This window comes from Eleutherodactylus coqui, chromosome 8 (assembly GCF_035609145.1).
Source record: "Eleutherodactylus coqui strain aEleCoq1 chromosome 8, aEleCoq1.hap1, whole genome shotgun sequence".
Taxonomy (NCBI): Eukaryota; Metazoa; Chordata; class Amphibia; order Anura; family Eleutherodactylidae; genus Eleutherodactylus; species Eleutherodactylus coqui.
Genome location: NC_089844.1, coordinates 115,415,023 through 115,559,201, shown reverse-complemented (window position 1 = coordinate 115,559,201; position 144,179 = coordinate 115,415,023). Strand labels below are relative to the sequence as shown.

At 42.7% G+C, this 144,179-nt stretch overlaps 2 protein-coding genes across 2 annotated transcripts; both read right to left on the bottom strand.

Moving 5' to 3' along the window:
• Window positions 1–22,067: 22,067 nt before the first annotated feature.
• LOC136577913 (uromodulin-like) lies at window positions 22,068–43,449 on the bottom strand. The gene is made up of 15 exons (XM_066577828.1): window positions 43,299–43,449; window positions 42,207–42,445; window positions 40,486–40,608; window positions 39,049–39,226; window positions 38,726–38,863; window positions 38,625–38,639; window positions 35,706–36,491; window positions 32,979–33,083; window positions 31,069–31,271; window positions 28,898–29,049; window positions 26,930–27,175; window positions 23,930–24,092; window positions 23,309–23,390; window positions 22,179–22,205; window positions 22,068–22,075 (listed from the first exon to the last, which is right to left on the bottom strand). The coding sequence occupies exons 1-15, from the start codon at window positions 43,411–43,413 to the stop codon at window positions 22,068–22,070; spliced, it is 2,580 nt and encodes an 859-aa protein (XP_066433925.1). The 5' UTR covers window positions 43,414–43,449.
• A 31,592-nt stretch (window positions 43,450–75,041) lies between these two features.
• On the bottom strand, window positions 75,042–143,453 carry TMC5 (transmembrane channel like 5). Its single transcript, XM_066576252.1, has 22 exons — window positions 143,254–143,453; window positions 119,230–119,365; window positions 116,267–116,436; window positions 114,885–114,977; window positions 113,241–113,357; window positions 107,971–108,073; window positions 105,808–105,895; window positions 104,984–105,232; window positions 103,607–103,758; window positions 96,457–96,601; window positions 94,970–95,134; window positions 90,574–90,731; window positions 88,806–88,884; window positions 87,655–87,752; window positions 87,477–87,572; window positions 85,623–85,698; window positions 83,678–83,811; window positions 81,790–81,963; window positions 79,829–79,907; window positions 77,837–77,935; window positions 76,831–76,873; window positions 75,042–75,775 (listed from the first exon to the last, which is right to left on the bottom strand). The coding sequence occupies exons 2-22, from the start codon at window positions 119,295–119,297 to the stop codon at window positions 75,348–75,350; spliced, it is 2,814 nt and encodes a 937-aa protein (XP_066432349.1). The 5' UTR covers window positions 119,298–119,365; window positions 143,254–143,453; the 3' UTR covers window positions 75,042–75,347.
• Window positions 143,454–144,179: the final 726 nt, after the last annotated feature.

The following is a 144,179-nucleotide window of genomic DNA, read 5'->3' as shown; positions in this document are numbered from 1 at the left end:
TGAAAAAAATCTTAAAAATATAAAATACATAAATAAAAATAGCCCTTATGTCACGGAAAAGAAAAATTTAGCAAAAATAATTTTGGTAGCTGAAGAAAAAAAATAGGGCAGTAAAACCACCACATGGGTAAAATCCCCAAAAAGTGTCTTTAAGACCAAAACACTCCGGTCCTTAAGGGGTAAATAATTTCTTCCTGGTGTGGGCTGATCAGGAGGAGATGTTATGATTGGCTGGTGTCCGATCTTGTGGGCGTGGTGGCTGGCTTTTAAGATAGGCATGATTTGCCGATACTTGTGCCATTTTTATCCAGTGGTGTGTGGGAGTCTGCTACATGTCATCCAGAGCGCCTCTCAAGGCATTTTCATTATAATTCCCTAATGAACCCATGAAATTAGGACAGGGGAAACTTGTCCAAATTTCTTGGACCACATTGTAGGAACGCTGGTATCGTGTCCACACATTTTAGGCTGACATTAAGGTATGTGTAAGGGACAGTTTTCAGGACTGCAGGGACGCTCTTTTCAGGGCAACCACCCTGGTGTGAGGGGCATCCTAGGGGCATACCATAGGGTTAAGAAATTTTTGCTACCATGTTCATATGTCCCTCTGTGAACTCATCTGAACATAAAAGTGGTCAAGTGCCTTCACTAATATCGACCTGACTTGGGTGGCCCATAAGTACCATATAGTGAGGCCCATTTGTTCCTTAAGGGTTCAATCGAACAGGCGTCAAAATCGCATAAATGAATAATTTTCCCCGAGTCTCATTAGCATTAAAATCGCTCATTCACACAATCTGGAGCAGAGTGTTGCCGAAAAAATGTGTGGCTGAGAGAGAGAGATTTTTATTTCCTCTGGCCAGCACAAAACCTTCACTACACTACATACAGTACATACATAACTGGGATGTTTAGTTTAACACTGCTAATCTTCCTCCACCCTCCCATTCCTATTGTTTAGCTGTTTAAACTAAGCAATCTGAATGTTTAGCTAATCTCCCTCCCCCATCTCTTGTTATCCTGCTCCAATAGGAGTCTATGGAAACTCCTTCACATCACACACCAAAGATACATCAGGTCCTTTTTTTTTACGCAGCATAGAATTTCAGTTGCTAAATTTTAGTCGCGCATGTCCTATCTTTTTAGGTGCAATTTATTACCGTGGTTAAAATTCCTTAAATTTGTCTAAGGGCTTCTTCACACAGGTGAGAAAATTTGCACGATTTTCTCATGATGCGAGAGTGAAAACGCATAATTATGTCACCAATGATTTTTAATGGCTTCATTCTCATTTGCGAGGTTTTCCCTCCAGAGATGCTGCGTGAAAAAAGCATGTCCTTTCTTTTTGCAATAGTGCCCATTGTTTTCAATAGGGCAGGAGGCAGCCCCATTTGAAATCCCTTCAGACACGTAGGGAAATTCCATGTGAAAATGCCTAGCATCCAGGGGTTATCAGGGAATTCACGGCCCGATGATATCCTCACCAGTGTAAGGGCGCCCACCCACTGGCGATTTTTTTTCCCTGCGAAATTCGCAGCATTTTTTTCTCTGCAGGGGTCTATGGGACTTGTAATGTTAAAATCGCGATCGCGCAAAATCGCGATTTCGCGGTAAATTGCGATTTTGCGCGATCGCGATTTTAACATTACAAGTCCCATAGACCCCTGCAGAGAAAAAAATGCTGCGAATTTCGCAGGGAAAAAAATCGCCAGTGGGTGGGCGCCCTAAAGCAGCCCTGAATGTTTCCATAGGAAACCAAGGGCTCTAATAGTCACATGTTTTAGCACATGTAAGTTACCTGCACAAATTCCCTTGTGTGAATGAGCCCTAAAATTGTATCTATGAACATTCTTCCATGTGAAGATTTGGGACTTGTTACAAAAGTTTTGGGAAGTAACTAGGGATGAGCGAGCGTACTCGGAAAAGCACTACTCGCTCGAGTAATTTGCTTTATCCGAGTATCGCTGTGCTCGGGTCTGAAGATTCGGGTGCCGGCACGGAGCGGGGAGCTGCAGGGGAGAGCGGGGAGGAACGGAGGTAAGATCTTTCTCTCCCTCTCTCCCGCCCGCTCTCCCCTACTCCCCGCTGCGACTCACCTGTCAGCCGCAGCGGCACCCGAATCTTCAGGGACGAGCAGGGAGATACTCGGATAAAGCAAATTATTCGAGCGAGTAGTGCTTTTCCGAGTACGCTCGCTCATCTCTAGAAGTAACCTATCTGGTCCAATCATCGATTTGTTGATTTAATCATTTATATTACCATTTTGAGTCAGAGATTTTGTATCAATAAAAGTATTTCAAAAGGAGAATTTGTTCATTTGATTGAATTTCGTTTACGCACCGCCCAACTACAAAAGACTCAAAGTAACCTATTCTCCAAAGTAAAACCATCAAATGTAGAGATGAGCGAGCGTACTCGGAAAAGCACTACTCGCTCGAGTAATTTGCTTTATCCGAGTATCGCTGTGCTCGGGTCTGAAGATTCGGGTGCCGCTGCGGCTGACAGGTGAGTCGCAGCGGGGAGCAGGGGAGAGCGGGCGGGAGAGAGGGAGAGAAAGATCTTACCTCCGTTCCTTTCCGCTCTCCCCTGCAGCTCCCCGCTTCGTGCCGGCACCCGAATCTTCAGACCCGAGCACAGCGATACTCGGATAAAGCAAATTACTCGAGCGAGTAGTGCTTTTCCGAGTACGCTCGCTCATCTCTAATCAAATGTAATCCTTCCATCCATTTGATCTGTATTTGTTAGAATTTTGCTTTGTGTGATCCAATTTAGATCATTTTGTATATTCTACATGGTGCATACAAGATAAACATCTTTGTATGGGCATTATTATCTATCACTTTCATAAATAAAACAGAAAATAAAGAACAGTGTTTGGTGTTTATATGTTTCAATGCCACTGCAGATAAAGCTCTATTTGACAGGCAATAGTCAACTCAATGTGTGTCAAGTGCCACTCATGACAAGGAGATGCCGGAACTCATCTATGTAGCTGCAAGTACAAAAGCAGAAAAAAATCCATCAGCGCCACCTACTGCCTGGTAAGGAGAAAACACAAAAAGCTTGAGTAGGAAAAAAAAGTTTCTTAAAAAGTTTATGATGGTCGCCTCTGGAGGAGGCTATAGAAAGGCAACGATTGTGAGATAGTGATACCGGGGATTGCTAATAAAAATACCTATTATAGTAAATATTGTTATTACTGCATAAGGAAAGGATGGATGTCCAACTGAATAGGGCAGATCAGGCACTGTTTTATAGTGAAAATTCTGCCACCAAGAATATGGTATGATAATAGGCTTGCAGTAAAAATCAGGAAATAACATATCATGCTGCTACATGTAAAAAATAGCTGAGAGAAACAGCCCAAAGTTTTCTTTCCCTCCTGCATTGTTGCTATAAGTCATTCAATATTATGAGGCTAAGGGCTTATTCATACAAGCGTATATCGGCTGCTGTTTTCACTGCTGGCAGATATATGCTACGATCTGATGCCAATGCACCAAATCACATAGGCGTATTACCGCGGCGTAAAAGTCCTGGAACTATCTTACTGGCCGGACTACGGCTGCCACCATAGATTCCTATGAGAGCCAATGACAGCTGCAGGAGAAGGAAGGTGAGAGGGAGTTTAGCAGCATGACTTCTAAACTCCCTCCTCATTCTCTTCTCCTCTCCGCCCCTTGCCGCAGTTTGCAACAGAAGGGGGTGGGTTGGCGGCACAGCCAGCTAAGCACCACCCACTCCCATTGCAAACAGTAGCAAGGGGCAGAGAGCACACTAGCTCCCGTCCTATCCTGCCTCCTCCCCTTGCAGAGAGCCGGCAAGGGGGATGGAAGGGGGAGACAGCTTAGCATATATGCCAAGCCCGTATATCGGCTGGCGGTGAAAATGCTGGTCGTGGGAATAAGCCATAAAGCCTGTGCCACATGAATGTATGCATATTTGCATGCGCATTTGTGCTGTGTTTTTGTTGACTGGGCGTTGCATATTTGCACGCAACTCCGTTATTTACTTTTTGCGCGCTAGTCATGCACATTTGTGCCTGCAAAAAACACACAAAAATGCTCTCAGCCATTGAAATGGCCAATTAGTGTAATGGGTTCCATATGTTCTCTTTCCCTGCAAAAATGTGCAGGAAAATAGAGCAATGCGGCTTATTTTTTTTGCGTTACAGAATTGTGCACACAAAATATGTGCATGTGAATGTGTGTACTTCATACTGCGTGTGCAAAGTTTTCGTGCACGAATATGCCCGTGTGACACAGGACTAAGGTTACATTTGGAAAGGTGAGTGCAATATTGGTCAGAGAAACTCAGACCGATTTCACAATTGCAAACCCGCAATTTTTATGGAAGTGCGATGTATTTTGCTAGAAAATCGCAATTGCTTTACTATAATTTTGTTGCATGTGAAAATCACCCATTTTCTCTCACATTGCTTCTCACGTTAGAAATAATGAATTCTTTTTCTGTGCATCTTGCAACGCACAGAAATCTATTGGAAAATCGCTCATGTAGTTGCACCGTAAGGGGTCGGTCACATGGAAGTAAAATCCTGCGCTGCTAGCAACGCACAGAGCACGCCTCCAATAGTAACCAATAGGTTCCTACAGAAGCGTTCACATGGAGGTTGTTAGGTGCGCAAAACTCTGCGCTCCTAACAAAAGATAGGACATGCAAGTGCAAACTTGCATGTCGTCTCCAAGGTGCAGGAAAGATAGGACATTGTCCTATCTTTGCTGTGCAATTTTTATAGGCTCATATGGAGCCTGGGAAGTTCGCAGCCCGCACCACGAAGCCCGTTCATGTGATCCTCACAGCGCTGTTCATAGAATGGTAGAGTAGAAATAGAATCACAGAATGGCTCACAGCCTGTTAGCACAGTGAGCATGTCAATTCTTGATGTCGTTTTTTCACATAGAAACTGTGTTGGTTTCCACATGTGGTTTTGCCCCATTGAATGCATGAAAAACTGTGGCAGATTTACAAGGCTTAGGGTTAGATTTCTGCTGTGGACTATGTGGCAGACCCACATTGGAAAAGTCCTACATCGATAAAACTCTGTGTTAGCATGCCCTTAAGATTAATGGTTGAACACTGTAGTTTCCATGGGATTGGTCACCCATCTAATGCGATCCAACTCTACAGGAGAGAAAAGAGTCAGACAGTCTGGATGTCAACCTGCTAGATCCTTTTGTTCTCACTGGAGAAAACCTGCTGTGTCACACTTCTCCCTACAAAGAATATATACTTGCTCGGAAGGTGGGGTGAGAGGATTAACTGTCAGCCAAACAAAGTTCAGCAGACAGCTTAAATTTATGGCCAGTTTAGGGGCTGCTGCACGCAGCAGCATTGCGTTGTACAGATGTAGCAACATTTTAACACTTAACTCAGTAAATACACTGTAAACTTTACATTGACACAACAAAAGACATAGAAAAAATCAAGTTAAAGTTTGACAAAACTGTGTATTTTGCTACATTTGTGCATATCTATAATATAGTGTCCACAGCTTATTATGGGCCTATACTGCGCCACTACGTGCCTTTTATTTTATATGGAGACACATAGATGTTTTTAAGGATTAGTCCACAAGAGAAAAATGGTTGCATGTGACAATGAATGTCACGCTATGGAAATACCATGTTCTTCTCTAGACACAATGGTCTCAATGTCAAGAGAACAGACTCTCTAAACAATTCAATGACTACTTTATCGAAAAGTACCAGTCAGGGAATAAATACAAAACTATTTCACATTTGGAATATAGTTGCGTCAATCATTAAAAAAAGTTACATGCCATACCGAAAAACTAAGCAAGTGCGCAAAAAGCATACTAGAGAGGGAAACCACCAGGAGACCTACAGCATTAAAGAGGTGTAAGCTTCCATGGCTGTAATAGGAGAGACTGGGCTTATTTGCTAATATTTTAGACAGTCCTAAAATGCACCACATTTATCATAGAGGCTCTGCTGAATTATAAATCTATTGAATTTTAAGACTGTCTGGTCTAAGTTTAGTTGGCTTAATTTATGCCAAGAATTGTGCCAAAATGTTGGTGCTATTTGCAGCAATTTGGCACAATTTAGGCCACGTCCCTTTTTTGATGTCAGAAAAACTGTCCAAAAGTGTCTAAAAATGCATAATAAATGTAGAGCAAACATGTAAAGCAGTTTTGGCATAATTTGTGCCAGAAACCTGTTGTATATTGAATGGTAACTAAGCCCCACTATGTCTATGACAAAGCAATACCAGTATGGTTCATCTTTCACAACTCTCCCACTTCATGGGACAGTTTGTCAATATTTATATAAGAAACTCAAATTGAAAATGTTTTTGATATTAACTACTGTAAACTAGGCTATCATCATCAAGCCTTAGGAAAATTTTTCTATACAAGGCCCTGGAAGGCTTGCAAAGGTAGAATGTAAAATAAGTGTTGCAAAATCGAAAACTTGTAATAAAACCTGCGGCAGTCTGCAAGAGAACTGAAACTTGGTAGTCTTATTCAGCTACAACTATGGTAATGACACAACAAACATAAAAACATGGCCATGCAGTATTTAAAGGGCTTGCCCCACAACAGAAGGTTATCCATTATTCACAGGATAGGGATAACCGTCTGATCGGTGGGGGGGTCTGATCGTTGGGACAACTACCGATCTCAAGAATGCAACTCTGGTGCATTCCAAAGTATGGGCAGTGAAGGACATGCACGTGCACCTCTGCTCCATTCACTTCAATGGGATTGTTGGAGCCAAGTGCTTGAACTTGTCCCAGTCTTCAGATAACCTAAATATAAAACCGCTGACAGTGCTCATTTGGGCCAGGGAAGAGGGGATTATAGATATCTTTGTCCTGGATTTTAGAAACAGAAGTCTTAATCCCCTTATCATTGCAGCAACAAGTACTCTAGAAGCAGGTTTTCTCACTGAATTGATCTCCTCTCTGCCCATTGAGCTGCTCTCCTAGTTGGATGGCCAGCGCTCCATAGAGCACTTCAGTGAGAAGGCCTGCCTCCAGAGCACTTGCAGGATTAAAACTTCATTGTTTTAGGGCAGCTGATCTAAAATCCTGGACAAAAGTCAGAATAGTCCCTTCTCCGATGGCCCAAACTAGTGGTGTCAGCAGTGTTGGCAATCCAAAACTGCTAACAAACTCCCTTTAAAAAAGATCAAACTTAATGTCCTAGTGCGTCCAAGTCAGAGACCAAACCTTAGTCCAACTGAACATTTGTGGTTGGACTACAGAATGGATGCTCACTCCTTGTTCTCATGCAACTTGACATGAGCCTAACTTTTGGAAACAATAATGGCCAAGTGTTTTTTTATTCCTACTGGAGCTTCCCTTTACTTTTCTTTTGCACATAATGATGGTGTATAGATATAACCCGGAGCCTTATTTTGCTGTTAGCCAAGCACATTTTTTTGGAGTAAACGTAATGGCCTACTTTGTGCAAAGCAGTTAGGCTGCTACTATATTTAGCTGTGTTCATTTTAATCCATCATCACAATAACACTATTTGTGTATCATGAAAAATGACGCTCAGCAGGAACAAGCAGAATAATGGTAAACACATCCTTTTGAGAGTAATAAAGCACCAAACCTCGTGTTCGATCACAACATGACATGCGGTTATTTTTAAGCTTCTATTTTTATACACATGACCTTGTTCATTGTAATTGAAATATGCCTTGGTGGCAAACCATCAGTCAATAACATTGAAAGAACTCACCGCTAATGTAAGATGGAAAACAGAGTCTGCTAAAAGAAGTCCATGCTGAGATCTATTCAAAAACATGAAAAGGATTGTACGGTTACCAGACAGCATTGTCCCTCCAGCACCAACTGCGCTAAAGTAGCAAAAAGAAAAGTACTTTCCCCTCCTCTGCCGCTGCGAACCAGCGCTGTAGTCCCAGCATGGTTCCGGTGCATGCTTTTGATGATGATGTCACTTGACTGTTGCAGCCATAGTATATCTATATATATAAAAGCAAAGCCCTCACTCAATGACTCAGTCACTCGCCACTAATTCTCTAACTTCCGGATGTAGTACAAATTTAAAATTTGGAAAGACCATTCTTTGGGTTCTAAATAGGAAAAGTAAAGGGGTCACAGCTTGATTATTCAATTCGAAGCATGAAAAACTGGGAAAAACAGTGATACATGGGATAGTTCTTTTTTCAGAAACCATAAATTCATTGTCCAACCTCAATAATTTGTGATCAAAATGCGAATCTTGGAAATTCAGTATGTAAATAGGGAAAGTAAAGGGGTCGCAACTTGATTATCTACCTCACCTCTATGTGCATATACTGAGGAGTATCTACCTCACCTCTCAATGTGTCAGGGGTCAAACCCACAACCTCTTGTGTTCCAGTCGGCCGCCCTCTCTGCTAGGATATTCAGGACTTGGACAGTTCCCTTGCTGAAACCTAGCCTTGTTCAGTATTTCTCTGTTAGGCCTCATTCAGACGAGCGTGTTTTTTTGCGTAACTATGTGTATGGATTCGCCCCAGAGATGAATGGAAGACAGCTTTTAGAACAAGATATGGACACTTCAAATCTCTAGTGATGCCATTCGATCTCTGCAATGCTCCCGCTACCTTCCAGCACTTCATCAATGATGTATTTCGAGACCTGTTGGACCAAGTTGTAGTGGCATATCTTGACAACATCCTCATTTTCTCTGATAATTTGAAGGAACATCGCAAGCACATTCGATTGGTCTTGGAACGACTCCAAAAGAATAACCTCTACATCAAGTTAGAGAAATGTGAGTTCAAAAAGACCCAAGTACAATTTCTGGGATACATTATCTCTCCAGGCGGCTTAAGTATGGATAACAGCAAGATTAAAGCTGTCCAGGATTGCCCTATTCCAAAAAATTTGAAGAAAGTACAGCCTGATTGGTTTTGCGAATTTCTACCAAATATTTATCAAGGACTTTTTAAAAGTCATCTCTTCCATCACCTCCCTCACAAAGAAAGCGTACATGTGTTCCTGGTCCCCAGAGGCACAAACCACTTTTGAGAAACTAAAGACTCTATTTACTTCAGCACCAATACTGATCCACCCAAACCCAGAGTTGCCTTTTGTCATGGATGTGGACACCTCCAACTCCGCGGTGGGAGCCTTTCTGTCACAATGACTGGGAGATAAGATGCAACTATACCCTTGCACATTTCTATTCTACACTTTATCACCCACAGAGAAAACCTACGATGTTGGGAACAAGGAGCTTGTGGCCATCAAAGTGGCTTTGATCGAGTGGAGACACCTCTTGGAAGGAGCCCATCATCCAGTGACAGTTCTTATTGACCATAAAAATTTAGAGTTCCTCTGAACTGCCAGGAGGTTATCTGTGAGACAAGCATGATGGACCTTGTTCTTCTTCAGGGTTAATTTCATTGTGTCCTACTGCCACATTACCCTAAATGGCAAGGCAGATGCATTGTCCAGGATATGTGCAGAGTCTGAAGATTGGGATAATACAGGTGACACAATTCTTCCCCCCCAAAAGTTTTTGGGCATCTTACACACTGAAGACCTTCTAACAAAGCTTAAGGGAGGACACAAAAAGGACCCATTCTTAAGTCATCCTTCTAAGGATGTGAAGCTTTCCTTTATAGAATGGCTTTGGAGGTGCTAACACCAACTGTATGTTCTTGAGGCTGGTAGACTCGAAGTCATTAAATCAGTCCACGATTCCAAACTGGCCAGTCACATAGAGATCACAAAGACTTTGGAATTTCTACTTCATTCCTTTTGGTGGCCTGACTGTAGGAGGGATGTGAAGAAGTATGTAATCTTTTGCGAGATATGTGCTCGGAACAAGACATCATGAGCTCGCCTTCTGGGGTTGCTACAGACCCTTCCTGTCCCATCCAGACCCTGGGGATCTATATCCATGGATTCTGCAGTGGATCTGCCCCCTTTGAAATGGATCACTACTGTCCTTGTGGTCGTGGATCGACTTACGAAGATGGCCTCAATTCATCCCCATAGAGAAGATTTCCACCACTGAGCACACTGCGGAGTTGATGATCCAGGAAATTTTCTGATTACACGGAATTCTGGATGATGTTGTCTCTGACAGAGGGGTCCAGTTCACCTTTAAAGTTCTGGAGACATTTGTGCACGGCTCTGGGTATTACCGTAAATCTCTCCTCAGCCTTTCATCCGCAGTCTAACGGCTAGATGAAAAGAACAAATCAGACTCTGGAGCAATATCTCTGCTGCTTTATCTCCCATCTACAGGATGAATGGATGGATTATTTGTCAACAGCATAGTTCACCTACAACAATGCTCCACACAGTTTAACCGCCCAGAGCCCATTCTATTTCAAGTACGGTACACATCCTGTCCTTATTCCAGGACTTCCTATCAAAACTCTGGTCCTAACGGTTAACCATAGACTGACGGTGTTAGAAGAAATGCAGAAGCAACTAAAAGAAACCTTACAGGAAGTCCAGAATACCTATAAGAAGGCGTCCGCCAGGCAGCTCCTACCTTCCAGGTTGGAGAAAACATGTGGTTAGCCTCCCATAACCTGAAGGTGCATGTACCCTCTCCCAAGCTTATGCAAAGATTCTTGGGACCTTTCCCAATTGCAGCAAGGGTCAGCCAGGTGGCATTTCGACTGAAGCTCGCAGGCAGCCTGAGGATTCACCCTGTCTTTCACGTTTCTCTACTAAAGCCATTTCATGAGAATACTTTTGTGGGAAGACATCAACCGCCTCCTCCTCCAGTAAAAGTTAAGGGCTAGGACGAGTTCGTAATAGAGAAGATTCTTGACTCCAGACTTCAGAGAGGTAAGTACCTTGTGAAGTGGCAAGGGTATGGTCCGAAAGCGAACTCCTGGGAGCCAGAGAAAAATGTGCATGCGCTGAGGGTCACAAAGGAGTTTCACAGGAGAAACCGGCACCTGGGATGTCCATAAACAATCCTCAAAGAGGGGGGGGGGCTACTGTCAGGGATTGAACCCACAACCTCTTGTGTTTCAGTCAGCAGCCCTCTCCGCTAGGCTATTCAGGACTTGGACAGTTCCCTTGCTGAAACCTAGCTTTGTTCTGTATTTCTCAGTTATGTAGTTCCTGCCTCCTGGTCCTGACCCCCGTCCCTGTTCCTCATTGCACTTCCTATATAAGCCTAGCCCTTCCACTCATTCAGTGTGTGATTATTGTGTTCCACCACCTTGATCAAGCTCTTCTTACTCTGTCTTCTCTAGTCTTCTGACTACTCTCCAGTGACCAGCTCGGCTACTACACCTGTGGCTCCAATCCAGCATTGGTAAGATGTGACACTGTGTTTGTACTGAAGAGAACCTACCTCACCTCTATGTGTATACACTGAGGATAATCTACCTCACCTCTAAGTGTATATACTGAGGAGAATCTACCTCACCTCTATGTGTATATACTGAGGAGAATTTACCTCACCTCTGTGTATTTACCGAGGATCATCTACCTCACCTCTATGCATATAAACTGAGGAGAATCTACCTCACCTCTATATGTATATACTGAGGAGAATCTACCTCACCTCTATGTGTATATACTGAGGAGAATCTACCTCACCTCTATGTGTATACAGTGAGGAGAATCTACCTCACCTCTATGTGTATACAGTGAGGAGAATCTACCTCACCTCTATGTGTATATACTGAGGAGAATCTACCTCACCTCTATGTGTATATACTGAAGAGAATATACCTTACCTCTCAGTGTATATACTAAGGAGAATCCAGCTCATGTCTCTGTGTATATACTGAGGAGAATCTACCTCACCTCTGCGTGTAGGAGTTAGGAGACGGCAAGAAGCAGGCAAATATGTCCATGCCAGCAAATAGATTGTTTTTTTGTGATCGAAATGCCAGTTCACACATTAGCGTATTACACCCTTCCTGTGGAATAGAATGGCAAGTAAATGCCTAATTAGAGCAGGCTGTCTTCTTTTCCTTGCGTTGTACAGAGGGTAACCCCCTCCCCCTCCCCTTTTTTGAGCTACTGTAGAAGTCTATGACAACTTTCTGCATAACATGGACAAAGATAGAGCAGGTCCCATCTTTTTGCGGACGAAGATTTTGCACCAAAAAAAATATGTTTGTCTGAACTAATCTATTGAAATGTAAGGCATTACTTTGTCGCATTTTACGGGCGAGATTTTCACGCTCGGAAATGCCTTTGAAAATACATTTTTCTGAATCCGCCGTCATGTGTATACTAGCTGAAATACACGGCTTTACCTTTTGTTCATACTGAAAATCTTATGAAGTCGTGGTTCTTCGGAGGAACCAAAGAATAAAATGTCCACCATGGGGAACACAAAGAACCATGCAAAATGCCATAAAGCCTAGGTAAATTATTTGTATTCTGAGGAGAATCTACCTCAGCTCTACGTGTATATACTGAGGAGAATCTACCTCAGCTCTACGTGTATATACTGAGGAGAATCTAATGCTCTTCTATGTGTATATACTAAGGAGAATCTAACTGACCTCTATGTGTATATACTGAGGAGAATCTACCTCACCTCTATGTGTATATACTGAGGAGAATATAACTGACATCTGTGTGTATATACTGAGGAGAATATAATTGATCGTTGTGTGTATATACTGAGAACAATCTAACTGACCTCAATGTGCATATACTAAAAGGCTGTAAAGTACATAAGGAAACTACCATGGACTGCAGGGATAGAGCATGCCTTTAAGGCTAAGAAAGAGCTACAACCTCCAGTCTGGGGTTAAATTTGAATAAAAGGGGTGTTACCTTTAAAGGTAAAAAGTGAGGAGAGTGGGAGTGGTGGCACATTCTGCAGAGGGACATCGGTACATGCAATCTGAAGAGAATCTCCTCTATGTGTATGCATATTTTATTCCTCTGTTTCTCTGAAGTAACCACGACTCCATAAAAGTTTCCGTGCGAACAACAGGTAAACATCTGAACCAAATTAACTTGAGCGAAGCCGGGTATATCAGCTAGAATATATATATATAAAGAAAGGGAAGGTTGTTTTTGTGCACTGGCCAGTTCAGGATAAACGTGAAATCACACTTTTTTTTAAGTTTTTTTTTTTTTTTTTTTGTAGAGCAACCTGAATACCGGTATTCTTGAAATTATTTACACTTCTGCATTCCTAACTAAATCTTGTATATTTCTGGTAAATCTATTAGCTCTATCGTATCCTGAAGCTGCAACACCATTTCCTGACTACTGAAATCCTTGTTTATCTCACTTAAACATTTCAACTTTTTAGCTATATAGAAATGTTCTGCCCTAACATAATTAAAACTTACCTTATTTAAAAAAAATTGCCAAAACATTTCATTATAGTGTGAACTTCCAGGAGCGCTCAATATTCCCTAACTTTCAGAATACCAGTTAGATGTTTATATGAAGGCTCACCGGCCACCAAGAACTCTCATCCCATAAAATAACACTTCATATTTGTATTAGAAAAGCAGAGCTCAGATCTCTATAAGGATATTTTAAGAAATTAATTAGCGCACTGTTTTGTACCTAAAATAACAAGGATGTTAAAAGTAATACAAGGTAATCAATAAGCAGCGGTAGTGAAGGAGTACATGACTGCAAGGTCAAACTATACACAGAGTTTGTGGTCTGTAACCATGGAGAAGCAACTACATCAACCTACTCCACTTTTGTCCGCATGGAACAGGCAGCACGATAAATGTATCAACACTATTTACAGATTTCTTTCATTTTCTATTTTAGATACACATAGATACATGTTTACAAAGCTGCTTAAAGCCTTTAAATCCAACATTTATTATGACACTCAAACAAATCAGCCAAACTTCAAACTAAATTGAACTTCAGGACGCATTTGTACTACTATAGTGCCATCTACTGGAAGCAATCTAAAAAGGAAAGTCTTGCCATTTAAAATGCAACACTACAAAATGAGCGTTAAGAGTGAAGCATTGCAAAAACATTATCTTCTCTATTTACTGTATTCTTCAAAATACGCGCCCCACCACTCTATTAATTTAAATTGGGACTCCGAGAAACAGCTCCATTCATATTGGGGAACCTCAGGACCCCATTTTTGGGATTGGTCGGGCTCCCAGTAGTTGGCTCCCCATCGACCAACTATCCTGTAGACTAGGGGACTAGGTACTATTTACCATACATCAAATGGCATTAGTAGCACCATTAGCAGGTCAGAAGTATGACAACAGAACTGGAACAGGATTCTTTTAGGAAGTGGAACAGGAGAGAGAAACAAAAGTTGTTATTCTCCCATGCAATGCTGTGATTCTGTGGCATGTGAGACAGCAAGACCATTGTGGCATGATTGGCCTGAGTGGCTTTTGCTCAGCTGTGTTTCTACAACCTGGAAAGGAATGGTTCCTGAAAGTGTTAATCCCACCTTTGCAAGAAAATGAATGACCAGTCATACATCTGGGTGATATAAAGGGTTTTTTTAGAATTATCAGTTGGGGACCTGTCCTTCAGATAGGCCATCAGTGTGTGAGTAATGAGTTTTTGACCTCCATCATTGAGCAAAAAGTCCTAGAAAGCCTTTCTAAAAGAGCTATCCAGGGCTTTTATTCAGATCATCAATCTTTAGGATAGGCAATCAATATCAGATCATGGAGGAGTCCGACTCCTAGCTCCAATGCTGATCAGCTGTTTGAAAGGCCTGTGGCCTCTTCATTGTACATCAGCTACAGCGCCAGACATTCTGTAGTGGCTGTACTTGGTATAGCAGCTCACTTCCATTCACTTGAATGGGACTAAGCAGCAGAAAGGTCATGTGACCAATGAACATTACATCACAGAATAGGGAAGAGACCTGAGTGCTACTGCCGCTCCAAACAGCTGATCAGCAGGGGGCACTAGGAGTCAGAACCCACCAATTCGATCTTGATGAGGATAGGATAAGGATTGGTTAGGATAGAGATAGGATAAGGTATTGGTGACCAGATAAACCCTTTACGGCTCTTTTTATTAAAGCAGTAAAATTATTTTCAGTAAGCATTCTTGAAAAGGCATAGGCAGAGCTGCAAGAACTGTATTGTATGAAGTCAAGATAGACCAGTTTCATATAACCTACAGTTTTATTTTAGATAATGTAAATAGGACCAATATAAAATGGTTGCAAATTGGCATATACCCTCTAGGCTGAATGTCCACTAGCAGGCAGCAGAATTCCTGCTTGCCTGCGGACATGGGGAGAAAATGAGGTTTTCTTACCTCCCTGGCTCCCGTGCGGATCTCCTCTTCGCCGGCCAGATCGTCCAGCACAGTGGATGCATCCGGACGTGCCGGACGCTCGCGCAGTCCTTTTTTTTTTTTTTACTGTCCTGCTCCCCCGTGGATCCGTGGCACAGCGAAATGACAATTGTGGCTGTGCCACGGATATAATGGTTTCTATTGAAGCCGTCCTGTGGAATCCGTGGCCAAAATGGAGCATGTTGCGATTTTCTCCTGCAGTGATGCATCCCTATGGGCCGCTCTGATTTGAGAATCTCCCGCACAGGTGATCTGCAACTCAGAACCGCTAGTGGACATTTGGCCTAAATGTAATCTATTTCATAGTGTGATTGTGATTATTATACTACAGTATATCCATACAATGGCAGAAAGGAAACAATTGAAACACATACAGCTCAGCTCACCAGCTCAGGCTCCACCTGTCCTCCATGCAAGGAAACATTCAAAGCCAATAGGAGAATAGAATCCAAATGAAAAGACTAGTTTTAGAACCAGACATGATTGGATAGGAAATAGACTTCCTTATTTAGATAAGACAGAACATCTAAGCATAAAAGAGCAAAATCTGCTCGGTTTATGTGTATCGCTGTAAGCTTTGGTCACAGCCAGCAGATTACACCTCTTTTAGAAGACCTCACAAGTCAGTTGCTTGTGTCAAAGCTCACATAAAAAACATACATAAGCTAAAACAATGATATATTTAATATTTCATGATCAATATTGATAAATGAGGTCCTTATGTTAATTCTAACCATTTGGTGGGCGCTTTGCATACTTTAAAGGCCGTTTAGCACTGCAAGATAAATTGCAACGAGCATGCGACCAGCGGTGAAGTAGTGATCATATATCATTCGCTTGGCATGCGTTTATACTGAACAGTAGCTGGGTAGTTCCGATCATTCATTCGAACATAATCGCGCCACCAGTCTGCTTTCTATTCAACAAATTGTTACGCCTGTTTACACAAAAGGATTTGCAGCTGACAAGCAATTTTCAGATCTGCATGACAGAACCAATCAGCAACAAGACAATGATTTATCGCTAACGGATTGGTTGCTGCATGCGTTTACACCTAACAATAATCAGGCAAACCACTCAATTTAATGAATATTTGCATGATGATCACTCCGTGTAAAGGGGCCTTAAGGGGAACCTGTCATGTTTGATTGAACCCTATAAACTATGTTATTGTTACGATCGTGTGGGCAAACTAAGCATGGAGCCCACACGATCGTGACCAAAGCAGACTGGGTATGCACACGGGTTTCATGCAAACTGACCCTGTTCTACACGGGAGGATGGCAAGGTCCTACCTAAGCGGGAACATTGCCCCAATAAGGGCAGACCAGCGGTCTTCTGATCTAGGCCCTAGCTGATCCTAGGAGCCACGTACCAGAACAGGATGCATTCACATGCCACATGACAGGGACTGAACCATAGGACACACAGAGCCAGAATACACAGCATACAGCAGACAAAATAAAACCACTAGTAACAGATAGGAAGCTGAATATAAATACCAGGTATTAGTTGACATTTTGATCAAAACGTGAAAGCTAGCAGGCCACTTCACGGCTCCTGGTTATACTGCTAGTCCCTACACTAACCAGGAGTCCAGCAGCACCGGACAGAGTTTACACAGAACACTGCAGCAGGACAGGACACAGATAGCAGGTCACACAGCAAGCCAACATAAAACTGACAGAATATAAATGAACAAACGGACATGAACCAGTAAGACACAGATCACACAGCAAACTTCAACAAACAAGGATTCATGACTTCTCACGCTGAACACCAGACAGAGACTGACCAGGAGCTGGGTTTATATGTGAGCACAGACCCAGGAGATTGGCTAGCAGGAAGAACCAAACCCAGCCAGATCAATCACTAACCCTGAGAGTGCTGTGCTGCTGGAAGCACAGTAGTACAACATGTTTCAGCAGAACACTTAACAGTTATGGGGCTTAAGGGTGAGGGAATGTGGAGTTGTGTCTCATACTCACTGAGTCCTCCATTACAATGTTGTATCCCTGTAAAGTTGGTATACGCACACAGCATATAAAACATATACAGATATGGTATATCAAGGAAGCTTTGATGTATTTGTATGCGTGACAAAGACTTTCTGTTCAAAACGTTCCTTGGAGGAATAAAGACTTTCAAATTTTGCGCCTTGAATTCTGTCACGTCTTCCTTCTATGATTCTAGATTGGATCCATGGATGCAGGTTCCAGGTGACTACTCATTTGTTGCTTCACTATTAACCCCTTAAGGACATGGCCTACTTTGACGTTGAGGACGCAATGACTTTTGGGGGATTTTCATCTGCACTTTTCAAAGCCATAACATTTCTATTTTTCCATCGACATGGCTGTATGAGGGCTTGTTTTTTGCTTGGTGAACTGCAGATTTTATTGGTACCCTTTTAGGGTACATAGACTACATTGTAACTTTTTTATTATAGTACGGAGAGAAAAAATCAATTCTGCCATTTTCCCCTCAATTTCCTCCTCTAGATAATTCATAAAAATGTAGAATAACACTGGCCCAGGACAGAGCCTCGTGGTACCCCACTAGAGACATTCTTCCAACTGGATTTTTAGCCATTTATGACCAGTCTTTGAGTAGACCACTCAGTCAGTTGTGAATCCACCTAACAGTTGCCTTGTTGATCCATTTTTTAAATCATTTTTCCAATAATGATGGTATGAGGAACTTTGTCAAATGCTTTGCTGATGTCAATATATACTATATCTACCGCATTTCCATGATCATCCCAGTCACTGATTCTGTCATAGAAGGAAATTAGATTAGTCTGTTTCACATTCTTTTAACTACAGCTCTGTGTTGCGAAAAATGTGTGCTGCCTCTCTCCTTTCTTACTATTTACAGCAATTTCCAACAAAAGTAAAAAAATGGGAACAAGATTTAGATCATATTAGTAAAGATAAATGGGACGCAGTGTTGCGTTTGAGTCCACTGATATCTGAAAGTCAACAAGTTTTACATTGTATTTAATTCATGGGTATTAGAGTAAACTCAGACTGCCCGAAATGTTACATGGATGATGTAGATTTAATACATGCGATACAGAATTGCGTAAAATTGTGTGAATTTTGGAATGGGGTACTAGAGATAATTAACAATATGTATCTTGTCGATATTGACCTTAATCCCTAAACTTGTACACTGGGTATTGTTGATGGGCATTCATTTTTTTGGAACTCAGATAACATTGTATCGAGCGCGGAAGATGGTTACTGCCCATTGGATGCAGCTGCTGCACCGACAGTAGGAAAATTTGTTGCAAAGATACGAGAGGTTATGGCCGGCTGTCCACGGGCGATGCGGTATCCTGCGGCGAAGCTCCGCCGCGGGAGCTGCTGCCCGGGAGCTGGAGCCGCCACTAAATCTCCGCCGGTCGGCCCTATCTAATAGATAGGCTGACCATGGAGAATCGGGGGAATTCTCAGCATGCTGCAAATTGCCCGTCGCGAGTGGAGAATCGCAATGATTCTCCGCTCGTGGACAGGTGCCGGCGCTTTCCATAGCAATGCTATAGCTAGCGTCAGCCGGCGTGATTTGCCGTGGACAGGAGGCCTATATCTTTGGAAAGGAAAATATATAAAAAAGAGCCTGTATGACTAAGTTTGAGGCAATTTGGGGAAGATGGTCTGATATGGATAGTTCATATTGAGTGCTCATTGTATTGAGGAAAGTTGATGGGATTCGGAGAGGGTGAGGGAGTTGTTTTTTTTTTCCTTTTTGTATTGTCTAAAAACTTTTTTTTGGGGGGGGGGGGATAGGGGAGATTATGATTTGCTTAAATATAGTTATAATTAATTGCTTTGTTTGTTATGTTCTATGTATATTATACTTATGCATGCATTAATGTGCATATATTATGGGGTAATTGTATTAAAAATGAAAATTATCTGATTTTAAAAAAACTAGTGAATCAAGTCATCATTGTACAATGCATTGGACTATAGTTTACTAAATCCACCTTTTTCTGTCAAGTTCCTAATAATTACATTTAGTTTAGGTTTGGTGATGACCAATATAGTCTTCTTTAGACTACTGACAAAAGTTGGCAATCCTATATACCATTTTCCAACCTGCCTGGGTATACCGTGATACCGGGGAGAATATATCCACGTGTGGTCTGGGCACATGGAAAATAAACATCATAATCATAATACATTCAGGATGGGCTCATACATATTTTTCATTACATGTTTGAGCAGCATGTGTGATTTTTTTTTTCCATTTGGCAAGAGGGAATTAAGCCACTGTCAGAGCCTTCTGTCCTTAGTTTATCTGCGGCTGGAAAAAAGGATTGGCATGCTGAGATCCAACGTTACCAACTTTACTCTTTTTTTTCTGTCCTCAGGTCAGGATGTGGCAGATGTGTTCTTCATCCCCGCGGGGGGGGGGGGGGGGGGGGGGGGACAGCAGTGGCAGAAAGGTAAGTTTATTTATTCTTTCCACTAAAATTAATGTTTTTCAGGGCAGGGCTTATATGTAAATCCCTTCCCTTAACAATTCAGGGGTGCTGGCAGACCATTGTTTTCAATGGAGCATGGGTCACCTTGAAAAATGCTCAAGTCTCCCATTGACTTCAATGGGATTTGTTACTTGAAACAAGCTCTCGAGCATTACAAAAAGTTTGGCTCGAGTTACGAGCACCCGAACATTTTGGTGCTCGCTCATCTGTAATGATTACCTGTTTACTGTGAATGGAGGCAGGTGGTCAAAGCAATCTGTGCCGGCTCTGCCTACATTCCATGAGCGATGAAAGCACAGGAAAAATTATTGTTGGGGTGACTGTCAGTTGTTCCATGTAAAAAGACCCTTAAGCCCCATTTACACATACAGATGATCGCTCAAAATTTGTCAGAAACTGACAGTTTTGAGCGATCACTTTGCATTAGCTACTAATGGGCTAATCAGCCTTTTGTAGCTAACTAGCTTCATTTGCATGTATTTAGAGAACAGCAGGTGGTCTGTTCTCTAAATACATCGCTATTGTTCTCCAGCTAAAAGAATGTTAGACAGCAGCTAAAAGAATGTTATCAGCGTTGCCTGCGGAGAACTCAGCATGCGGTCCATCTTATCAGGGACCATGGATTTTAAGCTGAGCTGAACTCAGCGATGGACGAAAAGTGAATTGTAAGTGCACGATGGGCTTTTGAGCAATAATCGTTGTGTGTTAAAGGGCCTTAAGTTAAGAGTGTGGTCTAAAAAATTAAGAGAAGAGATCATTGTCTTGCACAAATAAGGAAAGGGATACAAAAATATAGTAAAGGCACTGAATGTTCCTAGAGGTACAGAAGGAAGCATAGTTTGCAAGTTCACAGTTAAAGAAAGCTATCACTGGCTACCACCAGATTGCTGAGGAGGCTGGTGGTCAAAAAACCTTAAGTATCTACAAAAGACCTGCTGCAAGATTTGGTGGCAGTGGATACTGAGGTTTCTGTTTGCACAGTTAAGCGAGTACTAAATACTGAAGATCTTCATGCCCAAGCTCTAAGATGTACTCTTCTATTGACCCAAAAACTAAGAAAAGTCACCTCCAATATGCTTAAAACCATATAAATAAGCCACAGAAATGTTAAGATTCTGTTCTGCAGAGCGATGAAACAATACTGGAACTTTTGGGGCCCATGGATCAGTGGTATGTGTGCAGGAGGAAGAATGAAGCATACAATAAAAAGGACACCCTGCCTACAGTAAAACACAGTAGTGGGTCGGTGATGCTCTGTCTCCTCTAACACTGGAAACCTGCAACGTATGGAGGGCAACATCAAGTAACAGGAAATCCTCGGAGAAAATCCCATGCCTTCTGTGAGGAAGCTGAAACTAGGCCATCACTGGACTGTCCAAACAGGACAGTGATCCAAAGCACACTTCAAAGTCCACCAAAGCTTCTTTTCAGAAGTAGTAATGAAACATTTTGGCGTCATCATCACATTTGTCTGACTTGAACCCCATAGAAAATATTTGGTGGGATGTGAAGTAGGCGGTTGCAGCACATGAACTCAAGAATCTTAGTGAACTGGAGGCCATTGCCCATGAGGAATGGGCTACAATTCTTCAGAAACGCTCTCAGAAGCTGGTGTCTGGCGGTGTATCATGCTTAAGCAGGTCATAACAGTGAACGATATTCTACTAAGGGCTCATCTTCATTTTTATACTGCGTTTTATGCATGTGTTGCACGGCCACGTGTTACAAGGTGAATGGAGTCAATGAAAGTCAATGGACTTTCATGGATCCCTACGCATGTGCGTGTAGACACTATGTGTTAATATGCACAAGAAGTAGATCGCAGCAGGCTCTACTTCTCTGTACTACGCAGAGTGTGCCCTATACATTGGTATAGGCAGTGTATGCAATGCTGTCCATACGCAATACCTTGAAATTCTTTTTAAAAGTCACATAGCGCATATCTGCATGCGTGTGATACGCAAGCATGCACTGTATACTCGCAGGCATACGCTGGCTAACAGGTGAAATGCTTTACCAATACGGCCATAGACATGAGGTCTTTATATGAAGGTGTTTATTTAATTTAATGAAACAGATAGGACAATCCACGAGTCTTTATTCCCGAACATTTCCACTGATGGACACATTGTCATTGTTATTAGCGGTCAATACATGCAATCTAAATGATACTGATCTCTGTACTGATCAGCATGTACCAAACAGCTAGAGTCTAACGAAGGACCAGATGGATAATCCAGAGGACAACGAGTAGTGTCAGAAGAGACCATGAAGTATGTCTTCCTGAAAAAGACAAGATAAAGGCCCATTAGTACACTGCAGTCAAAGGACACGGAAAACACCAGTCAACTATTTACATGGTGCTGGATATGGAGCATAGAGCATAATAATTAGTACAAAACACAAGCTATAAACTTACTGAGAGCAAGAGACGCCTGGTAAAAATCTGTAAGAGAAAAACACATAAGTAGTTATATAAACATTATAAGAATGGAATATCCTTGTATATATAGGGCTGATATCACTACCTTTAGGGTCAGTTTACATCTGTGTTCAGTGATGATCTGTGTTCAGCAACTTCCGCTCCAACCCCTGTGTATTTCGGTGCCAACAATGGGCGCCTGATCAGCTGATTAGCTGGTGTCTTGATTGCTGGAGCCCAGCCAATTAACTATTGATGACCTATCTTGAGGATAGGTCATCAATAGTATCTCTGGCTGGAAAACCCCTTTAATTATGGGGACAGAAAAGTGGCCTTTTTAAGAATGGGGCAGAAGACGCAGCATTATTACTGATAGGGACAGAAAAGGGGGCTTGGAGAACATTTAAAACAGCATTTACTACTAATTACTATCTAGGCCACTATGAATTGTGTAGTGGTGTGGAAAACGTAGGGAGAGTGATAGAAAAGCAAGGAGCCAAAGATTTCTGTGTGTCAAATTCTGCAGAGACAAGTTGTGACCGGGAAGAGTCATTGTGATGGTCTGGGCTTGGATAGAGAAGAAAAGGGAAGGAGAACAGCAGCAATCAGAGATGATACTACCTGTGATCACTGGAGGTAACTGCACTGTAATCAATGCCACTATGTAGAGCTGGTAATTGACTATAAGTCAGAGATATACTATTACTATGAAGGGGGTCACTATTGAGCACTATTACTGTGAGGGTATATAAAGCTTAGTGTAAAAGGAGCATGGCCTACAATTTGCTAAGCGTGACACAAGGTTTCTACTTTCTCAGTAGTTATCATGGGGGGGACCCATCACAGCTGACTGCTCCATACTGTGGGTAGCCTTAATCTGGCCCTAGCAGGGAGGTTTGGACACACAAGCAGTTTGTCCCATCAATACATTCAAGCAGAGATCATCCATATCTATGTAACGACAGTGACCAGAGAGACAACACTTATTGAAGATGGATTTTAAGGGAAAAAGGACTATAATCTTTGTCTGTCTTTTCCTCTGTTCTCCTCCTACGCCCACAAAGGTCCTTACTCCCAAACCCGTACTCCTCTGTCTCCCTAGTCCAGTTTGATTAGTATGATGTTACCACTGCAAATGATGGGCCCGAACTCCAGAACAAAAACTTTGTCGTCTTGTACAGCTCTTCGAAATTGCGGCCCAGAACAGGACTGGAAAGGAAGTTGGAAATGCAATGCATTATAATAATCCAGATTTAAAGTGTTCACATGATTTTCAGAAACATAAAGACACAATAACAAGTTTGTCTCACCATGAAAACTATTTTTCTATTTTTTTTCTATTTAAGCTGGCCTGGCAAGCAGCTATAGTCCCCAATGAAGGAGCAGTTGGTCATATAAGCTATGTGCAGTGGATGGTGCATGGAAACTATAGTATTATATGCTGGCCATTCAGGCAAATTAGCATCAATGTAATGAATGGACATGCCTGGTCTGCCAGAGAAAGAGTGCTGTTTGCAGTGCTCTCAGCATTGGCTCTCTGTGATGCCCAAATTATGATGTCTTGATGCCACTGGCACCGAGAAAGCTTGCCCTGACTCCTGGCTGACAAAAAAAGGTTCCATCATCTTTAGCCTTTAGGTCCATATAATGTATGTTTTTGTTTCACAAGATCACCATTTATAGTACTATCTTTCATAGCATATGATGCAGTAAAATATAATTTACTCACTCCTATAGATCAGACTCACCGGTTTGCATGTTTGTCTCTTGGAGTCACAGAGGTTGATCTCACAATGTAGGTACACGAGGTTATGCTCTCCAACAAATCTGAACATCTGCAGAGAAAAACGTCCTCGTCTGGAAACTCCGTTTTCCAACACTTTGATGCTCGCATCTTCTTTATTAGAGCATCTATTGAAAGAAATGGAACATTCGAAGAGGTATTTATATCAGGTTTTCTCTTATGACTACATGTCGTTTATTGGTTAGGCCCACGGTTGTCTATATGAGCTGTATATACGTATGGAAGCACTCAGAGGCACAACTTGTAAGTTACTAATGTACATCCTTGCTCCCTGTGGCCTTAAAGGTCCAGTGGGGGGTCCTATTCATTGATTGGCAGCTGTTTCTCTAAGAAGTCATACAAGAAAGGCTGTCAATCACTGAGTAGGACTGCCCCCTTGACACCAAAGGTCAGAAGCTAAGAAGGAGCAAGGATATAAATCAATGGGATAGAAGTTATGCTGAATCTTTTCCTTCAAAACGGCACAGTTTATCATTCTGCTCAGATGCTCCTATAATATCATGCTGGCAAATCATTGGGACAATTTCCCTTTAAGTAAATACGATTGTGTTGTATTTCCCTACACAACAGAAGACATAAGCAGAGCATGCATGGTAACATTTTGCAGACCCTTCAATCTAATAATCATGGGGTCCCAGCAGTTGCATCTCCACAAATCAGTAAGTGATGGCATATCATGCCAATATGCTTCCACGTCTTCTGGTGGACATACCCTTTAATGAAGATCATGTTACTATAAGGGCTCTTTCACACGGCTGTCGTTTTCACGCAGAATAGCTGTGTTAAAAAATTGTGTCTATTAGAACCAATGGTTTCTTATAGAAATGTTTAGATGAAGAAATTTTAGAGGCGCAGAAAACTCGCACTTTAAAAAGTTAGTCCATGCGTGACTGCAATGTCCGCATCTAAGGTCCGTGCTGCGTGAAAAGATAGGACCTGACCTACCTTTGGTGCGTGATGTGCAGGGGTCTCCATAGACTCCTATGGCAGCACGAGTTTAGCTGGGTCCAACACTCGGAAAAGAAGATTACATTGTAAGAGCTGGCACAATTTAAAATGTGCTTCCGCACAGCAAGTTTTAAATGTCCTGCTGTAAGCAGCCGGGAATTCCTCCAGCCCCACTGCTGGGCAATTCCCCAAACGCAGGAGACTCCCTCCACCTCTCTCCCCAGCATTGGGTTCCCCAAGGAATTTCCCCATAGCGGGGAGAGAGAGCGGGGTGGGGTTAGAGGGCTTCCCTAGAGAGCATGGGGAGAGAGGAGGGATAGAGGGATCCACCTTCTAGCCCCGCCCCTCTAGACTCGCCTCCTCTATTTTTGCTATGGGGACATGCCTTGGGGATCCCCTGTAGCCCCACCCTCACTCTTTCCCTGCTATTGGGAAATCCCGAAGCCCTGTGGGGCTTCATCTCTCTCTCCTCCTGGAGCAGCTGTGCTTTTTTAAAGCAATACGCTGCTCCAGTGAATGCAAGATTTTCATTTACATGAAGCACAGGTCTTCTGGCTTGAAGAATTGCCCATTCAAGCGATTTTTAGTGCAGTTCAGCCACATTTTTTTTTGCGCGCCTATACGCCTATACTGTGCCTATAGTATTTAGACACTAACTTTTCACACAACTCGTGCTCATTTACAGCGTTAGTGTGTATCATCAGTCTTGTAATGTAATTGCGTTAAAGGTGTTTTGCTTTACCACTAAAAATCAAGCTTGAAGTGTCTGCCACTATGGGGTTTCCCTTCCAGCACCTTTGCAATTTATTGCCTGTTAGGTATTTGGCTTCTCTAGTAACAGGAACATGGGGACACTGCTAGTTACTACATGCAACAGAGGGGCGGTCATTCAGATGCTGCCTTGCAGCTCACTGCATCAGGGCTATGCAAGACAGCATGAGAAGTGTTGGAGACTAAGTCTCGGCTGGTACATTAGTGGCAGAATGGCTGCTTAGCACAATCTCTCCACATGTACGGTAAGTAGATTGTAAACAGCTGGAAAGCAGAAAAATAGGAATATCGACATGGAAAACTGAATTGATAGAGCTCATACTGGGTGCAAACAGCAGCAAAGCAGCATCCAATGAAGCCCAGGGCTGCTTTTGAACATTTTTTGAAAACTCAGTGTGGCAACGCGGTACGCAAAATGGCCTGCAGGGGGCTGTAAACAGTCCTTCTGTGTGCTGGAAGGTGTGCTAATCAGCAGGGACTGCTGTGCAGGTATGTCTGAAGGAGCTAAAATCTCCAGACACAGCTGAAAAGCTGGAGTAGAGCTACAGCGGAAAGCCAGAGTAGCGCTGTAGCTGAAAGTCAGAGCTTGGAGACAGCACGTTGACCATGATGGACTTCTGCAGTTTGCTGACCATAGTAGTACGGGTTAAGCATTTGTTATGTTGATTGCACAAAGTGTATGTGCTGCCAGTGGCTATTGTTTTCCACCAGGTTTTCTGTTATCTCCAAATATTCAAGAAAATACAATTATTCAGACTTTTACATAGACTAAGTGAGTCGCTGTGTCGTCGCCGACCACAACCCGCCACGTAGACATTGTTACATCAGGTACACATTAAGCAAAAATATGTCATGCCTAGAGATGAGCGAGCATACTCGCTAAGGCAAACTACTCGAGCGAATAGTGCCTTATTCGAGTACCTGCCCGCTCGTCTCTAAAGATTCGGGTGCCGTCGGGGGGCGGGGAGAGCGGGGAGGAATGGAGGGGAGATCTCACTCCCGCAACTCACCGCTCACCCACGCCGGCAGGTACGAGCTGGCAGGTACTCGCATAAGGCACTACTCGCTCAAGTAGTTTGCCTTAGTGAGTATGCTCGCTCATCTATAGTCATGCCCTTTACTGACAAGCAAACTCCCAGGTAAGACTGCAGGCTGCCCATTTGTCAAGTAGTTTACTGTCTGGGATTACTTGGCTTATTTTGGCAATAATCTATTCATTCCTTACCTCTGCTTGATGATATGAAGTTTTCTAATATTATCTTTATCTTTTCCCGGTGTAGCAAAACAATTCTTCATCACGGTGACATAATGAGATGAATTTAGGCCCTCTACAAGGACTTCCACATACAGAATTGAAGCTGTTGACAGCACCACCTCCTTGCCTTCATAAGTGGACTGATAGCTTTGGTCCTTATACACTGCCATGTGTGCTTTGAACTCTCCTGCACCCTCAATGTGGAAGAACAAGGAGCTGTAACGATATAATATGCAATAACTAAAAATGTATCTGCTTGTTATAGCTGAGGATCTGGTAACATGGAACAGAAGAATTGGAAGCAGTAAATTAAACATGTCATATAAATAGAATGAATGCTTTAGTTTCAGTCTGAAATATAAGAGGAAATATGCGCACTTTTCGTTACGTCATATAATAAATAATTAATGTATAGTTTATTGATGCACAAAAGCTAAATGCAGTTTGATATTCCGTCCCCCAATATTCTTTATCTTCCATGTTTACATTGTTCTGCTTTCAATGGAGTGGATAATCAGGGTATTGCACTTTCATGAATTGCAATACCCTGCTGTCCAAATGTTCAGGCACATGGATGAGCTAGAAGAAAAAACAGCCCATCCCCGCAGGATTGAATCAGTATTCATGTGAATATAGAGGTATATGGAAGAAAAACACTCACTCCAGCAGCGACCTAACTAGTCACAGGAAAATCAGGACTTCCAGCACTCTCATAGATTAAGCCCAGCTTTTATTGCATCTTCCAATAGGCAACTCATTGGGAAGCAAAGGATAAAACAGGAGTGCTTACATGTTTCAAGCCATATAATTCTGGCCTTTAGGGCTTAAAAAGATGGGTGTGATTTTGTCCAGTTATGCAGCTGTTTGAATCATTGCCACATAACGGGAGAAAATGAACTATTGATTTCAATGGTTTCATTTCCACTATCGGGATTATAGGGTGGTAATACTACACCCCCCAAAAAAGAGATAGGACTTGCCCTATCTTTCTCGCATTTAGTGAGGTGTAATATACTCCCCTCACTACATACAAATCACATGCACGCTCGGTGGTCACAGGAGAGAGCCATTAGTCAAATCAGCATTCATCTGACAGCTATCTATCAAGTATGGGTAACTTAAGTCAGGAGGGGTATCATCTCTCCTTAGGGAGAGCACCAAGAAGGTGAGTGAGGAGACTTCTAAGGCTATTCATGTTCCTGTGGGGAAATATATGCAAATAAGGAAGATGGAACAATACCTCTGCAGTGCCACCTATTGGATGGCAGCATTCCTTCAAATCAATGTTTGACCCTTTATATAGGTCTGTAGAGCAATGATTGGGAATTGAACAAACATTGCACCTGTGTGACCATTACATGAGCAGGACAGATTCATCCCTTGAAAGTAAATGACTAATTTTCTCATTAAATGACAGCAGGAAGAGATCTTGAAAACAATCATGAATTAATACACAAAGTAAATTGCAAAATTGCAGAACTTTTCATTATACTGTAAAATGAAAAAGCTTTATTTGCTAAAAACTGAATATAATACTCATTTAATTACATTACTATTGTAACCAAAGTCCTCCCAAAGTATTATCAGCCAGTGGCATTTTGCATTGTTGCAGTACATGTAAAGACGCATCAGCTGCTAAAGTGGCAACTGAAGAACTGTAAAGAGGCTGTCCAGGATTAGAAGAGAGGATCGGTTGGTTTCTACAGAAAGAGCAAGACTTTTGTCCCTGGGTCGTGGCTGGCATTGCAACTCACCCCCATTCACATGAACGGATCTGAGCTGCAGTACCAGACATGGCCCATAGACAAGGGTAGTGCCTTTCCTAGAGAAAAAGCACATCCTTTTTTTCTAATTATGAACGAAGCCATTTGATTTATTGGATTATCTTTCATCAAACCTCAAAGCTGGTACGTTACCCTTGTTTATCTGGTACGTTACCTTAGGACTGGCTTCACAGATGTCTTAATAGTAATGTCCAGTGGATATGAACAAGAGAAATTTAGCTGAAGATCGGAATTCCGTATAATTATATTACTTGGCTTCAGCTTCAAATACATTGTATTCCAGTAGATCGCATGTGTCCCGTTGTTCTGTAGGATATAAGCTTTTTATCAGTGTTTTAGCACATCTTCCTATCAGGAAACCATCTAATTAAAGTACATGGGAAACTCAAAACAAGAATATTAGTAGAATCCAGAAAAATTACACAATGTTTCAGTTTTAGGTATTTTTAAGAGATGAAGTGGTAGAAAGGTATAGCAGTAAGCATAACAAGAGAGGGTAGATTCATTGGATCTCGTGTATCTGGACATTCCAAAGCGCTTGATACTGTGCCGCATAAAAGGTTGGTATATAAAATGAGAATGCTTGGACTGGGTGAGAATGTGTGTAAGTGGGTGAGTGACTGGCTCAGTGATAGGAAGCAGAGAGTGGTTATAAATGGTACATACTATAATTGGGTCACTGTTACTAGTAGGGTACCACAGGGGGCAGTATCGGGCCCTATTCTTATTAATGACCTGCGCAGTAAAATATCAATATTTGCAGATGATACAAAACTATGTAAAGTAATTAACACAAGAGAGGACAATATACGGTTACAAATGGATCTGGATAAGTTGTGGGCATGGGTAGAAAAGTGGCAAATGAGGTTTAAATATAAAGTTATGCACATGAGAAGGGAAATACATGTCACCTCTACACACTAAATGGGAAATACTGACATGGACTTTGGTTAACTGTAAACTTATTGGTCAGACCACACATGGAATATTGCGTACAGTTGTAGGCACAGTACTCAAAAAGGATATATCAGAGCTTGAGCGGGTACAAAGGTGGGCGACTAAAGTAATAAATGGAAAGGGCAGACTACAATGCCCAGAGAGGTTATCAAAATTAGGGTTATTTAGTGGGCTGAGGGGCAACCTAATAACTGTGTATAAATATATCAGTGGGCAATACAGAGATCTCCCATTTATACTGTGACTGTAACAAGAGGGCATCCTCTTCGTCTAGAGGAAAGAAGGTTTCTACACAACATAGAAGGGGGTTCTTTACTGTAAGAGTAATGAGGCTATGGAACTCTCTTCCTGAGGACGGGGTGAAGGTTGATTTGACAACAGAGTTCAAGAGGGGCCTTGACATTTTTCTTGAGCACTATAATATTACGTTATAATCGTTGATTACTTCAGAGAGGTTGTTGATCCGGGGATTATTCCGATTTCCAGATTGGAGTCAGGAAGTATTTTTTTTCCCTTAAATGAGGACAATTGTCTTTTACCTCATTGTGGGGGGTAATAGACTGAACTAGATGAACATGGCCTAACAAAAAATGTTACTAAGTTGTAGACAGTTACTACCTGCTATTGCTGATGCAAACCTGCTGGTTCTCAGAGTAGGGGGCCCAGAGTGAATACACTGGGGAAATGTATCATCAGGTGAACTTTTAGGCCACTTTTTTTTCCTTTCTGCAGTTTAAAATGCAACAACGTATCAAATGTTGTATGATTTTGATACATTTCTTGCATCGTTAAATCTGTCTTCAGATATGGAGTCACTTTCTATACCATTCAGCTACTGGAGATTGCGACAAACTCTTAAATTTATCTAAAAAGTCTCACTCCACTGAAGTTCAACCCCATTTCTAGACACTTTTGAAAATTTTCAAGTGAGGCCAAATCAATGGTATAGTAAAAGAGGCACAACTTATTCTGGTGTAACACCCTAAATAAATGTGCCCCTATGTATTGGGGTAAGAAATAACTTGACCATCCAAACGTGAAATACTAACATAAATTCTGTTGATGTATGGCAATATGAAAATGTCTACATTTAATATTACATACCCTCTAATTGGCAGGCAGCGTTCACCTGACTTTGGCTGTCAACAGAGACCGGGTGAACCACAGGGCTGCACTGCTGGATCGCCAGGGCTGAGGAGGGTAAGTACCAATTTGTTTTATTGTTTTAAGTGCTTTGGCTCTAAATTTAAATAGTGAATTTCTAAGGAGACAACCCCTTTAATTTGTCTTCATACCTCGTACCAGGCATGTATACAGCAGAATATGTTCCCCACAAATAGACTATTAAAAAGATGAACCCATACTTACATATAGGCGAGCGCTACACTTTTGATCTTGAAGAGGAGAAACAATGGAAATCATGCTAGTGTTATTTCGGTTTTTGATTCCTGTGCAGTGATCATCTGAGAAGTCAATGTTCTTGGCATTTAAATTTTTCAGCTGACATCTTCTAAATGACATCTCCATGTTGTGTGTGTTACATTGTAGTCTAAATTCCAAGTCTTTTAAATCTAGGAAGATGTGACAAGTCATACATTTTACCAAGAGAAGATCTTTTATTACAAACTGGGGTTTAAGTATGGGTGAAAGAAGAAAAGGCGATGACTTAGTTGGTCGCAGATCTAGGTACTGAGCCCAAAAAGCTTGCATATATCACTTTTCTTGTTAGCCAATAAAGGTATCTATAATACTGTTGTCTTTGTATACAAGAGTATTGAACACCATGTTGATATTTATGGCTTACATGGTGCCACACTATTTTTGCTGTACGGTCGCAGAGTAACATAGTCACAAATTTTCATCATATCAGTGGGTGACATTGGTTGACACTCAGGAGCTTTGGAGCTGGACAGCTACTTGGGATTCAGGATAAGGCCAACTCTTTTTGACCATTTAAAGTTGGCCATAAACTGGTAAATTGAACCCACAGATTTGGGTGGCACCAGCTACCAATCAAATGTTTATGGAGTCCTCTTAGTGACACTGACTAATTGCAGATGAAAAGAAGGAAAGCAAAGTTCATGGCTGTTGGATTTCATCTTGCCTGATGCTCTGGGAGATAATTGTGTGATTTCCCTACACCCACAACACCCCATTGAAATAAACATGCACAGTCCACCGAACCAAGTATGCATGTCTATAGGGGAGTTGAGAGAGACATCTAGATCCAATTTTCTTGAACTCTCTTGTCCTTCTTTTCATCTATTGTAGAGATGAGCGAGCACCCAAATGCTCGGGTCCGTGTTATTCGAGTCAAGCTTTTTGTAAAATTCAAGAGCTCTACTCGAGTAACGAACCCCATTGGCTACAATGGGAGACTCGAGCATTTTTGTATGTGGGATGCCGGGTCCCGAGCTCTCTCCCAATCTCTCTCTCCCGATCTCTCTCTCTCTCTCCCGATCTCTCTCTCTCTCTCCCGATCTCTCTCTCGCTCTCCTGATCTCTCTCTCTCCTGATCTCTCCCTCCCCCCTCTCCCTCCTTCTCTCTCTCTCTCTCTCTCTCTCTCTCCCGATCTCTCTCTCTCCCTCCCCCTCTCCCTTTCCCTCTCCCTCCCTCTCTCTCTCTCGAACACGGAGTGATTCTCGTTAGAGTAACGAGCACCATCAAGTACGCTAATACTCGAACGAGCATCAAGCTCGACAGAGTACGTTCGCTCAACTAATCTCTCGCAATTAGTCAATGTCATCAAGTGGGTTCCATAAACATTAGATGAGAAATTGGTGCCACTGAAATCTGTGGGTTCACCTTGCCTTGACCTAATATATATGGCCACTTTAACAGCTATCGACACAGTTCATGATCATTGCTTAATTGGGTTTGTATGTTTCAGCTATTCAGTTAAGGAAGTGGCTCATTTATAGGTCATTATGAGAGCCAAAATGATCTCGTCTTCTACCAATGGCTAAAAGTGTGTCTTTTGGAACACTTGATCCTAGTTGGCATGTAACGTAATACAAAAGCTTGACAGCATGTCTTGTAAATATTTAGCAACCCTATGGCTCTGTTTCATGATCACCTCCCATGCAAATAATTAAAGATTTATCACTTAAATATACAAAGTCTAGATTTAAGAGGATGTCCAAGTCCAAATAAAGCCTAACCCCTGCATTATAAAAGGTATGCTTAGAGTCAGTGAATGGAAGCACTGCTTATTCACAGCCTGAAAATCCTTCCTGATCTAGTCCTGACGGCACATGAGCATCCATATTTTACTTACGTTGAACATCACGCCCATCTTTGCAGTAACAATCTTCAACTTCATTCATTTTTTTGCACTCCTCATCCTCTGCACAGGAGCAGCTGTTATTTCCAGTGGTTGGATCTAATGTCAATGAATATGAGATAGAGAAAGTCTTAAAGACTGAAATATGTACTAGGAAACCACGTATATACGCGCGTAAAAATGTTTGTACTGTGTTCGTCAAAAAAAAATTGCACCTACAAAAGATAGAACATATGGGTGGCAATGGACATGGTCACGCGTTTTTTTTCATGCGCGTATATACGCGCGTAAAAACGCCCGTGTGACTGAGCCCTTAGGCCTCATGTCCACGGGGAAAATCAGGCCCGCCGCGAATTCTTCATGGAGAATCCGTAGCGGGTCCCTCCTGCCCCGCATACATGAGGCCAAAAAATAAGAATAAACTCACCTCTCCAGACGCTGCGGTTCTTCCTTCCTTCCCGGCCGGATCTTCTTTCTTCGGCCCGGTGGATGTGCTCGGAACGCCGGCAGCGTGCTGCGCGCATGCGCCGGGCAAATCTGCTGGGCCAAAGAAAGAAGATCCGGCCGGGAAGGAAGGGAGACCTGCAGCGTCCAGGACAGGTGAGTTTTAATTATGGTACGGGTGTTTAATTATGGAAGCCGTCCGCGGATCCGGACGGCTTCCATAGGCTTCAATAGAAGCCTGCGGGAGCCGTCCCCGCGGGAGACCCGCACTAAAATGGAGCATGTCCAGATTTTTTCCCGCACGCGGATCCACACCTGAAGGGAAAAATGACATCCGCAGGTATTTAACTACCTGCGGGTGTTCAATGCATCCCTATGGGGCGCGGATCGGCATGCGGGAAAAACGCTGTGGATTTTAACCCCGTGGACATGAGGCCTTATAGAATTGATTATGACCTTGGAAGAATGTGTGTTACTTTGAAATAAGGCTACATGCAGAGAGCAGAGCTGTGGGCACTAATCCTATAAAGCAGCACAAAAGGGGCTTATTTACTGATAGTTAGTACAAACCTAGATTAGACAGGCTTAAAATGTGCCATATTTATCACAGTGGCTTTGCTTAATGATAAATCTGTTAAAACTTAAGACTGCCCAGTTGATTTAGTTTGCACCAAAATTGCGTCACTTTTTTGGCACAATTTGCAGAAATTTGGCGCAACTTAAACCACATCCCTTTCTTGGACAAGTCGGGAAAGCTTTCCAAAAATGTCTAAAATGATAAATCTGGCGCAAAGCCTGCACAACAGTTTTCTGGTTCAGTTTGTGCCAGAAAACTGTCATATTTTGAATAGTAAATCTACCCCAAAGTCTCCGTAGCTCCACAGCACAGTGTCAAAGGTACTTTATGTGCCTCCAAATGTCACCATATAACTAAAATGGAATTCCAGAAAAGATGAGATCGCCTAGAAGTCAGCCAGCGCCCCTCACATTACGGGGTGCAGCAGGAGAGGCTCACCAGCCAATAAGCAGATAACAGAAAGTAGCAAAAGGATATCCAGTTTTCAAGGGAATCCCACGGACTGAACCCATAGGAACAACCTGAGTCTTGAGCATTTAAACCTTCACTGCTCTGGACCATCAAAGAAATTTCCAGCTTTGACTGCTTTAGACCACCAGGGACTTTACCATTAACCCCTTAACTATTTAAAATGCTATTATTTAGACATTGAGTCTCAGTTTCATTTGGGCATTGATTGGCAGTATTACATGAGATATATGTAGAAGCCTTATGGACAGTACTTGGAGTTATTATTTAGGCATTGGATGGTGGTATTGGAAGCGCTTTGTGGGCTTTGTATGAAGATATTAATAATGGGCATTGTCTAGTCATATATATGTTTTTATCTATCCAAAAAATTAAAGGGGTTGCCCCACTTAAAAAATATTATCACAATGTAGCTTTTGGAGTACTCCAACCATTTTCGTAATGTACCCTTCTGCATGATTTTGCTTCCTGATGTAGATCTGACACTCAGTCATGTGATGCCACACCATGCTATTTTCCAAAGGTTCCATCAACATTGCATACATGCATCTAGTAGTACCACCAATGACATAGCGTTCATTGCCTTGCTGGATATATATAAGCAAGGGGATCATCATCAGCCACGAACATGGGCGGTTCAGAATGACATCCGTGCATGGACTGTATATAACAACACTCGCGCATGCGCTCCACTGATGCTGGATTGGGAGCTGCACATGTATCATTCTCCCAAGTCTGCGCAAGTGCGGAAGTAGCACTAGCATGGAAGCCAGCACTACTCTTGTTGCATAATGACCTCCGAAGGTGGAGCCCAATGGGTTGCAGCCGGTGTTCCCGGAGCAAAACAAAGCAGCCAAAAATATAACAGCAGCGGAGGGACAAGCAATGGAAATTAATGTAGAAAACCTGCTTTAGGGGGCTACTAGTGCTGGGTTGGAGGCAACTGCAGACAGTTAGAAAAAAAAGGAATGGGAAAGCCCTTTTTAGCAATTTTGCAAGTCGACTTCATTAAAAACATCCTACCATTTTGTGTGTGCAGTTCTTATGTAGACCAATGTCGTTCAATGGTTACAAATAGCGAACCAACCCTGAGTAGTCAGATCATGCTACCATACTTCCTTCCAACAGTTGCTTACTTCAAGATAATATATCAAATACAAAGGCATACATAGAAACTTTACTATTCTTAATTACTCATATTTGCATTGATAGGTGATATACTGACACATTACCTGTACAATAAGCTGCTGGACATTTGGGGGTTCCATGTAACTTGTATACATGATATCCACCAATACAGGCTTTGACGTGCACGGTGCTGGACCAGTAGCAGCAGTTGCCGTCCTGCTGAGCACAAGTGGTAAAGGCTACAATTCCTTGATTTGGTAAAGGATGGGAGCCATTTATCCAAAGTGAGGCTTTAGTGCCACATTTGTTTTCGGGCACACAGCTTTCCGGAAGTTGAATGCCTCCACTCCCTGTGAATCTGTACCATCCATTTTTTTTATTGTCACAGTTGTCACCATGTGATATGAGGGTGCTCCTCCAGGGCTCGTTGAGGGTGATATAGCTAGAACATGGATCAGAACATCTGTAGGATCCTTTTTCATTTAGACATTCTAGACCTTGGTCACATGGACTTGTTGCACATTCTTCATCTTCACATTTCGACCCGTCTCCAGTGAAATTCACCTTACACGAACAAGAAGAATCACCGTCCTTCTTAGAGCAATTAGCCAACGGTTGGCAACGGTAGAATGTAGGGTCAGAACATTCATCAATATCAACACATTTATTATGCAGATTTTTGGTGAATCCCTCTGGGCACTGACATTTGTATGCACCAGGGGTGTTTACACAGATATCAGGGCAGTGATTAGACCAGGAATAGGCACATTCATCAATGTCAGAACATGCAAAGCCGTCACCTATGAACCCTTCATCGCATGAACACTCTTTGATGTCATAATAGTCTTCACATGTAGCATTAGAGTGACATTCGGCACAATTCTCTGTGTCTGGACAAAAAAATGTAAATCTCAGGAGGAAATAGAAGTCAAAATACATAGATATAATGCTACAGATAGCTGACAAAAAGTTCCTAGACTGAGGGTCCTATGCATTAAAAGGGCCATCCAGGATTAGAAAAACATGCCTTCTTTTTTCCAAAAAACAGCGCCACACATGTCCACAGGTTGTATGTGGTATTACAGCTTAGCCCCATTGAGTTAAATGTAGCTAAATTACACCAGCAACCACAATCTATGGGCAGGTGTTTCACTGTTTTTAGAAGAAAGGAGCTGTGTTTTTCTAACACCGGACAACCCCTTTAAGAGCATGTGTATTATTTTATAGTTACACCCTGTCTTATGTAGCTGTTATCAAATAATGTGTATTGCGGCATCTCATCACGCATCGAATTTACATAGGTCAGTATCTATAAAATAGTGGTTTAGGGGCACAATTGCAGATTATGGAACGCCTCTAATCCAATTGTTGAGTGAGGAGCCAACATATTCCATTTGGAGGGGGATGTGGACTGTTCAGTTATATTACCATCCAAATAATACAGCAAAATAAAGTGCCTAAATGAGATCACCTTACTGTGCCAAATAATTGTACCATACTGATATAGGACACATATATATTACTGCCATGTTGCAAATAAATAATAGTGCCATACATTGCCAAAATAATGATGCTGTATGGTGCTGCTATAATACCTGTAAAACAGTGCTTAACTGGGCTGTCCCATTTAGGAAAAAAATTATCAGTTTTGTTTCAAACTGCAACCACCCTACTGATTCTTCTGGATCTCTCAGCAGTGTTCAACACCATAGACCACCAACTCCTCTTCAGTATGCTCCACTCTGTTGGCCTTCAGAATATTGCTCTCTCCTGGCTTTCCTCCTACCTCTCTGACTGTATGTTCAGTGTATTATTTTCCAGTTCTACTTCTCTTCCTCTCGCTGTAAGTATTCTGAGCGGGGGGTTGGACCCGATGACCCTGGAGGTCCCTTCCAACTCTACCATTCTAGGATTCTATTCCTCAGGGTTTGGTCCTCAGTCCTCTCCTCTTTCCTATCTACAGAGCCCATATTGGACAAACTAGCAGCAGATTTGGCATTCAATACCATATCTACGCTCACGACACCCAACTATATACTTCTTCCTATGACATCACACCTATACTACTACAAAACACCAGTGATCGCTTGTCTGCTATCTCTAACACTATGTCATCTCTCGATCTGAAACTGATTGTTTTAAAAGCTGAACTTCTTGTGTTTCTGCCATCTACTAACCGAGCTAAACTTGATACCTCCATGTCTATCTCTTATAACTCCTAGTCAGCCCACCCACTGGCTTGAGGCCATTTTTAATTTAGCCCTTCCTACACTCCCTATATTCAATTACTTGCACACTCATGTCACCTGCACCGCAAAAACGTTTCCAGAATATGTCCTTTTCCTACTGTTGATACAGCTCTTATTATTGCCCTGATCCATTCTCGGCTTGATTACTGCAACTCGCTACTGATCGGTCTGACCCTCACTAAACTCTCCCCTATTCAATTCATTCTCAATGCAGCAGCCAGGGTCATTTCTTTATCCAACCACTATGCTGACACCTCTGCCCTGTGCCAGTTATTGCCCTGGCTGCATGTCCAATATACAATACCCCATTAACTCATCACTCTCACCAATAAAGCTCTCCACTAGTCCTGAACACATAATACTGTCTAAGAGCTATAAAAGCCCTGTATAACACTCTCAGGGGTCTGATGAACTAATTCGGACCAAACCAAACTTTTTGAAGGCCGAACCAAACTTTTAAAAAGTTCGTTCATCACTAATTACTGAAATAATATGCTAAAACATAGCCATAAAATACAAAAACAAGTTATTTGGGCAGGATTATCCCCATAGTCCATTGTAGTTTTTTTAGAAATCTAGGTTCTTCCCTGTCTTGCAAACTTTCCTGGACACAGAAGTTGGCTTTCAGTTAAGATGGGTTTCATGTACAATACATGTTTCTGTGAACATACGTCTGTGATAGCACTGGCATCACTTAGTCAGATGTGACAATGGGCCATTAAAAGGAAATAATGAAGTCGCAATCAATATTGGTATTCAGGCATGGTGACTTACATGATATGTTCTTCACTAAAAGATAAAAAAACGAAAAATAAGATAAATATGAACACATTTAAAGGTAAATCCCCCTGTTTTAGTAAAAACTTGGAAAGTACCTTTAAATCCTTCTACACGTATAGCATAGCGCCCATTTCCACTTCCTTGGACGTTCCAAGATCCTGTTAACGGGTTCTTCACGATGTACATGGATCCCCAGGGTTCAGATATTATTGTTTTAGGTTTTATTTCAGAACCTACAATAAATAATATAGTGATAAAGCACATCATATTTTTGGCATAAATCATTAAAGGGGTTTTCCATACCAAAGATAAAGGAAAATAATAAACCAAAAAATGTGGCGGTTGAGAGTATGGTCACATTAAATGACGGCACAGCCAAACTGCCAGCAGTGGTATCACCCCATATTTCCTCTCTTACCATGTGGGTCAGTCACTAGTAGTGAGTGGATCATCCCGTCTGTGGTCAAGATCAATGCAGTATAGTTATCTGCCACTGAGAAGCTGGCAGAATGATTTCCTGCATTATAGTCCCTAGAGAGCAGTCGGGTTGAACTGTTAATCGGTCTTGATAGGGTAAAATCCAAATAGTAGAAAACCTTTAAATTGTAGCAAAAAGTATTCGTTAATCACAATGCATAAAGCTAATCATATTAAAGCAGATCTGTCAGTTTAATGTATTGCCCTATGTAAGAAATGTATAATAAAGTACAGGTTTGTACCACTAATAGCCAAAAAGGCATAAAAGTTGTTGTGCGATCTGGCTACTAGGAGCACTGAAAGAATACCACAGACACATAATGTAGTTCATGTCTGGTGCTTCATGTAGGGAGTGCTTTCTCTGCCTCTCCTCACTCCCCAGGGCAATGCAGGCTCAACGGGATGGGTCTGGATCCATGACCCATACAAACACGTGTAAATGTTCTAGGGAAAAGGCTACGAGAGATAGCTGAAACATTGTGTGGCAGCCGTGCTGAGGCCTGCACCTTGCCTGCAGGCCAGACCAGGTTTTGGGTGTGCCCTTGCTTCTCCAGGAGCTGAGGGGTGTGGTAGCTGCAGGAGGAAGGTCAGTCAGAACCTGGTGCTGAGTAGCCTGGCTCCTATTTAAACAGGGCCAGCACTATCTCCTGTGCTGGTCAATCACTTCAGTTGCATTTGTGACAGCGACGGATCAACACATCTTGGCGGAATCTCTCCATGCAAGCTAAGTTCTTTTCTGTTTTGTTTGGTTCTGTTCCGCTTCTATTTTGTGCTAGGGCTCCCTGATAGGGACTTGTTAGTGGCCCAGGCACGCGTGCGGGCTGGCACTTGTCAGAGCGATCGGTCTGCCGAGTAGGCAGGGCCCCCTCCTGGGTTAGGGGACTATAGGGAGAGTATTCCCCATAGTGTAATGTTTCCTTTGCACAGTTGTGCCTTTGATTTATATTATTGAGGTTGCACGTCCGGAGGACGCAACACATTGTCTGAACTAATGTGCATTTGAATAACGATGGAGCACTTTTAAAGCTTGTGAGTATTTGCACCACTAGTACCCTGGATGCGGCTTCTCTTTTGGAACATTCTCTAATCTACAGTATATATGTTAAATTTTAAAAGAGGGGGCTCAGACTCTGGAACTATTAAAGTATCGAAAGCAACGTGTTGGAGACAAAAATAAATTAAACCCATTGGTCTTCTGCTCGTAACCACTGCTGTTACAAATCTGCCAACACCATGGCAGCCATTAAAGATCATCCATCATGATATCATGTCCCACACTCATGTAATTACAAGTACTAGAGACACGTAGTTATACAGATACAGTATATGCTACCACTATCAACACTTCAAAGTGAATGAATTTTTCAAAAGCACTTACTTTGTTCAGTTTTGAGAGATTGACTTCAAAGACATGTCCAAAACTCAAGGAGGCGATTTCTCTATAAATGAGGTATTTGGGGTCTGTTCTACCTGCGCATAAGCCAGTTATCAGAAAAAAGATCTGTAGACAATAATGAAATATGGATTACTAATACACAATCTGTTCATTCTTAATCAATATCAACTTTTAAGTATCTGTAATTAAAATGTATGTTTTTGTAAAAAAAAAAACAAGGTATCTCCGCTTTTGCATTGTTTCTCCTCCATTTTTGAGTTGGCTATGGCTCACAGGCTACAAAAAAGTTGAGATAGTGTAATACCTTAGTGTTAAGGTACCCATATGCCTTCATGAGCTGTTGGCTGAACATTCGTTCATCAGATAGCTATCACCCACCTCACCCAAACACATGAACGCTTGGTTTGGCTGAGTGTTCATATGTTTTCATTGGGCAGAGGGAAGTACACTGCAGTCAGACAGCTCTAGTGGTGGCTTATTTCCAGCAGGGGAGAACAAAAAGATTGGGCATCAAAATTCAGCACACCCAGTCCTTCTTTTCCCCAACATCATCTATCAGGAGGCGCCTATACACTTGTGAAAGTCAGCTGGTCCCTCCAAAATCATCTGGTTTGGACAACTTTTCCCTAATGTGTATAGGGGTCCGTAGTTACACCGACTTAAATATATCCCTGTCTTCCTAGGGATTTTATACAGTGGCACTGCTACAGTGCATTCATTCTTAAAGGGGTTTTACCACTACTTAAAATTGCTTCACAGCCATTCTGTACTTCCCGGTTGCTGCTGACCAGGACATGTGACTGCTGCAGCCAGTCACTGGCTACAGAGGTCACTACTATAGTCAGTGGTTGACTACAGTAGTCAACAACCAGGAAGTACAGAGTGGCTATGTAGCAATTTAATGTAGTGGGAAAACCTCTTAAGGGTGCGTTCACAGTATTTTTTGTCCTCTATGTGTTAACAGGATTTGCTTTAATCCCATTCACTTTAATAGTAAACATTTCCACAGCATTTCTGCGAGATGTGAACCGACCCTTAATGAAGATATGGATGTACCTCTGCAGAACATCCTACGGAGATCCCTTTAATGGCTTATTTAGATTTACAACCTCAGGAAGAAAATCCATACATAAAAATAGAAAATTGTTTTTGTAGGTTAAGACCTAGCAAGAAGGAAATTTTTGGAGCTTGTCTGCAATGGCATTTCAACTAGTCAAATTAGGTTGCCACTTTTACATACTTGAAATATACATAAAATTAGGAAAATGTATCATATACGTCAAGGTGATTGTACAGAGGCTCCTATTGTGCCCACACAATTCCTGGCAGAAATGCAGCTGTAATGCACAACTGCAAGTGATAGGATCAGAGAAAACTCAGATCCCAACAGTTAACCATTCAATGTCATAATCAAAACTATGCTAGAGTCCTGAGAAAAGTATCAAGTACTGTAGAAGCAAAACATCTTGTGCTGTCCTGAAGGTATAAATGGCTTGGTCTTAGAGAGACACTTCAAGGTTGAAGAGTGATACATTTTATGAGTTACTAATAGCCATTGATTGCAGATCTATTTTCAGTAGTTCCCCCTTTAAAACATCCTTTCACCCCCTTATACTTGGAGTAATAAGTCAAATACTATAATTATATCAAGTATGATTATTAAAATATTAATATTTCCTGGTCAGTTTGATTTGTTCACTTACTTTTGATTGTGTTGTATTTATCAGAGAATATACATCTTTTATCAAGTCTTCATCAGAAAAATCTTTTGCAGATGCATCAGTTAGAACCAAAATAAATGAGTTATTTGGAGACACCTCCAAAGCAACTTTAAGGCCTGTAATGACCATTTCGGGGCAGTCCCCACCACCTCGTACTGTGAGATTATTGAAGAAACTGTCAAATTCTGTTATGGAATATGTTGTCTGTACTGGTCCTATTTCTGGAAGAAGACAAGGTTAGTGTTCTTCAATTTTTCCTAGCTATACCAGAATTAGTACTTTTTAATTGAGTGTAACTCTTTGCCCCTGAAGGACACTATGAGCAGTAGTTGCATGTGATAGGATGTCTATATAGTAGGAACAAGCCATTATGACAGTACTGCCTTTAGGTTAGATGGCATCATAAGAAAAAAAAAATAAAAATATATATATATATATATATATTGCATATCCACACCTAAACAGCTCAATGAATAAATACTGTACCAGAACAAAGCTCATAACATGAATACAGCACCAGAACCAAGCACATAACATTAATACGGTAGGAGAACTAAGCGATTACATTGCAGGGGTGCCAATAAGCTGACAGCAACCCCTTGGAACATCAGAGAGGAGAAAACAGAGCCAAGAGGAGGATGATTCAAGTAGCTCCATAATACACTGGCAGCCCAGAGGAAGAAGATCATCTGGCCAGGTGGACTTTAGGGGGGCATTTGCTCCCAGTCTACATCCGCCTAGTCCTCCCCCAAATACACAAGCTGGTAGCCAGCTGCCTGTGCAACCACATGGGTCACACACAGCTAAGGTCAGCCATGATTATTGATAACTCTTGCTGTGATGATGCAGGGCAGTGCTGGGATATACGTTATAATTGCTAAAATGATCACCCTACAGTCAAAGAAGGCAAAGTGCTCACCTCGACTCATAAATGGTGCATCTCTAAAGTCTTAGCAATTCACATGTCCACAAAGTAGAACATAAACTGTTGTGTACTGCAGCTCCTGTTTGCCTCTATCTACTCAAACATATTCAGCTTCTAGATAATAATAGCATACAAAAAGATTCTCATACTTGGATCATTATACTCCACCATTGTATATTTTCGAACTCCACAAGGAAATTGTGCCGACACTTGATCCAGAAGCCAACCATTGACCAACTTCAACTGCCGAAGATCATCAAGCATTGAACCAGTTGTGTCCACCAGGTATGTCAGAGAAGGTGACTCTGCCAAAAAAGAATGACAATTGTGTAAAACAACTTGGGATGCATTTTCCTGTCAGGTGCTGTTCACATGCAGATCGGACACTGCACTGGTAATTTGGGCAGGCGGAGAGCAGATTCATTGAGGGTTTCTTTACATGGTCATGCAGAAAGAACTCAAATTACCTATCATGGTGCATTTACAATTACAGAGTCTAATTTCCTTGGTCACATGATATGTGACGATTGTGATTCTTAAAGGGATTATCCCATTAGAACATCACATGTCCATTTATCCCATGACACCCCTTCTCAGTATTCCTATCTATTAGCCAGCCTCTGCGACCCAGCACCATTGTGCATTAAATAGTCACCCAATTATTCGAGTAGGTGATGGGTAATACCACATTCCTCCTGCAGTGGCCACTGCAAGAGAAATGTGCGACTCATATTAGCTTCCTTCAGTGATAACAGTGGATAAATGGGGATTTCAGCTTCTGGACCTGCAGCAATCAAGTAAATGAAAAATCCTTAGAATTATGCATTTATTCAAGTGCAAAGATGTATTATTATACTAGGCAGATTGACTTTTAAAAGGGCTAGGAGAACTGGATGAACAGACCTGGGGCAGTATAATGGCAGCAGCGACGGTTGTCACCAAGCTTTTCTACAATTACATTGTCCAAGGAGAAGAACTCAAAGAGCATTTGATTTTAGGAGAAAGTGCTTTGTTAGCATTGAAACGGCTCCAAGCCTAGGAAGTGCTGCAAACCCACAGGATGACGGATCTACCAGTTTATAGCATTGTCATTTGGTAGACAGTTATTCTCCATGATATAATACTTATACATTATATTTCAGTGTACCTGTATTTGATACACATCTGCTGTTTCCTCCTGGCAGTGCACCTGCAGAGATATCAGCCATACATTACTACATGATATGCTGCACTTTTACTTATATCTTATACTAAGGAATTTATTAGAGAGAGAGAGAGAGAGAGAGAGAGAGATATGAGATAGATAGATAGATATGAGATAGATATGAGATAGATAGATAGATATGAGATAGATATGAGATAGATAGATAGATATGAGAGAGATATGAGATAGATAGATAGATATGAGATAGATATGAGATAGATATGAGATAGATAGATAGATAGATAGATATGAGATAGATATGAGATAGATAGATAGATAGATAGATAGATATGAGAGAGATATGAGATAGATAGATAGATATGAGATAGATATGAGATAGATAGATAGATATGAGAGAGATATGAGATAGATAGATAGATATGAGATAGATATGAGATAGATAGATAGATAGATATGAGATAGATATGAGATAGATAGATAGATAGATATGAGATAGATATGAGATAGATAGATAGATAGATAGATATGAGATAGATATGAGATAGATAGATAGATATGAGATAGATAGATAGATATGAGAGAGATATGAGATAGATAGATAGATAGATATGAGATAGATATGAGATAGATAGATAGATATGAGATAGATATGAGATAGATAGATAGATAGATAGATAGATAGATATGAGATAGATATGAGATAGATAGATAGATAGATAGATAGATAGATAGATAGATATGAGAGAGATATGAGATAGATAGATAGATAGATAGATAGATATGAGATAGATATGAGATAGATAGATAGATAGATAGATAGATAGATAGATAGATAGATAGATAGATAGATATGAGATAGATAGATAGATAGATAGATATGAGATAGATAGATATTAGATAGATAGATAGATAGATAGATATGAGATACATAGATATGAGATACATAGATATGAGATACATAGATAGATAGATAGATAGATAGATATGAGATAGATAGATATGAGATAGATAGATAGATTGAGAGATAGATAGATAGATAGATAGATAGATAGATATGAGATAGATAGATATGAGATAGATAGATAGATAGGGGATAGATATGAGATAGATAGATAAATGGATAGATATGAGAGAAAGAGATAGATATGAGAGATGGATGGATAGATAGATAGATAGATATGAGAGATAGATATGAGATAGATAGAAATTAGAGATAGATATGGGATAGATATGAGATAGATAGATATGGGATAGATAGATAGATAGATAGATATGAGATTAGAGATGAGCGAGCGTACTCGGAAAAGCACTACTCGCTCGAGTAATTTGCTTTATCCGAGTATCGCTGTGCTCGTCCCTGAAGATTCGGGGGCCGGCACGGAGCGGGGAGCTGCAGGGGAGAGCGGGGTGGAACGGAGGGGAGATCTTTCTCTCCCTCTCTCCCGCCCGCTCTCCCCTGCTCCCCGCTGCGACTCACCTGTCAGCCGCAGCGGCACCCGAATCTTCAGGGACGAGCACAGAGATACTCGGATAAAGCAAATTACTCGAGCGAGTAGTGCTTTTCCGAGTACGCTCGCTCATCTCTATATGAGATAGATAGATAAATATGAGAGATAGATAGATAGATAGATAGATAGATATAGATAGATATGAGATAGATAGATAGATAGATAGATAGATATGAGATAGATAGATAGATAGATAGATAGATAGATAGACATGAGATAGATAGATAGATAGATAGATAGATAGATATGGATAGATAGATAGATATGAGATAGATAGATAGATAGATAGATAGATATGGATAGATAGATAGATATGAGAGAGATAGATAGATAGATAGATAGATAGATAGATATGAGATAGATAGATAGATATGAGATAGATAGATAGATACATATGAGATAGATAGATAGATGTTGTAAGAGCAGCTTTGATTAAAAATAGTAATTGATGGTACACTACTTACTAACAGTGTCTGTGGAGCTGCAAAATCTTACTACATAACACATGAATACCAAGATGATGGGTTGTAAGTATCGCAACATATCCTGTATAAGCGTGACGATTCTCCAGGCACCCTACAACTGAATTACACAGAACTTAATCCATTTATCTACATTTAGAGCTCCACAATATTAATAAGTTGTTTTTCTGTACAAGAGACCATTCACATGGGAGTGTCACACAGAAAATTCTACACCAAAATCCGCATGCATACAGCAGCAGATTAAAGGCCCCTACAGACAAGTGTAAGTGCAAATATGCTCGCCTCATCGGAACATATTTGCGCAGTGAACGAGGTTAATTTGTGCACGTGTCCTGTACTTTTTGCACATGCAGGGCATGTTCATATGTGCATGCAACACCCCAAACTTTGATTTAAATTGCTGTTTAGCCTAATGAGATTTGTTCTTTTCTTCACGGAATTACACAGCATATTGTGCATTTGTGCAGCTCCCATAGACTAAACAGAAAGATAGAGCAGGTCCTACTTTTGAGAATGAACCCATTGACATCAATGGGTTCTATTCGATGCTTATTGCACATGTACATTTTCCAAATGCAAAACACATGCAAATACATGTGTCTGAGGAAGCCCTCAGCTGCACGCTTATTGGGTTGTTGCGCAATAATTCTTAATTGTGTGAAAGCCAACTGGAATTCCTCATCAAAATCTGCAGTTAGACTTTGGCTGGGTTCACACAGGGTGGATTTGCCGCGGTTTTGCTGCAGCAGATCTGCACGCGGCCGCTAATCTCGGGATTAGCCAGCCATGTGGACGAGGTTTCTCAGAAATCTCGTCCACACGGGACGGCTAATCCGCTGCGGTAAATCTGCTTGAAACCGCGGCTGCGGCGGGCGCAGCCGCGGTTTCAGAAGAAGCAGCATGTCTGTTTATCTTTTCTTTTTTGTTTATTTACGTCGCGGCCGCGCTCTCCTCTATGGGAGCGCTGGCCGCAACGGAAAAGCAAGCGGCCGGGCGGCTTAAACCGCGGCGGTTCTCCTGGCGGAAATCTTGCGGTTTTTTCTGCGGCCAAATTGTGAGATTTCCGACGGGAATACGCCCAGTGTGAACCCAGCCTTAAAGATTTTTGTGTGGAATTCCACAGCGTCAGCTTAGAGCTCATGTCGACAGGCGGGTTTGAATTGTGTTTCAAGCCCCCTTTAGGGATGCATGGGCGTCCGCAGCTTAATTAAAGCATACAGATTTGTTTTGAGGACCTTCTGGTCTGGAAAAAAAATTGCAGCATGCTCTATATTGCCGCCAATGCCGCAGGGACGGCTTCCATTGGTCAATGGAAGCCATCTGATCCACGGCACACCTGCAGCTGTGTCGCAGAGCCCGTGGGAAGGTGGAGACCCACCCGTGGACATGATGCCTTAAGCTGCATCCTGAAAATGCATCCTGGTGGAATAGTTCCCCTTGTGTGGAAGGTCCCTAAATGGTATATTAATATTTCAATTAAATGAAGTTAATAAGTTGTGACATCACATACTTGAAGAGTCTGAGCTGCTTAAAGGCTCAGTCACACAGACGCATCGGCACCCGTACACCGACGCCGATGCGCCCGTGTGACTGAGCCGTTACTGCAGAAAGAAGACGGCCGTACCTGAATACGGACGTCTCTCTGCAGCGCTGATGAAAGAACACATGACCGTCAATGGAGCCGGTCACATGTTCTTTCCTCCGGCGCTGCAGAGAGACTTCCGTCTTCAGGTACGGCCGTCTGCTACCAGCAGTAACACGGGTGCTAATGCACACATTCATATACCTCTAAGGGCCCATTCACACAGGAGTATATACACTGCATATTTACGCACACTTGTTTTGCGCACACAGTTTCCGTGAATAGAATCTATTTATTTCAAGGGTTTCATTCACATTTGCGTATTTTCACGGGTATTTCAGTTGTGTAAAAAAAAAAAGCATGTTCTATCTTTATGTGCAAAAATGCTGTAATAAGTATAAGGAGCGCATAAATACAGTGCGCAAAATCACATGTACTTGCATATTTACAAGACCAAAACCCACGATTCCCATGTGTGAATGCACCCTAAGGCTGATCATCACTATAAAAAACTAAATCTAAGACCTGAAGGTTGCGAGTTCAATCCCCACTTGGTTCAGGTAGCCGACTCAAGGTTGACTCAGCCTTCCATCCTTCCGAGGTCGGTAAAATGAGTACCCAGCTTGGTGGGGGAGGTAATAAATAAATTACCTAAAAGCACTGCGGAATAAGTTGACGCTATACAAATAACAAGATTTTTTAAAATTTAAGATATAATTAAAGATGAGCGAGCGTACTCGCTAAGGCAAATTACTCGAGCGAGTATTGCCATTTTCGAGTACATGCCCGCTCGTCCCAAAAGATTCGGGGGCTGGCGGGGGGCGGTGGGGGAGAGCTCTCCCTCTCTCCCCCCCCCCCCCCATGCTCACTCCCGCAACTCACCGCTTACCCCTGCCGGCCCCCGAATTTTTTGGCGTAAGCAGGCATGTACTCGAAAATGGCAATACTCGCTTGAGTAATTTGCCTTAGCGAGTACACTCGTTCATCTCTAGATATAATATATCCTTGAACAATACAAACATGCCCCATATAACATCAGTCTTGCAATTCAATACTAAAGTTCAAAAATCCACCTACCTTTAATAAAAAAGCCAGAGGTTTGCTGATTTCTCGTCCCCTCTACATAGGCTGTGGACGATATCAGTCTGGTACTTTATGCTATGTATTCATACATATGTTGGGACCTCCTAGCGGATGGGGCCAGGTGCAGTTCTGTCCCCACATGAGCTTGTAATGACTATTATACATCCGTTCTGCATCATTAAAGACAATATTAAGGCACGGTAATGGCATGATACCGAGAAGAGACCTAATGTAGTGTGTATTGTGTAGAATACTTCAAAAAGCAAACATATGTATTCTCATGGACAACGTGCTCATTATAGACGAGTAAGCAGATATGTGTAATATCAGGAACTATTCACTTGGTGTGTTTGATAATGATGGTAAATAATCTTAGAGAATAAGAGAAAGGCAGTAGGGCACATTTACTATTGGCGTGGTGCCAGAAATAAACAGATGCTATGCTGCTCACCCCACTTGTGTGGAGAAGGAGACGAAGTTTGAGTAGAGGGACTTTTTAGACAAGTTTCAAAAAGTTGCAACTTTTGAAAAAGTTAACTTGTTGCAATCTGACTGCGGTAGCTGGGAAGTACGAGGTGACTCCACCTCTCTAAACCTATTTAACGATGTGATGAATTTATCAACATTGTGCGACATTTGATAAATTTGACACACGTTAACCCCTTAAGGACCAAGTGTGGTAAATATATGGTGTTGGTCCTGGACTTTCATCGCCGGTCCTCAGTTGTCAGACACAGTTGAGGACCCAGAGAAGAAGGGTGGAGCGTTTTTTAACCGCTTTTGATTCTCCTTTCCCAGCTACATAGCGCTCAATGAGTGCTATGTACTACAAGGTGAAAGTGGAAGTATTACTTCCACTATGTGACCCGGCGATCATGTGACCGCTGAATGCCCCCTGTTGCAGCAGAGCTGCAGGGTCCTATCAGTCCCTGATCAGCTCTCTTAGTGATTATTGTCACTACAGGGGGATGTTTTCTCCTGTTACTGGGGCTCCTATTAATGCAGCTCCTATGGATGCCCCAGATACTGTGGAAAAGTGTGCAATAAAAAAAAAGACCATGAGCATGACCCCCAGAGGTCTTATATGACATCATGGAGGACATAGATGGTAAAAAAATAGTTACAAATATAAGTTAAAAAAATTGCACAACAAAATAAAAATATATATATAAAAAAGAAAATGACCCGCCGCCAACGAAAACCATCGCCATATGTGCCCTGTAATCCCAAACTATATATATTATATATAAAAATGTCCAAAACAAAATGAGGAATAGAGTTGAGCGAACGTACTCTGCCGATCTTGATGCTCGTTCGAGTATTAGCGTACTCGATGGTGCTCGTTACTCGAACGAGTATCAAGCCGTGTTCGACCCCGCCCCAGTTTTTGGCTCCTCTCCGCTGTGATGTGCCTGTTTTGGTCCCTCCCTGCAGCGACACAGCGTGTCAATGGCAAATTTTTTGTGTTGCAGACAGGGGGAAGAGATAGAGAGAGACGGACGAACCTAGAAAAAAAAAAGCTCGGGCCCCGGCGTCCCACATACAAAAATGCTCGAGTCTCCCATTGTAGTCAATGGGGTTTGTTACTCGAGCAGAGCTCTCAAATTTTACAAAAAGCGGACCCGAGCATTTGGTTGCTCGCTCATCTCTAATGAGGAACCCGTTCCCATACTTTAATTTAGCGTAAATATATTAATTTAAGAAAAACAAATATAGATTTCTCTGCTCTAATGATTACAGCCATCAGGGCTGTCAGACATAGCTCTGTTAGAATCCATCCTGATGACACAGCATTAGAACTATAGCTGTAGAAACGCGTAGATGGAGAAGGAAGGGAACTAGTGACAGTTTTATCGAGATCCCTGAAATGCCTAGCTGTAGGTATCCAACGCAAAACGTATAAATCTGAGACTAACCAACTGAATGAGGCAGAGAGATTATGAATAGAGATGAGCGAACGTACTCGTCCGAGCTTGATGCTCGGGCGAATATTAGGGTGTTCGGGATGCTCGTTACTCGTAATATCAGGGTTAAAATTTCTAAGTACAGCACCAATCGGGCCCACCCCACTTGCCCCGTTGCCGGCGGTAAGAAGAGACACCACACAGGGATCTGGTATCATTCCTCACACGGGACATGGCTCTCAGCTGTGCCCACGTCGTGCTTTATTACAGATTACATGAGATCTTATACCCTTTGTCCCATCCCCAGCGAAGGGGTGATGGGCTGATAACCATATATGGGCAGTCCGGATTTGCGGACTGAGACAGTGAAAGTCATACAACAGTCATTATCTTGATACTGGTGCCTCTGGCTTATGTACAGAAAATCACGTATTCAATTAACTCCAGTACAAAGAATCACCCACTCAATTCTAAGAAAACGGCCAAGCATGTATTCTCCATATATGGGAAGTCCGGATTTCTGGCCTAAGACAGTGAAAATTATGTACATTTGAACATCTTGATATCTTGTTCCAGGGCTTCTGGGAAAACAGCCAAGTACATGCGTCCTTGTGTCTGGTTCCGTATCTTCTCTGAATTTCTAGAACATCTCTCTCAGCCTTCTAAAGCCTTGGAATATCTGATGTAAGGCGACATATAAGTTTTTTCTCTCATTTGGAATTGTATAGAACTTGCATACAGGTATAAAAGCATAAAAAACATATGGCAATATATATATATATACCCTCACAAACCCCCCTAAAAAACTTATATGGAGATCAAGCATCAGACTTTACACTCTTCCTCGGTCGTCTCTCCCTTGCGTCAGGGTTTCTCCACTGCCCGTAAGTCCCTACTTCTAAAAGGGAGGGATCCCTACCTAACCTCAGAAGGAGGCCATGGATTCCCTGGGCTTATTTCCGGGCATCCATACCCTCTATCTGTACGAGTTAACACCCCACAGGGTGTGCCCTCGCCGGAACCTAAGGTCTTCTGCACTTTCCCTAGGCAAATGGGAAGTCCACTGACAGTCCATCTTATGAGACTGAGGCAGACACAGTACTAGTCCATCTCTCCATTCTTCTGGTAACATACGTGGTTGCCATTATCGGAACTGGCTCTTCATCTTTTTTCAAACAAGGGAAATTTTGGTCACATTAAAGGGATAATACACAAACAGGAAATTACATACCCAACCTCTTTCTGCTAAAATCATATCCAGGGCTACTCTAGGGCCATGGATGCAGTGGGCCCTAATTGGTCAGCTAACCCTTGCAAAGCATCTCTGGTGTAGTTTACAAACCTCTGCTGATTGTAATAGATATAATTCATCCAATCTACATTATTATTAACAGTGATAAAATAAAGGACTCAAAACCTGCTTTAACCTGATCTCTAGAATTAAATTCATCTGGCACCCCCTTGGCACTCCTATTGTATCTATGTATACATGTGGATCAAAGTTACCACCTGGAGCGTCAACTTCTCTCTTAGCACGATGCGGTGTTGGATTCTCACCCTCAGTGTAGTCTTCATATTGCACATTTGATTGTATTAATTTGTTCTGAAACAGGGGGCTAGTGTACAGTAGTCAAAGGTGTGTGTTAGAGGAATTGTACCACATTATAGCATGTAAAGGATATGCAGGATCATTAGTTTTTTCAGTGCGAAGTGTGGATCCAAGTGGGCTTTCCTTCGAGCTTGACTGCAGTTGGGGTGGTGAACAACATCTGGTAAGGACATTCAAACAGGGTTTCTCTCTCAAACTTTTTCACATAGACCCTGTCACCTGGTTTCAGATTGTGACACTCATCTGTAGGACCTGGGAGAAAAGCAGAGACTACAGAATACATTACTAACAATTCCTTGGAGAGACCTATGACAACATTAACAAGAAAATCATTCCCCAAACTCAGCTACTGTGGCATGTACCCTCCTGGGAAAAAGAAAAACTAATGGAAAACACTCAATTCAAGATTTACCCATTTTCTCTATTGCCTTTTGTATCTACTTTCCCCCTACTCCGCGGATGGTAGGGTGTGTGAAAAACCTGGAATATACCCAAAACAGACATGATGTGTTGCATTATTTCACCTGTGAAGTGTGTACCTTTGTTTGACTCAATCACTTCCGGTACCCCGTATCTGCGGATTACCTCATTCATGAGCTTCTGTGCGATTACCTGCTTATTTACTTTGGTAACAGAGTAGGTCTCCAACCTGAAAAGACATCAACAACAACAAGCACATATTCATGCTTCCCAACAAGTGGTAGCTGAGTGTAGCCAATTTGCAATCCCTGAAATGGGTAGAGTGGTCTAGGCAAGTGTGATGTGGCAAATTTACTTCTGCCCTGTTGCTTACGGCAAAGATCATGCAAAACTGGACAAATGATGCAGCAGCTACAGAAAACCAAGGAGCCACCCGTCCTCGTTCAAGCGTCGACATCATTGTTGCTTTGAGAGGTGCGTCTTTTCGTGCGTCAGCTGGGCCATCATGGGGCACAGGGACCATGGTAAGCAAGTGCTGTTGACTGTTCACCATACGCTGTCCCTTTTTAGTCCATTTGTCTTTTTCTTCCTTGCTGGCTTGTAACTGTAAAGTCTTTAGCATATCAAAGGCCAAATGTTTATCAAAGTCCAAGTTTTTATCAAAGTCCAAGTTTTTATCAAAGTCCAAGTGTAGTCAAAGTCCAAAGTTATTATCAAATTCTTCTTTTCTTCTTTCTTCCACGGCTTGAGGGCCGCTGCTTTTGCTGTGTGGCCTGTGATGGCGTTGCCTCTTGCTTCTCCGGTGTAGGAATTGGTGTGAGCTTTCCACTTTGTCAGGTAGAAATAGGGTCTCCATGAGACTGCACCGCTGCATCATTCTTAATTGGCTGTCCTGCTGAGGTAAAAAACTGTCTGGCCTTCCATGTTGGGCCTTAATCATGAGCTATGCCAAATGCATACCGGGAGTCAGTGTAAATGTTTGCCGTCTTACCTGTGGCCACTCCACACGCCTCCGTGAGTGCTTTTAGTTCTGCTTCTTGTACTGCGACATGCGGAGACATTCTGCTTTTTAGGACATCTTGTTGTGTAAACACTGTATATCCAGTGTGGAGTCGTCAATCACCCTGGTACCATCTATAAAAAAACAACTCAAAATATGCATTATTAACAAGGGCTTTGAGTAACTTTTTAAAACTTAAATTTTCTTGTTGCATCAATGCTAGACAATCAGGCTGGTATTCTATTTCAAAAAGATCAGAACCTTGTTGCAAAAAATTTAAAAATTTAAAAATGGCTTGCAAAAAATTTAAAAATGGCTGAATTTAAAAATGGCTGACTTGCAAAAAATTTAAAAATGGCTGATTTGCAATACCTAGATCACCTATGCCTTCTCCTCCCCCCTTTAAACCAGGGTACTCAATTGGAACAATAGTAGCCGGGTTTAAGTTAGTACCACATTGTAAAAAGATTTGATGGATGCAGATAAGGCCTGTAAGATGTTAGCACCAATAACAGACATGAGTTACATCGGGGAAGAATAACCTACAAAACATCTACTAATATTTGAAATGTGATATCCCTTTAAGTGAATTCATTATTAGTCTGTTCCTGCATGCAATTTCTTATCAAAATTTGAGACAGGAGAAAAAAAAACAAACAAAACAAAAAACTTTTACTAGCTGCTCAAAATCCTCACCCCCTCCCTTGGACAAGAAGGATGAAACATTACTACGTACTATTACATCATCTAGCTCCACCCCTTCGATATTGGCACCTTGCGTCCGTCTTCTCAGCTCCATTTCAGCTTAACAGTCCAAGCATCCACATCACAACCAAGCAAAGTCCCATGCATGGAGAGGACTTTTATCCCCAGTCATTATCCACATCACACATTCCACCACAGCTTGAACACGGGTCACTAACTCTCATCCATCCATGCTCTCAAGTTTGCTCCGTCACCCCCCTTGAAGGTGTACCAGTACATACAGATGCACGGACAAAAAAAGTTTGACAAACATACATCAGTTGAAAAACATTGAGGTGAGTGCTATAATTTTATAAAGTACATTATTCTATTGAGATGAGATTGTGAATGAGCGCTATTTATGACAAATTATGTGAAAAAGTTAGTTGATACATTCTATATTTCTTATCTACTGAAGCTATTATATGCTGTATTAAACACTGAAGTGTTTTAGTTTCTGTGACCCTGACTGTTATCTCTCCGCGAATATGAAACACAGACTGAATAAGTTTTAGCTTAAACTATTGCCTGCATTTTGAAATCATAATTAACACATATCCTGGGACCTTGCAACATTCATTTTCAACCCCTGTATAAGTAAGAATATATGTTTTAGAAATTGCTATATTTCCTGTCTACTAAGACAGTATAATTAATTAAATTCATTTCAATTCATTGTAAGCAAGCAACGATATTAACCAAGGTTGTTATTGCATTTTCTCTCTCGCTGTTATCTTCCGACCTTGGAAGGCTACACAGACTCGCAGCTACATGTCAACAAGCCTTCTCCCCTAAAAGCAAGCTCAGTTAACTATTTGCACATACAGTATATATATATACACATATATATCCACCTAGTATGGATTATACATATTATCTATTATCTATCTTGTATTATACACATTTTCATCTCTCTTTACCAACAAATCACATGCATTGTAACTTACTTATCGACTTGCTTGTTACTCATACTTCTCTCCCCTACCTAACTGCCAATATAACCTTCAATAGACACTCTCCTGACGCCCTCTTGATCACTTACTGTACTTTTCAACATTTCACTTACGGATACTTTCTTAAACAAATAATGTGTATATACGTAACTTTCTCTGACTGTCTCTCTCTCTCTCTCCTCCTCCTCCAGCACTGTCTAGCAAAACCTGATCTTCCAAGGCACCTCTGGGTCCTAAAGACCTCCTCCCAGACACCATTTTGTAATCTACCATGCGGGTCGGTGTCACACATTTTCATTAGAGTTTTCTTCCATTTTACAAATTCATCCGCACGGCGGCAGCCCTTGAGGGGCTCTATCTTCTTTAATAAGATCTTACGCGTATTAGAACATCAACAACAATAATAATAATAACACGCTCCATAGAATGCATCCCTCTTAATTTTCAAATTGTCAGCCCCTTATATACCGGCAGAACAACCGAGGGTCCCTTCTCCTTATGGAACCAGCCCCATAAAATGCATCTCTCTGAAATCAAATCGCTAGCCCCATATATTAGGCAAACCGACCGAGAGTCCCTTCTCTTATGAAGCCTATCTCACAAAATGCATCCCTCTCTGCTAAACCATTAACAACTAACTAAACTAAACTGAGGGTCCCTTCTCTTGTGAGACTAAATGAAAAGAAAGAGAAAAAAAACTTCTGCAGATACAACAATCTCCACTATTATTAAAACGTTAAAACTTCAAAGTACAAATAAACTACAGACTAGTTTCTGGGTGAGCCATTGGTGCGCATATCACGGTCAGTGGTCCATGACGGCAAACCCGGAGCCCACACGAGTTACCGTGTAGAACTCTTAACCCAACCCGTCCGGTCACAAACCACAGATAGTCAGTCCTGCTGCAAGACTTCGCAGTGTAAAACACAACATAAATATATGTTTGTCTTACCTGGAGTTCTTGTGAGTTGATCAGGCTCGGTTTGCAGCAGGACGGCTTCTCAGTGGCGTGGATCCGGGTGGAATGCGTTGTAAGCTCCGGTTTTGTTGCCGCACATTCGGGCGCCATTTATCAGGGTTAAAATTTCTAAGTACAGCACCAATCGGGCCCACCCCACTTGCCCCGTTGCCGGCGGTAAGAAGAGACACCACACAGGGATCTGGTATCATTCCTCACACGGGACATGGCTCTCAGCTGTGCCCACGTCGTGCTTTATTACAGATTACATGAGATCTTATACCCTTTGTCCCATCCCCAGCGAAGGGGTGATGGGCTGATAACCATATATGGGCAGTCCGGATTTGCGGACTGAGACAGTGAAAGTCATACAACAGTCATTATCTTGATACTGGCGCCTCTGGCTTATGTACAGAAAATCACGTATTCAATTAACTCCAGTACAAAGAATCACCCACTCAATTCTAAGAAAACGGCCAAGCATGTATTCTCCATATATGGGAAGTCCGGATTTCTGGCCTAAGACAGTGAAAATTATGTACATTTGAACATCTTGATATCTTGTTCCAGCGCTTCTGGGAAAACAGCCAAGTACATGCGTCCTTGTGTCTGGTTCCGTATCTTCTCTGAATTTCTAGAACATCTCTCTCAGCCTTCTAAAGCCTTGGAATATCTGATGTAAGGCGACATATAAGTTTTTTCTCTCATTTGGAATTGTATAGAATTTGCATACAGGTATAAAAGCATAAAAAACATATGGCAATATATATATATATATACCCTCACAGTAACGAGCACCACGCGATGTTCGGGTTACTTTCACTTTCCTCTCTGAGACATTAGCGCGCTTTTCTGGCCAATTGAAAGACAGGGAAGGCATTACAACTTCCCCCTGTGATGTTCCAGCCCTATACCACCCCCCTGCAGTGAGTGGTTGGGGAGATCAGATGTCACCCGAGTATAAAAGTCGGCCCCTCCCGCGGCTCGCCTCAGATGCCTTGTGAGATAGCTGAGGGACAGTGCTATAGTGTTGGAGCTGCTGTAGGGAGAGCGTTAGGAGTTAGTGTAGGCTTCAAGAACCCCAACGGTCCTTCTTAGGGCCACATCTAACAGTGTGCAGTAGTGTGGAGGCTGCTGTTAGCAGTGTTGCACTTTTTTTTTTTTTTTCCAAATCGGCCGTGCAGAGCATTGCGCCCTGCAGTAATACTACAGGGACAGAAGTGGTGGTTAGGCAGGGAGAGTGTTAGGAGTTAGTGTAGGCTTCAAGAACCCCAACGGTCCTTCTTAGGGCCACATCTAACAGTGTGCAGTACTGTGGAGGCTGCTGTTGGCAGTGTTGCACATTTTTTTGTTTTTACAAATCGGCCATGCAGAGCATTGCGCCCTGCAGTAATACTCCAGGGACAGAATTGTGTAGGCAGGGCCAGAAGACATATTTTATTGATTGAATATACGCAGTGGGCCTTTCCTTTAAAAAAAAAGGGCAAAAATTCTATTTGGCCTGCAGGCTTGCGCCAATTTATTTCCTGGCTAGGAAATCACCGCTCTGCTGCAGTTAATAACACTGCAGTTCTGTGACACACAGCAGGGCCACAACACATTATTGATTGAATATAGTCAGTGGGCCTTTCCTTTTAAAAAAAAGGGCAAAAAAATTCTATTTGGCCTGCCTCTGACAGTCCTCAGCGTTCTGGGTACGTGTGTGCTGGGTGGAGAAGGTAAAAAAAATCATACACAGCCAGCTAAGTTTAACAGCAGGCTTGCGCCAATTTATTTCCTGGCTGGGAAATCACCGCTCTGCTGCAGTTAATAACACTGCAGTTCTGTGACACACAGCAGGGCCACAACACATTATTGATTGAATATAGTCAGTGGGCCTTTCCTTTTAAAAAAAAGGGCAAAAAAATTCTATTTGGCCTGCCTCTGACAGTCCTCAGCGTTCTGGGTACGTGTGTGCTGGTTGGAGAAGGTAAAAAAAATCATACACAGCCAGCTAAGTTTAACAGCAGGCTTGCGCCAATTTATTTCCTGGCTGGGAAATCACCGCTCTGCTGCAGTTAATAACACTGCAGTTCTGTGACACACAGCAGGGCCACAACACATTATTGATTGAATATAGTCAGTGGGCCTTTCCTTTTAAAAAAAAGGGCAAAAATTCTATTTGGCCTGCAGGCTTGCGCCAATTTCTTTCCTGGCTGGGAAATCAAATCACTGGTAATACAGCATGCTGAGGGGTAGGGGTAGGCCTAGAGGACGTGGACGCGGCCGAGGACGCGTAGGCCCAAGTGAGGGTGTGGGCACAGGCTGAGCTCCTGATCCAGGTGCATCGCAGCCGACTGCTGCGCGATTAGGAGAGAGGCACGTTTCTGGCGTCCCCACATTCATCGCACAATTAATGGGTCCACGCGGGAGACCTTTATTAGAAAATGAGCAGTGTGAGCAGGTCCTGTCGTGGATGGCAGAAAGTGCTTCGAGCAACCTATCATCCACCCACAGTTCTGCGCCGTCCACTGCTGCAACTCAGAATCCTCTGGCTGCTGCTCCTCCTTCCTCCCAGCCTCCTCACTCCACTACAATGACACATGCTCAGGAGTGGGAAGACTCCCAGGAACTGTTCTCGGGCCCCTGCTCAGATTGGGCAGCAGTGGTTCCTCTCCCACCAGAGGAGTTTATCGTCACTGATGCCCAACCATTGGAAAGTTCCCGGGGTCCGGGGGATGAGGCTGGGGACTTCCGGCAACTGTCTCAAGACCTTTCAGTGGGTGAGGAGGACGATGACGATGAGACACAGTTGTCTATCGGTGAGGTAGTAGTAAGGGCAGTAAGTCCGAGGGAGGAGCGCACAGAGGATTCTGAGGAAGAGCAGCAGGACGATGAGGTGACTGACCCCACCTGGTGTGCAACGCCTACTCAGGACAGGTCTTCAGAGGGGGAGGCAAGGGCAGCAGCAGGGCAGGTTGCAAGAGGCAGTGTGGTGTCCAGGGGTAGAGGCAGGGCCAGACTGAATAATCCACCAACTGTTTCCCAAAGCGCACCCTCGCGCCATGCCACCCTGCAGAGGCCGAGGTGCTCTAAGGTCTGGCAGTTTTTCACAGAGACGCCTGACAACCGACGAACAGTGGTGTGCCACCTTTGTCGCGCCAAGATCAGCCGGGGAGCCACCACCAACAGCCTCACCACCACCAGCATGCGCAGACATATGATGGCCAAGCACCCCACAAGGTGGGACGAAGGCCGTTCACCGCCTCCGGTTTGCACCGCTGCCTCTCCCCCTGTGCCCCAACCTGCCACTGAGATCCAACCCCCCTCTGAGGACACAGGCACTACCGTCTCCTGGCCTGCACCCACACCCTCACCTCCGCTGTCCTCGGCCCCATCCAGCAATGTCTCGCACCGCACCGTCCAGCTGTCGCTAGCGCAAGTCTTTGAGCACAAGCGCAAGTACGCCGCCACGCACCCGCACGCTCAAGCGTTAACCGTCCACATAGCGAAATTTATCAGCCTTGAGATGCTGCCATATAGGGTTGTGGAAACGGAGTCCTTCAAAAGTATGATGGCGGCGGCGGCGGCCCCGCGCTACTCAGTTCCCAGTCGCCACTACTTTTCCCGATGTGCCATCCCAGCCCTGCACGACCACGTCTCCCGCAACATTGTACGCGCCCTCACCAACGCGGTTACTGCCAAGATCCACTTAACAACGGACACGTGGACAAGCACAGGCGGGCAGGGCCACTACATCTCCCTGATGGCACATTGGGTGAATTTAGTGGAGGCTGGGACAGAGTCAGAGCCTGGGACCGCTCACGTCCTACCCACCCCCAGAATTGCGAGCCCCAGCTCGGTGGTGGTATCTTCGGCGGTGTATGCTTCCTCCACTAAACCACACTCCTCCTCCTCCTCCTCCGCAACCTCTGTCTCGCAATCTAGATGTGTCAGCAGCAGCAGGACGTCGCCAGCAGTCGGTGTCGCGCGGCGTGACAGCACAGCGGTGGGCAAGCGTCAGCAGGCCGTGCTGAAACTACTCAGCTTAGGAGATAAGAGGCACACGGCCCACGAACTGCTGCGGGGTCTAACAGAGCAGACCGACCGTTGGCTTGCGCCGCTGAGCCTCCAACTGGGCATGGTCGTGTGTGACAACGGGCGTAACCTGGTGGCGGCTCTGCAGCTCAGCAGCCTCACGCACATGCCATGCCTGGCCCACGTCTTTAATTTGGTGGTTCAGCGCTTTCTGAAAAGCTACCCACGCTTGTCAGACCTGCTCGTAAAGATGCGCCGGCTCTGCGCACATTTCCGCAAGTCCCACACGGACGCTGCCACCCTACGCACCCTGCAACATCGGTTTAATCTGCCAGTGCACCGACTGCTGTGCGACGTGCCCACACGGTGGAACTCTACGCTCCACATGTTGGCCAGGCTCTATGAGCAGCGTAGAGCTATAGTGGAATACCAACTCCAACATGGGCGGCGCAGTGGGAGTCAGCCTCCTCAATTATTTTCAGAAGAGTGGGCCTGGTTGGCAGACATCTGCCAGGTCCTTGGAAAGTTTGAGGAGTCTACCCAGGTGGTGAGCGGCGATGCTGCAATCATTAGTGTCACCATTCCTCTGCTATGCCTCTTGAGAAGTTCCCTGCAAAGCATAAAGGCAGATGCTTTGCGCTCGGAAACGGAGGCGGGGGAAGACAGTATGTCGCTGGATAGTCAGAGCACCCTCCTGTCTATATCTCAGCGCGTTGAGGAGGAGGAGGGGGAGGAGGATGAGGAGGAGGGGGAAGAGACAGCTTGGCCCACTGCTGACGGTACCCATGCTGCTTGCCTGTCATCCTTTCAGCGTGTATGGCCTGAGGAGGAGGAGGAGGAGGAGGAGGAGGATCCTGAAAGTGATCTTCCTAGTGAAGACAGCCATGTGTTGCGTACAGGTACCCTGGCACACATGGCTGACTTCATGTTAGGATGCCTTACTCGTGACCCTCGCGTTGCACGTATTCTGGCCACTACGGATTACTGGGTGTACACACTGCTCCACCCACGGTATAAGGAGTACCTTTCCACTCTCATTCCCGAAGAGGAAAGGGGTTCGAGAGTGTTGCTATACCACAGGACCCTGGCGGACAAGCTGATGGTAAAATTCCCATCCGACGGCGCTAGTGGCAGAAGGCGCAGTTCCGAGGGCCAGGTAGCAGGGGAGGTGCGGAGATCGAGCAGCATGTACAGCACAGGCAGTGCAACACTCTTTAAGGCCCTGGACAGCTTTATGGCTCCCCAGCAAGACTGTGTCACCGCTCCCCAGTCAAGGCTGAGTCGGCGGGAGCACTGTAAAAGGATGGTGAGGGAGTACGCAGCCGATCGCACGACCGTCCTCCGTGACGCCTCTGCCCCCTACAACTACTGGGTGTCGAAGCTGGACACGTGGCCTGAACTCGCGCTGTATGACCTGGAGGTGCTTGCTTGTCCTGCGGCTAGCGTCTTGTCAGAGAGGGTGTTTAGTGCGGCTGGGGGAATCATCACAGATAAGCGTACCCGCCTGTCAACCGACAGTGCCGACAGGCTTACACTCATCAAGATGAACAAAGCCTGGATTTCCCCAGACTTCTCTTCTCCACCAGCGGACAGCAGCGATACCTAAGCAATACGTAGGCTGCACCCGCGGATGGAAGCATCGTTCTGTATCACCATCCAAAACGGTGACATTTCTGCTTCATCAATCTGTGTATAATATTCCTCCTCCTCCTCCTGCTCCTCCTCCTGAAACCTCACGTAATCACGCCGAACGGGCAATTTTTCTTAGGGCCACAAGGCTCACTCATATAATTTTTCTAAATCATTTTTATACGTTTCAATGCTCTTAAAAGCGTTGAAACTTTAACTTGAACCAATTTTTCGTTAAACTGGGCTGCCTCCAGGCCTAGTTTTACCACTTAAGCCACATTAACCAAAGCGATTAATGGGTTTCACCTGCCATCTTGGTTGGGCATGGCCAATTTTTTCTGAGGTACATTAGTACTGTTGGTACACCAATTTTTGTGGGCCCTCACCTACAGTGTAATCATAGTAATTTCTATGTTCTTCGCCTGCACTCATGGTACAGAAAGGTGTGTGGGGTTGGCCTACACTTTAGCTACATAAATGTAACTGGGGCCTTGTCTATACTGCAGCTACTGAAATGTGAAAGAGACTGTTATCTCCCTAAACTGCTGCAATGGGAATGTTACTGGGGCCTGTCTTGAGTGCTACTATTACTGAAATGGAACTAAGACTGCGCTCCCCCTATACTGCTGCTAGTGATATGTTAGTGGGGCCTGTCCCTAATGCTACCGCTGAAATGTTAATAATTCTGGGCTCTGCCTCTACCGCTGCTAATGGTATGTCACTGGGGTGTGGAAACAGAGGCTTCACAAAGACATGATGGCGGCGAGGCCATTTCCCACCAACGCTGTTACTGTTAAGGTGCATATAACCACGGACACGTGTAGAGGACACATAGTGCCTCCAAAACATCCCCCTCCTCCTCCAACAATGAAAACATTCTTGGCAAATACCTTTGCATTGGTCCGTCTGGTGGCAGTCCAAGAATTTCACCTTTAACGACACAACAAGAGAGCACCACCACCATCCCCCCGCCACGGCCCACTTAATCCTGGCCACATTCCGAAAACCAACTACATAAAACCGCGCTACTAGGTCCGCAGTCACCACCACATTACCACCAACGAGGTTACTGTTAAGGTACATATTACCAGTCTGACTGGGGCATGCAGTGTGGGCCGAAGCCCACCTGTATTGTATCTGACGTTAGCTCTGCTGAGTAGGGCACTGCAATGGGATATATTTATGTACCGCCGGTGGGTTCCAGGGAGCCACCCATGCTGTAGGTGCACACGGAGTTTAACCTACATCTGTCCACTTGTAAAGAACCCCAGTCTGACTGGGGCATGCAGTGTGGGCCGAAGCCCACCTGCGTTAACCATGACATTACCTCAGCTGTGATGGGCAATGCAATGGGATTTATTTATGTACCGCCGGTGGCTTCCTGGCACCCACCCATGCTGTGGGTCCACAGGGAGTTGTTACTACATCTGTCCACTTGTAAAGAACCCCAGTCTGACTGGGGCATGCAGTGTGGGCCGAAGCCCACCTGCATTAACCACGACATTACCTCAGCTGTGATGGGCAATGCAATGGGATATTTTTATGTACCGCCGGTGGGTTCCAGGGAGCCACCCATGCTGTGGGTGCACACGGAATTCCCATTGCGGAGTTGTACCTGCCTGTGACTATATATAAAAAACTGCGGTCTGACTGGGCCATGCAGACACCTTGACAGAATGAATAGTGTGTGGCACATAGGTTCCCCATTGCTATGCCCACGTGTGCAGCTCCAGATGGAGGTGGCACAGGATTGGATTTCTCATTGCTTCTGTACAGCATTGTGGGCTATCGCCCCGCCCCTTTTATGGGGGGGTCGCTGCCTAGCCATGCCAACCCTCTGCAATGTGTGCCTGCTTTTCCTCTGGCAGACGCACTTATAAATAGACATGAGGGTGGCGTGGCATGAGGGCTGCTGAAGGCTGGGCAGGGACAATTTGGTGTACGCTGTGGACACTGTCGTGTGGGGGGGGGGGTTGGGCAGCATGTAACCCAGGAGAAGTGGCAGCGGAGTGTCATGCAGGCAGTGATTGTGCTTTGTTGGAGGTAGTGTGGTGCTTAGCTAAGGTATGCCATGCTAATGAGGGTTTTTCAGAAGTAAAAGTTGTTGGGAGGGGGGGGGCCCACTCTTGCCGCTATTGTGACTTAATAGTGGGACCTGTGAACTTGAGATGCAGCCCAACATGTAGCCCCTCGCCTGCCCTATCCGTTGCTGTGTCGTTCCCATCACTTTCTTGAATTGCCCAGATTTTCACACATGAAAACCTTAGCGAGCATCGGCGAAATACAAAAATGCTCGGGTCGCCCATTGACTTCAATGGGGTTCGTTACTCGAAACGAACCCTCGAGCATCGCGAAAAATTCGTCTCGAGTAACGAGCACCCGAGCATTTTGGTGCTCGCTCATCTCTAATTATGAATAGTGATGAGCGAGTATTGCCCTTAGCGAGTATCTGCCCGCTCGAGAGAAAAGGTTCAGCTGCCGGTGGCGAGCAGGGAGCGGCGGGGGAGTGCGGGGAGGAACGGAGGGGAGATCTTTCTCTCCCTCTCCCCCCCCCCCCCCCCGCTCCCCCTGCTCACTGCCGCAACTCACCTGTCACCCGCGCCGGCAGCCGAACCTTTACTCTCGAGCGGGCAGGTACTCGCTAAGGGCAATGCTCGCTCGAGCAATTGCCCTTAGCAAGTATGCTCACTCATCTCTAATTATGAAATAAGGGCTTCTTGTTGAAAATGAGCTAGATCAAAACTATGTACAACCTGTCCTAAAGGGAATGACCTTGTATCAGATGCATTATATGCTATATATTATCATAGCTATATGAGCTCATACCAGACAGTAATACTGGGGGATTTTGATCCTGTCAGTGGTTTAGTCATCTATGTGGGAAAGGTTATCCTTCCTCATAGATAAGTATTCCAAAGCTAAGTCCTAAGTGTTAGTTTGGATACTAGAATTAAAACAAAGTGTCTGACCCTGTGCTGATATCCTTCAGGGTCAACCCAGATATAATCAAAAAGTGGTGCGGAGATGCTACTACATGATGGTCGTTATCTCATGTTAAACCACAAACATCTTACTAGCATAAAGACCATAAGGGGTTGACCTGCTGATAAATTGGTGACGCCAAGGGTATAAGGCGCCAGTGTGGATTTCATGAATGCATGATCCACAGTCCAACAGTAAAATAAATTGAGTGCGGATGCTGCTGGACTACTGTCGTTTGAGACTCTGCAGTGGTCGCCAGTAATAACACCATAACATCTGTCAATCCAGGGATCCACAGTTGCTGTGGGTTGATGGTGGATTAACCCTTTGCAATCCAATTTTGGATTCAGGGTTTCCTAGGGGGGGTTTCTCTTTCTACCATTATACAATGACGCCACCTGCTGGTTAGAGGCAGTACTGCAGTATTGGACATGTTGGAGAGGCCCCCAACAACAGAGTGGCCAGTAATATTCAGTAAGAATACCCTGACGGACGTCTTCCGACATCAGAAGCTGTACAGCCTTCAATTGGAATGTCTTTAGATGTCTGACAATGGATTGAAAAGGGTTAAATAATGTCCAACTATTAAATCAATAGAATGGAATTGACTCTGTGATAAATGCAGACAGAGGTTATATCCATGGTGATGGCCATTCCTGTTGAGGGTCTTGACATAATTGAATAAGCACCCTTTGGGTGGTTCAGGCCCATAGATAGAAATATAGAATTAAATCCCAGCTATCCCTATATATATATACAGGTTGTATTGGTTGGTAATATTAGATCGAAGGTTGAGTAGGGAGTTATGTAAAACCCACTCTGGTTGTAAAGACGATTGAAGTTTAATACCCTGGGGGGTATCAACTGCCCCAATGGTTAATATTGTACCTTTTGAAGAAATAACAATCGGAGGAATACTGTGGAGAGATCACCACTCAACCATATCGATTATATATAGAAAAGTTTAATTAGTGTGGGTGACAATTGTCACTCATTATAGTATTGAAATATATACCTATACACGCAAGAGTTTTAGAATAATAATAAAAGTTATGTTTAAGGATTAGTGGTTTCTTTCGGTGATGAATGATTGAGAATGGTTTACTGTGTTCTTACTTGATGTGATAGAATGCTACATGATATATTTTTTGTGTCGATGTCCTCTCTCTGGCCTCTACATTTTAATATCACGTTTCGACCCTTATGTAGCTACTGGTTCCTTTATATATATTTGCTTGGACAGTCATTTTAAATGTACCTGGTTTATTGTTGAAAAATGTAAGAAAAATCACAGTTACTAGAGAGGGAAAAAAAAGCTACCAGAAAAGTGGCATCAAACATTCCCCTGATGATAAATTACTTTGAAGTCAGCTTCATACAGGTTTACAGTATGAAAACCTCTGGAACCATGATTGTGTAAGAGCCTGGGTTTCCCAGAAGAACCTTATTGAAAGGATATACTTCAAGACACACGAGGATACTTTTCCCATTATATAAGCTTATCGTTCTGACCCCGCAGACAATTTACTCCAGTTACTTCTGCTCTTGGTGGCGCCAACTTTAAATACAAATAGGGATTTCCTACTAAGCTCCTAATTTCAAGAAATGGAGTGTCCAATGTTGTGTCATCTGTGGCAAATGGATTGACCCTCCTGAAGAAATTGGAAATCCTTCTTGATCAAGCTGCACCTCCTTCAACAAGTAGGACCCCACCTCGGATCCCACAAGAATGGTCCTCAGTTGTCAAGAATGGTCATCACTCTTAGCTGATAGGTACTTTAACGATGATGGTATTCTTTATATTTTTCTGATACTTATTTGTATTACGGAGCTATTCATCATGTTTGGACATGTTAATAACCCCAAACTATCATTCATTTTTTTTTGCAGTAGGCACTTCGTGAAAACTATTATATTGCTTTTCGTTTTTTTATTTGTTCTTTTGTTACCTTTGTTTCTATTATATTATTGAGAGGTCTTTTTGTATGTTATGTGTCCAGCAGTCTTTATCTTTATCATGAAGACAGTGCAGCATTTTTGTTTATTTATGTATCAGGCCAATTACTATCACTAGCTAAGGGTCTGTACAGTCCATTCAAACTCAGTTTACTTTGGCATGAGGCCCTAAAATGACACGCTGACGGGGTTTTTGCTCAAGATACACATTTTATAAAAAATAGACACCCTGAATGTTTACATCCTAAATTCCCACATCTTCTTCTTGCTTCAAACCCCGATGAGAAAAAAGGAGGAGTATTAATTGCAATCAGCAATTCTGTATCAGTTCCTCAGAAAAATCTGTACTTAGACACACACCCCCCCCCCCCCCCCCCCCCGGTCGTTTCATGATTCTTGTTTGTGAGATCAATTATGCCCATTATACTTTTATACTTTAGTGCAGTGGTCCCCAACTCCAGTCCTCAGGGACCGCCAACAAGTCATGTTTTCAGGATTTCCTCAGTGTTACACAGGTGATGTAATTATTGTTGGTGCCTCAGACATTGCCACAGGTGTTCTTACCACAGGATATCCTGAAAACATGACCTGTTGGTGGTCCCTGAGGACTGGAATTGGGGACCTCTGCTTTAGTGAATGTATATTTACCGAACAAGCAGTAAGCTAGATTTTTTTGTACACACAATTTAAAACAAAATTGGTAAGATCCAAAAGGGCACCTTGATAATCGGGGATGGGGGGGTGAGTTGACTTTTAATTCCTGTCTACTTGGGCATCCAAAGACATTTTTAATTTTTTATGATGATTCTTTCTCCCTAGCCTATCAAAGTAAATATTCACATATGTAACTATTTCAAATGGAAGACTGGAGGAAAGCTCTGTCTTGGACTAAAAAGGTCTCACATAGAATGAAGTATTGGGAGTCTTTGCAGAAAATATTTATGTTCTGGTATTTAACTCCTGCTAGACTCGCTAAAATGCGGAGGGAATGCGGCCTTCAGGGTGCATTCCCATGAACGTATATCGGCTCGGTTTTCACGCCAAGCCGATATACGTTGTCCTCGTGTGCAGGGGGGGGAGGATGGAAGAGCCAGGAGCAGGAGCTGAGCTCCCGCCCCCTCTCTGCCTCCTCTTCGCCCCTCTGCACTATTTGCAATGGGGAGAGGCGGGACGGGGGCGGGGCTAATTCTCAGAACTTAGCCCTGCCCCCGCCCCACCTCCTTTCATTGCAAATAGTGCAAAGGGGTGGAGAGGAGTCAGAGAGGGGGCGGGAGCTCAGCTCCTGCTCCTGGCTCTTCCATCCTCCCCCCCCCCCCCTGCAGAGAGAGACAACGTATATCGGCTTGGCGTGAAAACCGAGCCGATATACGTTCGTGTGAATGCAGCCTAAGTGTACTTCTTTTCATATATGGTGGTCCTGCCCAGTCGTTTACTCCTTCTGGGATGTGATTTGGTTTATACTCTTACTCATCACTTTGTGGCCCCGGATCCGGTGCTGGCTCTTTGCTTTTTGTTTGCAGATAAACTCCCATCTTTTTATTCAGTTTCTATCTCCTATATCTTTCTTGCATCTCGCCTGGCAATTGCTAAATAAAGCAAATCTTCAGGTGTGCCTTCTGTGAAGTTATTAATTCCATTAATCTTACATATCATTTGGAGGAATTATATTCTTATAGATACATTACTAAAACCTCCTCATTTTCCTCCTGGGCACCTTGGATAGAATTGCTAAGAATCCCCTTTAATTGTTCACACTGTCTATATTGCTTCATTAATGAGAATACATTGCTGCTGCCGGGCCCGGAGGCTATATTGGTCAATAGGTGTATTATTTCGATCTGGTCAACCCATGCTTCTTCTACCTGTCTCCTTTCTTTCTTCTTTTTCATATTACACTAAGTAGTGGTGGGCACCTTACTTTTAATAATTATCTATTTTTTCCTTGTATAGACATACATTTATTTTACCTGCCTACTTGTTTGAATATTGTAATATGTTTACCGAGTCTGAGCTCTAGACTCGGGCTGTTACCTGTTTGTTTGGTTATGGTAACTTTTTTAAAACAATTTCAAGAAAGAGAAATTTATTTTGAAAAAAATATATGAATTTAGCATTAGAGTATACATTTTAACTTTTTCAAATAGAAATTAGAGACACGTGTAACATATAAGAACACCCTCTTCCTGCCACCTAATGCAGTTGTGATTATCATTCAAGAATTACTTAAAGGACTTATCCGGTTACAATCAACTTTTAAAAATGACAGACAAATTGGTAAACACAATAAAACAAATGGGTACTTACTCACCTCAGCGCTGGCGATCCAGCACTGCAGCACCGCAACTAACCCAGCCTCTATTGCCAGCAGAAGTCAGGTGACCGCTGCCTACCAATCAGAGGCTACAGCATCACCGCCCATTCTCCTGGCAGCAACACTCACATACTGGGTGCCAAGATGACAGGAGTTCTGATATTGTGGCCTTTGGTTGGCTGCCAGCAGTTACTGACTTCACCTGTTAACAGAGATCGGGGGAATTTTTTTTGTTTTACTGTATGCACCCATTTGGGTGTCATTTTAAAACATGAATTTGTAACCAGACAACCTCTTTAATATCAATGTGGTCTGCAGTTATCCTCTGGAGCAGACACCAGTCTCCAAGTTATCCTAAGAAAATGGTAGAAAGTGCAATGGATGAAGAGTTTTCTATTGCTAATGCTGATAATTCATATATATGTGTATATATATATATATAGATATAGATAGATATAGATAGATATATAATTAGCAGATTGGGGGTACTTGTTCCGGATAGTGACTTTGTGGCGTCCAGGAATCAATGCATGGACGGAGGTCACCATCTTTTTTCTCAACAAGAAGAAAAACACTAAAAGTCAGATAAAGCATCACTCTTGGATATATTCTGACATAGCCTGCATTGTATGTAAGCTGCTTTTACCTCCAGTAATTTGTTAGAAAAAACATGAAACGTAATGAAACTGAAGCAAACTGAAAACTTTCCATTTTTTTAAAAAAAACTATGAAATCAATGGGGAAAATGAAAAAATTGAATTCAATTTCTCTGCTCCAAAAATGGTGCATAGAGATGGAAAGCCCTAATGCAGGCGTGAACAAGGCCTTAACTACGCATTGCTCTGATTGGCCAGTGCTGTTTATGTGAGCTGAGCTGGCCAATGAAAGTAGCGTATAGTGTCTTAGATTGCCAGTGCACAGTGTACATCAGGTAATCAGAGAAGCGGTGTAGTCATCTCAGTTTGTCCAGGACTAGAAGGACCTTCAAGAGGACCGATCAATTGCCCTGATATCTCGGTTTTGATATATAATAGTCCTCTACTAATTGCTTTTGGTTTGTAATATAAAGCTAGAAGCACACTAGCCGAGAGGCTGGGGCGGAACTCACATTGGACAGCAGTCCGTGTGCTGCCCAATTTACACGGACACAGCACATTGACATGCATTGGAATGTCCTATTTCGTGCCCATGATACAGTCAGGAATAGGACATTTTTCACATGTAGGATGACCTTTTCACATGAAGCACTGGCCTAAATAAGTATTTAACTTCATTTACATTTTTTATGTAACATTTTATTTAATTTACAACGTAATTTTAACTGTTTATTTTTTCACATTGTTAATTTTAAAAAAATCTTATAGTCCACATTTTCCATTTTTAATGATTTATCTGTCTATGCAAGAAAGGAGATGTAGGGGATTAAGATAAAAATATTAAAATGTATGTCACAATATGAACAGAATTCACATTTTGCTTATTTGCAATGTTATTTCTCCCTTGCAGTAAATGTTTCACTATGTGCAGTATATCTGTCATCAGCATGTTTATATGCAGTAACTGAGCGTCATACATGTTACATGTACTATAAATTCCAACTCAATGGTGTGTTTCAAGTCTTGCTTGCCATCTTGTGGTCAGACCGCAGTATTACAATTAACATTTTATCCTATTGCTTTGACTATATCGTTAATCTCAGGTTCAGAGCAGTACAAAATGTGATCAATTTGCTGACAGTCGGTCCCTTTTCTTAATACAAAAGGGGACAATGGGGCTTATTTAATAGGACTGCTGTGTCCTACGACGCAAGCTTCTCAATACATTTGTTGCATGTAGCGCTACCGTGTTTCCCCGAAAATAAGACAGTGTCTTATATTAATTTTTGTTCAAAAAGGTTTAACCTTTTTACATGTATAGCTGCCTGGACACTATTTAAATTGACTTTTTAAATTAACTGTTAGCAGGGCTTAATTTTGGAGTAGGGCTTATATTTCAAGCATCCTCTAAAAGCCTGAAAAATCATTTTGCATCCTCAAAAATTCTGGAAAATCATGCTATGTCTTATTTTCAGGGTATGTCTTATTTTCAGGGAAACAGGGTACTTCATGTCAGCTATGATCCAGAGTCGGTTTCAGCTATAATTTACACCAGTTTCGGTTACAGTAACTCTGACAGACCGCGCACGATATGCCCGCTAATGTGAGACCCCACCCACATTTTGTGAAAGTGACAAAGCCCAGTTTTAACGTTCGCAAAGTCACAATTTTGGGACATGCAATAAAATTGACTTTTTGGTGCCACAATTGTGCTGCAAAAAGAATGAGACACATTCCCCAATGTTTTTAGCTTGTATCACATTGATAGGCATTTTACATTAACCCCTTAATGACACAAGATGTACCGTTACTTCCTGTGTGTTCGAGGTTTTTATGGAGGGGAATCGGGAGCCATTCCACTCCATGCAATGCAGGTGGCGACTGTTCCTCATAGCTGACCTTCCCCAGCAACAGCCATGATCAACGTGAATGCTGATTGCGGCTGTCAACCCTTTAAATGCTGCAGTCAGTTCTGACGGCAGCATTTAAATCCCCTGATCGAAGTTCAGGTGCCCCTACGATGCAATCGCAAGGTGCCATTTGATTGCCATGTGAGTCAGGGGCCTTCTGAAAGCCCCCAGCGCTGCCATTGCTGATTGCCTACCAAGCTATGCCTGTAGTCTGGCTTGGTAAAATGCTTGTCAGATTACAGTGTAATGTAATACTATGGGGACTAAAAGAAAATGTAAAAATGAGTAATAGAAACTGTCATTAGTAATTAGAAAATAGAAAAGGTTGTAAAAATTTTTTTTTTAAAACTCTTTCCTCATATGTATAATGAAAAAATCAAAACAATAAAAAAATATATTTGGTATCGCCGCGTCCATAAAAGTCTGATCTATCAAAGTAGCACATTATTTACCCCGCACAGTGAGCGTTGTCAGAAAGAAATAACACAATGCCAGAATTGTGTTTTTTTGGTCTCCCCATCTCTTAGAATGTAGTAAAAAGCAAACAAAAAGTTGTATGTACTCTAACATGGTACCAATAGAAACTACAAGATGTCCTGCAGAAAATGAGCCCTCACACATTTATGTCGCCAAAAAAATAAAAATGTTATGGCGGTGAGAAGATGGCGGCAGAAAAAAAATGTGTTTCTTTCCAAAGATATTTTGTTTTTTAAAAGTAGTACAGCAAAAAAATCTATAAATTTGGTATGGAAGTAATCATACTGACCCACAGAATAAAGGTGTCATGTCATTTTTGCCACAGTATGTTCACAGTAAAACTGAGGGCTTATTCAGGTGTGCGTATATTGGACAGGTTTTCACACACGGCTGATATATGCTGTCCCTTTCTGCAGGGGGAGGAGGCAGGCCGGGAGCAGTGCACTGAGCTCCCGCCCCCTCTCTGCCTCCTCTCCACTGTTTGCAATGGGAGGGGACGGCACGGGGGCGGAACTTGGCGCAATTGTGTATTTTTTCCATTTTACTCCACTTCAAAATTTTTCTAAATTACCTTTAAATTAGTACTTTTGAAAAACACAACTCGTCCCACAATGAAAGAAAAAAGCTCTCCGACATCTACGTTGATGGATAAATAAAAGATATGATCTTTTGAAAGTAGGGAGGAGAAGGAAAAAAAGGAAGTGCCTTTAAGGGGTTAAAGAGGTTAACCTAGGATAGGTGATGAATGCATGATCACTGGGGGTCCGACTGCTGGGACCTCCAGGAATCACAAGAATGGTGTTCCGTGACTTCTGCTAATGTATGGGGTAGTGGTGTGCATGTGTGACCACGGTTCCATTCACTATATATGCAGCTAGCTTAATGATGCGCTCTGCTAATTCCTTTCTTAAGGCCGACTTCACATGAACTTATGCACAATCACGCACTCCTTAAAACAACATTTTTGTGCTATAAATGAGACTTTTTTGCACGCATATCGGCGTATTTTGCTGTACTTTTTCTGCCCGTAAGGCATGTTTATTTGCATGTGGGACAGGAAAACGCACCGATTGAAATGGCAAATTCATCTAATGAGTTCCAGATGTGTTCTTTTTCCAGTAGAATTACATGATGCTTCACACATCACATTGCGTGATTGTGCGCACCCCTCATTGACCTCTATAGTGACCTTTGGAGCGCAAATATGCAGAAAAATAGAACATGTTTTATGTTATTTTTTTGCATGGCCGAAATGCTCGTACAAAATACGAAATGATGAACAAACACATTTAAATCACTGGGTTCTATTCTCTGCGTATTGCGCATACAAATACATGCACACATGCATCTCTGTGAAGACAGCCTTAGTCTCATAGCAGTGAATGAAGCAGTAAAACATTTCATTTGACAAATATAAAAAATCTTACCCAAAATGGGAAACTGCATTGACCTTATATACCAAGCTACCTATACGGAGCATCCGCCCTGATAAGAACGACCCTAGTCACGTACCTTTTCCTAGGAAACCCTGTTTATTTATCCCACACCTAGGATGAGTTTAAGCTGCTTCTGTATTCAGGAGGCGACACACTTCCTTTGAGAAAGTAGTAATTAAGTTAAAGGGGTTGTCCCGAGGCAGCAAGTGGGTCTATACACTTCTGCATGGCCATAATAATGCACTTTGTAATGTACATTGTGCATTAATTATGAGCCATACAGAAGTTATAAGAAGTTTTATACTTACCTGCTCCGTTGCTGGCGTCCTCGTCTCCATGGTGCCAACTAATTTTCGCCCTCCGATGGCCAAATTAGCCGCGCTTGCGCAGTCCGGGTCTTCTTCTTTTCTGAATGGGGCTCCGTGTAGCTCCGTGTAGCTCCGCCCCGTCACGTGCCGATTCCAGCCAATCAGGAGGCTGGAATCGGCAATGGACCGCACAGAAGCCCTGCGGTCCATGGAGACAGAGGATCCCGGCGGCCATCTTCAGCAGGTGAGTATGAAGACGCCGGACCGCCGGGATTCAGGTAAGCGCTGTGCGGGTTGTTTTTTTAACCCCTGCATCGGGGTTGTCTCGCGCCGAACGGGGGGGGGGGGTTTAAAAAAAAAAAAACCCGTTTCGGCGCGGGACAACCCCTTTAAGCTCTGTTCACACTAGTTTCTGTTATTATGCTATGCTGTATCTGTTTTATTATGGACTCTTACAGATCCCATTGACTTATGATGGGTTTGTGACGTTTGTACACTATTCTGGCCAACAGAAAGCTATGGAAATCTGATGAGATGAACCCTAATGTGAAAAGTAACAAAGCATGACCTGGTTAGGATCTTATATTGGATCCACAAAACTTTGTGTTGTTGATCGCTATCTTCAAGTCACCCAATACTTCTGTGAGGCTCTTGTTTTTAGTAGACAGATGTAGAACCTGATATCTGGGTGTACATTGACTGGATAAGGATATATATTGTATTAATTCTCCAACACATGTCCATAATGTGAAAGAAAAGTAGAAAAGAAATGACAACCAAGACCAAGAAGGAGTAACAATGTGATACAGTCATTGTAAAGAAATACAAGAGAGAAAACAAGGAGGCACCACTGACGGCATTCAGTAGATCCGTGTTTAATAAATAAGATTATAATTTTGCATATTTTAGTCATTTTTACACATATCATGAAATATTTTTGTGCTTTTGCAATTTAACGACTGCGGCATAAAATATGTATTTCATTCCAAGGCAAATATTTTGCCTTGCTTTACTTCATTGGACACACTGTCCTCCATTGTAAGCATGCAAAATCATCCATGTACAAGGTTTGATGAGACATCATGACTTTACATCAGAGGTTTAATATTATGTTTCAGTCTCATAGATCAGTCTTAAAATGTTAACGTCTTCTCACTGTAAGGATCTAATGATCCCCTTCTGCTTGTTGTCTTGCTCTCATAGCCATTGCCAAGGCATCTGTTCTTGCTTGACTCGAAGGCTGTTGTGCTTCATAACCATCTGACTGACCTGTGTGGTTCCAGGGGTGTTGTCTCTCAAAATCTCGGGACTGTTCTCCACTGTACTGTGGTTGTTCTTCCACATATTCATCTTGTTGCCTTGCTCTTACTGCCATCTCCATTGCATTTCTGTTTTCTTCTTCATACTTTGCTTGCTGATCCTCATATTCAGCCTGTTGCCTTGCCCTCATAATTCTTGCCATTGTGTCTGAAGGTACGGAATTATCAGTGGATGCTCTTCTACTCCCCATGGGAGAACTTTCTTCCATTTGCTGCCTAGCCCTCATAGCAAGCTCCAAAGCATTGCTCCTACTATTATCTTCTGGTCTGGACTCTGCAGGGACAAAAAAAAAACTCATGAAGAACCGAATTATGAAAGCTACAGACTTTTCAGAATAAGTCGCCGTGTGTGTATATGAGGTATAACACTATATCTGGTCTTTATATGACTTGTATCCTGCATTTTTCACCACTTTTCGCCTCTGTAGGCTGTATCCCTAATTCTCAAAACTTTTGAGGAGAGCTTGCTTTTATGATGGTTGCATATACTACACATGGAGAAAACAAGAGAAGTACTGAGCATTGTAGATGTGATTCCAATAGCTGTAACACAGTAAATAACTCACTAATAGCAGAAGCATGACTGTTTGAGTCTCTCTCCTTCCAGAAGCTTCCTAATCATCTCCATAGGCTATGGACAGGATGAGTCATGACCCTTCTCCACTTCCTGTTCTATGTCTTTTTATCTGTTACTAGAGATGGACATCACTTGACGACAGTCAGAGGACAGCAAATTAAAAGGAAGACCCCTAATGGCCAGCATTTTAGGGGGATTCTCCAGCACAAAAATGTAATTTTAGATAAATAAACTGATCACATAAAAAAAGCTTTTTGTAAAGTTAGTGACTAGAGATGAGCGAGCGTCCTCGGTTCAGGTGTTTTTGCACTCGAGCACCGCTTTTTCCGAGTAACTGACTTCGGGGTGCGCCGGGGGGCGGGGGGGCGGTGTGGTGGAGCGGGGGGGGGGGGTAGCAGTGGGGAGCAGGGGGAAGCTCTCTCTCTCACCCCCCCCCCCAACTCCCCTCTGCAACCCTCCGCTCACCCCCGGCGCACCCCGAATATTTCGTCCGAGTAGTCAGTTACTCGGAAAAAGCAGTGCTCGAGTTCAAAAACACCTGAACAGAGTACGCTCGCTCATCTCTATTAGTGACCATTGAATAATAAAATTCTGCCATCCTGCAACCACCAATAATTGGAAGGGTTTAGAAGATAAATATTATTGACTTCAATAGAAATGAAAGCTGTATAAATATGTCTGTAGTATGCTTCCCCAGGTAGTGACAATAATCCACTTCGAAAAGGAACCCCCCCATTATGCATAGAACTTACCATGAGCCATCTGCTGGTCTTCGCTTGTGTGTGACTGCTGAACCTAAAATATTCAAAGCAGATTATTAGCAACATTAGCAGATAGGAGAGAAATATAACATTCTAGAGTCCACAATAAATGACTCACTGTAAATGGGAAAATCATTCAGACTGTCACCAGTATGTCCAGTATTGGGATATTTCCCTTATCATGTTTAAATCTATGGCCAATAAATATACAGGATTTTGATATTTCTGGTACCGAGGAGATAAATTACAGAGACACATATGTTAAAGAATATATAAATGGATAATGCAAGACGTAGGGTGAAACAACCTACAGCTGTCTTAGACCCCATTTACACTGACAGGTGATCGCTCAAAAATCACTCAAATGACAGTTTGAGTGACAGTTTTGAGCAATCAGCTTTGAGCAATACAGTAGCTACTTAGCTATTGTAGCTAAGTAGCTACTAAAGAGCTATGCAGGCAGAGCAGGACACTGCCGCTATCACAGGACACCGCCGCTATCGCTCGGCGAACAATACAGCTGTTTTGCATAAGCAAACAGCTGCATTGTTCTCCACGCTTACAGCTCTCGTCCCGCTGTGAACTATCAGCGGGACACGAGCTGAAAGAATCTTACCAGTGCTGCCAACTGTGATAACAGCTTGCACCGCTGATAAGAGTTCATCGCTCGATTCTAGAAAAGAAGAATTAAGCGAGGAACTAATTGTGCACAAAAGCTGCAAAATGTCTGTGCATTTAGACGCAATGCTTATCGCTCAAAAGACGATTTTTAACAAGAATCGTTGTGTCTAAATGGGCCTTTATTAGTGTTTAGGTTTGATAGCCCTAATCGTGGTAAAAATGGTAATATAAATTGCTTGCTCTTTCTAGTCAGATTTTAGCTAGGTTCAGGTTTTAGGGTTCATTGGTGAATTTATATACATAGTTGACACCTTTTTTGCCCCGGTGATTTTTTTCTTCAGGGATACATATTTATTACAATGACTCAAGTTCTAACCTGTCGTTGTGAAATTTGATGCGGTGCACCACGATTTCTTTCACTTTTTTTTTCTGATTTCCGAAGTTCTTCAAGCAAAAATGATTTATCTTTGCCTTCCTGAAAAAGTAATAATATAATTATTTGTGATGAGTCATATGACAGACAAGTTTCTGAGCATTTTGAGAGGAGCTCTCATGCAGAATTATGCAGGGCTTTCAAATGTCTTGTAATTCAGGCTTCAAAAGTTGGCAAGCGTGGCAATTATTCATTAAAAGGGTTGTCCCATCAGATCACCCCCCACCCTTTTTTATTTTGCAGGTCCTAATCCTGACGTCTCTTACAGACAGCCGATTTTACCGGTAAAGCCACGGCAGTTGCAGGAGACATGTATTACATGATGACCATTCAGATGAATTGTCAACCTGTAATACAAGAATGTGGACAAGGAGGAAAAAGAGGGGTGGAGCAAAACCCGTACAGTTGTGTTTGTTGTGAAAAATGATACTGTAAAAGTGGTGAAGAGAGTGAAGTGGTAACTTCAATAGTGGAGGTGCTGCCTGACTAGATGACAAGAATGGCTCAAAAACTGGGAGCTGCTGCTGCCCCATTGAAAGCAATGGGATGAAGGCAACCTCCGCAGCAATAATTTTGGGGGGTGGGGGGGGACTTGAAATATAAGCCCTACCTCAAAAATCACCCCTAGCTGTAGGGAAAAAAAATACTTAACTCACCTAGAAGCACTGTCCAGCTCTTCTCCCCATCCCCAGCAGTATTCTTCTGTATTCTGGTGCACAGGGATTGAAAAATCCCCGCCTCCAGAATGCGCTGCCTCTGATTGGCACTTAGCCATTGAATGACAGCTGAGCACTGCTTCTGATTGGCCACAGCGCTCAGCGAATCAGAGGCAGCACTTTCTGGAGGCAGAGATTTTTCAATCCCCGGCCACCAGAATACAGAAGAAGACTACCAGGGACAAGGACAAGAGCCGCACAGCGCTTCTAGGTGAGTTAACGTTTTTGGGGGTTTTTTTTCTACTGCTAGGTATGATTTTCAGAGTAGGGCTTATATTTCAAGCCCTTCCCCGAAAACCATTGCTGCAGGGGTTGCCTTCATCCCACTGCTTTCAATGGGCCAGCAGCAGCGCCAGCCCCATTGAAAGCAATAGGATGGCATCATGCTCCTCTGCCACAGCTGTGACAGCTGTGGCAGAGGAGTGCATCTTCTCCCTATGTTTTCAATGGAGCCGGCGCTGCTGCCGCCGGCCACATTGACAACAAGGTAAAGCCCCTGGATATTACAGCATCCAGGGGTTTCACATCCAAGGAATTCCCTGCTGCAGCTGTCACAGCCGCAGCAAGGGATAGCGATCTGCTCCCATTGCTTTTAATGGGGCGGCAGTAGCGCCGACCCCATTGAATGCAATGGGATGGCATCGTGGTCCTCTGCCACAGCTCTCACAGCTGTGGCAGGGGATTCTTTTATTTACACAGGAAGTCCCCTCATCACTGAACACCGTGACAGTGCTGTCACAGTGTTCAGTGATAAGGGGACTCCCTGTAACATTTAACAATGTCTTTACACGCAGCACGGACCTAACTGTCATGCATGTCCTATCTTTTGCAGGTGCAAGTATTTTGTGCCTCTAAAAAAACGGACATGTGAACACTACATAGGGAACCAATGGTTCTAATAGATGCGTGTTTTTTTGCGCACTTAGGTGCGCAAAAAAAACACTTGTCTGACCGAGGCCTTACAAGCAGCTTGCAGAAATATTTTGGTGCAAAAGAAGCCAAGAACCAAAATATGTGACTTTTATACACCAGAAAGCTGTCATAAACAGTTTAATAACTGTGCTCCTTTGTACTTAGATTCTCAGCTGGGAATACCCTGTCAATCTGTCAGAGCAACATGATTCAGATATAAAATAATGCAAAGCTTATATTTTCTATATTCCCTTTTTTTTTGGAATGCACAGTATAAGCAGATCAGTTTTCTGATACATGCACTTACATTAGCTATCTGTGTGAGCAGCAGCTTCACCATTATCTTCCGTCCTTGGACTATTTGCCAGTAAAGATGTGAAATAACTCTGCAATCAAAAGGAAACGGATTAGTGAGATGTCAGCTGTCATATACACATACAGTATAAATAAACTGCCTGCTCTGTGCGGCATATCTATACCCTACAAATGAAAGCGATCTTCTGAGCAAAAAATAGTCGCGACCTATCCTTATGATTGGCCATCAAAAGCAGATTAGTGGGAGTCCAGCACTCCGGACCACCAGCTAATCAGCTGCTGAGAAGAAGTTGCAGATGACCGAAACTCTTAAAGCAGTCAAAGTAGCACAGCGCACCTAACCAAAGTCAAACAGTCTTGCAACCCCTGTACAAGTAACATCTGCAAATGAGGCATGTAGGAGGCAATAAACTACTGTGAATGTGAACAGTATATTTGAAGATATTTGTTGCTTCAGTTTCAGCTTAAGGGCTTATTCAGACGGCCATATATCGGCTGGGTATTCACGCCCAGCCGATATACGGCGTCCCTCTCTGCAGGGGGAGGAGGCTGGAAGAGCCGGGAGCAGTGCTCTGAGCTCCCGCCCCCTCTCTGCCAACTCTCCACCCCCTCTCCACTATTTGCAATGAGTGGAGGCGAGGCAGGGTGGAGCTAATTCCCTGCCCCACCCCTCTCATTGCAAATAGTGCAGAGGAGCGGAGAGGGAGTGGAGAGGAGACAGAGAAGGGGCAGGAGCTCAGAGCACTGCTCCCAGCTCTTTCAGCCTCCTCCCCCTGCAGAGAGAGACGCCGTATATCGGCCAGCGTGAATACCCGGCCAATATACAGTCGTCTGAATAAGCCCTTACTGTGCATTTGGTCTTCTTTGACTCTGATGGGTGTGTCAGCTGTTGGTGTACACCTGGGGGCAGTTAGGGAGGGTTTTTAGTTCCCTCCTGGCCTGAGTTCTGTGCAGGTCAATTTCCGTGCAGTCTCCTTCTGCTGTGGAGTGTGGACATCTCTGGATCTGGTTTCTGTTGTTCTTTCAGTGCTTCTTCAGATAAGTTCAGAGATTTTTTACCGAGATTTACTCTTTGAGGTTTTGGTTTATTATTATGGTATTTTTTTCTTTGTCATTTATCATGGTTAGTGAGTGGCACGAGGGTGGATGCGTCCTTATCAGGGCGGGACATCCACTTATTCCCTTAGTGAAAGTTTCACTCTTTTTGCTTATTTTTAGTTTGTACTGCAGGGGGTACCTTGTACTGTGGTGTGAACATTGCCAGAGAGTTTATATTTTGGTTTTGTAGTTATTGCACGCCCGAAGCGGACGTGGCAATATTGCTTGCTATTATGCCTCATTCACAGAATTTGTTTGGAACTCTCAAAATTCCATCCCAGTAGTCCAGTTCGGTAGTGCAGTGCTCTCCCTTTCACTTCAATGAGAGGGAGTTGTAAACCAAAGTGAGCCAATGTGCTAAAGATGGTGTTTTGGGAGTTCTGGCAATCCCCAGCTCCTTCTTATCAACTGATCGGCAGGGGTCCTTGGCAGCAGACCCTCACCTAACTTCTATTCATGACCTATCCTGACACTAGGTGAGTAATAGTTTAGTCCAGAAAAATCCCTATAAGATCAAATCATGAACTCAAACCATCCACATCATTCCTCACTTCTTCAAACATCTACAGGATCCATCAAGATAATCCCACTAGGAAGAGAACTGTCTATCAAGATGAGCTGGATGGGTGGAGTACTTTAATGGGAGTGTGAAATTATGGTAGTCGTGTCCATCTGAAAATCATATGCCCTTTGCTTCATTTTCCATACCCTGATATACCAACCACACAGCAACATGAAAGACAGTCCACATAATTGTTCTGAATGTGCTAATTGTAAAGGGGTGTGTGATTTTTATCAGAGTGGATTGCTGCCTGAGTCTTGATGTTGCATTACACTGAAATGTGTTATACTTACAAAACAATCAGGGTGAGAATGTAGAAGAAAAGGACACTTTCTACCAAGTTGTGGTAAATCCATGCAACCCACTTTGTGTTGTCAAATAATTCTATAGAAGATATCCATGCATCAACTGATTCATAAGGAGTAGATAAATTCCGAAAAGGTCCGCATCTCTCTGAAGGCTCCCGTCTAAAATAGGAAACAAGAACCATCAGGCCAAACACAGCAAAGGAGCCTAAGTGTAAAAGAATAACATATTCTGCTAACAAAAAGCTTTTATGGGACCAGAGGAAAAATGTAATTGACAGGTAATGTCATAAAATAAAAAAGTATGCCATATTCCCTTCTTTAAATGGCCACTATTCCGGTAAAAGCGCCCTGCTCCCTACTGTTCAGATCCTAGAAGAAGCTGCAGAAGTCATGTGCCATTTATTGTGCTTATAATCGCTCAGCCAATCACAGGCTTCGGCAGTTGTAATGGCATGGCAATGTGGGTGCTGAAGCAAGTAATTGGCTGAGTGGTTACTTGAACCATGAACAGCATGTGACCGCTGCAGGTTCTTCTGGGATCAGAGTGGTGCAGAGCACTAAAGGAGGAGAGTATAGCATATTTTATAACATTCCCTGGCCATTATATTATTTTCCTAGTGCTGGAAAACCTCTTTAGCAACCCCCTCTAATGCGCAAAACTCTCCACAATGCTGCACCGTCACACTACTCTCATGTACATCTACCAACCCATTCATGCTTTTCACTTACTTACAACTCCTCCCATCTTCTCTAATCCTCCTTATTACATCCTCTCATTTCGGTCTGCAGAACTTCTCCTATGCTGCAGTCATCCTGTCTGACTCACTGCTGGAACATCAGACTTGATCCTAACATTCACAGCTTTAGGAGACCTATGTCATATAACAAAGCTAAAAACCAAGCAACTTTTGGCCAGTGCCTGTTTGCAGAGGTGGGCCATCAAAGGGAACTTCGGCGCCCTGTGCCTCCATTCTCTGAACAGCTTAGAAAGCTATAAAATAACAAAAGTCGTAATATTCACCTTACCATTTCCCTGCCACTCCTGGGCCAACATTTCCTCAGTCCCCTGTTGAACCTTGTTCTTCCTGTTCCAGTGATAACATGTCAACACAACATTACACTGTTGAAGCCAATCTCTGGCCACAGTGGTGACCTCAGTGGTATTGACAAGTCATCAAGGGAGCATGAAGAACAGAGACTGATGTGGGATCTGGAAACTGTTGCCCTGAACAATCCTTTTAACCTCTTCTAGACATGCACATGTACAGCGCACATCAGGTGTCATTGCATGGTGTGAGCTCGGGACTCGTATACAGTCATTGACCATTTTTGACCCCTATATGTACAGTTATACACAGATAGCTTTCAATTACTGATAGCTCCGCCCATTGGACTGTTCAGCTCAGAATGAGCAGAGATATAATACAAGTTATACTGAATCTTTCCCCATAAAACTATATATCAATCTGCTCAGCTCCACCTGCTCTATAACATGATGCATGGAGTTTGAAGAGCTTGTTTGAGCTGACAGACTCCCTTTAATTTTAGATTAGTGCTTAGCTATCTGCATTAGTTCCATAGACACTGAATGGAGCAGCAATGTGCATGCTAAACCGCTGCTCCATTCAAACTCCTCATCACTGCAATTGTGAAGTGAATATAAGGGATTTAGGACCCCTGTTCTAGAGATTGTATGGGGTCCCAGTGCTAAGCCCCCCAGAGATCAGACATTTATCACCGACCCTGTGAAGAGAACATACATGTCAATCCTCTTCAAAGTTTCTTTGTCTCAAAAAACTGACACTTTTTCTTCAAAAGAACATGAAATAAATTACTTTCGTTGGATTAGACAAACTTGTGGTTATCTCTTTACCTCCAAAAAGTGACCCCAATGACAGAGAGGACTCCAACAAATGATGGGAAAAAGAGGATGAATACAAAGACAGTGGTCATCTGTGATGCTCTCCAGGCTCTCCGTGGTGGAATACAGTTCATCATCAGGCTCACCTACATTGTGATCAAATAGAAATATTAGACAATGACCTCTAATTTTTGGTTCCAGCCTCTTAGCCAACGCTGTAAAATTGTATTTTTTTTATATTCAGTATTTTCTTTTATGTCATAGGCTATTAGGTTTTGGACAAGCTTTCCATTGCGAGCTTTAGAATCTGTTTAGGGGGCGCCATACAGCCTGAAATCTTGCAGTCCAGTATCTGACCCTGAAAACAATGGCATTCTGATGATGGTGGTCCAAAACAATCTTGCCTCTTATATAGGCTAGGCTTTGCTATTTAACTTTTAATCTTTCCCTAGACTGTGTTCCTTTATGATGATGTCAAAATACTTGTGATTTCACTGTATTAACCCCTTAGTGACCAGGCTTTTTTGCTTTTTTCCATTTTTGTTTTTTCCTACTCCCTTTTAAAAAATCGTAGCTCCTTTATTTATCCATTGAAGTCACTGTATGAGGGCTTGTTTTTTGCGGGACGAGTTGTATTTTTCAATGGCACTATATATTGTACCATATAATGTACTGAAAAACTTTTAAAAAATTCTTAGCGGAGAGAAATGGGGAAAAAAACGACATTCCACCATCTTTCGGTGCGTCCTGTTTCTACGACGCACAAACTGCAACAAAAACGACCTGATATTTTTATTCTATGGGTCAGTACGATTACTACAATACCAAACTTATATAGTATTGTTTTTGCTGTATTACTTGTATTTTTTTTAAAGATATTTCATTTTTTTCAATTATTTTCTGCGGTCATTTTGTGCGTGCAATAACTTTTTTATTTTTTTGTCGACGTAGTTGAGCAAGGGCTCATTTTTTGTGGGATGTTCTGTAGTTTCCGATAGTATCAATTTGGAATACATACAACGTTTTGATCGCTTTTTATTGCGTTTTTTCTGGGAGACAGGGTAACAAAAAAAAAGCATTTCTGGCGTTCTTTTTTTTTTTTGGACGATGGTTACCGTGCAGAAAAAATAATGCACTACTTTGATAGATCGGACTTTTACGGACGCGGCAATACCAAACACATTTTTATTTTATGATTTAGATTTTTTAATAATGGATATGGCAAAAGGGGGGTGATTTAAACTTTTATAACTTTTTTTTTTTTTACAATTTAAAAAACTTTATTGATTTTTTTTACTTTACTTTGAAGTCCCCCTGGCGGACTTTAACATGCGATGCTTTGATCGCTCCTGCAGTATAGCATTACGTCATACTGCTTTTTTACAATCAGTCTATGAAGCCACCCTGTGTGGATGGCTTGATAGGCAGTCTGCTAAGGCAGCCCTGGGGCCATTCATTAGGCCCCCAGCTGCAATGACACCTGCACGGCTCCCCCGATCTCACCGCGGGGGGGGCGTGCGGGATCCCCAAACAGCGTTCGGGGGATTTAAATGCCGCTGTCAGAATTGACAGCGGCATTTAAAGGGTTAATAGCCGCGAACGGCCGAGCGCGGCTATTGCCCGCAGGTGTCAGCTGTAATAAACAGCTGACGCCCGCGCTGTATGGAGGGAGATAGCGGCGCTCCCTCCCTCCATAACGTCCTGCAGCTGTAGGACGTAAAAACACTATGGCCCGGTCGTTAAGGGGTTAATGTATAGGCTGTGTTCTACTGTGTAAGTGTCATTATAATGTTTGACATTATGACTACTTTGTATTCAATTGTGATGATTTGTGTTCTTCAACATTGATTTTTACTGTGACGATGTCACGATAGTGTTTGTCTCTTCAAAAGCTAAGGGTCCTTTAAAGCTTAGCTTGGAAAATGTGCTTAAAAGATATTAGACTTGGATGGATTACCTTTTTAACATAAAATATTATGAAAAGTTTGATCATCTGAATTATTGGTAACAAAGGGGAGAAGTAAATTCCAATCCTGTGAAAGAGAAAAATATAGACATTTATGCATGTATATACAGCACAGCCTGTACTGGTTGTGTTCATTTATTTTCAAATTAGCTTGTTCTGCAGTAATCCCCTTATGTGATGTTTGAGCATACAGGAATGCTTACAAATATATAGACAGCTACATTAAAGCTAAGCATACATAGAAGATTGCTGAAGGCTGTCGGTGATCTCCCCAGTCCTTCCCGCAGGCTTGGCATGTGTGTTCATTTAGAATGGTAGAGGGAGAAATGTAGCTGCTAGACATATCTTATCTCCTGTCATGGCAAAGAATTGGGCATCCTAAAATCCAACAATCCCAATTCTTGCTTCCTCCGACACCAGCCACAAGGTACCAGGCCCCTAAACACTTTACCTTCTTGGTGAACATGGGGAGCTGCACTCCTTCTCCACACTCTATAAAATAGATTGTGCTGAAATAGCAGAGAGGGTGCATGTAAAAAAAAAGACATGCAATGATTTTTTTCAGCTAGACTTTATGCTTAGATTGGTGGCCGTAGGGAGATTGTATTGCACAAATACACAGTAGCAGGGGCTTAACTATAGGGGGTGCAGGGGATGCGGTTGCACCCGGGCCCAGGAGCCTTAGGGGGCCCATAAGGCCTCTCTTCTCCATATTGGGAGCCCAGTACTATGAAAAAAGCATTATAGTTAGGGCCCTGTTACAGATTTTGCACCAGGGCCCAGAAGCTTCACGTTACGCCTCTGCACAGTAGTGCTTTCTGCTTCAACTCTTCAAAGACATAACAAATGGGGATCAAATAACAATAGGTTCCATCTACACAGCCTTCACTCCTAAAGTGGCTCCTCTTTGGGGTTCAACTGACAACCCCATCATGGTTAGCCGTTATCGCTAAGTAAAAGGTAGCTAGAGTCGCGCTGCAAAGGAAGCGCGGTATTACATGGCCTCAGTGATATTAGTGGACAGATAGCATTTCTCAGACCTACAGTATGTAGCGAGAACTAACCATTGCAGCACCTCACACATTTTGAGCAAATAGACAGTGGAGGGATCCCGTTTGAATTGCATCCACATCCCCTAAAATGGCATAAATTGAGGAATGTATTGACTGAACACATCCAATTTCATTAAAATATCAATCAATTGTGTAAGTTTAAATGGAATATCCAGATATAGCAGACTTTTCTCCTAAGCTTGGTTTTAGTGAATATCGTGTCAGCAAAAGCGGGTTTCGAACCACCAATCTTCTTGGTTAAGATAATGTCCACACTCTTCCTCTAGTGAAATTAGTTCTCACTTTTATGACATCTCTGAAAATGTTGAGCAAACCGAACCAATAGAACCCTGTTTCGGGTTGAACTTTACTAAAAATTTGGTTTTACATGAATCCGAACAGAACTTTTAGCAAAGTTCTACCCAAAGCAGGGTTCTACTGGTTCAGTTGGCTCTACACTATTCCTGAACACTGGTGTATAATGGTATCTAAGAACCATAAAAGCCCTGTATAACCCCCTCAGAGTGTTATACAGGGCTTTTATGGCTCTTACTGTTATACACTAGTTTTAGAAATTCTGGTGAACTTCCGGTTCGGTTCGAACTAATTGGGACTGAATTGAACATTTTGCACAGGTTCGGCGAAGAAGCCAAACCAAACTTTTCAGAAGTTGACTGATCACTAATCACTGATTGATATACAGTAAGTATTTCTAGGACAACAGTGAGTGGTGGGAGGCAAAAAACACTGAAAAAGGCAAAAAAATATATATGCTGAAATATAAAGTACATACCAGGCCAATGTCTGTGCATAAATCAGGTCCAAAACATTCCTTGCAATGTCAAATTCTGGAAGTCCCAATGTTTTACAGCAGCGTGTCCCAATAATCCTACAGAATAACATGTCCATATATAAACTGACAATACCAATGTGGATCCCAAACTGACATGATATAATGGCACGGGACTTACTTTCTTAAAAATTCTCCAAAAAATGAACCAAGCAGCACAAAGAGAAAATCGATTACAACCAGACGATAGATGTCTTGTCCGATATAAGATTCCCAGCACTATGGAAGGAAATTCACAATTTGGCAACTGTGCTCACTTATCATTGTCAGTATACATTTCTCAAACTGATGTACGCTCATGGCATTTCTTGTTAAAGTGTATTTCTGCTTTTATTCTTGATTTCCTTTTTTTTTTAATACATTGGTTAGCTTTCTGCAGTAATTAATTTGAAGACATATTATCCACCCGTGACGTCACTAAGCACAATATCCACCCGTGACGTCACTAAGCACATGCCTCTGGAAGAAACAGAGTGGATCACCAAGAAAGCACCTGCAAATAGAAGTCCATATATATTCCAATAACTTCTTTTCAGCCATTTGCTAGCTATTTCTGTTCTGGGAAAGGATGATGACCCCCACACACATAGCCGAAAATACAGTCCTTAGGGTTGTCATATAGTTTTTCTCATTTCTTCCGCTTTTTTTAGCTTGTTGCTTTAAAAGGATAATTTGATTTAATTTAATTCAATTAATTCTATATAAAAAAACCTTCATGTTTCGTTTAAAAATCCAATAAAAAGCATTGTGGACAACATTACTTTCATATTATGAGTCCCTCTCTGTACAGGGTGGCTAAAAGTGAACAATCCTTTTAAGATAGTTCTTTGCCATTATAGGAAAGTTTGCAGCGTGCCTGGAAATGACCATGAATAGATTAATTGTAACGACTCTATACACAACATATTCACTTGGTATTCTACCAGTGAGATCATCCTGACCTGTAGAGGTTTTGGGTCATAGAAGCATTGTTCTGAACAATGGAAAACACATAGGAGCACTTAATAAACACATTTAAGGAGTTTCACAACCACCGCCTGCATTGATTTCAATTGGATTGCCAAGTCACAGGGCTACATAGCAATCTTTGGTTGCGTAACTTATGGCCAAAATTACTGTATAGCCCTAGCCTTAAATTTTCAGGCCATTTAGTTGCAAGACAGAAAATGTGTAAATGCAATAGTATTCTCTATTTCTCTTCTGGGGAGAATAGTAGTAATCTCCCTGCAATATAACTAATGTAATTGACATGTATCACGTATAAACATTTACCTCTCGATTGATTACTGTGATTCTCTCGAGCCAGTAGTAACACAAAATACCAATAATTGAAAATTTCAGCAAGACATTTCTGGAACGACATAATACATTGATATTTGATTGCATTTTTATTAATTGCACTTACTGATTGAAAGCGAGATCTGGATCAAGCCCACTTGCAAAAAACACATTGAGTTTCTTCTATTACCCTTAATCATTCAAACTGTGACTTGCCCATAGAAAGACAAAAACTAACAAGAATTGTAATTAAAATGGTTTTCCACTATGGCAATCCATTTAATTTGATCATATCCCAAGGTGACTAGGTAATTAGAGATGAGCGAGCACCCAAATGCTCGGGTCCGTGTTATTCAAGTCGAGCTTTTTCGTAAAATGTGAGAGCTCTACTCGAGTAACGAACCCCATTGACTACAATGGGAGACTCGAACATATCTCTCTCTCTCAGACAAAAAATGCCATTGACGCGCGCTGCGGTGGGGAGGGGCCAAAACAGGCACGTCACAGCGGGGAGGAGCCAAAAACTTGGGCAGGGTCGAACACGACGAGCACCATCGAGTACGCTAATACTCGAACGAGCATCAAGCTCGGCAGAGTACGTTCACTCAACTCTATAGGTAATCCATAAAGAGGACTCTGCTACCGGAAACTGCTTTATAAATGCTCATTTATCTTGTATTGAGAAAAGCATTATATTATCACATACACTGCATTATAAATGACTTAAAATAAAAGGTATTTTTGGTGATAGGTGCCCTTTAAAGGTATTGACTCACAAGTTCAGCCCCTGCGCATATATCCTATTAGGTTACAAGGATGTTATAGAGGGACCCCTCACCTTTAAGGAGATAACCTCCTTAGTATCCAACTGTAAGTTAACATCCTCATTATCCCTTAACAGGGATTGTCACACAAAACAAACCTCCCCCTGTCCACAGGATAGGGGATGACTATGTGATCTGTGGGAATCTGATCGCTGGGACTCCCATTGATCATGAGAAGGAGGTTCTCTTACATCCCTAAATGATTGGAGTCATGTTCACATGTACACTATCAATCCATTCAATTCAATGAGGCTACTGGAGATTACAAGAGTAAAAGTGCTTGGCTCCAACAATCCTAAAGATATGAAAGGAGCGTATACACGTGACCAAGGCTCTATTCATTTTGGGACCTTCAAGACTCTTGGTCTCATAATTCATCGGTTGATTGGATCTTTTAGGTGGACAAAAAAAATGTTCACTCATCATCACTATATCTCCCCATGTAAACAGGGAATGTATGTCTGTTTGCTGACAAATGCAATCTGTATGGGCCGAACAATCGTAGTAGTAATAATTGTTTGTCCCCATACTTATGATCATGTTCCCACCTAACCAGTATTAACAAATGCGGATTGACATGTTCAAAGTCAATTGTCTGTCTATGTAAACCTTCAGCCTTGAGGGTCTTTTATATTGGCTGGTGATTGGGCAAGAATTTTTGTAAGAATGTTTATTGGCTTGATCATCGGGCCATGTGAAGAAGCCATCGATCACCTAAGGAACGAGAAAACACTCGATCATTGGGTGATCACATCATTCACGTGGCACAAAGAATCATCATTGTTAAATATTGGAATGTGCTGTCAACAGCAACAAAACAGTAAAGGGGCAAATGATCGTATGAACAATCATCCTTCCCCAATACTGTCTGAATTAAAGGCCAGACAAACAAGCGCTGATCTCCTCGATCATATCCTGCTGAGTAAAAGGAGCCTTACCTTATAATCAATACATAGACTTCATGCTGCGGGTACTTAAATTTTTCAACTAGTCTAAACATAGAGTAGACTAAGGGCAAGATAAGGTTAATGAGGGCAACCACCACCGGAACCAGCAAAGTTGATGCTTGCTTAGTCAGTTCATTTAAGTTTGACTTCTGTTGAAATCAATAAGAGAAAGAAATCTGAATATTAAAAGAAATATCTATTTACTATGTGTATGCAAAACTTTAACAGTCAATGTACACAATATACATGTCGTATGGGTCTCAAATACTCATTCCATAATATCCATTTTAATACTGTGGACTTAAACAAATGGACGCATGCACTAATACGCTCCGCTGTGGAGTGTATCAGCATATAAACCAGTGTTTTTTTACTATTGTGTGATTGTTCTTAGTAAGAGAAACCAAGCAATCCATTGGATGGCAATAGAGATGAGCGAGTATACTCGCTAAGGCACATTACTCGAGCGAGTAGTGCCTTAGCTGAGTATCTCCCCGCTCGTCTCTAAAGATTCGGGGGCCGGCGCGGGTGACAGGTGAGTTGCAGCGGGGAGCGGAGGGGAGAGAGGGAGAGAGATCTCCCCTCCGTTCCTCCCTGCTCTCCTCCGCCGCTCCCTGCCCACCGCCGGCCCCCGAATCTTTAGAGACGAGCGGGGAGTTACTCAGCTAAGGCACTACTTGCTCGAGTAATGTGCCTTAGCAAGTATACTCGCTCATCTCTAGATGGCAACATTCTTACAAATCAATTTCTGAATTTTTATGAAGTTTAAAAAAAAACGAAAGAAAACCAATGATTGGGAAAAGGACATCCCTCTTGACCTTCTTCAGACCTTTCATATTCTCAACTTATGCAAGAATCCTGGGCTGAGGTTCACTCTGTTCTTGAGGGTATCAAACAGTGCCATGAATTTATACTCCCAAATTCTTTTTTCATTGCTTTTTTTTTCTAAACTTTTCTAAAGAAATTGATTTGTATCCAATAGGTGCTGCTGCAGAGGTATTGTTCCATCTTCTTCTATGTGCAGGTTGAAGGAGAGATAACACACATCATAAAACTGTCACATTCCTGAGCTCAGTGGACTGATTAAGTATTTATCTTTCAGTTTAGTTTGTCTGTTGTTTTGAGTGCTACATGCCCTGGCGTACCATCAAGGCCACGTGCTAGCTCCACCATTCTTTGTTATTTTGTCTGGGACCTTTTGGGGAGACTCTGCAGGAAGTAGCTATCATGCTCTATCTATCACCCTTGTAGCTAGTACAGCCTGAGAAAGCAAAACTCTAGTTAGTGAGAGCGCAGTCTAAGCTTAACAAATATCTTTAGCATGCTAATAGAAAGTCACAATAGTTTACCTTAAGAGACTTAATATATTATTATCCTCGCATTGAGGGGAATAACTGGGAGATAGGGCATTCTTGCTCAGAAACTTAGAAGACTACATTATCTCCTTAGTGCTCTAAGCACAATTTTGAGTATCAAGCATACAGGAGACTCCATTCTCAGTATTCTCCAGCTCAAGTTTTTCTAGGTGATCACAGCAAATAAACTATGTCCTGTATATTCATATATCTACCTTCATAGGGGGTGGTTAGAAGTTAAATGGTTAATGAGCTCAATATTATACACTGGTATGTGCAGACAAAATGTGTGATTCACTCCAACACAGCTTTCTCATAGTTAGACTTATCTCAGAAATTGCTCTGGGGCCCTCACCACTGATAAGGAAAAGCTACTTGCACAATGAACACAGTAGAAGTGTAGTTTGTTCTCATCTACTTAAAGGTGATGTGTTTGGTAACGGCATACACTTGGGGCGTAAACATATGTTATTCATTAGCATTAGAGATGAGCGAATATACTCGTTTCGAGTAATTACTCGATCGAGCACCGCGATTTTCGAGTACTTCCGTACTCGGGTGAAAAGATTCGGGGGGCGCTGGAGGGCGGGGGGAGGCGTGGCAGAGCAGGGGGTAGCAGCGGGGAACAGGGGGGAGCCCTCTCCCTCTCCCCCCCACTCCCCGATGCAACCCCCCACTCACCCACGGCGCCCCCCGAATCTTTTCACCCGAGTACAGAAGTACTCGAAAAGCGCGGCGCTCGGGCGAAAAAGGGGCGTGGCCGAGTACACTCGCTCATCTCAAATTAGCATCATCATTACATACTAGGCCAATCATGAGTTGTTATGATGTTGGGGGGCCTGCATGTAATGGGTGTGTCATGTTCAGCTATATCTGTATTGTATTCCCTTGATGAAATCAGAAGGGTATTAGAGAGTGGCATGAAGTCAAGCTCAAATACATTCATGCATGAAGCTTCTTATTATAACCAATGTGGAGCAGACGAGTGAAATCTTTTGGAATACGATTTATTCCCATAACAACGTTCACCACTTGGTCACAAGTGCTCTTTAGTAAGCTCTTGAATTTCCTGATGACCCGCAATATCTGCGGAGAAATGTGTCAAATGTAACATCTGAGCTTGAGTTACCTATATTCGAAAACCTTTCAATTAGTCATTGATATATGATCCACTGGGGATTATATTTGATACCCATACCCATGGAACAGACCCTATAATACACAACCTGGAGCTATATTCTAGTTGCCTCTCTAAGGATATGTTCTCGCCTTAGTATTTATACATATATTGACGTTATCCTAGGCCAAACATCACTTTAGGTAGTCCTGGTGGACTGACGCTGTCAGGACCGGCAGCTCGCGGGTCCTCCGTGCCCTCACTGCCGGTCCTGTCATGCAAGCGGCTGCCGTGCGGCGTAGGGGAGCCCCGGTCCTGGTTAACTCCCCTGGCCGCCCTCCTTCCTCGCCACCAGGTTGTTAGGGACGCTACTGGCGCCGCGTCCTGTACGCCATGGCAACCAGGCTCGCATCCTGAGCCTCGCCTATCTTGCAGGGCTGGGGGCTGGTCCCCAGCTCCGCCTATGTGATATTCTGTTGCTGTCAGACTTCGCCCCAATCAGCTGCAGGGGCGGGAGCTCTGACAGCATTTAAACCTGTCTGTGTGTGCTGTTCCTTGCCAGTGTTAGTTTGGTCTTCCAACTGCACCCGCATTTTCTTTGCTTGACTCCCATTTGACTTCTGGTTTTGACTCTCTGCTTTCTGGACCCAACTTTGCCTACAGCCTGACCCTTTTGTACCGCATACCCTCCTGTTGCCGACCCGGACCGTCTGACTTGCCTTAGTGTTTGTTTGTCCCTGTGTTTGTTGTCGTCTGTCCTGCTTCCCTAGCTAGTGCAGGAACCGTCGCCCAGTTGTCGCCCTGGGAGTTTGCCAAGGGGGGCAAGTAAGTAGGGACAGGGGTTGTGGGCAGTTTTAGGGACTTCCAGTATCCCGGACCCCAGTCCTGACAGATGCCTTATCTTTGTTGTGTGTCTGAATGTTTGTATGTCCTATAGTGTCTTCGATTTTTGCCCCAGTGGGATTGGGAGCCCCTCTCTAATCCCTACTGTGTGGCCCAGTGTGCCCTTTTGTGTGAATGTTTTTAATATATTCAGGAATAAAAATTAGTTTTATATTTAGTCTACTCTGTGAAGGGTTGAGTGCAAAACAGTCTCAAATTTCTGTGTGTAAACATTTGTATTTAGATCAAGGGGGGGGGGGGGGTCATCTCTGCATTTGTATATTATATATATGCCCCATCCAAACCAGCTTCATTTGCCTAATGAAGGGTCGGTAGAAGACCCGAAAGCTTCCTGTAACATCATTTATTATCAGCATTTTTGTTAGCCTTTAAAAGCTATGATATCTACAAGAATACTTGGTTTCTCTTACTGAGAACAATCACATTTTGCTCTATTGGCTAACACCATACCAAACTCCTTTTTTTTTGACTATTCAAACTCCGCGCTATTGAACGCAAGTTTGAAATAAAAGCAGGAAGAAGGGCCTGCCCTATTTTTCTCACACATAGAAAAACTATCTTTTTGCACACAAAGTATTAACCCTTTGCAATCCAATTTTGGATTCAGGGTTTCCTAGGGGGCTTTCTCTTTCTGCCATTATACAATGGCACCATCTGCTGGCTAGAGCCAGTACTGTGGTATGGGACATGCTGGAGAGGCTCCCCGACAACAGAGCAGCCAGTAATATACAGTAAGAATACCCTGCCGGACGTCTTCCAGCATCTGAGCTGTACAGCCTTCAATCAGAATGTCTTCAGACGTCAGACAGTGGATTGGAAAGGGTTAATGGGCTAGAATACCGCTAGTGAAAACAAAACCATTGAACTCAATCTTTTAGTTTTGTCACATTTTTGCGGCTGTAATTTTCAAAATCCCTCCCTTCTGTTTAAGCCCTAAAACACACAATGTATACTCAACCCCATGCTGCCTTATGCATACAAATACTGAAGCACAGGGATGTTAGTAGTTTACCTCTGCAGAGTCCACAGCATAAAGGCAAAGGTAGTATATTCCAGCACAGCAGCCTACTGCTAGCAGCGAGGAGACGACCCAGGCAGCCACATGAATACTCAACCGGGCTAACTTCTGACTCAAAGTAAGTTTTAATGCTTCCATTAATTTTTCTGACAGAGTTTCCTAGGAGAAAAAGAACACATCAAATAATACAAATGAACATTATAGACCATAAGCAGCATCTATTCACTGACAGATAACATACAAATACATATTTTTATGATATCATGATTTTTATGTTGATCAGAGGCATAACTTTCCTCAATGCAAAATTTGCAACATTACTCCCCCACACCCACCTACCATGTGCCATTTATAATACATGTGCCGAGATGGGAAATATTAGATTATACTTAGTATTTTGGGGGTTCCAGACATATTTTTTGACAATTTCTCATTAGCTTGAAGTGGCTCAGTTATCTAATCTATTTTGATTAGATCTACTGCCATCTCTAACTAGTTCTACCTATGCACATTAGATAGCTATCAGCTGAACGCTCTTTCAGTCAACAGCGATTTTTCCCAATCCCCTATACATCTTGGCTCTTACAACTACTGAAAGGAGAAATCTCCTGAGAAAAAAGGGTCGGGCAGTCGAAATCCAGTGACCTGCTCTATATCTCCTTGACATAGGTTGGGCAGTCGAAATTTAATGGCCTGCTCTATATCTCCTGGACATATGCCATCGGGGAAGAGCTAGGAGGCATCGATACATATTAAATGACCAACCTATGAAATGTGTATGGCTTGCCAAAATCTTTCGGCATTTCAAATAGGCTCAGAGAGATACCAGAGGCAGTCCTTTGTGTAATTCTATAAAAAAAGATGGCCCCTAGAGTGGTTCTATGTCAAAGAGAAAGTATTCCTCCAGACTTATGTTGAGTATATCAACATTCAGTAACACTCCTATGCACATACTGTATGAGAATACCAAAGCCAACTCTTCGTTCTGGTAGCATCAGTCATCTGAAGTTCATTGAGGAGGCCAATAATAATGGAAAAGAATGCCATTGTCAATGGTCTTCTCAGCAAATTTCTAGAATAATAGTCCCCTCTCACCCATCAATCTCTTTTCGTGTTCCTGTTTATTTCTTTGAATAGATGTCTATACTACCTTTCATTAGTTTTTGAATTAACGCATGACTACGTTTAGTTTATATAGGAGGTTCCATTCTATCTTTTGTGGTCTTTGAAGAGTCAGGACTGTTTGAGAAAAGATTCAAGACATTAATTGCCGCCCCCCCCCCCCCCCCCCCCCTCCTTCCTTCCCCTAAATAATGCATGCGGATTACATTGCCCTCACTGAAAGCTCTTCTTGTAAGGAAGAAACCAGTTTTTCTGGTTCATTCTGGAAAGACTACGCACAGGTAGTGGATGGACACAGATTGCCAGCCAGCTTTGTGTCCGACACCCATTAAGTTAATAAGATCTGGGACATTTCCTACCTTTATTTGTGTACTCAGATGTTTTTTCTTTAATTTCACGGCCTTCTCATTATTGATACTAAAATCCCAACTGCACAAAAGTTTAGCAGCGTTGCCCGAAAATGAAGCGGGGTTAATAAAGTTATTGCGAAATGACTTTGCCATGCTGTGAACACATCAGAAAAGGGAAATTAGTGTTACTGAAAGCTATTAGTGAAAGTTATTATTGCATGCTGTGAAGGTAGCTGCTTTTCCAAGTGATCAAACCAACTAATTTAAGACAATGCTTACTTTACTTAAAGGGAACCTGCCACATCGAAAATGCAGTTGGATCTACAGGCACCATGTTATAGAGCAGGAGGAGCCGAGCAGATTAATATATAGTTTTATAAGGAAAGATTCAGTATAACTTGTATTTTATTTACTTTGATTTCTGCTTTATCTCAGTTTAGAGGTCCAATGGGCAGTCCTATCAGTGATTGACAGCTATCTGTGTATGAAGAGTCATGCAGAAATCGCCCTATATAGTCCACTGCACTATTAACATCAGGAGTGAGAATAAAATATACAGAGTGAGCACACAAACAGTCCTTGATTTCCATTTTATATCTATTGAAATATAAAGTGAGGATGTGCCTTGTGGATATAGTAAATCAGAATCAAACAGTGAGAAGGTTACTCACCTGGCGCTTGGTGGGTTAACCCTGGCAAGGAAAATCCCACCGGCACCCTACGTCCTGGTTAGCGTGTAAAGATGTCTTTTGTCCCCAATCCAGTGGTATCTGGGGAGATGTCCGGAGCCGGTAAGCAGTCTGATAACAGGTGCTCACTAGAGATGAGCGAGTATACTCGCTAAAGGCAATTGCTTGAGCGAGCATTGCCTTTAGCAAGTATCTCCCCGCTCGAGACTGCAGGTTTGGGTGCCAGCGGTGGGGGAGCGGTGAGTAGCGGCAGTCAGCAGGAGGGAGCGGGGGGGGGGAGAGAGAGAGAGATCTCCCCTCCTTCCACCCTGCTCTCCCCCGCAGCTCCGTGCCCGCTGCCGGCACCCGAACCTTCCGTCTCGAACGGGGAGATACTCGCTAAAGGCAATGCTCGCTCAAGCAATTGCCTTTAGCGAGTATACTCGCTCATCTCTAGTGCTCACTAAATATATAACTTATAGTGAAAACGTGGCGCCGTGCTACTAGGGTCCAAAAGTAGCACAAGAGGCTGATGATCACTCAAACTACAGTTTGAGTGACAGCTTTGAGCGATCATTTTGCATAAATAATTGGTATGCAATCATTGTTATTTAAGTAGCTACTTAAATACCAATTAGTTATGCAAAAGAAGCCTTCCCTGAATGCAATTCATAGCCAGAGGCTATTACTTTTGTTCTTCAAGGGGAAACAATGCTATCAGCACTGGAGAACTACTGATAAAAGTGAACACCGATTTTTAGGTTGGACTGAATTTAAGGATCAGCCAGTAGTGCCCGAAAAGCGCACAATGGGTGCACATTTACACGCACCAATTATCGCTAAAACGATCGCCGATTAGCGTTTTTTTTTTAAAGCGATTATCGGCTGGTGTAAATGGGCCTTTTACTATAAGTTATATTCTATATCTGTTGGTACTAGTGTAGTTCACTTGTGAGGTATAAGACAGCCTGTCGGATTTAATAGTATGGGCGTCATTAATAGGCTGTAAACCTGCATGATGCGCTACACATATCAGTTGGAGCAGTACCATATACAAGCCTTATATATGTAGAAGTATAATACTAAGCACCCTCCCCAATATGCAGTAGGCATGTGAGTAGCAATTTGCCTGTCAACTTACTGCTTGGGAAGGGGTGCTTATACCTGCCCTTGTATCTCTGTATGAGTACATCCGTAAGTATGTCCGCCTACTGTGTGTGGGGGGGTTTTTTGTAATTGATTTGTCCCTTTTCTGTGATTAGTCAAATATAAGAGCATGCAGCACACACATCCTATAATGGAAATGCATTGCATTTTCAGCATGGACTTTACCACTTAATAATATAGGTGGTGAAATCCGCTGTGAATCCGCGAGATAATCTGCAGTAACACATGTAGATTTTGCAGTGAAATCTCTAGATAGATTCACTATGGATTTGCAACAAGTTAATTGCTAAAACATTCTGTGCATCTGCACTTACGCTAACAGGTATACTAAGTTGACCTTTGGTATTTGTTATCACTGTCTATTGCACTAGTTTCTATTACTCCAGCGTCTCCTTCAATAAATAGATGCACTTCCTCATACGCTATGACACAGTATCACACAGTCAGATCCTATCATGTTTCTTAACAGGGCATGTTTACATGTCATGACTCTATTGCCATTTCAGTCACCTGATATATACAGTGATAATGATTCTAATTATGCATAACTACACTATATCAAAGGAGCAATGAGAATAAAAGGTGCTTTAAGGCGGAACGATTAACGGTCAGAAAAGTCTTCAAACGAGCAAAAGTGAACAATAACCGTTCGGTCTAAACGCAAGCAAATGATTGAATGATGAGCGAGAATTGTTTGCTTTTCGTCCATCGTTCATTCTATGCAGACTAGAGATGAGCGAGCATACTCGCTAAGGACAATTACTCGATCGAGCATTGTCCTTAGCAAGTACCTGCCCGCTCGGAAGAAAAGGTTCGGCTGCCGGCGCAGGTGACAGGTGAGTTGCGGGGGGGGGGGGGGGGGGGGGGGAGGGAGAGAGAGATCTCCCCTCCGTTCCTCCCCGCTCTCCCCCGCGACTCCCTGCCCGCTGCCGGCAGCCGAATCTTTTCTTCCGAGCGGGGAGATACTCGCTAAGGACAATGCTCGATCCAGTAATTGCCCTTAGCGAGTATGCTCGCTCATCTCTAATGCAGACATAAAAAACAGTGTTGGCTCGTTCGCTTATCATTGAGTTTAAACAGCAATCATTCAGTCTCCCATTCGCTCATACAGTGACTGAATGATTCTCGTTTGAACGAGCCAACGATGTATCTGCCGGTCTAAACAGGCTGGGTGAGTGCAAACGAGCTAGCGGTGACGTCACTCGCTCATTCAAACAAGAATCGTTTTGTCTAAAAGGACCCTAAGGCGCATAACAAAATCTTTTTCGGAGTTATACCATGCATAGGGAATGTTACATTCAATTGAATGCATTATGTGCAATATATACCTGCCAGCAGCTGCAACTTTTGTGCAGATCAACACAGGTATGCAATAATAATGAAATGCGACTGTTCCCAGCAAGAGAAACCAAGTAATATATGATACCTTTAATGGCTAACAAAAATGCATGATGTTATAGCGAGCTTTCAGACCTCCCAGGAGCTTTCAGACCTCCCAGCGCGTTGTGGAGGTGGGATTTATGAATTGGCCAATCAATGCCGTGGCTCATCCAATTGGTAAATCCTGCCTCCACAATACACTGGATATTGATTGGCTGAGCAGCGGCCAAAGAACCAATCAAGGCAGCGCTGGATGAACCGATCACAGCCATCGCCTTGGTTCATCGAGCGCTGCATTGTTTGGCTGAGCAGCGCTGGATGAACCAATCAGAGTCATTGCTTCCTGGAGGCAATATTTATGAATCCAGAAACCAGCAAATGATTTTCTGTGGGCGAACGAAGACTGCAGTAACAGTTTAATTATCTTTACCTACTATATTACCTAAATAAGCTACAGACCATAAGTATACAGTCAGGAGCTGTGATCTCCTCTATTATAACTGTGTGACAGAAGCTGGGCGATCATCAGTAACTATTATAACACTGCCTGTATCCCCCTCTAGGCAGTTGCAGTGGTAGGATTCATGCAACAGCATCACACAAACTGAGAAACTGACTGGAAAATGAATACATAACCCAAGTAGATCTGGGCTAGTCAGAACAGAGATCACATGACCATCTGAGAAAAAAGAGGCCGGGAGTTTAAGTTAGAATAACTAACCAAGGTAATACTAGCTCATTCTACATCCTAGGGAACTAACTACATAATAAATGGAGGGAAAAAATCACCGGAGTGGCCCTTTAATTACTAATTGACAAGATCTATTAAAATCCTTAAATGCTGTAAACACCCGAAAAATCTTAATAATGTTTTCATATATGAAGTCCTCCAATATTCTACTCAGAATTATGTTAGTAGAACCGGTCTGATATGAAGGATTTGGACTGTATGGCAGTACAGCTTTAGCACTATAGGGCAGATTCGTTACAGTGTCCTTCCCATCTGAAGCCTCCTGCTGGCCTCCGAGAGAAGGCTGGGGTTTTATAGAAACAAAGGAGCATTCTGCGCTATGATGTATCTGTGAAGGAAGCCTAAAGGGAACGAGTATGCAAATAGGCAGTGCTGGCACTAGGCAGAGCAAGTTCATGCAAATATCATTGTTTGCGCTTGATATTTAATGAACAAATATTTATTTATAGCTGCAACATCCATTGTTATAGAAAGTGGAGGATTAACCTCTTAATGCCCTCTTGTAATCGAATTTTCAAGTGCTTTTGTAACAAATAGTAGCTCTCCTGTTCATGTTTTGAGGTTTCCAAGCTCTTCCCCTACACTGTAGTGTATATAGTAGAAAGTGCTATTATAGTAAAGCAAATTGGAGCACATGAAAACCACACCGCGACAAAAACTTGCTCTTCCAATGTTATTTGAATCCACAACTATTTACACTATAGAAAATATAGCATTGCCATATAATATAATATGTTTATTGCTTAGGTCAGAAGCTGGGACCCTTACTGAATTAAGGCCCATTTAGACACAACGAGTATCGCTCAAAAATTGCTCAAAGGCCGTCTTTTGAGAGATAATTGTTGTGTGTAACTGCACTGATGACAGGCTGGGTATAAAGAACAGACCGGTCCAGCTCTGTCCTCCATACCCGGCACGGAGTGCTTGTCTGTATAACAGCCGGGCGCTCCGTGCAGAAAATATCTGGATGCAAAAGACAAGAGGGGACACCCCACTTGTCTTCTGCATCCTCTGCTCAGAGCGCTCGGCTGTATAACAGTTGGACGCTCGGAGAGGAGAACAGCTGGATGCAGAAGGCAAGCGGGGATACCCCGCTTGTCTTCTGCATTCTCCACTCCGAGCGTTCAGCTGTATAACAGTCTGGCACTTAGAGCGGGGAACAGCTGGATGCAGAAGAGAAAGCGGGGACACCCCGCTTGTCTTCTGCATCCTCCGCTGGCAACGCAAGGTGATCGCTCATCTTGCGCTGTAAATGACACAACGATTATCGCTTACGGCCTTAGTCAGACGGGCGTTTTTTCGCATGATTTGCGGATCGCATGACGGATGCGCATCCGCAAATCGCGTGACCGGTGCCCAAAAATCGCCCGAAAATCTGCTCCTAGCCGCGTTTCATTAGAAACGGGCCGGAGCTGTCCAGCGCATTGCATTCAATGGAGCGGCAATACAGCCCGCTCCATTGAAAGCAATGCGCTGCGGGCGAGTGTGAGATGAATTCTCGGGAAGGGCTTAAATATATAAGCCCTTCCCCGCAATTCATCCAGAAAAGTGTTAAAATAAAGAATATATATATACTCACCTGCTCCCGGCAGCCGGAGTTCCGCGCGGCCGGCCTGCAGTGGGTGTGAAGGGGGTGTGAGTCAGACCTGCCCCCTGATTGGCTCAGCGCTGTTCTATAATTTCTGTTCTATAATTTCTGTTCTATAATTTCTGTTCTATAATTTATCGGACGAGCGCATTAAAAAGCGCTCATGTGTCCGATACCATTGCAAAGCAATGGTTTTATAAAATCGCCGGACGCATGCGCATGCGCAAATTGGGCGAAAAAACGCCCGTCTGACTAAGGCCTACAAGTCACTTGAGCGACATCTTTTGAGTGATAATCATTCTCTCTAAATGACCCTTTAATGCTGTTCAGAGTCAAGAGATGCATAGATTTGTATCCAGTTGTAAGGGTGACTTTACACGGGACAACTAACGTCCAACTAGTCGCTTAATAGAAGAAATGTAAGCGACAGTCATTTGTGTAACCACAGCCACCAACCGAGATACAAGTGAGCTCACCTAAAAATAGTCACTCGTTGATTAATTATGGCCTGGTGTAAATCAGTAACCGTTGTCTTTCCCGGGAGGTGTGCCCTTGTTCGGTGTGTGCCTCCCACTGAAAGATGAACGGCTTCTGCCTTTTATTTTTCACATTTTGCCCTCCCACCAAGGCCGGCGTCACTTGGGCTTAGTTTGTGTGCGTATTTGTGCATGCAAAATTTGCATGTGCAATATGTAGAGAATAGAACCCATTCATTTCAATCAGTTCGCTCATATTTGCATATTTTTCATGCACATTTCAGTCATGCCAAAAAATCCTGCAGCATTCTCTATTTCCTTGTGCATTTACGCAGCAGAAGTCCCCATAGACGTCAATGGGGGATGCGCAAATTTGCATGCAATACACAAGGAGATGTGAAAATTAATGCAACTATAGCCTACGGGTGATGGGCATTGCTGTTAGGCATTCACTTATTGTGTCTGTCATCCAAAACCTTAATAATATCCACTTAGCAGATACATTGTTTTACAGGATGGGACTGCATGGAATGATGCAGTTTGTAGCGCTTTTCCATGCACAAAAAATAATATATCGGACAGGTATTGTCCAAACGGGGGCCAAAAGAACTTCTCTCCAATAAATGGGGACCTATGATTCGATTCTGGGAGCCTTTGCAGCGCATACATCAAATGGATCATAAAAAAGCAGCACGATAAACTACTGTGGGAATGGGTGTTGGAGTAGGTAAGTGGAAAACAAATCAAAAACCACTCGTAAGTTACAGACTGGGTGCAAACAGTAATAAGTGATTCAAGGAAATCTCAAGTTTGGTACCACTAAAGATTATATCGGGGGACTATAGATCCGTAGATAAGTGGTAGTGGTAACCATTCTGAACTATAGACAAGATCAAGCTCCCCATCACTTTCATGCAAGCACTGTCAGCAGAATACAGTCTGTCAGCAGTATACTGGCAGGACATGGGCCGCCATAAACAGCATCACTGACCGTGTCTACAAGGCAAGTTTACTAACAACATCACACAATTGAGTTGTAACTCAAACAAGTTCAAAAATAAAACCTCTGAAGTTTGACCAAGACAAAGCCTCATTTATCTGCACCCTGGCATAATGCATACCATATTACCTGAAGAGGAGGATGAGAAGACAGGTTGCAAAATACAATCCAATGGTAAATATATAAGCTAATTGCATATCATATGCCCCAAGATTGGCATCCTTCCTGATGCTGCTATTTGTATAATATCCATAGTACAAAACTGTATCTTCAAAGTAGCCCTAAAAAGAGAAGCAAAGAGGCAGTTGGTATTTTACAATTATGTGCCCACCCACTAGGGGGCGGATCTGAATACCGCTCCAATTCAGGTCAATAGGAGTTGTATGCAGATAAGCCCCCAGCGGTAGTCACAGGCTCCTCACTACTTAAAACTGTGCAGTGTAACTTTATAAAGTACATTAGCAAACTCTATGTATATTTTATGCTGGAGGTTCCTTAGAAATGCAATGGTAGATAGACTTTAAAATCAAGCTATATTATAAGAGGTAACAAACTCCAACTACATTATAGTCATGTGACCTTCATTCAGCAAAAACTGTTTTGATTTTTGGGTTGGATTCACACCACATTTTTAATCCTGCTATTGGAGGTGTACCTCCAGAGGATTCCCGATGCATTACTCAAAAGGAAGGCTGCAGCATATCCCACTGTATAGGCATACAGTGGGATACATTGCCTATAGACCCCTCCACCTCCACTCTCTTCCCAGCTTAAGAAGTATCTCTCCTGAGTATCTAAGGGGTGAGCAACGTCTTCCACCTTCCTCTGCTTCCCTTGGGGTGCTCTAACAATGTAACTGTTTATATATTGGAGTTGCCCCAAAGAAGTCACGCCAAGCAGTAGCTCAGACTACTGGCACCTAAAGCTACCCCTGCCACCACTGTCAAAAGCATCAGCAAGCATATTCTTCAGAGAATGAAGATAGAAGGTACTTCTCATGTAGATAAAAATACATTTTCTGCGCACCTAACTGATGTATTTCTGCAATGCAACACATCATAAAGCTGCTAACCTTCCCTCTGCCCCCTTATAGGTTGCCGATCTTTGGTCTAATGAATAATGAAGACCTGGGGAAGAAGAGTGCCCACCTGGTACCTTCTAAACCAGCAACCCTGGCCTCTAAAGTCTAGTTACCTGCCCCTCCTAGCAATCCTACCTGCCTCCCTGTTCCCTCTCTGCCCATGGAACCTCTACTGATATGTCTATATATGAACAGCGACGTCACTGGAGCTCCCAAAGGTATCCACTTAACGGATGCCATACTGTCACATCTGTCATCTATAGGCTCTTACAGCCTCCATTAAATGGACATCATGGGATGCAGCAGCATAGTCTACTAAACTGTTCCATCTCATTTTTCTGCAATATACTGCCACATACCAGCCAGACAGAGAATTACATAACTTGTGTGTTCCCCGAGAATTAACCACCTCCCTCCATACTTACTGTTCCTGTAAGAAGCTCTAGACCAGTGAATGATAAGTTATTGGGTGCCATGTCGAAAAACTGAGGAATGGTTATAAAACTGAAGTTCACCACAAACGAGAAGATGTTGAACATCAGCAGCCACTTGATGAAATTGAAATAAGAAAGAATACTTGTTCCAAATTTCCCTTCTATGACTTTCAAGGTGCCATGCCAAAGCCGAAGTGCCTCTAATATTTCTGAGGCTACCTGTTTGGATCTTCGGAAAGACTGGTAGGAAAGAAATTGCAAAAGAGGTATAAAATAAGACAACACAGTTCTACTAGCAGTGACTATTCATCAACTACCTCTTTAATATTACTCTTTGCTGTCCTGGGTTAAACAGGATTGACCTGATATCTATCACGGATTAGGTTAATTTTTCACTGTCCCTCATAAAGGTCGATTTTATTTCACCTGCCATTTGTGTAGGATGTAAATGTTTGTTCCCATAATTGTATCACTACATGATGAAATGTCTTAAAGCTCATGTCCAGCTTTGCAACCATTTCTGCCAATGGTATGTTAACTACTGCACACTGATGAGGGGCAAAACCCCCGAAACAGCTGTCTGTGTATGGACTCTGGCTTGGTTTGCTATTCCCAATCATTGTTATAAAGACTTGTATAAAGGGTCTGGCATTGATTTGAAGGAATGCTGCCATCCAATAGGTGGCGCGGCAGAGATATTATTTCATCTTCCTTATTAACAAGAAGTAGAGGATAGATAAGAGGAAACATACATGACTATTGATCCGGTTAATTACATTGATGGATAATGTTTTGCAAATAAATATTTCACCTACTAATTTAATACTGTAGATACATCCATTGCAACAGTTCATTTGTGAGCCATGTTTTGACGATTTCCGCTTCAGTTGTATTACTTTGTTCCTGTGGAGAGTCATACAATACTGCAAATCACTATGCCGTCCCATCGTAAGCAGTGGCTGAGATATTGCCATTGCATTTTCATTGAAGCTTGACATGGCCAGAACATCAATACTGCATATTTATCAAAATGCAAGCAACAATTACAAAAGTAAAAAACTAAATTATGGGGAGGGGGTGGGGTCACACAAAGCTTTTTTTTTTTTTTAAAGCCATTGCAGTTGTTGATGCAGCTTTTTGAGCCAAAGCCAAAAGTGGATCCATCAAGAATACGTTGAAGTCCTTTCCTTTATATTTCCCATATCTTTTGAATTCACTTCTGGCTCTGGCTAAAAAAAATGCATGAAAAATTGTCACAAAAACTGTGATACTTTACCAAAAAACAACCTAAAAATTCAATGTGAATTCAATGTAAGCATCTCTTCAGAGAAATGACCAGATGCAACACAGTTCCCCTTGTAATAACAGCTGATCGTGTGAGTTCATGCAGTGAGCTCTACAGTTAGCTAATCTCACCTGCTTATGGCCCTCTTACACGGAATGACTATCATTCAGTTTATTGCTGGAACTTGCAAAACTGACTGCTGATCATTAAGTGTAAACACTGCCAGCGACTGAGCAAAGAGTGATAATTTATTTGGTTATCATTTGTAGTTTAGTTTAGGCAGAGATAAAAACCAAATGACGATCAGCCCGTGTAAACAGACAGTCGCTCACCTATGAACAACTGCCTACTTACTTTGAATGGAGGCGGGTGGCCGGATGTTATCTCTGCCGTGCTACGACTCCATTCGCGAAACGATTTTTGCTCCTGTGTGAAATCACTTAAGCGCCTGCCTGACAGTCATCACGTGTAAAAGAACCCTTATTTAAAAGGGGTTATCTTAAGTGGACAGGAATAAGGAGACAACCAAAATACAATTATTTGAGATATTCCAATATCTCAAACAGGTTTGCTTTGGGATAAGCAAAGCATTACATAATTCTTGTAAAATACTATGTTGCGGCTGAGATTTGTTGACTTTGTTGCCTGCTTCCTTCCAACATCTAAGAGCAGTCTAAAACAGTTTGCAACAAAAACATAAAAGTGACAGTTGTTGTTCATTTTGGCTTTGGGGATACTGGAGTTAAGCCCCAATGCCTAATCTGTAATAGGGTTCCTACCTACCATCTGCTGTTTATAACACTGGTGGTGTTTAATATGACCATTGGACTTCCCCCACCTAGGGGCGATACCGGTAGCTACCTCTGGACCCTCTTGTTAGTATGTGCCGGTGGAGAACCCCCAAGTAGAATGCTACTTGCAACACAAGAGAAGAGAAGCAGAGGATTTGTGGAATTGCTTGACAGAGGAACCAAGACAAGGTAGATGGTTTACCCTTTTAATTGAACAGGTGATGCGTTTCAGTACAGAACATGCACATTCTTCAGGCCATTACAGACTGAAATGCGTCACCTGTCCAATTAAAAGTGTCAACCATGTACTGGTGTCTTGGTTCCCCTGTTAAGCAACGCTACAGATCCCTTGCTTCTCCTATGTTGGATCTCCTTTATTCTTGTCCATCAGGGGAGGCTGCAGCAACTGACAGGTCCTTATCCGTGTTGTGCCGTGTGCATAATGATCCAGGTACTAATATTCTTATCTACTTTCCCCTAATTTGACTAGTCCTTTACATCCGGGGTCCCCAACTTCAGTCCTCAGGGACCACCAACAGGTCATGTTTTCAGGATACCCTATGGTAAGAACACCTGCGGCAATGTCTGAAGCACTGACCATAAGTACATCACCTGTGCAACACTGAGGAAATCCTGAAAACATGACCTGTTGGCGGTCCCTGAGGACTGGAGTTGGGGAACACTGCTTTACACTATGGAGCACAATGGTTTGCTTTTTTAAAAAGCCAGAACCCTACTTAGGAAAAAACGACCTGAGGTTTTATAAAGTGCTTTGGAGAACTCCATCTGTATTATTTGGGCTTATTACTCCACTACTGCACATAATAATTCCAAAATATACAAAGTAATATAATGGATCCACTATTATGAATAATACGTAGAACTTAATACTAGGCTCCTACCTAAGGCCACGTTTATCATTCAGACATGCTGGAATCTTCCGGACTTCTTTGGCTATATCAGTAGTAGACATTTCCACTAATTTTGTTATCAGCTTTTCATGTTCTAATTAGATGGTAAAAAGAACAATAAAAGTAAGCATCAGTAAAAAGAAAATAAATAAAAAGTATATAAAAGAGTACAAATTAATGGACTGGTATGATGAAATACATCTTGCAACATGCATTATACCAAATGAAAATATATAGAAATGGCCACTACAAGTGCTACTTCAAAAAAAAAACAACTGGCAAATACATTCTCAGAATGATCACAGTAAAAAATAAATCTGTTACATCACAAAAAATACACCAAACAGAGCTACGCGTTTCAACTCAGGAAAGGAGTCTTCCTCAGACATTCTGGAGTTGAAACGTGTAGCTATGTTCTGCTTCTCTTTTTGTCATGTAATAAATGTATTTTTCACTGTGACAATGCATTCATTAGTTTTATTTTGGAAGTAGAGCCATTTCTATATTTTTCCATTTGGTCTTTCAACCCATTTTGGAGTACTGGGAAGAAATCTTTTGGTGAACAGGGCTCTGGGCTTGCTTTTTCCTATGCATTTGAAGGTTATTTGGTTGGCTTCATATTAGTGCTTTCATGTTGTTGTGTTCATTTATAGTGCAACTCTGCCAGGTGAGCGCAGCAGCCTGTTATATAACCTTTATTACCCACAATTGTTTCCATCATATTACACCAGATAGCACCTCCATTGTCTTTCCTCACCCCTTGTGTTTTTCTTCCCAACATATATCATAGTGAGATAATAATAACATTTCTATGCTTTTAGAAGTCTCTATTCATGCTGACAATGTGGCTTCCTGTTATAATGAATATCATAACCCTGTGACAGATCTGTCATACAACAGATCCGAACAAAAAGCAAGAAGAGGGCTATTTAGATGCAAAGTAAAAATTTGTCTCTATTTTGTATATGTCTACCACATATTGATGCATAGTAATTAGAGATGAGCGAACGTACTCGTTAAGGGCGATTTTGCAATCGAGCATCGCTATTTTCGAGTACCTGACTACTCGGGTGAAAAGATTCGGGGGGCACCGGGGGTGAGTGGGGGGTTGCAGAGGGGAGTGGGGGGGAGAGAGAGCTCCCCCCTGTTCCCCACTGCTACCCCCGCCCCCCGGCGCCCCCCGAATCTTTTGACCCGAGTAGTCAGGTACTCGAAAATAGCGATGCTCGATTGCGAAATCGCCCTTAACGAGTACGTTCACTCATCTCTAATAGTAATATGCATCTAACATAGGTGAAAATATGATATGAACATAGTTTAATGGGGTTGTACAGTTCAATAGGATCCCATATGTGAAAATAATAAACAGACATATACTTGACCCTTCGTGGCCATTGGGATCCAGCACTGCAACTTGCTGTGGTCCCAGTGATTGCTGTTATATATGATGTCAGTTAATCAAGTGACCACTGCAGCATTACATTCTTGAACTCCTGGCATCATGGCGCCCATAATATGAGCACCGATGCCAGGAGAATGAGTGGTGACACTGCAGCCTCTCAATGGCTGTAGTGGTCATGTGATTTCCTGTGACATCATCTGTCTCAGGAATCACCGGGACTGCAGTGTGCTGAAGCTCTGGATCCCAGCACCCGTGAAGGCATAAGTATATCTCTGTTTATTATTTTCACATAGGGGTCTTATTGAAAAGAGTTGTGTAATAACCAGACAACCCCTTTAAGGGTCCTTTTAGATGGAGCAATATGCTCTGGTAGATGAGTGGTGATTACCGTTAACTAGGCTTTTATATAGACCAGTTCAGAGTCTATTAGGAGCAAACATTTGGATGAATATTCATGCATGACAGCCTAACTGTGCCAAAAGCCCTTACATCCTAATATTTTGGGCGTCTATACACTGATAACCCATAGTAATTTAGCTACACCGATGGCCAGCATGTCATAATTGTTATCAGTAATGACACCATGGTTTCCTCTGTATCAACTGTATAAATGACCAGCACACGGCTTTTTATCTTTTAGAACAATGCTCTGCTTTTGCCAGGAAAGAGAGATCTACGTAAATACTGTATCCTTTCCTTTTCACAACCTGAAAATAGTAAAAACAGGAAGAAACCCAGTTGGATACATTTTTCAGGATGCTAGCTAGAAAAAAAATGCAATAACAGCTTCTCTTAGAACCCTTTCAGACGAAATCATTCAGAATCCCGAGAGCAGTCAGAATCTGAATGATTATTCAGTCTAAATGCAATAAATTTGTTCATCATACAGTTTCTGCATGTATAAAAACTGAATGACAGATCGTCCCGCGTAAACAGGCAGTTGTCCATCTATAAATGACTGCCTGTTTACTGTAAATGGAGGTTGGCAGCTGAAACGATTCCTGGTCCGTTCCGCCTCCATTCACTAGAGATGATCATTCCTGTGTAAAAGCAGAGGAACCATCATTGCTAGGGCGGCTGGTCATGTAAAAACACCCTTATTGTAATATGATATATCAGAATAGGAAAAGGCTGCTGTTCTCATAGAACACATCACCCATCATTCCTAGACTCCTGAATAGCAAATCCACTCAGTAATGCAAGGAATCATCACATTATCACATCATACTGCTCCATGATTGGGGAAATTATCCATCTAGGAATTTGGGACATTTTCTGACAACTCCTTTTGGAGCTCTATAGGGATAGGTCATCAGTAGTTACTGAGCAGGGTTTCATCACTACGAACCCCCAGCGAAAAATAGTGTTGTACCAGCAGTACCATTAATATCCCACTGTGGGTCAGGCTACAGAATGCAACAGCCAGAAAAGGAGTTCAAACCAAAAACTCCCATAGAAACTCCATTCGTAGAAAAAATAGGACTGGCAGCATGCAGGGGTGCTGTAAAAGATGTAGCTTATTGCCCCATCACTGACATAAAAAGCGACGTTTCGGCCTTATGGCCTTCTTCAAGCTTGAAGGCAACAAGGCTAAACATCACTTTTTATGTCTGTGATGGGGCAATAAACTACTTCTTTTACAGCACCCCTGCATGCTGCCACTCCTATTTTTTTCTATGTATGAACCCCCAGTGATCACTTGATCTCAGCCTCCGAACTCACTGCAGTGGGCCAGATGTTGACAGCTCCATTTACATTGGGGTCACAGCTGGAAGTCCTATAGAAGGTATAACTGCCATTAAGTTCAATGGGAGCAAAGTCTTCTATTATACTTCCGACCCCAGGATCTGAGCTGCAAGTGTAATTGAAGACTTTGCTCCCTTTGAAATTAAATTAAAGCTATACCTTCTATAGCACTCCTATCTCTGACCTCAATGTGGATATCTGGCCCCGTTTCAAAAGATGAGATCAGGCGATCGCTGGGGGTCCCAAGCAGCAGAGCCTCACCAATCAACTACTGATGACCTAACCTGAGGATAGGTGATCAGTACTAAAGGTGGTTAAATGCCTGGAATACCACTTTAATAGAGAAGAACACATAAGAAATGTTGTGCTTTAGCTTCAAACATTGTAGTAAATGCGCTGGACAGCCGGGCCTTGACAGTCAACACGTGCTTATTTTTGTGTTGAAAATTTAGTTCTGGGCAATAAGGTGCCCACCAAACTGTTATGGATGACCCATCCTAAGAATAGGTTATCAATATTGAGTTCCATATAACCCCTTTAACAACAGCAGCTGTACTGATTTAAAAAGGCCTCAATAACAAGCACTGCATTCACACCCTATAGCATCTGAGTAAGTTAAGGCCCATTTAGACGCAACGATTATCGCTCAAAATTTGCATAAAAGTAGTCTTTTGAGCGATAATCGTTGTGTGTAAATGTGCCCATCTTTCAGTTTTCTGCCGAACGATGGACTTCAGTTCTGCTTGAAATCCATCCTTCAGCTGAACAGCTGATAAGCAGGACCTCACACTGTGCTCTGCCTGCAGAGAGCTGATTACAGCTGATTACATTGTCTCAGCTGTTCTCAAGTGTCAGCCCCGCTAGCAGATCAAAGCAAAAGTAATCAGGAAACAGCAGGAGGTCTGTTCCCTGATTACAGTTCCCTGCTCATACATTGCTACTTGGTACTAATAGGCATTAGTGCCAAGTAGAAGTTTATTCAAAATGATTGCTCAAAAGCCATTTTTTGAGCGATAATCGTTGTCTAATCTAGGCTTTACACACAGTACTGATAAGGAATAACATTCGTGTGCTTTCAGCTCATTTGCAGTTCCTTTAGTGCCGGTCATTTAGTGCACTCCCAATGATGAATCCCGGATCATCGTGCAGTTTTCGTTAAGCCGTTGCTGATCTTTTAGCATGCTGAAAGATCAGCGATCAGTTATCAGGAATTCACAGCGGGATACAACTGATACTATTGTTTCAGCTGTATCCCTCTCCCTGAACACAGGCTAGGTATGAAGAACACAGCTGTCCAGCTGTGTTCTTCATCCCCCGCTTGGCTGTATAACAGCCGGGTGCTCCGAGCAGAGAACATCTGGATGCAGAAGACAAGCCGGGCCGCCCGGCTTGTCTTCTGCATCCCCCACTCGGAATGCTTGGCTGTATAAGAGCTGGGCACTCTGAGCAGAGAACAGATGGATGCAGAAGACAAGCGACCCTGCTTGTCTTCTGCATCCACCGCTCGGAGCAGAAGGTGATCACTCAATGTTTGCACGGTAAAAAGCACACGATTATCAACAAAAATCGCTCAAAAGATCGTTGTGTCTAAACCAGGCTTTACACACAGTACTGATAAGGAATAACATTCCTGTGCTTTCTGCTCATTTGCAGTTCCTTTAGTGCAGGTCATTTAGTGCACTCCCAATGATGAATCCCGGGAAAAAAAACACTTGTACAGGGGTTTTCCAGGACATTGATATTGATGGCCAAGCCTTAGGATAGGCGAATGGGTCTGATTTCTAGCAACCCACTTTCAGCTCCTGAACAGTCCATGATGCTAAGCCATGTGTTGCGTCCCCTCCATTATTTATCAGGTACAGTTCTCTACATTTTGTAGCACCTGAGCTTTGTCCTGCAGCTCAGTCCCCTCCAGCTCACTGAGGGTCTCCAGTGAGTGCAACCACTCATTCAATTCGTTAATTGGAGGATTGCATGGACTTAGACCCAAACCAATCTGATATTGATGGCCTAGCTAAATTGTAGAAAACCCCCTTAATTAATTGTATAAATAGTCCTGGTGAGTATCTTTATTTCCATTATTCCCACAAGTCTACCTGTCATAACTACTCACCTTGTTTGTTGCCATACACTATCTGTTTCTGCAGGGAGGTGGCTACTCCCGTAATGGATGCATGCCTGAGAGCATGCTCTGGAACTGCAGATTGCCGCATTGATTGTCTCTGCATCACTTAATAAAACACAAAAACAAAATTAAAAGTACATTGTGAAAAGAAATCTTATGTTTAACATATAATATGATAAGTAAAGTGTTCTAGTAAAGGTGTTTCTGTATCCTGGTTGCTTTGTGTTTTGACCTTCTTCCTATATATCCAGCGTTCCTGAACTCTGCCTGTCTCAGCCTCAGCCAGTTTACTGACTATGTCATGCCTGAAAGCTGCCTGTCCTTACCCACGAGCAATGGGTAAGGGTGCATTAACACTACAAAGATGATCGCTCAAAAGATGGCTTTTGAGCGATTATTTTGCATAAACTTCTACTTGGTACTAATGCCTATTAGTACCAATTAGTAGCATGTGAGCCACAGGGAGCTGTATTCAGAAAACACACCACCCGCTGTTCCCTGATTACATTCCCTTTGATCTGCCATGGGGCAATGTAATCAGCTGTAATCAGCTCTCCCTGGGCAGAGCACAGCATGTGGTCCTGCTTATCAGCTGTTCTGCTGCACAATGGATTTCAGGCAGAACTGAAATTCAGCAGAACAGCAGAACAGTTAAGGATAGGCACATTTACACACAATGATTATTGCTCAAAAGATAGCCCTTGAGCGATAATCGTTGTGTCTAAATGAACTTAAGGGGCCGGTGCTAAAATTTGCTATTTGACTTTCATGGGAATCTGATAAATGAACAGAACAGTCCACACATTCCCGATGTCTTGCTGTGTACTTGATATAGCGAGCTGTGGAGACTGACATCTAGAGAAAAGGTGGCACAAAAAAGGTTGCAAATTTTTGTGCAAGTAAAGTAGTGTAAATGTTAAGTAAATGTCCTCCTTTGTCATCAGGTGATTCCAGACTACAATGGTAAGCTGAAGTGTTTTGATCTATATTTTGAATAGGGACTACATTAGCAAAAATTCATTATAAGTTCCATATTAGCATGGTTGAACTGTACATCTAACAGATTACCAGATTACAAAATGAATTCCTTGCATGCTTGAGAAAGGTTGAACATCGTAAAGCCGAAACGCGTCGCATTGTTATTAATAAAGTAGTTAGTTCTCTATTTGAACCTCTCCACTGACGCCTGTGGAACTACACGCCATCTGGGATCAGGGTCCCCGGGGACCAGGCACCCCTGCGAAGTAAGTTACATCTGGCATATTTGCTTATCATTTCATTCCCATCCATTACACTTTGGAGCGCTGGATCATTTTACTTGTCCTATTGTCTATTTTCATTTTCTGGTGTGCATGCGCCTACTGGATATACCATGACGCTCTCCCGAAAGGATTCTGCACCTGATTGGTTAATTTTCTAGCGTCCTGCCAGACGCTAGCTCTACAAGCTCTCCTGGACTGTGACGTACCGGCACCCCCAGCCAGGGGTTGATCCGGTTACGTCGGGTAAGTCCTACTATTACAACCTTCCTTTTCTCGATCACTATAACATCTCCTCTGGAGCGCCACCTACTGATAACTGTTTCTTTCTTATACAGTATATAGTAGTCCAATAAGACATCAGTATACATACCTCCTTCTGAAACATCAATTGCACTATCTGAATCCTGCTCTGGATCAAGGTAAGAAGACCTAGCACCCCAGTCAGGTTGAAATGAAGGATTATCTAGGGGGGAAAAAATTAAATATTATTAAGAACCTACTTCAGGGTACAACCAATGCAAAACTTGTGGAAATTTGTGTTTATTATCATAATATTAATATTTAACCTTATAACCGATTTAAATCTTCCATATATATTTATAGCGATCATACAGTATTATAGTGAAAACATGTTTTTGTTCTTCCTAGCCTCCTATGTGCCTTCATGAAGTTCAACCAAACTTGGCACACATACTCTTCATGACCCAACAGTTTCCAACTGTTTTTTGCTCATAGCAACCAATCACAGCACAGCTTTCTTTTTACTACAGCAGCTTCATCGTGGTGGATAAATTAGACATTTTCATTTTTTTCATTCCTGCCCCTCAAGATCCATAACCTTTTTTCATTTTTCTGTCAACGTAGCCATATGAAGGCTTGTCTTTTTGGGGGGGAGGGGGGGGGGACAAGCTGTATTTTTCAATAGAACCATTTAATCTACCATAAAATGTATTGTATAATTTTAGAAAATTTGTAAGTGAGCTAAAACACATGAAAAGTGCAGTGAAAAGGACACGTTCACATTACTCTGTACAATTATAGAGATATCAATTTTATATAGTTTTGCTAATTCTAAAAAAAAAAAACGTAAAAGTGCTTTACATAAAAAAAGCTTTATGTTGCCATATTTGGAGACCCATACATTTTTTTATTTTTTCGTTGATGGGACTGTGTGTAGCCCTTTCTTTTTGCAGAGCAAGCTCAAGTTATATATTGCAATATATTATACTGTACTTTTGCCAGTAGCTTATTATGGGGTCCCGGGAGGAGACCCCCTTCCTCCCATCCAACCAGCTGCTGTTAAACAGCCGTGATCAGGTCTACCTCCAATCGTGGTCAATGCGGCCCCCTATCAGCTGTTTAAAACAGCTGTCGGGTGAGGAGTCGGCTCGGCTCCCGAGCCCCCTCCCCAACATGTGTGATCTAAAATATGAAGAAACATCATAGATCATGGAGCGGTTAGTGGCAGCCTGTATTCTGATGATTAATAAACCGGCTTTAGGCCAAGTTCACACTTGCTGTTTTTGCTGCGCTTCTCAAAGATTAGATACATTTTGTGTTTGAAAACCAACCTTTAAAAGCTGCACCACATTTCTAGGACCACTTCTTTAACACAAAGCCCAACGACAAACTTGGTAAACCAGCATTATTAACATACCGTTTTGCCGCAGTTGATCCCCTGCAGTCCTGGTGATTTACATAATACTCTGTAAACCCAAAATTCCCAAAAGGGAATAGAGATTTTGTACTTACGGCGCCCAATGTTGTACGGCTCATCTTCTGATGGAGGGTGCCTGGGTATATGTAGATTATAATCCACGTCTAACCGACTTCCCCTCCAGTCTCCCCCTTGTACCGGGTAACTGACATCATCATCGTCATATGGGTTGCTGTGGAAGGATGATTGCTGCCGGTAGGAAGGCCTGTTTGGGGTTAAGAAAAATGCTGTTACTAACCACATAATGATATCACGTCAAGTCCAAATTCCCATCCATTAATTAACATCTAAATACTGTATGTCAGGTTAAGGCTATAGGTATTATTAACCCCTTAAGGACTTGACCTTTTTTTTTATCAGTTTTTCCTCCCTACTTTTCAAGCTCTTTTAGTTAACCATTGATGTTGCTTTTTGCAGCACGAATTGTATTTTTCAATGATACTATTTAATGTACCGTATAATGTACTGAAAAACATTTTAAAAATTCTAAGTGGAGTGAAATGGAGCATTAAGGGGTTAATAATGTTGCATGTTGGTCAAGAACAATTTTATCAAACCTAATGGCTTTTACCCAATAGCATTTTTTAATGCTGCGATATCACTGCTTTTTTTTTTTTACTGCAAATGTCAATGAGATTTTCTAATGTTAAAATTGCATCGCACAAACTTGCAATTTTTGTGCCATGCGATTGTAACATTAGAAAATCTCATTGCCATTTGCAGTAAAAAAAAAAAAAAGGAGTGATATCGCAGCATTAAAAAAACGCTATTGGGTAAAAGCACTAAGGCTGGGTTCACACAGGGCGGATTTGCCGCGGAAATTCCATCCGGAATTTCACCGCAGCAAATCCGCCTGTGACCGCTAATCTTGGGATTAGCCAGCCATGTGGACGACATGTACCTGACGACAACAAAAAAAAAAATCAAAAATTTCAGATTGAGGGTGACCAAGGGTAATAAGTGGTCAAAATGTGCTGTTTTAGATCGTAAAATGGCTCAAGGGTTATCACTACTGCCTTCTAGCACCAGGGTCCTGAGCTTGAATCCAAGCAAAGATAACAACTACAAGGAATACACTAAAGAGCCACTTTATAGGAGACACCCATCTAGTAGCATGTTGGTGCTCCTTTGGCTTTTAGAACTACAGGAATTCATCAGGGCATAGGTTCTACTAGGTGTAGAAAATGTTCTGCAGAAATATTGGCCCATGTGGATAGAAAAGTTTCTTGGAATTGCCATAAATTAGATGAAGGTACTGACATGCTCTGCACAGAAGACAGGAAGGGTTCATCGATTCATGCTGCTTGCACCAAATGCTGACCCTCCAAGAAACACGGTGCAGCAGAAATCTGCATTTATGTGATGAGACAATGTTTTTCCACTGCTCAGTGATCCAATTTTTGCACTGCTTTGCCCACCGGAGCCTTGACTTACTGTTTCTCTTAGACAGCAGTGACACGCAACCTGGTTGTCCATTTGAACATGTTAGCTAGAGCAACAGCATTGTATTTGGCTGCAATTTGCTTCACCTTGCACCACCTGTTCATCAGAACAATTCTTGACATCCTCCTCTGACCGCTTTCATGGTGGTCTTGTTTATGTCCACAAGATCCCCTTTCGCTAGATATCTTTCACCGGTTACACCATTTTCAATATACTCTCCACAACACTGCACAATAAAACCCCACAAGATTGGCAATGTATGAAATCCTGGCTCTGGTTAGTTTATTATCGATGACCAGGTCTTATTGGAAGTCACTCAGATTGCTCGATTTTACCATTCTAATGTGGATACATGCTGAATGTGAGTTACGGAAAACTTGTCACTTGATTTTATGTTACACTCCAGAGTCACAGGTCTAATTTCCATACAGGGAAGTTCCCATTGTGAAAGGGCTGGTGTCTGTAATAAAGTGACCATTCATTGTGTAAAGTTCTCCGCAAGTTTGTGTAGGTTTCCTTTGGATTCTCTGGTTTCCTTTCACACTTTAAAAACACTGACAGGTTAATTGGCTTCATATTAAATTATACTTATTATATGAAATAGGAAAATTAGATTGTGTACCCCACTGAGGACCAGAACTGATATATATGATTATATCCTCTGTATGGCACTGCAGAGTATGGGTACTATTGTACCTTGTCACCACCGGAAGCTGGGGGTGATGGCAAGGTAGCAGCTGTAAAAAAAATATATATATAGTAACGCCACCAAGTTCCGGATTGGCTGGGGGGGTGTTTAGTCCCCCAAGTGCCGTTCTGACACGGCAAGAAAACAGCGGCGAGGCTGAGAGCAGCGGCCCGGGAGGACAACGGCCAGTGCCATTCTAAGATGGCAGGAAGACAGCGGCGAGGCTGGGAGTGGCGGTAGAGGCAGAGGCACCGGAGGACAGTGGCGAGGCTGGGAGCGGCGGCGTGTTGAATCCCCCAAGTGCCGTTCTGAGACGGCAGGAGGACCGCGGCAAGAGTGGGAGTGGTGGCAGCGCCAGCAGAGGCAGTGGCTGAAGCAGAGGAAAAGCAGACCACAACAGTGAGTGATTCGGGCAATCAGCGGCCGGGACGGAGCTGACACCCAGCACAGTGGCTGCAAAAAAGTGGCAGGGGCAGCTGCAGCATGTGTATTGATTTTGTGCCTGTGCTGGAGGGTTAAGGTTTGATTTCCTATTAGGCTTACATTTATAGCTGTAAAGGTTCCTGCATTTACAGCTAATAATGTAAGCCTAAGAGGAAAACGAACCCTAACCCTCCAGCACAGGCACAAAATCAATACACACGCTTCTAGGACATTCAGGAATTCAGCCAATCGGGAGCTAGGGGCGTGACAGGGGCGTTCCTCCATGCAAGCCCTGTCAAACCCCTAGCTTCTGGTGGTGACAAGGTACAATAGTACCCAGTGTATGTCGGTGCTATATACTGTAAGCAACTTGAAGTAAAGTAAATGATAAGCAAAACAAATTATAAAAATGTAATAAAATGTGTTTAATTAATACTGCCATACCCTCGGTCAATCTCCAGCGTCTCTGAGTCATGGTAAGCAGGGTTGCTGAACCCATCATTGTATGCCATGATGATGTCACTCCTTATGTTCTGCACTTCTGATATCACCTTCCTAAAATATTCTCTACCATGTTATTCTGGAAAAAAGAAGTAGAATAAGTAATCTTATTAAGTCAATTCAGCCTCAGTTTTACAACACAAATAATCCACATCATGTAGGTGTCACGTTTATACCCACCCAGTGAGACGCACACAAGATTCCTCAGACTTCTCATTGACAGTATAATGAAAGCTATGCCATGTAAAGTCATAAAATACTATAATATAACCTGCATTCCTCAGCCTTATTAGTATGATATAAAGTAATAACCAAAGTTCAAAGATTAGGACTACACATTTATTGAATTTGCAAAAGTTTGTGAACCCTTTCATAACAGATGTATCAGATGTTCACAGTATATCCAAGCAACATTTTGGGCACTATAGTCCGTTATTAAACCAGGAGGGAAAACATCAGTCTGGAGTTGAGTAACAGAAGTACAATTCCTGGAGGGGCTGGTGGTTGAGAGTACTGGATGATGGTGGATTGTGAAAGGGGACCTAAGATTCCATGGGTATGCTGTGAACATCTGATACATCTGTAGTAAAAGCATACACAAACTTTTGCAAATTGAAGAAATATATGCAATCTTATTTTTTCAATTTTGGTACAGTGCTGCTCCTCCATCCTGTAACTGGCCACCCATATGATGCAAACTTGTCGACCAACACTTCTTGCTCTGCATCAGTTTCCTGTTCATCCGGACCTGTGTCCAGGAAGATCACTGGTGCATAGTGTGAGGTGCTGAAAATTAGGGTTGCATAACATGCCCCTGCTGAGTAGCCCCCAAACCCTGATTTATATCCTCCTTCTAGTAGTGGTGCATTTGCGCACAGGCAGAGATTTTTATGAGGCTGGCAACAAGAATCCTAAGAGAGCACCATTCAGAAGCCTAATACAAGAAAAGTAAAAAAAAATCTTGGGCTACTATCGCAATTTGGATAATTAATTAGAGTCAAGTAAGGATACCATAAGAGTAATAGAGCTTCATTAGTAGAGGAGTCCTATGTGGAAGTAGGACTCCTCTATATCTAGGTTGGTCCTCAGTAAACCAAGCCAGGTCCTGGAGAGTTTCAGTAAAGTCTGGTTTATTGGTACACACACGAATAAAGGCACAAAACATAGGTAAATAGAATGTAGCATGCAACGCTTTTCAAGGGTTAAACCCTCTTTCTTAAGCATCCCTTAAAACGTGTTGCATGCTACATTCCATTTGTGTGTACCAATAAACCAGCCTTTACTGAGACTCTCCAGGACCTGGCTTGGTTTACTGAGGACCAACCTAGATATAGAGGAGTCCTACTTCCACATAGGACTCCTCTACTAAGTAAGTTCCATTACTCTTAACCCCTTCAGTGGCATGCTCGGGAAATCTCCAGGGCTTGCTGCACTAACCATTCAGTTAAAGGGGTGTCCCGCGAAAGCAAGTGGGGTTATACACTTCTGTATGGCCATATTAATGCACTTTGTAATATACATCGTGCATTAATTATGAGCCATACAGAAGTTATTCACTTACCTGTTCCGTTGCTAGCGTCCTCGTCTCCATGGTGCCGTCTAATGTCAGCGTCTAATCTCCCGATTAGACGCGCTTGCGCAGTCCGGTCTTCTCCCTTCTGAATGGGGCCGCTCGTGCTGGAGATCTGCTCCTCGTAGCTCCGCCCCGTCACGTGTGCCGATTCCAGCCAATCAGGAGGCTGGAATCGGCAATGGACCGCACAGAGCCCACGGTGCACCATGGGAGAAGACCTGCGGTCCACCGTGGGTGAAGATCCCGGCGGCCATCTTCGCAAGGTAAGAAGTCACCGGAGCGCGGGGATTCGGGTAAGTACTATGCAGTTTTTTTTTTAAACCCCTGCATCGGGTTTGTCTCACGCCGAACGGGGGGGCTATTGAAAAAAAAAAAAAAAACGTTTCGGTGCGGGACAACCCCTTTAAACCCCAGAAGATTTCCGTGGACAGCTCTAGTGCTGAAATGTGCAGAGCACTGAACTATCATCTGAAATCTTCCAGGGTTTTTACTACATACTCAGCGCAGCAAGCCCCGGAGATTAACCCCTTCAGTGGCTGGTAATAATAAACCTGCCACTAAAGGGGTTAAGGGATCCTTACTTGACTTTTATTAATTATCCATATTGCAATAGTAGTGCAGGGTTTTTTTACTTTTCTTGTATTCTGCTTATGACCGCGGTTATCTTCACCTGCGAGCTTCCCCTAAAACGCTCTCCCCATGGACTAGGGATTCCGCCATTTGGAATATATTCTTAAAGGCCTCTTAGGGTTGACTGTGTGGACGTCTGCCATCGGACAGGTGCCTGGCTGCCACACAATGATGTAAACTGCAACTGATCTAAACTGGTTGAAAAGCTGATGGCTAAATAACATCAGGTTGTATCCGTTTTTGAGCTTGTTACCCGTTGACTTCAAAGCTAAAAACAAAACGGATTTACTGCAGATACAACAGGAATTGATCAAATCAAATCAAATCATGGTATTTGTATAGCGCCAACTTATTCCGCAGTGCTTTCAGGTAATTATTACTTATTACCCCCCACCAAGCTGGGTTCTCATTTTACCGACCTCGGAAGGATGAGTCAACCCTGAGCCGGCTACCTGATTCATGCGGGGATCGACCTTGCAACCTTCAGGTCGTAGGCGAGAGCTTACACTCTGCACCACACAAGGCTCATGATGAAGAATGATGCACAGTCAGGCAGCGAATGGGATCAGACTGAAATTAAAGGGGTTGTCCCGCGAAAGAAAGTGGGGTTCAGCACTTCTGTATGGCCATATTAATGCACTTTGTAATGTACATTGTGCATTAATTATGAGCCATACAGAAGTTATTCACTTACCTGTTCCGTTGCTGGCGTCCTCGTCTCCATGGTGCCGTCTAGTTTCAGCGTCTAATCGCCCGATTAGATGCGCTTGCGCAGTCCGGTCTTCTCCCTGGTGAATGGGCCCGCTCGTGCCGGAGAGCTGGTCCTCGTAGCTCCGCCCTGTCACGTGTGCCGATTCCAGCCAATCAGGAGGCTGGAATCGGCAATGGACCGCACAGAGCCCACGGTGCACCATGGGAGAAGACCCGCAGTGCATCGTGGATGAAGATCCCGGCGGCCATCTTGCTAAGGTAAGAAAGAAGTCGCCGCAGAGCGGGGATTCGGGTAAGTACTAAACTGTTTTTTTTTTTAACCCATCCCTTGTGTTTGTCTCGCGCCGAACGGGGGGCCTATTGAAAAAAAAAAACCCGTTTCGGCGCGGGACAACCCCTTGAATTTAAAAAAATACATACTAAAAATGTGAACTTCGGGTTGTATTGTTATCCATAGACTTCTTGCTACCATTTTTTTAATAAAAAATGCATAAAAAGTAGTGATTTTGTGACACTAGGATATTTTTTAAGCAGATTTGTAAAAATTGAAGAAAAGAGGACAAAACTGGCCCAGCTGAATACTGCTATAGTATTGATACTTGTCTCACTTCTGTAAGTTCCACCGATAGCACATCTGTAAAACATGACCTCTTGGAGTGCTATTATAAATGTCTATCATGTATAAGATGTACAAGTCAACACAGAACAGTTCAGCGGGTAACAGCAATGCAAGGGCAAGCAAGACGTTTACATAACGTTCTAATCTGCCACAGACAGGAAGTACACAAGTCTGCGCGGTGCTTTACCAGGAAGAAATACAATTCTTATTTATTTGGAAAGTGTCTTAGCTACAAAGTTAATTCACCGATTCCTCTAATGAGTCACAGGGCCATGCTAAGAAACTTCTGCCAAAACGTCATTTATTGAACTTGCGCTCAACGTGTTGACATAAGTAGATGGCCGATAAATTCAATCATTGTTCAGGGAGGATATGTAGAAGAAAGGACTCGTCTGGTTTGTTTTATATTCTTGACATCGACTACTAATGTCGGCCAAGCACCTGTACTCGTCTTTTTCTGGTAGCCCCATTGAAATGAATGGAGCGGTGGTGCACATGCTTGCTCGCCACGCCATTCATTCAGAGAGCTTCTCCTGATCGATGAAGGTCCCAGCGGTTGGATAACTTCATTTCATCTGACGACTCCTTTAGGATTCATTCACACAGCCAATCAATGCAGTGCTGGATGAACCAATTACAACACTTGCATTGGTCGAGCGTTGCATTGATTGGCTGAGGGACAAACCAGAGCCATCTTTTCTTGGAGGCGGGATTTTTGAATCCCGTAACCAGGAAGTGATCTTCTGTGGGTGAATGAGGACTGCAGGACGTATGGTGAAGCTCCGGACAGCAGCAGGAGGACCGAGCCTTCTAGGTAAGTATTCGTTTTTTTTCTGGGAATGCAGCTAGAGCTTATATTAGGGGTAGGGTCGCCTTTGCGAACAAGACCTTTCCATAAACTTGTAAATTACTTTTATTAATATAGTGAAGCAAAAATTAAACCATATTAAGTTGCTCTTCAATGTATAATGTTACGGCGCCAGTATATGATAACATCTAGTACAGTTCGCTCTATTGACTATTCTTTTATTTTCACAACACTTCCTTTTGGCAATGATGTCTCAGCAAGGGCACACTGTGAGAGAATGTAAATGTACCTGAACATTTGTGTTTTCCGTAATCTCAGGATAAAGGAAGGCTTTTCATTATAGACTAATAGATGACAAATTAAAGATTTTCATAATCCCGAATTACATTAACCCTTTCCAATCCAATTTGTATCCTGGTTTTCCTAGGGGGCTTACTCTTTTTCTGCCGTTATACAACGGCGCTACATGCTGGCTAAAGCCAGTACTGCATGAGGTGACACGTTGGATAGGCTCCGACAGCTGAGAGGCTAGCAATATACAGCAAGAGAACCCCGACGGACGTCCTCCAACATTGGAGCTGTACAGCCTTAAATCATAATGTCTTCAGACGTCAGACAGTGGATTGGAAAGGGTTATAACCGTTCACGCAAACCAACTCAATGACTTTCAGGGTTTTTATCTTTTTAAACTACAGAAACAGAAGCCAAATATGTATCACCTGATAAACTGCAGGTCAGGCTCAATCACCATATACCCTAGTAGCATGCAGAAATATTGCAATCTGGCTTTCTGCATACTACTAGGGGATATGGTGATTGAACCTGCACTGCAGTATCACATGATGCATATTTGGCTTCTTTTTTCTCTCACCTCTGTGATGTTATTTAGCTATTAGTGAATTGCCAGTATGGGTTGTATTCTTGTATGGTGTGTCGCACTTATCTATGGCTGGCATCCTTGGTATCAGTTCACATGTGCAGACTATGTTGTCTGCAGTCACCCCTCCCCTAATCTTGGGTTGAGGTGAGTGGCTGCATATTAGTCTGCACTGAACATTTAGCTCCTTTATATTGCAGTCTGGCTTTCTGCATACTAGTTGGGGATATGGTAATTGAGCCTGCCTTGCTGTATCAGGTGATGCATATTTGGCTTCTCTTTCTGTGAGTTATGTCTTTGTACATTTTTTCTCTCATCTCCGTGATTTTACCTTTTTAAAATACTTCCATCATAAGTTGCTTATCTGCCAACACTCTCATGCTCGTATTATGTGACTATGAAAACATGTGTGTAATCATTGAAGTTAATTTTAAAACCCACTTTATTTAGGCATTTGGTGCTTGAGCTTCACTGTTGCCTCCAAAGTCTGACTTATTCATTCCTGACTTAAGGTACCTTTACATGGGCCTATATAAATTGATAACAACTTTTGATACGTTCAATAGAGAGTTAAATTATTCACGAGGATTTATGCGTGAATGGGAGATATGAGAATTGTATAGCACAGATAACACTTCTGGCCTGGTGACCCCCCCCCCCCAACAGTTATTCAGGGACCATGAACTTTCACTCCCCTATCAGTGTCTAGTTAAAAATGTTTGTGTTTCTGTTGCAGTATTCCTGGCCTGGCGACCCCCCCCCCCCCCCAACAGTAATTCAGGGACTATAAAACTTTCACCCCCTTATCAGTATCTAGTTAAAAATGTCTATGTTTCTGTTGCTGTATTCCTTTAAGTGCAAACCAATCACATCCATGTCTGTGCCTCGTCTTAAGTATGTGTGTCATAAGTGTGTATAAATATTCATGCCTCTTCGGATCTAGTCCATTTAAGCCTGAAGAAGAATCGTTGGTTTGGAGGCTTGCTAGTACATCATGTATTATTGTTAGCCATTAAAAGGTATCATATCTACAAGATTACATGGTTTCTCTTGCTGGGAACAATCACATTTTCCCTACTGGCTAACACGGTACCAAACCTTTGTTTTCAGCATTTCAGCGCACTGAAACATAACAACTGATGAACAGCTTCTCGCTCAATGTAAAGAGGAGTCATTCAATCTATGAGCGACTCCTGCTTACTGTAAATGGAGACAGGTGGGCCAGAAAGATCACCAACCCGCTACACCTCCATTCATTTGAATGACTATCGCTCTTGTGTAAGCACAGGAACTATAGTCATTGGGATGGTTGTCAGGCATTATGGGCCTGATTGTCAGACCTTGTAAAGATTCCTTAATTCTCTGTCCTGGTTTTCTCTTTAGCTTCAACCCATCTTCACCTCCAATTCTAAATTTGGTATTGTTCCTTGGTATCTATTTTCTGGCCTGTCACACTAAGTATTGTTATATTGTTTGCCTACTATGTGATGCCTCAGTCTAAAAGGCCCCTATACACTTTAATGAAAAGTCATCCGAACCCACTGTTGCATGTGTATGACGGCCTCTCAAATTTTCCCTGACAGAAGACATCGGGGGAAAGAAGGATCGGGCCTGTTGATTTTCAGCATGGATCCTTTTGGTACCCCTGTAAATAAGTCACCGACAGAACTGTCTGGTTACAGCTTTTTCCACTCTCCCCATGGAAAACACATAAATGCTCAGCCAAAGCATGTGTTCATATGTTTGGGAGGGTCGGGATAAATAGCTGTCAGTCAAACAAGCTGTATATACATGGTACCGAACAGTATATGTATCTAATATATATACATGCAGCTCTCATGCGGATGCATTATGTAACTACATGCTATGCCTCACACACACTCAGCATCACCATAGCATCTACTGGGTGGGCCATGAAAAAGTAGCCTGCCACCACACTATTATGAAAGTTGTCTAAAAGAAATTTTGACTTTGTTACCCATAACAACCAATCACAGTGCAACTTTCATTTCTTATACTGCTGAGTTAAAATGAAAGATGTGCTGTGATTGGTTGCAATGGGCAACATAGATTTTCTTTTAAACAGCTGTCATAAAAAGACTAGAAGCAATGAGATGCAACTGAAAGGGAAGAGATACAAATTAAATATTAGAAAAAAACTTTCTGACAGTGAGGGTGATCAATGAGTGGAACAGGTTACCACAGGAAGTGGTGAGTTCTCCTTCAATGGAAGTGTTCAAACAGAGGCTGGACAGACATCTGTCTGGCATACTTTAGTGTATCCTGCACTGAGCAGGGGGCTGGGGTCCCTTCCAACTCTACCAGTCTATGATTCTATGATAAGTGCGTGGTGTCAGGTTTATTTTTCAGTGGTCTGCCCTATACAACAAACTTTGTTGGAATGTTGTTTATCAGGAAATATTTTAATTTGATTTATTTCGCTAATGTCTACAAAAGTAGGCCAGTGGGGCAAGACGCAAAGGAACCTCCACGTTGTTTTCGAAACAGCTAATGCCTTTGCATGACATGACATGCTCATGACACCTTGTGATCAGTAACGCAGTACTACGTGATGGACGCATCACAATATGCTCTCAGATAAAGTGCTAACCTCTCCTTTATGCAGCAGAAGGCAACATTTGGCAGTCGTGGGTAAATATAATGACTTGATTGACAATAACCGCGGCTGGTTAGTTGATGCCAAGAGGTGTGGTGCCAGTATTTTTGAAACAATCATACTTGTTGAGTGTTCTCTAACCACAGTGTCAAGAATGTACCACGACTGGTTGAACCATAGACAAATATCTGACAAATCATACAGCGGCAGGCCAAGTGTGTTTGACCCTAGAGGCAAGCATCAGTTGGCACATCCGTATTTCTGAAATGATGTACCACAGTGGACCAACTGATCCACCAGTATAACAGCAGAAAAGTGATACAAATTTCTACAATGACCATATATTGTGTACCTTGTGTTAACTGGGGTTCAATAGCCAAAGACCAATAAGGGTACTCCTGATGACTATGCGTCATTGCCAACAATGCCTCGTATAGATCCAGGAAAGATGATGGTGGACCTTGGAAACTTGGCATAAGGTCATCTGGCGTGCCAAGTCTCATTTCCTGGTGAATCATACTGATGGTCGGGTCTACACCTGGCATAAGAAGTATGAAGCCACATCCCATGGGTGCATAATTTAGGTTCAATGGGTCAGTAGTTTAGGTTTCATGGTCTGGGGAGCATTTTCCTGGCATGGCCTAGGACTGTTGGTCATCATACCACAATCCTGTTGATAGCTACAGGCACATGTTAGTTGATCATTTGCACCTATATCTTCAGAAAGTCTTCCCTGACCACAGTGCCATCTTTCAACAGGACAGTGCTCTGTGTCATAAAACTTGGATCACTGGGGAGTGGTTGGAGGAACATGACAATAAATTCTTCCCATTGCCTTGGTCCCCAAACACGCCACATTGTAACCTCATTGAACAAGTTTGGGATATGATGGAAAAAGCTGTGAGATCTACTCCCACAAAATGTGCACCAAACGGTGGAGTTGCTATAGTAGGAATGGGTTGAGTTGAGCAAAAGGATGTTTGCCACCTTGTGGAATCTGCTTGCCAACATCTGAAAGCCGTGATCACCTGAAAAGGTGGACCAACTGGTTACTAAATAGGTGTCCCTAATGCAGTGATCATTTAGGGTATACACATATTTATATATAAATATATTGCAGTCGCGGTCCTGTGATGACCTTTCTACTAGTTTTTATACAATTTGTATAATTTCTAATTGTGTGTCCATGAGGATTTATTGACTAGCCAAGATCTATATAGAACTGCACAATCAATGTCTATTCATCAGATGTTAAATGGATTGTCTGGTTAAGAATTCTCAGTTTAAATACCCTTTTAGGGCATTCTGAGTTAATAGAGGGGAGTCCCTTATTCCGGACCTCCTACAATTAACCAAAGTAGAGAACAACTCCTCAAAGAGCCTCACTGGAAAACCCAATGTTTCCATACATAACAAGAACTGCCAATTGAATTTAAAGGTCAATGTGTCATACTTCATTTTCCTGGTGGTGGCGCAACATATTTGTTGCCTGCTTTCCCCACAGATTACAGGCGATTACCCCAGCAGTGTGACTCATTGTGATCTGCTTATCATCAGTTCTGACAAAAAGTGATCATAGATAGAAGTCACTATGTAACTCTTGCCTAACAAGACATTCATGATCAAAATATGCAAAATCCCCATTCATGTTTCATTCCCATCAATACCAGAGAATTACAAGAGAATTAAGATGCAGGTGTGGTCCACGAAAGATGAGTAAAGTTGGCAAAGCTGAAACTGCCCAAACAAGGATGAATCCTGGGGCATGGTTGGAATGGCATTCTCACTATATAACTACAGCCAGGCATACAGTATAATGATGAAATTCTATTCCTTAAAGTGAAGCCTACCCTCAAATAGTAGGTTTTTAAAAATAATAAGCTGAAATTCATGTACTAATTGATTTATTCTTGTATCTTTAGAGTTGTTTCTGATACAAAGGTTTATATCTTAAACATAAATATAGTTAACCCCTTAATGACGCTGCCTTTTTTTTCATTTTTGCTTTTTCCTCCCCCCTTTAAAAAAATCGTAACTCCTTTATTTATCCGTTGATGTAGATGTATGAGGGCTCGATTTTTAAGGGGCGAGTTGTATTTTTCAATGTACCATAAAATGTACTGAAAAACTTTTAAAAATTCAAACTGCAGTAAAATGACAAAAAAAAAAAAGACATTCCACCATCTTTCGGTGCGTCTTGTTTCTACGGCGCACAAACTGCAACAAAAATGACATGATAACTTTATTCTATGGGTCAGTACGATTTCTATGATACCAAACTCGTATAGTTTTTTTTTTCTGTACTACTTTCATTTTTTTTTTCAAAAACATTTAATTTTTTTAAATTATTTTCTACTATTTTAGAATAGATGCGACTTTTTGATCGCTTTTTATTGCATTTTTTCTAGAAGAGAGGGTGACCAAAAAAAGTGCATTTCCGACGTTCTTTATTTTTTTCGGACGACGTTCACCGTGCGGGGTAAATAATGCGTTACTTTAATAGATCGGACTTTTATGGACACAGTGATACCAAATATGTATTTTTGTTTTATTATTTAGATTCTTTTATTGTAAATATGGCAAAAGGCTTTGTTTTTTTACCTTAATTATATCATACTGCGATCGGGCAGGAAATCTATCAAGCCACACTACAGAGATGGCTTCATAGGCAGTCTGCTAAGACAGCCCTGGGGCTCCCTGGGATCTTGGGGCATTTAAAGGGTTAATAGCACCGATCAGCCACACAGCTGATTGCAGTTATTGCCGCCAGGTGTCAGCTGTAATAAACAGCTGCCGTGCGTTTTGTACGAAGAGAAATCGCCCCAGTAATTATGACTGTCTGTAACCACCATTGGGGGAAATCAATGGTTTATACTCAATGCATTAACACAATAGTAACCCCCTCCCCTCCAATTTTGGCTGCAAGCAGACAAATATTATCATTTCTATAAAAAAATTAATCCGCAAAGAATGCTGGGCCTAAATATGAAGTGATGCTGAAAGGTGGAAATGCCCTTTAGGCCAACCATACACTGTTAATATATCATGAGACCCTCACATGCCTCGTCGGATCTAATCCATTCTAGCATGGTCAGCTACGCTGTTACAACATCTCAGAAGTTAATGAAATAGCCTACAGTAGCTTCCATTACTCCCATTCACTTTTATGGGCGTTACAGAAACAGCATGGGTAAGGAATGCTATCTTTTCTCCTTAAGGAGAGCACCTAGAAGGTGAGTGAGTAAGGAGACTTATAAGGCCATGCATGCTCCTCTGGGTAAAATGCAAATAAGGAAAATGGAACAATACCCCTGCAGTTCCACGTATCAGAAGGCAGCATTCCTGCAAGTCAATGTTAGGCTCTTTATACAAGCCCTGTAACAATGACTGGGAATTGAAAGCCACATCAGAATCCATACACAGACAGCTGTTTCGGTGTGTTTGCCCCTTGGCATGGCTAACGAGAGGCCTGTGATGTGGGTCAGGAACACTTTTTTTTCTCCTTAAGGAGAGTAGTGAATGAGGAGACATAAAATGCCATTCCTGCTCCACTGGGTAATATGACAGCATATAACACCCAGTTTGGCTATGTCTGCAATCCTGACCATGGGTGAACATAGCCTTCAGATGGTAATTCCGATCTTAGCCATGACTGGCTGTGATGGAACTATCCCTTGAAAAGGGATTATTAACACACATACATTCTATAACATAATGGAATAAGGGGAAGATTTATCAAATGCTTTTGTGTAGAAAACTTGCACAATTTGGCATTCTTGACTCCAAGAAATTGTATCATGTATGGTCGCCTAATGGGGTTGTTGAACTGTCGTTCTTATTATTCAGCTATTAGGTGATTGTTGGCAAAGTGCCTGATTTCATTTGTAACACTGCAACACGTAACTAGCAAGGGTTAAACAATCAGTTGAAGTGACAATATCAGCAGGACAAACAGTGAAATCCTCCTGGAATTAGAAGTACTATCACACAATCAGCATTTCCCATACAAGGCATTACTGTACATGGGTCACTTAATATCTCTTCCCTATTTATTTACTATGTCAATGAAAGACGTGCCCAGAATCCTATTCAGAGGCCTGGGTAAATATTTACTAGAGCTATGGAATCTATTGAGATACAAGACAGAGTAGGTCAAGATAGGAGGAGCGATTAAAGAGGATTTCAGCTGTATCGATGACTCAGAATAAGGGTGCTTTCATACGGGCGGGTAAGATGTTAGTCCGAAAGTGGCAATCTTAAACCTGTGAGTGCGATTCGTTTTGTGAGAAGGACGCATCACATTGCTGCACTTGAGGTTTTCAGGCACATGAAAAGCACGCTTTTTCAATAGTAAAAATAAATAGAAAAATCGCATTGCACTCGCATTTACGTATGAGCGCAATTTTTTTGCCTGCCATAGGGAATAATGGGAGATTCTTAAACAAGAATTGTTCAAAAATAGGACATGCAGTGATTCCTCCGTCGTGGACCATCGGTCCGAGAGAAAAATCACTCATGTCAATAAAAAGATTCAAATATATGTGTTCCTCTCATATAGGAGTTCCATCTATATCGCAATCGCAAGGTAGTCATACATGAAACGCACCCGTGTGAAACCACCCTCATGGCTCCTGCAGACAAGTGTAGGCGCCCATAAATATATATATATATATATATATATATATATTAGTGTAATGCAATAGCGTTGTGAATGGAGCACTAACGTATACGTAACCACGTATTTTACTGTATCTTTTTGGGCTGGTGGGTCTGTTCATATCTGTGTGGGACACAACCCGTGACTGAACTGGCGCGCAGCCTAATTAGTCCCCGGTGTTTTCAATTAACACAGAGAAATTGCGCAGTTCAGTGCGTGATTTTGTGTGTATGGGTGCACCTTTGCGAACCCCCATAGACTCCTGTCATGCCTTGGTTGCGCAAATGTGCTAAAAAAAAATTTCATGCACACCAAAATTGAATGCAAAATCGCATAAAGTGAGGGTACCCATTAAAATCAGTGAGTTTTATTCTCTGTGTTTTGCATGATCAATTTAGGGCAAAGATAGGACAGGAAATATCGCACATGGGAATGAAGTCATTGAAAGTCACGGGTTTCATAATTCTGCATTTTCTCGTACTCTCACATCGCTCAAGTGTCACGTGATTTTCTTGCCCGTGCGAAAGCGGCCTTAGGCTTACTTCACATAGGCGAGTGTGATATCACTGTGAAAAACTCGCAGGGATATCACATATTTGCTCATGCGATGTTTGAGCGTCAGCGATGCTTTTTCCTGAAAGATAATCTTGCATTGCATCGCTGCAGCCTGAGATTTTTCTTGTACATTTTTCTCGCACGATAGACTACAACAGCAGTTGCTAATGTGAAAAACGCATTGAACGTACATTGGAAGTTTGTGTGCTGCGATGCGATAAATCGGGAGCTCCAGAAGGAAAGATGGGTGAGAAAAAAATGGCAATACGCAGAAAGATAGGGCATGCGGCAATTTCCAAATCTCGTAACATTATATGACAGGAAACATCGCACATGGGAATAAAGTCATTGAAAATTATGGGTTTCACAATCTTCTCGCACTCTCCCATCGCCCGTGTAAAGGTGGCCTAAGTCTTCTCCCAATAAGGAATCTTTTGCATTTGTGCTTTTCCAAGGAAACAAAGCTGAGAGAGTAAGTATAGCAAAAGTAGGTAAGTGTGGTATTTACGTAAATGGCGATTTCACCGTTTTGTCAGGGGAAGACACCTGTCGCCATTGTACTTCCTCACTAGAGATGAGCGAGCACGCTCGGATAAGGCAGTTACTCGAGCAAGCATCGCTCTTCTCGAGTAACTGAATTCTCGTCCAAGCAGGCTCGGGGGGGGGGGGGGGGGGGTCGGCGTAATTGAGCAGGGGGTAGCGTGGGGGGGGGGGAAGAAAGAGATCTCCCCCCGCCACCCCGAGCCTGCTCGGACAAGAATGCAGTTACTCGAGAAGAGCGATGCTCGCTCGAGTAACTGCCTTATCACTCATCTCTGTTCCTCACATTAACACCGGGTAGGCTGCAGAAATGCGGTTGTCCTGTCTTGCTTCTTCTCTATTGAACACCCAGTCAGTGCAATCAGAGAAATAATGAAAAGTCATGTTCTTGTTTTAAAGCCTATTGGAAAGCTAATGGGTTGTTTCATGAAGACAACCTCTGTCCATTTGCCTTAATGGTTGTATATGGACATTAATATGGGTGATCTCCCACTCAGAGCCCCTGTATAAGTCAGAACAGAGACCTGGTCTGTACAAGTGACTTCCATTCTGGTGGATTTAAGACATCCTTATATTACATGGATGCCATGTAATAAGAGCCTCGTGTAGCACCATGTAAGAGCCTCATGTGGCATAGAGTGTTAGGGCAGCAGTCTTAAGCTCTTGCTCTTGACCTGAAGGTTGCAGGTTCAATCCCTGATAGCTTGCTCATGGTTGACTCAGCCTTCCATGCTGGGGGGTAAAGATGACTGCAGAAAGCATTGGCGAAATGTCTGGCAGTCCATTGCTTTCTCTGGCAAAATCAGCTTTCTGCTAAGAACCAGAGCTGGAGTAATTAGTTACATTAATATCCCAGTTCCATTATAAGTTTGAGGAAGCTCAGCTAATACAACAGTTCTCAGAATAGGAAATCCTCTTTTCACTAATTTATTATGTTAATTTCAAGGATTTGGAGGACTTTCCTTTTTCCTTTATAATCTAAGTGCAATAAGCACATCACAATCCATAAGTAGATGTGTTTTTACAGTGTCCTGCCCTGGAATCACTGATCTCTTCTTCTCGAAAGCCACGATAGAAACATTCTGCACTAGTCCTCCAGTGACGAGAGCTGAGCAGATGCGACTTTCGAGATTACGAAAACTGTGGCTCCATAGAGAGCGCATTTGTTTCCATACTTACGTCCGTACAGCATAGTCCGTATGTATGGCACTTGCACCCAAGTAATATATTTCCCCAGAGTAGTCTTTTAAATAAAACCCCTTTAATAACACATAGGGCAATCTAAATGTCACTATTTCTAAGCATAACATTTAATTTAGACACTCTTCATTCATCCTAGAAATACAAATGTGAATGAACTGGGAGGGATACAAGAGTTATTACGCTCTGTACACTGAGCTAGTCATTATACAAACATAACCTTTAGGCTGGGTTTACACTTGACGGAAATTCTGCGGAAATTTCACGGAATGGCTGCGCAGAAATTCCACATCATTCTGCTGCGGCCACCTCTCCCCGTAGAGAGGAGAGAGGCCCCCGCGGAAACGGGGAAAGAATTGACATTCCGTGGATTCGAATTCTGTGCCACATGTCAATTTCAGTGCGGATTGGCTGCAGTGTGTGGATAAGATTTTTTGCAAATCTTGACCACTTTGCTGGCTAATTCCAGGATAAAAAGCCGCAGGTGGAATTTCCGTGCAGAAAGTCAGCATGGACATTCCACTGCAATTCTGCGCTATGTGAACCCAGCTTTAGGCTACTTCCACATGGATTATATTTCTGTACGATTTTTGGCGCGAGTAATTGGTGTGAAAATCAGACAGAAATAGCACCCATTTGAATAGATGTACGACCATGGGCTTTTTTTTTCACTTGGATGAATAGTCTAGAAAAGAGTATCTCCCAGAGTAAAATAACAGATTCTGACTAGGTACAAAAACTATTGGCAGCGGTCTTGGCTTGTAGTCTCGATTTGTCAATAAAATGTTAGTTCCAACTTTGAGTAGAGATGGAGCCATCATTGACACATATCACCTTTACTTTTCTGATATGGGTTCCACACAATCCTTCACTTGATATGTCCAAATCTACATTCTCATGTCTTAACTTGGCAACAAAATCAGGCAACAGCATACAGACTTCACAGAAAAAGGATTCTTCCTGATTCTTGGTATCCAAGGCCTGAAGTCACTGAGCAAGCTGTGTAGTCCTCCCTTGCCATTCTTATAGATTACTTAGGAGCTTCCTGTAGATATGTTTCCCTCTCCTAAATTGGCCCTCACTCCTTTTGAAACTCTTTGTAACTTGGCTGAAGAACCAAAACATGTACTATCACTATTGTATGGATAGCTGCAGGTGCTGGGCCATCTTTACCATCTACTACCTGCATGGTGGAGTGGGCATTCAATATACTGCAGTGGAGTTGGACAAAACCTTCTCCATTACTACAAACTATTTAAATCCTGTAGATTACAGGAAGCTTATTTTTAAAGTTTTTAACCCCCTCACCCCAGTGAGATTATATTCTATTTTCCATGAGGTGTCTGTTTTTCTTTGGAGATGTGATCCATTTATGTTCGTCTACAGAAGTCTATGCGTCTGTCTTCAGCTACCGAAAAGAGCCAACATGAAACAAAGCCAGCCGTTGGGGCCCAGCTATAGTGCAAACGCTTATGCCCCTTAATTTCAGTCATCAGTCGGTGTCTCAGCAGCCAGAACCCAATAAGCAAAACTTTTGTCAAAAGTTTCTTAAAAATGCTGTTACTCTAATGTTTTGGTGAAAAAATAATCAGTTCTCCCAGAATGGTGCCAAGCGAATAGATCTTATAAACAGAAGCCAAATGGACATTTATTCTCCTAGTACATGTGAAAAATGTGAATACACTTTATTATCTTCTCTGCTGTATGTGGAATCAGTTATGATTCTGTGAGTTCCAGGGCGCTCTGCCATGCTTTGATGAAAACTCACAGAGGTTTGCCCATGTCTGACTTAGGGCTCCTTCATGTGGTGAGAGCATATTACGCACGTAACATGCTGTACCAATCTGCCACAGTCTACTATATTGCCACTCACACATATTGCGCGAAATATGCGCACAAGAAAGACCGCAGCATGTTCTATCTTGGTGCATATTACGCACACATACACGCCAAGATAGTGCATGGCGATGGGTGGCACACAGCAAGTATGCAACGTGTACTTGTCTTTCGCGGGTGGCACACAGTAAATTATGCTTGTGTGAAGCAGCCTTTTAGCAACTATTCAGCCAGCCTGGAGAATGTACTTCTAATGTGCCATCTTCAACCATGTAGGAAATCGGATCTCATTTATGTTTTACTTTTGCATGTTGTTATAATTTAATGAGATGTATCCATTTCCGCAATTGTTTGCAGAAGAAAAGGGTATAAATTATACATGTGATGGATCCAATACCATGAAACAAGTTGGGCGCATTAGTCGATGCTAATATATTAACTGCTTATTAGAAACTGGAAAATTGCAGTAAATACGTAGGTAAATGGGCACCAGCTTTGTGCACTATGTAACATTTTGAGGGGGATGCTTAGGAGCACATTTATAAAAACTGTAGGAAAAAAAAGGCCAAATTATACCAGATTTGTGCCAAAAGCAACAAAAAATACAAGTATGCGGATATATAAGAAGTTCTTTATTCTACAGCTGCTACTTACTGAAAACCGCTTTCCAGGATGAACTGCTGAAGAGGAGGAGGCAGAAGAAGCATGATGGCTCAGCGGTTAGCACTGTTGTATTACAGTGCTGGGGTCCGATGTTCAAATCTGACCAAGGACAACATCTGTATGGAGTTTGTATGTTCTCTTTGTGATTGTGTGTTTTTTTTCATAATAATTATCTTTATTATTCTTGCATACATTTATGGAAAAGGAGAAGAAGAAAGAGGAGGACAAGGTTTAGGTTTGTGCTGAACCAAACTTTTAGTAGAGTTCAACCCGAACATGGTTCAACTGTTTCGGTTGGCTCAACACTAATCATTAAATAGATGTTGGGGAAGCAAATTCCAACATTTCCATGATGCTATAAAAATCCAAGGCCACCTGATAAAAGATTATTCCATCACACACCATATGCTAATCATTAAGTGATTAAGTGTCCACTGGGCATTCTTTCATCTGTAAAGTGCCCAGTGTTATCAGTGACAACCCCTTCCAAACCCTTCTACTCTTAATTGATGTCCCTTAGAACCAGCGGACGCCTAATGATTTATTAGAATATGGCACATGATCGCATAGTTAAAGAGACTCTATCAGGTACTTTGAGCCCTATAAACTAAGTTTATGGGCTGACAGTAGCTGACCCGCTGAGTCCAGGGATGTAAGTGTTGTATTTACTATCCCGCCGTTCCACCCCACTGTCAGTGCTGAAACCTGCCGCCGTATGAATTGAGCTGCGCACTAAGTAGACCGCCCATTCTAAGCATTTAGAATGGGAGGACTACTTAGTACACGCTGCTCAATGCATACTGCGGGGGGGTTTTAGTGCTGACAATGGGGGAACAGCGAGAAGGGAGGTATAAAACTTCCATCCCCGGACTCAGCGGGTCAACTACTTTTAGCCCATAAGCTTACACTATCGGGCTTAAATCACCTGACAGATTCTCTTTAAAAAAAAGGCCATGCCCAAAACAAAACGTGAATGTGAAGGAACACTATTCACATTTTTTGGCAAAGTTTTTTTAATGAAAAAAAATACAATTAATGCAGATCCGCAATACACAAGTGCAAATGAGGAATTAGTATTCTGCACTGTTAAACAATAATTGACAGCACTAATTGGGCAATGCCCCCAAAAGTCTACTGCCATTCCAGAGTTCAATACAATACTGTTTACAAATCTTAAGGACAAAGGTTCAAAGGAAATAAAATATGTCATAACAGATATCCAACACAGACAGATACTGGAGCAATTAGCTAAACATACACAGATACTAATGCCTGTACTAGTGTTAGGCCTAATGCACAGGGCATATTTGCACTGGGGGATCTGCATCTCTGGATCCCGCAGCAAATACAGCCCATAGGACATGCATTGAAAAATGCATTTCCATGCCCACGAGTGGAAATCAACTGTGACATTCCGCTCGTAGGTGGAAATTGTAGCATGTCCTATTTCAGTATGAGTCTCGCAGAGGTTCGCAAGGCTGCATCATCGCTGACACACCGGCTCTGCACTGCGCATGGGCGGCTGTGCGCCACCCAGCACATCCACACCACAGAGTGGTAAGCCGGAGGTCACTGCAATGGCAGAGGGTCGCATCCCACAAGAATCTAGCAGTCGGAATCCGACCCAGTCGTCTACAATCGGCCTTAGGCTTCATTCACACAGTATTTAGAAGTGTCAGATTGTAATGGACCAATGCTACATGTGAAAAAACTCACATGCGAGAGTATGGCATTCAAGGAACAGAGTCCGTGTAGATCGATAGCACACAGACTGGTGTCTTTGTCTCTGATGCAATTTGCAAATCGCATTATGGCTGTGTTCCTCTAGCCTAAGGGCGCCCACCCACTGGCGTTTTTTTTCACTGCGAAATTCGCAGTTTTTTTTTTCTGCAGGGGGTCTATGGGACTTGTAATGTAAAAATCGCGATCGCACAAAATCGCGATTTACCGGTGATATCGCGATTTTGCGCGATCGCGATTTTAGCTTTGCATGTCCCATAGCCCAAAGACCCCTGCAGAAAAAAAAAACCGCTGCGAATTTCGCAATAAAAAAACGCTAGTGGGTGGGCACCCTCAGGCTGGACTTTCACAAGTGGGTCAGATTCTGCATATGGATATCCGCGGCGGAAGACCTGCGAATGATCGAGGAAGCGAATTGCGCATGGTCAAGTTTGTTTGAGTATGTGTGTGGTTTTTGCGCACGGCTGTACTGCGTATGACAAAGTATTGTCCACGTGGAAGAGCGAACGCAAGCAGGGAATGACATCAGAAAGCTGCCTGACCCCCTTGAAACACCCTGCTATTGCTCAGGTGACCGGCCAGGCGAAATCTCTTGTGCTGTCATGGTGAAAGATCCATGCCTTCAGAATGAGATACTGCTCTCTTAGCTTGGCTGGTTTGTACTACTTATTTTGGAAGTAGTATAGACCACTTAAAAAAAACACCTATTCTTATGCAGGAAGAGCCAAGAAGTATAATCGGAGGTTGCAGACAGCAGTCTGGATGGTGTGTTGCTCCCCAGACTCTGTCCTGCATTGTCTGCCCACAAATTCCTGCAATTCCAGACTGCAGCAGCGAGCGTATTAGCCATGCACCCGTCTGTTTAAGCCCTAAAGGGGCTTTTACACGAGACAACCTGTCAGTCGCAGGATGCCCGACAGGGCGCCCCAATGATAATTATTCCTGTGCTTTTACACTGGAGTGATTAGCGCTAGAGAATAGAAGCGGCGCGGACCGGGGATCATTCCAGCCCATCTCCATTCACAGTAAGCAGGCAGTCAATCGTTTTCTTTATGCAGAAACTAAACGACGAGCTAGAAATGAGCGGCTTCTCGTTCGTTATACAGTCGTGCTTGCATTTACACTGAACAAATCATTCAGATTCTCTTTGGATTGCAGGAACCTAAACAATTTGGCTTGTATAAAAGCGCCTTAAGCCTCAATGCGTTGGCACCAGAGTGTGGGTCTCTGCTTAGGGTGCCAGTGTTTAAACCGGAGCGGAATAGACTCCAAGCTCCTGATTGGCTGGCTGGAGGGTTAGACTTAGGGGTAGGGTGACGCTGACAGCTGTAGCAGGTGGGAGGCCAGGAGGGTTAGGGTTACTGGTATGGTTAAAGGAGTAGCAGTGTCTGAGCTTTGCGCTGGCTGAAGGGTTAGGGTGAGGGTTAGTGTTAGGGGTAGGGTTAAAGGAGTATATGTGGTGCTACTAGCTGCCCGAGCAGCAGCATCAGCGGGACAGAGTGACCCAAATGCTGCAGTAGCAGCACCTGTGGCCGGGTGCTGCGACGAGGATCGAACCAGCAGCATTGGAGGGCAACAGCGCTAGCGTTGGGGAAGAGACCGCAGCCTTTGAGCGTAGTTGTCCATGGCGGAGCTGGCACTGACACCCTCGCACGGGAGCGTCCGCCCGTGGCACTCACACTGTACGCAAGCGGCGAGCAAAAATGCTTGTCCTGCTGGGAACACTGATAGCGGAAGAGCAGCAGGCAGGGGAGAAGGGAGCGCCCTGCACATGGACATCAGCCTGCAAGGGACATGATGGGTGAGCAGCAGGGAAAGTTCACGGCACTGCATCAGCCAGTCAGTTTGGGGTGTTCCCTAAGTCCACCAGGACAAACCCATTTCTCCACCCAGGAAAAACCCTTGTCTTCACCCATAGTTCCGGGGGAGACAAGATGCACCAGTACCATATGCTGCTCCACTACAAAGCACCAATGCTCATTTCAAACACTGCATACTAGTTGTAGAATTTTGATTATGGAATTTGCATTAAAAGTCCACAACAAAATACAATGCATAGTAACATAGTATGTTAGGCTGAAGGGGGACAATGACCATCTAGTTCAGCCTGTTTCCAACCCCCTTGTTGATCCAGAGGAAGGCAAAAAAAACCCCAATGAGGCAGAAGCCAATTTAGCCCGTTTTGGGAAAAATTTCTTCCCGGCTCCATAATGGCAGTCAGAATAATCCCTGGATCAACCTTTAGAAAATTCCTACCTGACTCCAAAACCCGGATAAACAACCCGTTGGTTATTTAATGTCTATATCCTGTAATATCATAGCACTCTTGACAGGCATCTAGTCCCCTCTTTAGCTCCTCTATGGATTTTGCCATCACCACATCCTGAGGCAGAGAGTTCCGCAGACCCACTGCTCTTACAGTAAGGAACCCCCTTCTGTGTTGGTAATGTAACCTTCTTTCCTCTAGACGTAGAGGAAGCCCTCTTGTTACCTTCGCAGTCCTGGGTATAAACAGATCATGGGAGAGATCCTTGTATTGTCCCCTCATGTATTTATACATAGTTATTTGATCGCCCCTTAGCCGTCTTTTTTCTAGAGTAAATAGTCCCAATATTGACAGCCTCTCTGGGTATTCCAGTCCCGTCATTCCATGTATTAGTTTAGTTGCTCTTCTTTGAACCCCCTCAAGCACAGCAACATCCTTCCTGAGCACCGGTGTCCAGAACTGTGCGCAGTATTCCATGTGAGGCCTGACAAGTGCCTTATATAGTGGGAGGATAATGTTCTCATCCTTCGCCCCTATACTTCTTTTAATGCACCCAAGACTTTATTAGCTTTTGCAGGAGCTGACTGTTAAAATCTCATTCTCTAGCATTGTATTGCCAAACTACATTCACTCATAGCTAAGGGTGCATTCACACGAACGTATATCGGCTCGGTTTTCACGCCGAGCCGATATACGTTGTCCTCGTGTGCAGGGGGGGGGGGGGGGGGGGAGGATGGAAGAGCCAGGAGCAGGAACTGAGCTCCCGCCCCCTCTCTGCCTCCTCTCCGCCCCTCTGCACTATTTGCAATGGGGAGAGGCGGGACGGGGGTGGGGCTAATTCCCAGACCTTAGCCCCGCCCCCGTCCTGCCTCCTCTCATTGCAAATAGTGCAGAGGGGCGGAGAGGAGGCAGAGAGGGGGCGGGAGCTCAGTTCCTGCTCCTGGCTCTTCCATCCTCCCCCCTCTGCACACGAGGACAACGTATATCGGCTCGGCGTGAAAACCGAGCTGATATACGTTCGTGTGAATGCACCCTCAGGATGAGCAAGTATACTTGCTAAGGCACTACTCATTCGAGTAATGAGTAATACTCGCTCATCCTGACTCATAGCAGAAAAAACTACAACAGATTCTAGCTATACTGCAGACTTTCTATCTGTTACTGCCCTATCTGTTACAGAAATGCCACGGATTTTCAACGTAAAATTCATGGTTACATTCTGCATGAAAAGCAACAACAAATTCTTCATTGTAATTCATGCAGATTTCATTGTATATTTTGGATGTAGAATTGTACCCCCGATTCAAAGCTTTATTGTCCAACAAATGTATTTATTACAATACAAGAAGCAAACCTAGATAACAATATATGGAAAAAAGGGAAGAGGAGGGAGTTACACTGCGTACGACGCAGGGAAAAGAAGACAGCTCGCCCTAATCAGTCATTTAATTGCCATTCTACTCCATGGAGGGGTGTTACACGCAAACCTTTTGATCGCAAAAAAAAAACAAAAAACAACAGATCGACTAGCACGGACGTATCAGCCTGCTTCTTGCCAACTCCTCCCTTGATTCATGTGATTATACGTTCCGTACGGGTGAACGTATTAATGCATACCTTCGTCTGCATAAGCCCTGAGACAGTACAACAGTTACATAGCTCTATAGGCTGTAAGGGCTTATTCAGATGCTCTTATTTCTAGGCTGTGTGCTGTCAATGCCAATTTCACAGACAGCACATGGATCCATAATACCTAATGGGGCTATTCACTTGGCTGATTTTTCATATGGACCATTGGTCTTTATGAAAAAAGTCGTTGTCACAGACCAGACTGTGGCATTCAATGTACGGCTTTCCTTGTACGTCGGACAGCGCTTGCATGGCATCCGTGTGCTCTCTGATGGTTTTGCTTCTGAATTTCCAGACAACGCATGGACACGGCTATGTGAATAGGTCCTAAGTGTTTTGTGTCAGTTGCTAGCATTGCTGTATCACTATTAAGGTGCTGTACCCCCTGCCAAGACCACTAGAAGAGTCTCCTATCTATCTGTTCAGTCTTCTATTTCTGGGCTTTTCTGATTTTAGACCTTGTTGTAATTTAGTAACAGAAAGAACTTCAGAAATGTCAAAACTATGACATACTGGCTACAAATGTTATTATATCTAATATATATATATTACATTACATTGTAAGTATGCGGTGCAAATCCCCTGTGGAGTACAATGTGAAGATATACTGTAAACCAAAACAATGTATGTACTTTCATAAGTACATATCTTACACAACACAGTGGATTTGCTTGTATAGTGCTATATAGCCAACTTTGTATTCAGTATAGTACACCCATGCTGTGCATACCTCCATATAGTATAATGCTCATCCTCTATAGTACATTAGTTATAAAGGGTCTACAATAGTCTGCATAGTACATATACAGCTTCAATAACTACATATTCAAAGTCTTGTATAGCACTTCTATATAGTAGGGCTCTATCTAGATCATACATACAGGCACAGATCATACATAGGACATATCTCATACAGCCTATGTATAAATAGATATAGTGCACAAGTCACACATACAGTACACATCTCATACATTACACACCCCATATGCACACTACATATATAGTAGGCAAGTCTTATGTGTTACAGCTGTGATCAGTGACATTACCTGACATGACAGTCTGGGCTGATTCTCCTCTGAGGACCTGGTTACCTCTGTGTCCAGCAATGGATCAACCCCAAAAACTGCTGCACCCCAGTTCCCTATGAGAGGCTGGCAGCCAATGTCCCAGTCGATGCCCCAGCTCCCTCCGTCCTCACTGCTGCCTGCACTGTGCCCGTCCCGGAACTCTTCCTTGCAAGCTGTTCCCTGGGAGACAACTAACTGTTCCCAGCCTCCTGTAGAGGAATCCAGTAGATGGTGCCTAGAATCACCTCCCAGTCATCACACCCATACACAGCCCGGTGCCAGAGACACCGGCACAACTGGGAAAAGTTGGGGGAAAGTTTAACAGGAAACTGCAAAACTATCCCGATCTGTCATCACAGAAAGCCTCCTGCAGCATTAGGAATTCCCTGAGGACACTAAGGAGACCTCAGACGTGCTGTGGCTGATCTACAGGGGCTTGTCCATAGGGCTGGCAGGAGCACAGAAGTACTGACTATAGGCTGGGAGCACACGTGCGTTTTTGTAGACCAACCATAGTTCACACCTGGCACAAAACTGCAATTTTCTCCACTTATACCTCCAGCTTTACTCTCATTTTAAGTGTGAAAACTGCAGTCTTGTATTCTGCAATACTAAGTGTTTTACCCAGTAAAGTCAATGAGTCAAAATGCAGCAAAAGCGTGGTTTCATGCCTTTTTTTCTCCCCAAAAGCCGCGTTTTGTCATTTTTAGAGGATGGCATTCCAAATGTTAGCTCTAAGGGCGCCTACCCACTGGCGATTTTTTTTCCTGCGATGCTAAATTGTGTTTAGCGTTTTTTCTGAAGAGCAATTAGCATAGAATGTGTTCTTGTCCATTTGGGGTTTTTTTTTTTTTATTTGTTTCGTTGCAATTTTTCACATAGGAACTGTCAGTTGCATATGTCTC

Excerpts from the sequence above, each read along its gene's own strand:
- LOC136577913 (XM_066577828.1), bottom strand. The coding sequence starts at position 43,413 with ATGCTTGATGATCTTCGGCAGTTGAAGTTGGTCAATGGTTGGCTTCTG. Across the intron at positions 27,176-28,897 it reads TCTGTGAAGCCAGTCCTAAG|CTCCTTGTTCTTCCACATTG; the intron begins GTAACGTACCAG and ends ATATCGTTACAG. Across the intron at positions 23,391-23,929 it reads AGAGACAAACATGCAAACCG|TCCTGTTCTGGGCCGCAATT; the intron begins GTGAGTCTGATC and ends CTTCCTTTCCAG.
- TMC5 (XM_066576252.1), bottom strand. The coding sequence starts at position 119,297 with ATGGCATACAATGATGGGTTCAGCAACCCTGCTTACCATGACTCAGAG. Across the intron at positions 81,964-83,677 it reads ATTGGGGTCACTTTTTGGAG|ACGGGAGCCTTCAGAGAGAT; the intron begins GTAAAGAGATAA and ends TTCCTATTTTAG. Across the intron at positions 75,776-76,830 it reads AGACCAGCAGATGGCTCATG|AGTCCAGACCAGAAGATAAT; the intron begins GTAAGTTCTATG and ends TTGTCCCTGCAG.